At 38.6% G+C, this 144,179-nt stretch overlaps 1 protein-coding gene and 1 pseudogene across 9 annotated transcripts; both read left to right on the plus strand.

The window, feature by feature from the left end:
- Positions 1 to 287: 287 nt before the first annotated feature.
- On the plus strand, positions 288 to 650 carry LOC118705480 (annotated as a pseudogene).
- An 8,320-nt stretch (positions 651 to 8,970) lies between these two features.
- On the plus strand, positions 8,971 to 87,459 carry AKAP7 (A-kinase anchoring protein 7). 9 transcript variants are annotated; one of them, XR_006739994.1, is made up of 10 exons: positions 8,971 to 9,217; positions 13,753 to 13,884; positions 21,162 to 21,295; positions 28,145 to 28,278; positions 32,739 to 32,899; positions 42,273 to 42,385; positions 55,074 to 55,221; positions 71,334 to 71,390; positions 85,441 to 86,149; positions 86,312 to 86,441. XR_006739994.1 is itself a non-coding variant. In XM_036414519.2 (9 exons), exons 1-9 carry the CDS (start codon positions 8,986 to 8,988, stop codon positions 86,515 to 86,517), a joined length of 1,317 nt encoding a protein of 438 aa, XP_036270412.1. In that variant the 5' UTR covers positions 8,971 to 8,985; the 3' UTR covers positions 86,518 to 87,459. The 9 variants fall into 9 exon arrangements, 8 of the variants coding, with proteins under 8 accessions (XP_036270412.1, XP_036270413.1, XP_036270414.1 ...); XM_036414519.2 differs by lacking the exon at positions 85,441 to 86,149 and having other exon boundaries at positions 86,312 to 87,459; XM_036414520.2 differs by lacking the exon at positions 85,441 to 86,149 and having other exon boundaries at positions 13,756 to 13,884; positions 86,312 to 87,459.
- Positions 87,460 to 144,179: the final 56,720 nt, after the last annotated feature.

Here is a 144,179-nt window from a genome sequence, read left to right on the forward strand (position 1 = left end):
TGGGGGAGCTTACATTCACAGCTGAAGAACTCATACTTAATTTGGTAGGCAATTGTCATTATCTGGGAGGTCTGTCTCTTAAGCTCATTACACATGGCAATCTGGCTTTCAGAGGCCATGCTCTTAAGCACTTCCCTGTGCTGCCTATGGACAATGATGCCTACTTATAAGACCAGTGAATTTTTGGCAATATTTTAAGCACTTGATGGATATTTGGCCAGTAGAAAAATTTCAGCATTGCTAAGGATCTGAGAAGGACTACCATAGAGCTCCCAGTCAGACAGGCCTGGAGTAACATCACAATGGCTGCCCAAGAAGAGCCTCAAGCTCAGTTCAAACCTGTATTAGATGGTGACGTGGGACTGGAAAAACTACACTCATGAAACATCTGACTGGTGAATTTGAGAAATATGTAACTGTCTTGGCTGTTGAGGCCCATCCCCTGTGTTCCACACCAACAGAGGACCTGTTAAGTTCAATGTACAGGATACAGCTGGTCAGGAGAAATTTGGTGAACTGAGAGATGGCTATTACAGCCAAGCTATATGCTATTATAATGTTTGATGTAACTAACATCTAGAGTTACTTATAAGAATGTGTCTAACTGGCATAGAGATCTAGTACGAGTGTGTGAAAAGAAAGAAAAATAAATCCAAGGATATTAGTAAGTATATTTGACTAAAAAGCCAAACACATAACCAAAATAATCAGGATTTAAGAACTGCTTAAATAATAGTTGTATAATAAAACAAAACATGTTAACATAATGTAAATTAAACCTTATAGATAAATACTTATTTTCAATAGCTATTTGAAAAATATTAAATAAGAAGTATCACAAACTATTATATATTGTTTATTTCTTGTAGAAATTATGTTTATAAAATGTGCTTAGTTTCTGTAGAAATAAAGATTGAAAGAATCAGAGGATCTTGGATAGTTGATAACTTATGGTGATGGAACTTTTGCAGTTTTGTTGGTTATAATTTTTCATTATATATCTAGCTAGACCAATAGACAATGAAAGATATTCTTTGAATTGATACTACACAGTGTTAGGCAGTAAATGTGATGGGGAAAAAAGAGACATTTTGGGGGACTAGCAATCTGAATCTAGTCACTGCCCCTTTAATTGTCTGGCCTTGCAAGACCTGTTCACTTACCTTTTAGAGAGGCCACAAACCATCCCTTGATGAAGTTATCAGTGCTGGCACCAGGCCAGATTTTTGGTTGAGAACTCAAAGCCCCAGCAGATGGGGTTCTTTAAGAACTTGCAAAGGGGACCAGAAAACCCCATATTTTGGAGACAAAGAACTGGGAAAGATATAAAAGGGGACAACTTCTTCCATGTTGTTGCTCAGAATTTGAAATACATTTTTTTTCTCTGAGCCCACTGGCATAATAATAATAAAATGTAACTCCATTTCTCTATATGTTGCTTAGTTTTTCTCTGGTCTTCTGTAACAAATGCATTCATAGATGACTCTCTGAAAAGAAATCCTTTACTGTGTAAGGGAAATAGACTCAGTTTTCCTTCAACTCCGATTCTATTTCTTTCCAGGAGTTTTAAAATTGTTCTATTTTTTTATGTCTTATATTGTCAAAGAAAACCTCATAATATAGTAATATAGTAATATAAGCTCTCAATTATACTCTGATTGGCATGCTAAATAAGGTTAGTCTTGTCTATGAAGTCTCATGTGACATTGCTTGAAATAGCAATAAAAACAAGGAACACTTAAGCCAAATACAAAATTACTAAATTTGAAAAGATGTGAAGTCTACTAACCCAGATATTAATACTTTATTAATATAAACTATGTGAATATCTCCCTGAAAGAATTATCACACACGTTTAAAATGCACAAAGAGAAATTTAAAGATAACCTGCGTCAATTCTTTCTAGCACATCAAAAGGACAATGAAACTGCCCGGCTGGCATGGCTCAGTGGTTGAGCATGGACCTATGAACCAGGAGGTCACAGTTCAATTCCTGTTCAGGGCACATGCCCGGGTTTCAGGCTCCATCCCCAGTGTGAGGTGTGCAGGAGGCAGCTGATCAGATGATTCTCTTTCATTATTGATGTTTTTATCGCTCTCTTCATTCCTCTCTGAAATCAATTAAAAAAATTTTTTTTAAAGGACAATGAAACCAACAAATAATATACAGTCCTGATGACATAGTAAATGGAATTTGACATAGCTCTTAAACTTTCAGTATTTAGAAAATCTTACTAGAGAGTAACAACAAGTCAATAATGTATAATGGTCTATTTGAAAGCATAATGGTGGTTTACATGATGTATAGGATACAGAAAATAACCAAGAAAACATATGATTTCAAGCTTACAAATCTTGTCAGATAAACTCTCAAATGCAAAACTAATCTCCAGTACTAATCAAATTCAGGAAGCCTAATTAGAGCTCTTAGCCTAATCTTCCAATTTGGCATTTGCCCAAAATGTGGTCATGAGCACTTAACTACTTTAGTTTATAAAAACAGAGATTATCCAAAAACAATATAAGAACATCATTATCTTTTGAGTAATGACACAAACTAGCATATACCTCATAAAAAGTTAATGATCCCTTTTTGTTTGAAGAAAAAGAATCACATTTCTGATGAAAATGTTGTTATAGTAATTATTTTTCAGGCTTATCCAGAATGGAAGAAATATAGTAAGTATGTATTAGTTCAGGCAGCTATGAAATGCATAAAAATAAAATTCAGATTGCTATCACAAAGGTGGTAAAAGTGTTCCATTCACAGTTGCCCTATTTTCTATCTCATTGCACGCTCCCTAGGTGACCTCATCCAAATGTTTCATTTCAATGACTGCTTGTTCATCTATTAAACTTTGAAATTACCAAGACTATGACTTCACTACCTATTTTCATCAAGAAAACTGCCACCTTTAGAAAGTAGCTCTCTTAAAGAAGAACCCATGGGACTGCTTATCAGGATCCATCTATTCTAACTTGCTTCCTTCCTGTCTCTCCAAAGAGATCAATGCCTTTTTCTTGTTCTGACCCCTGGTATTACTCAATCCGTTTTTCCCTCTCACTGTGCCTCTCTCTTTACTAATTCTTTCCCCTGGGAATTTAAATGGAATCCATTTAAATGCTGCTCCTGCCCCTCAATACCTAGCAAAACTGGCTCAAATTCTGATGGCCCTTTCTCTAAGATTTCTGCAATCCTTAGGTGCTTACAATCATAGCAACCCCCCCCCCCCCTCACCTCCTCCCCTGTCCTTTCTGTTAATAAAATCAATCACACTTAAGATTGTTGAATTTAATTATTGACTTGTCTGAGAGATCAGGGAAGGGTCCTATTACCCAGCACTCAATTTCTGCTTCTTCCTCTCTCAACCCGTGTCTACTTCTCTATCCTCTTACTTCGCATTCTCTTCATTCTGAATTGCTCTAGGAGCACCCAATTCACTTCACTTCTGATGTCTCTTCTTATGTCTTGGTGTAGCCAACCCATTTTCTTTTTCTACACATTATCAATTGCTAAGTTCCACCAACAGCTGTCTTGAAATCACTTAAATCTATCACTTTTATTGCTAGGCCAACATAATTAGTTCAGCTTTCTGCCCCTCACACTTGGATTACTACAGTATAGTGAACTAACGACACTCGGACCTTCGACTCTGCCCTCTTCAACGAATCCTGTACAGACCTGAGAGATGTGTCTTTCTAAAGCCATCCTGCACCATGTTAGTTCCAAGGTCAGAATTCCTTAACAAATACCAGTTCTCATGTGATAAAGTCCAATTGCTTTGCCTGGCATTTACGACTGTCTATATATATAACAATGGTTCTCAACCTTTCTAATGCCGTGGCCCTTTAATACAGTTCCGCATGTTGTGGTGACCCCCAACCACAAAATTATTTTCATTGCTACTTCATAACTGTAATTTTGCTACTGTTATGAATTGTAATGGAAATATGTGTTTTCTGATGGTCTTAGGCGACCCTGTTAGTGGTTCTCAACCTGTGAGTCGAGACTCCATAACCTGGTCCCAAGCTAATTTTCCAGCCTTATCTTTCAGTCCTTTGCCACCTGAACCAGTCAGACTGTTTTTTGCATTTACTTGCATGGTCCTGCCTCCCCAAACCTGGAATGTGTTACCCCTATGCTCCAGCTCTCTTAATCCACTAGTTTTCACAGATAGTCTCAGATATTATCTAACCTGCCTTTCCTGGATCTCTAAGTCCATAGAACTCTTTACCCTTTGGATACAATCTTATTTCTCTCGATCCTTATTAGGATAATAATCATCTCTGCTTGCCAGGGCCTGAGGGGGTTTCTCGGGTCATGGGACTTTCAGTGCTAAAACTTAACGGTTCCAGGCAAACTAGGCCAGTAGGTCACCTTGTCTGTAATATATGTGGTGAAAGTCTCTCAAGTCCTTAAGGAAGGAAAAGAAGGCAATACTTTTTGTGGTTGCCTACTGTGGGAATTCAGATGGCTACAGAAAACTCCATGGAGGGGAAAGAAAGGTGAATGAAGACACATGTTGTACCTAAGGATAAGTCTGGGGCTGAGACCTTCAGATGAACATAAACACACAGATAAAGGGAGCCCACTTCTGCACTTCCCTGTATTTTTCTCCCACTGCCAACCCCAAGGAATTAATAAAAGCAAGGGCGATAAAAAAACAAACATTTCAACTAAAGTACTTTTTTTTCTTTATTGATTAAAGTATTACATATGTGTCCTTATCCCCCCCCCCGTTACCTCCCGCTTGTGCTCTCCTCCCCCTAGTGTTTGTGTCCATTGATTATGCTCATCTGCATGAATACAAATCCTTTGGTTGATCTCTCTCTCTTCCCTCCTTCCCTCCCCTGCCTTTCTTCTGAGTTTTGACGGTCTGATCAATGCTTCTCTGTCTCTGGATCTGTTTTTGTTCATCACTTTATGTTGTTCATTATATTCCACAAATGGGTGAGATCATGTGATATTTATCTTTCTCTGACTTATTTCGCTTAGTATAATGCTTTGCAGGTCCATCCATGCTATTGAAAATCAAGTAAAGGACTTTTTTTAATAAGGAGCTAAGTGGGTGGGTAAAGCACAAATCTTAGAACCAAGAGGAAAATCTAGACAGGTAAACAACCGTTTCCTTTTATTGTTACATTGGAAACAATCAGAATCAAAGCTATTTGCCACTAGGAGCATTAAGTGAAACCCACAAGTTAAGGTCAAACTCTCTGGAGGTTTTCTTTTTTTAAAATATAGGTATTTTATTGATTTTTTTACAGAGAGGAAGAGAGAGGGATAGAGAGTTAGAAACATCGATGAGAGAGAATCATCCATCAGCTGCCTCTTGCACACCCCCTACTGGGTATGTGCCTGCAACCAAGGTACATGCCCTTGACCGGAATCGAACCTGGGACCTTTCAGTCCGCAGGCCGACGCTTTTTCCATTGAGCCAAACTGGTTTTGGCATCTCTGGAGGTTTTCTAATGCCAAGTTGAAATCCAAGGTGAATTATAAAGATTTGGTAAAATGGCAGCAGACAAACCAGTCTGAGAATTGTGTTAGAAATTTATAACATCCTGAGTCACCTTGAGTCATCAAGGGTCCGGCTTGGCTTTCTACCGATATTTGACCTTGTCAAATAGAACTGTGTGACTTCATCTTCCTTAATAACCAGTTACAGCTGTAGTTCAATGGGAGGACCAAAGAACCTTTGATAAAGTTAATTCATTTAACAAAGTGGCGGACACTCTAGTGGCCCAGCCCAAGTCACAAATCTAAAGCTAAGTCAGCTTGCATTTATGGGAAATGCCTCAAGGAAACCTAACACCAATCACAATCCTCCAACTCAGTTTTAGAGAATTTACCTTATCCTAGAAAATAGGACCTTATATGGAAATACTTGACCTCCAGCAAATCATGTCCTGTTACTGTTGTCTCTTCTAAAGTTCTATAAAACTCCCTCTTGCCCAAAATTCATCAGGAAGCATTCTCCACTGCTTCTGAAACTCTGTACTTACCCAATCCATGGACTGTTTTTTCTTGAACAAAGAACACAAACTGTGGAGATCGACTACAGCATTTGGGCAGTTTCAAGCCTCTGACTAATGAGAAGGCACGGTCCTCTCCTGGCAAAGCCACATGCAGGTTTCGCTTGGAGGGCAAAGCCCTCCCAGCACAATTATAGCCAAAGGCTATGGTTGTACACTTGAACCTGTGGTCCCAGGTGGCTGAGTGATGTGGGCTGTGGGAGGTGCAGCAAGTACTGCCAAAACAAAGCTTGATAGAGTTCTCAGGTACATGTAATTAAGTAGATTCAAAACTCAGGAGGACATTATAAACATCTTGGCCACACCCTTGCTTTGCCCCATGGGCTCTGACTATAAAACACGGCTTACGGGCTGTGGCACTGTCTCTCCATCTAACAACAGTGTCCCTCCTAGCCCCAGCTATATTCTCTCGTCTGTTTTCTTTGATCCTTCACCACCCCTTCTTAAGTTTACCAATGACTGTGCTGGATGCAGTTCAATAAACTCTTTACTAAATTGTTTTAGCTTTGTCACTGGCACTTCCTAGAACAAGCATCAGCTCTTTGGTAGATATGCATATGGACAGAACCCATCACAAGCGAGAAATGTGGGACTTGAGAGAACTCTCCATAGAAAATGAAGAGTGGCAGAATGAATGAGCCAATTTAGCAACAGGCCCTGAAGGTAAAGGTAAGGGATATTGGATTTGAAGCCTATGAACCCGAGCCCTTCTGCTAAAAACAAGACAACAGGTCCACAATGAAGTTGCTCCCAGACATGGACTCTTAAGCCAGTCAATCTACCTGGTAGACCTCCACCATCTCCTAGAGAAAAACGACCTTGCCATAACCAATCTGCTTTTTTGCCTAGCATAACTTCTTTGCTCCTGCTTCCTACTGCCTAGGAAAGTCTTTCATTTTGTTCAGTTCCTTGGAGCTCCTTTCAATAAGATCCTTAAAATGTCCTCAGCTGAATTTCCTTTTTTAAAACTTTCAATCCAATTACCTTGGCAGTGTATATTGTCTTTTGGGGAGAAAAAGTGCTGTTGTGTGTAAAGGAACATGCTATCCCAATGAATTTTATTGCTCTCAGAAGTCCCGATAATCTGTGACATCACCAACCCTTGCCCTAACCCTTAAAGCTCAATGTAATTCATGGAGGAGGAATTGGTCTTCTAATCTGCAAGAGACTGTCACTGAGGACTAAGGGGACCTGCCATGGCTGGGTAAACCACCAGTCAGCTGATGTCTGAAGAGGACAGAGGAGTTCCTGGAAAGGAGACTGGACCAGGAGAGCTCAGTGAGGCCAGGACTGGGGCCAAGGGCAGCCTGGGATGATTAAGTAGTGATGTCAGGCACCGTTGGGAACCCCAGAAGTAGCATATTTTGGGATAGCATATTCTGATCCTCTTCAATATTAGCATGGATTACTTTTTAGTTTATTACTTATTGCAGTTACTTATGTTTCTTTCTCTATTGGGTAGGTGACCAACTTAAGAAAAAGACCTGTCTTATTCAACCTCAGGAGGGAGCTCAGGCATTAAATATCAGGGGAAATGTTATAATAATGTAACCCCTCTAATGTATGAAATAATGATTGTGTGAAATGTTTGCTGTATGGAAACCCCCAATATTCTGTAAGTTCCAAAATTAATGAACACCCCATTATCTTGATGTAAAAGTTCTGAGCCCTTAAAGTGTAAACGCCCTGCTGCCAGCATAAGGCAAACTGTATGGCCCACACTGATAAGGACACAACTTGTTTAAGGCGGTCTATATAACCCCAGGACCATCTTCAGTTGTGGACTCCTGCCCGATAAGAGGAGGACTCCAATCGCTCCGAGAGACAAGCCCCTGAGTGCTCTGCTGTGTGAGCCTGAACCAGCTCTGGCCGCCTGCCTGTCTCTGTTTTTGTCATCTGTCCTTCAGTGTGCATCCCCTGGTGGCCTTTGCTGGAGCCTAGGACCCACTAGGAATAGGTAACTAAACCCTGTGTGATTGCATACTAATTCTGTGTGTCATGTGTTCTGGTTCGGCTCAGCTGACTAGACATTGAAGTACCAGGGGATAGGCCGTTATTGCTGACTCCTAGTTATCTGCGTTTGTCCCACTAAGTCTAGACAGCTGGGGCATAATTGGGACAGGAACCTATGATATGTATCTTTCTAATCAGCCCATAATTGCTTTAGGTGTGCAAACCCAATACTCAACTTGCTAGAATTATTTTTAATACGAGAATAACAAGCTTTATGACTTAATTTGTATGATCTATTGAACTGAGGTCGTTTCTTCCATTTTAGGATACATTCAAAATAAGCCAAACGTTATTTGAAAAAAACGCTAGGTGAATTTGTTGAGAGATGTACCTAATTTTCTCAGTGCATGGTTTCATTGCACTTAAAAAACTCAAAATTCTGTACGAAGGTCAAAATAATTTTCAAACAATTATTTTCCATTTTACTCACACCAGTGCTTTAACCTGCAGTAACCCGTGTGGCCAGTTCCCATTTAATCTGTAGGCATAAACCACTGTTAAAAAATTAGATACTTTGCACAACTTGGCTTTAAAAAAAAAAAAGGCAAAATAAAATATCGGACACGACAGAGGGTCAAGGCATCGGTTCCTATACAGCTTGCTCTTCCCCAATAGTTTGTGATCAGAGATCTGTGTTTTGGAAGCTCTTTGCAAAACTAAACCCAGGGATCCTCAGGAGACCCCTAGGCCAGGAAATGCTTTCAGCCGGGTCTCCCAATGTCATCCCTCCAGGCGTGGGACGGGAAAGGCCGGGCCGCGGGAAAGGGCTGAGGGCAGCGCAGGGCTGCAGGGGGCCGGCCGGGCTGCTCCGGGAGGCGGGGGGTGAAGAGGTGGGGCGAGCCGAGGCCCAGCCTCTCCCAACCCGCGCACCCGAACCCGGATACCGCGGGTGCGTCGGGGGGGCCCCTTCCGCTCCTTCCGGGCGCCGGCGCGGGCATGCATCTCCTGCGGGGCCTGCGGCTCGCGGGGCTCGGGGCCCAGGCAGGCCGGCTCGCCGCGGCCGGAGCTCAGGCCGCCCCCTGCGGCCCCCGGTCCCGCGCCCCGCCCCCCGGAGCTCCGCCCCGCCTCCGCCCCCGCCGCGCGCCCAGCCCCGGGCCGCTGCGCCCGGCCGCCGCCTGCAGGGACGCTCGGCCCGCGAGCGCCGGCACCATGGAGCGCCCCGGAGCGGGTGAGCCGGGCTGCCCCGCGGCCGAGGGGGGCCGATCGGAGCCTGGGGGCGCGGGCCCCGCGCAGCGCTCGGCCTCGGGGAAGGCCGCGTCGCCCCGCGCCCCGAACACGGAGCTTGGAGCGCGCGCTCAACCCCGCGCCCGCCCCGCGCGCACTCTCCGCTCCCTCCCGCTCAGCCCCGAGCCGCCGGCCCGCGGCGTGATGGGTGCTGTTCGTGGCCAAGCGCCTCAGTGCATGCCCCGTGGGTGCGATGGGGGCGCTGGGACCACCCCAAGTTTCCGTGGCGTTTCCCGTCTGACCTTGCGAGCCTAGTATACCTACCGACTTCATGGCAACACACACCCTCCGGTGTCTGAGCAACAAACACACACAACACTCAGAGAAGCACCCTTTTATCCCATATCACTAACGTGAAAGCCCTGACCGCAGAGTGTGGAGGAGGATTGTGCCCTAAGGGTTTGAAAAGGGCCTTTTTAGACAGGCGCCAGATCTGGGGTGGGACCCAGAATCCATGTCCAGCTGTGCATGCTCTGTGAATTGGACTTGGTGCCCAGAGCTCCCAATTAGAGAGAAAAGGTGCTGTTTCTGTGAGCTCTTTGCAAAGGCGAGCAGAGAGATAAAAAGCATTGCAATGTTAATTGTATTCTATAATAGCTGTGAACGGTGTGAGTAGTGCTTATGTTTACAGTTGTCAGTGGGCATGAAAGGATTAAGGCCTTGTGGGTGTGTGCAGAGAGTTTGAGTTTTTGAGATGGCTTATCTGGGCTTTTCCATACTCATATTAAAGTGTAAGATGTTTTTTGGAGGTCACTGTTAACTTCCATTTCTCTCCAGATAGTATTGTCTTCTTTCGTCCATTTCTCTCTAGATGTTGGATTGTGCTTTTACTTTTAGGATGAAGAAACCGAAGCGTGGAGGTCAAGTGACTTGTTGATTGTCACATAGTTCTCAGCCTTGATCCAGATGAAAGATGTTATATTTTTACTAGCTAAGCCAGGACTATCATGGATGGCTTGGACCCCTTTCTTTGGTTCTTGGGGGATATACCAAATATGGTCTGTCGAGTAGAATGAATAGAAGACTTGCTTAATAAAGTCATGCTCTATTACCCAAATAAGAAGCTTGCATTTGTGTGACAAAGAGCAAACTCTCTGTCCTCCGCCCACTCCCAATTGGCCTATGATGAACTCATTTTCTGAAGTGCACATGTACTTGAATATTAGTGTATGGTTTTATAATGCATTTTAAGTGTATACATTGCTCTCTTACAAAATTAATATTAATTCTATTTAAAAACATTTGAATAGCAGAAAGTGGGAAAATACAAATACATTGAAGGCAACTATGTCATCATTTAGATATTTATATCCTTTACCCTTTTCTTACATAATTGTAATCATAGGATTATATTTGCTTTTTAAAAAGCAAGTATTTGGTATCAACTTTTTTATTTTTTTATTTTTGGTTGTTGCAGTCTTCATAGCCATTATTCTTGTTGTCATTAGCGTGAGTACGCTTGGTGTAACCATATCCCTATTAGGCACTTCAGCGGTTCCACTTTTTCTTTTTTGTTTAAACAAGCTGTGGGGAATCTATGGCAGCATACTGTATATGATAGATACCCAGATTTAGCAGCAAGAAGAACATTTTCATGGCTCCTGACCTGTTGCCAGACTGCTTTCTGAAAGGATCATTTCCATTTACAGCGCTATAAACTGTGTCTATTAAGAGGCAGTGGTACACGTTGCTGGAAGGAGCAGGTTTGGCAGCAGAATGACTGGACTTAAATTCCAGCCCCAGACCTGGCTGTAACCTTGGGCAAGTTACTTAATTGGCTAGTCTGTAAAAAACCAGTGAAATAATAGTACCTCCCTGATAGTATGGCTGTGTGGCTGAAAGGAGTTACTGTCTGTCAAGTGCTTCTGGCTGTGCTTGGCATATAGTGCAGGCTCCATATTCGCTGCTCTTAGTACCGTGTTTCCCCGAAAATAAGACATCCTCCGAAAACAAGACCTAGCGCATGGAAAGATAAGACATCCCCTGAAAATAAGACCTAGTGCAACTTTGGGAGAAAAAATTAATAATAAGACACTGTCTTATTTTCGGGGAAACAGGGTAGTAGTAGTAGTTTGCCCATTTGACCCCATCTTTGTGTTATTAGTGCACTTAGAAACATTGCTTTCATTTGGACTTGTACAAAAGATGGAATTTTATTTTAAATATGGCTAGGACACATTTTAAGTACTCAGAACAATCAATTTATGGTTTAAGTGCTTTACTTAAGGGTCAGCTATTTTAAGACAGTTTTCCAAAAGCAAAATATTTACACCTTCTGTAAAAGAAAGTGCAGTTATGATGGATGTGTTTAAGTCATATCTGCCAGCCTTTGCCTAACACTAAAGCTTAGAGAATTGGAGGAAGGTTTCTAGGTTGAGAAAAATTGCTCTATAAATGACCAGAGTTAGTTGGAAGTGGTATGGTCTTTTTCCTGAATTAATAATTCATATCTACAAAATGGTTTCAAGTATTCTGTAATTTAATAAAACAAAGTTTATTTTTCACATTCTAGGCTTGTTTATTTTGACATAAGATTGCATACACACACATATATACACATATATACACATATATATTTATATATATGCTTTATTTAAAAAGATGGAGAATGACCCGAGCTGATTTGACTCAGTGGATAGAGCATGGCCTGTGGACTGAAGGTTCCCATGTTCAGTTCTGGTCTGCACATATCTTGGTTGCAGGCTTGATCCCTGGCCCTGACCCTGGTCGGGCTCCTGCAGGAGGCAACCAGTCATTGTGACTCTCACACTTCGATGTTTCTCTGTCTCTCCTTCTCCCTTCCACTCTCTCTAAAAATCAGTGGGAAAAGGATGGAGAATGATGTTGAGCAAGTCATATTATGCTTCAGTGTTTTAAAATATATTTTTATTAATTTTTTACAGAGAGGAAGGGAGAGGGATAGTTAGAAACATCGATGAGAGAGAATCATCGATCAGCTGCCTCTTGCACACCCCCTACTGGGTATGCCTGGGTTGAGGACTAAATCCCCAGTGGAGGTGTGCAGGAGTAGCTGACCAATAATTATCTCTCATCATTGATATTTCTATCTTTTCTCTCTTCCTCTCTGAAATCAATAAACATGTTAAAGTGTTTTATTTATTTATTGAATTTAGAGAGAGGGAGAGAGTGTGTGTAAGAGAGAAATATTGATTTGTTATTCCACTTATTTATGCAGTCATTGGCTGATTGTTGTATGTTCTTTGAAAGGAGATGGAACCTGCAATCCTGGGGTATTTGGATGATGCTCTAACTGAGCTACTGGGACAGAGCAAGACAATGCTTTTTAATCATTGAATTTCCAGGAAAGCATATTGAGAGTCACATATTTTTTTTACTGAATTTCCAATGTTAATATAATAATGGAGGGGAAAGATTTAAAAGTCTTTATTGAAGCAAAAATAAAGGTCAGAACTTATACAAATGAGAATACATAGTTATAGTTGTTAAAAAGTAAACATGGAAAAGACTGATAAAACCTTGTTGGTTTGTTTTCTAAAAGTATGTGAAAAAGTATAGGTTTAGAATTAAGAAAATATAGCTATAAATGATCTTGAGGATTAGTGATTAACTAAGTCTTCATCTTACCCTTATTTGAATACAGTTCTTCGGAAATTTATTAAAGTTGTTTAACAAAAATGCATTTATAAAAATGTAGACTCTGGACACATAATATTAATATAAGTAGTTTTATAATATATTTGGATACAAGTGGTATTATTTCTTAACATGTTAAAATTTCTTTTTTTAGTTCCAGTGGGCTTTATTGAGATAATTATCCAAGAGATGCAAATCAAAAGTCAAGACTTTATCAACCCTCTTTTCTGAACTTTATAACCTCAGCAGAGACTCTGGTCCACATGGTCACCTACAACATAATACCCCCGAACATAAACGAGGCCCCCCGGGAACATTTGCCAATTAACAGAAAGCAAGTTGCCCCTTCCTCCACATGTTTGCAAAATTTTGAGTCCCCACTGTTCATTTCTCAGTAGAACTGGTCCCTTGTGGCTGGGGTATTGAAATTATACCCCATTTTCACTGAACAAAACTTTTCAAGTTTTAGTGTTATTTCAAAAAAGAAACAGTGACTTTGTTTCCTCCAGGCACCCCTCTGCCATTGGTTAAAACACAGTAGCCTGTATCTTCATAACGCCAACCCTCCCCTTCTCTGCCCAGCATTTACATAGAATTTAAATACACTTCCTGTTGGAATCTGTCAGCTGTGGAGGGGCAGAGTCCAGTGCCAGCTGGCTCCCGCTGACCTCATGAACTGTGATAGCCTTTGGACGCTTAGTTCTTTACCCCGAAGATAAGTTTTTAGATCAGCAGTAGACTTTCTTTGGGAGTTTACTGTATTACTGTTAATTCTTATTGATTTAGTTAGTTGAGTTGTTTTACCTTAGCATATAAGTTAGTTAAATTAACTGACATATTTTTCTCTTTTGTGATATGCTAAAGAAGAAGCAAATTCCAGTGAGTGTGAAAATATGCCAGGGAAAAAGAAGACGTCAGAAGACTTTGAAGCCAATGCTATGGATTCTCTGGTAGATATGCCACTTGCTACTATAGATATTAAAGATGATTGTGGAAGTAAGTGCTTTATTAAATATATATTCAACGTAATGATATATATGTTTTTCTTAATAAATTCACCTTACGCACCTGTCATGGTTTTTAGTTTGGATTGTTAAGTAATGGTTTTCTAGACTTAAAAGATGCAATGGAGAGCCAATCATTAAGAGCTCCAATTGCCTAAGGTGGATGCCATCCAGGATGCTGTGGGAATGCATGGGTGAGGATGTGTGTGGGGAGGCGTGTAACCTGGCTGTGGGCGTAAAGGGTGTTCTGGAAGGCTTCCCAGAGGTTTGGGAACCGTGCGGGAGGCCTGGCTGCTAAGTACGGACTATCCAGGGTCCTTTCCTCTGTGCTGTCTTGACCTTAACTGGTCATCAGCATTTTCTGTGGAATGATATGAAATTACGGATTCCTCTCTCCCACCTCTGTGTCAGGTGGAACCTCTTTGTTTTATTTTTAAACATCCCATGTGATTCTGATGCTCAGCCAGGCTCAGAAGCCACACTGTCACACTGTCTTCGCATACAGGACACCTGGTTCATATTTTGGGGAGACATAAGGAGTGAGAAATGCTTAGAATGTATGAAATCCCTGATACCTTATTAGTCAGTGTTTCCTATTCCATAATCCAGAGAAAAGGAAGGAGGAAGAGGTGTTTGCTTGGTCAGGACATGGGATTCCCATCTTTTCTTTTACAGCTGGTCTGTAGGGAACAGCTTTTGGGAACAGCTTTTGTGGTGTTTTTATTTTTTATTTTTATTGATTTTTTACAGAGAGAGGGATAGAGAGTTAGAAACATCGATGAGAGAGAATCATCCATCAGTTGCCTCCTGCATACCTGCTACTGAAGATGTGCCCACAACCAAAGTATATGCCCTTGACCGGAATCAAACCTGGGACCTTTCAGTCTGCAGGCCGACGCTCTATCCACTGAGCCAAACCAGTTATGGCAGCTTTTCTGGTTTTCATGGCTGTCATTTGAAGAATTAGAGTGTGTGCCTAGTAAGTAGGAGAAGATACCTTTTGGAAATGAGAGGCAAAAATTGCAATGATGTAGTCCTGTTTTCCTCTTCATTCCCTACATTTTGAACAACAAAATGAATACATCTAAAAATAACAGTCACTTCTTTCTGATTTCATTATTCAAATTGGATACACAATAAGGAAGACAGCTCCTGAATAATCATGCCTAAGTGCCGTGCCCATCCACTCTTCTCCCCTCTGCTCCCTGTTGCAGTCTCTGAATCACTCCCATCCAAGTGCGCATAGGTTAGACTGGGACAAGAAGTGAAACTCATTCACCGTTTCAGCTATCGGTACTTTTTATAGAGATCTAATCTATACAAAACAAATTGCTTCTACTAGAGATTGAGAGTGATACCTCCAGAATCCCAGAACGCACCTAGTATTTCTTTAGCTCCACTGTGTTCTTATGTCTTCACCGGTGAGGAGAAACTGGCCACTGGGGCCAGAAAGAAGGAAAGAGATGTGTCAGCGATTCTGCAATGCATTCCTGCTCTGAGGTACAGCGGCTTCCTCAGAGGTAGGGCATTGGGGAGACTGGCCAATGCCCATCCAAATAGGGATCTTTTCTCTCTAGTACATGGTGTATTTATTACTAAGGAAATGGTCTCATCCAGGTAAGTTAGGGTCGCCCCATAGAAGTCCATTTTTAGGCAGAGAGTATTAGGGCCACTTTTTGATAACTCAGACTTAATGAGTTAAAAGTATCTGTGGGTTAGTCTAGACTCCAGACCACCATGTATAATATTACTTTTGTGGAAAGATTGAGTTCAAACTTGCAACTTAGAGTCAGTGTGGTGTAATGAGAGAGACAGAAAACTTGTGTTTTAGGTTTTGGTTATTTTCTACTTGTATGACATTGGGCACAACGTCCAGTTTGTGAGCTGGACTTCTTCAGCTGTGAGATACAACTTTCTCCTGTTTACCTCACATGGTGTTGCTGTACAGATCAAAAGAGGTAATGTGTGGAAGAAGGCAATTAAAAATGTACAATATTTATAAATGCTATGTATTAAACCTTTGAGACATATCATTTTGTTCTTTGTTCGTTCATTTTTATCATAGAACTCACCAAAACACTAAGGAACAAATAGTAAAATTCTTTGCAAACCAGAAACGAACTCGTTTTTGTGAAGAGAGACTTGTGTAGAAATTGGGATATTTTATTGCCAACCCTTAAACCTGAAGATAGATATAGTTATAGGGTTTGTGTCCAGAACACAGAATCATTAGTTGGTAGCTTGAAATGATTTGGGGCTTTCTCTTACATTTAGTAACATGGAAACTGAGTCAGTTGAATGGCTCTGTGGTAGACAACAACCTTCAAATGCTCAAGTAGCTGGTTGTTGCCTTTGGTTCTCTCAGTTTCCTTTGGGGATGGAAATTGTGAGTTAACTGCCAAGAAATTCTTGCTGGTTGAAGCCCTGGCAGAGCGATGGGGAAAATAGTGCTCACAAGAACACCGTGGGAAGGGGAATACTTGCCAGTAAGAAAACTCCTCCCCAAATGTTTGATCCGAGTGTCTCAGTTGCCAACTGTGTTACCTTCAGTGTGGGTACAGTGTCACTAGGTGTCATGCAACCTCATTGGCTGAAATGAGTCTTTACTTTTTTTTGTTTTTTTGTTTTGGAGAAGAGACTATTTTACTAGGATTAAATGTTAGACTATGAAACGTATTAGAATATTACATTAGAATTAAATGTAAGATTTATTTGTTATATTTAGTAGGCTAAAATATATATATTACAAATAAAATATTCCAATGTATATAGAAAAGAGAATTGTAGAAATATATAGGAAGCCTTACAACCTGAGCCACACCTCTGGCTTTGCAGGGTGGACATGTTCTGGGAGAAAATGCAGCATCGTGTTGGCCTGGGCCTGGATGGGTCTGTTGCTTACTGGGACAAGTGTCATTGATCAGTAGGCTGTCTCAATGACAGTAAACCACCCAGAAAATGGGATTTCTGCTTGTTCTGCCTCTGAAAGCTGAATGGGAGGATGCAAGGGAGAGCCATCCTGTTGTGGACAGAATGGCTTTGTGTGCTTTCCATAAAGTATAGATTTGTGAAAGCCTTTAGTTTATTGGACTCTATTCCCTTAAGAGAATCACAGCCTTTAACTATCAAGCCATATTTAATCAAGATTCAAGATAAAATATTTGAGTAAGGTTTTTTTTTTTGTTTTGTTTTTTAGCAACATGTCTTTCCGCACTGTGGAATTCAGTTCTCTTTATATTGAAGTGATTACAGTCCTTATTTTGCCTCGCACAGAATTCTCACCTTGTAGTTATTGGAGATTTCAGAGATGTGGGAAGTTACATTTTATTACGTATTATCTAATACTGTTAAGCTGTATTTTAAAAAATACTTCAACTCCTAAGTATTTTAATATATCAATTGAAACTTACAGTACCTGACAATTTTTTTTATAGAAAAATGATGAATCAAATAAGGTTGAATTGCTATTCCTATTATAGTAAGTGATTATCCTGAATCAGGTTTTTAAAAAGATAAGTTATGTTCTGTTTGCTTTCTGTAACTGATTGGGGAAGCATAGTCCAAATTTTATTTCGAAAGGCTTAAATATTTGGTCCAAATGATACAAAGGGTTGATATCTTCCTCTCCTCCCCTTAAACACACACACACACACACACACACACACACACACACGAAAACAAAAATTAGAAAAGCCTAATAGATACATTACTTCACTGAACACATAATTATTGAATGCCTGCTATGTAGCAGGTACTATTATTGGTGCTGGGCAAAGGTGGTAGAAGATAAAATTCATTTAGTAGACAAATGTATGGGGAGTTATTCAACTTCATAAGTATCAAAGGGTGCACATTAACATACGATTTTAACCTATCAGATTGGCAATTTCTTTTAAAAATAGTACTTAGTGATTTTAGTGTTGTGTCTGCATTGCTTCTGACAATGTACTGTTATGGTTGTTTTCTGAGTGTTCCTATCCTATGCATGAACATCGCTAGATATTAAATGAGTACTTTGTTCATTGTATTTTCCTATGGACTAAATGAAAAGAGTAGTAGCAAATTATATTTTGGAACTTAGATTATGATTTCAAAGTAAAAAATAAAATGAAGTTCAGTAAGGAAAAAAGGGATTTTATATTCTGGCCAGGCAAATAAACTTTACAGCAAAAAGACAAAGATGGGTAAAGAGGAAAAAATAGATCCTGGGTTCAGTGGATAACAAGTTGACTGTAAATCAGCAGGACTCTCTGAATTAAAAATAAAACATATATTACAAGGGTAAATAAAATCACTATAGCAAAAAATACTCATAGATAAATCTCCTTTTTTTTTACCCAGCTGTCATCAGATATTCTAAAAATTTGTCCTGACTGTGATGCCTACCAAAATAAAATTTTAGCTAATCCAGTTCAAATGAAAGAGAGATAATTATTGGTAAGATTATAGAAAGCTAAGGGAATTGAGAGAAATGTTATACTTATTTTTACCAAAAATTGTTTTTTTTTCTCTATATCATTCTCATGATGCCAGAATTGTTAGAGTTGTGATATATTACAACTTAGAGTATTATCTTCAGATTAAAAAAAAGAGTATTACATTCAGAGATTATGGGTTTTCTTCTCAATATGTCTGCAAAATGGTCTTTTGGAATGTTTGAAATGCAAAGGAAGTTGCTGTAGATAGAGGACAGTTTAGTTTTAAACAGATAAGTTATAAATCAACTTAAAATGCTGAAAGCTTCAGTGGCCTTTCAAATACCTTGTCTGTTTCCCCTCTTAGTATTCTTCATATTTTGTAAAATATAGCAAAAATGTTTCTGTGTCATATGCTCCAGTAAAAAATATATTTTACATTTCTACCCAATACACGTGTATGTAGAAAGCTCAAATTTCATGAAGCAATACTTAAACTTACCATAAGCAATGTACTGTCTATACTAATTCGATTCCATTCCTTTTCATTCCATTCCAGTTTTTAAAAAGTACCTTTTTATTATTTTTAAAGATTATTTCACAACCCATGAATAGGCTGTTACTTGCAGTTTGAAAAAATAAAAACTAGACTGTAGGTTTAGGATTCTCTTTCTACTATGTTAATTTTAGTTTGAACACCATTCTTTATTTAACTTTACCACTAAATGACCTAAATGGTATAGCTGTTAACAGTACCTTTATTACAGATCATAGGAAACTATAACTAACCCTAGATAGATATTATTTGTCTCTCCCCTGCTTCTGGTGTGTGTGTGTGTGTGTGTGTGTGTGTGTGTGTGTATTGTTGAAGAAGTCAGGTTGTATAGAAGTATCCTATTATAGTCATTTAATATATTTCTCTGTCCTTTATATTTACAGTTAACTAGTAGTTATATTAGGATGCTTTTTCAAGTTTTGGAATAAAAGTGCTACAAAAACATTTTGAATTTACTACTGTGTGACATCAGGAGACATTTTTAAATGGTGATATTTTAACTATTCTTCTGCACTTATGAGCTGAAAATTTCTATAAAGAAGGACTTTACCTTAATTAACTTATTTCTTTTATGACTATTTGGTCACAAAGGAAGACTGGATAAATGTGTGATTTATTTTCCCCTTTATCATCAGATTTTTAGAATAACAGTTCTTTAGACTCCTCCAAAGGTGACCTGTAAGTTTTTGGTTTTAATTTTTCTTTTGTTTATTATCTTGAACTGATGGTTTTAAACTTATTGATGTTTAAATAACATCATTGAAGTTATTATTCTATTTGATGCTCAAATTGTTTAATCTTTGGCCAAAGTCGGTAACTTTCAGATATGCTCCAGAGACTTCTGACATGGTCCAGGAGTCTTTGATTTCCAAGCTCCTCTGATACATTTTGTGCCCCAGACCTAGAATCAGCTGTATCTCCAAGGGCTGGCCAGATTTCAGGTTCTCAGATAAAGAAATGAAGTGGCTTGACGGGAAGATGCTTGTTGGGAGACTAGTTTGGTGTGTAATAGTGACTACTTAAAAGAACTGAAATAGAGAAGTAGTTTGATCCAGTAGAAAGTATTCTAGGAGGGTTGAGGTCTAAATCTCTGTGATGCTGAGCAGTTTTTAAAGGGTTTTCTGCTCTTGTTGCATCATATGTGAAATGAGAAGCTTAGTAAGATCAGGGTTGTGTCGACACATAGGAATTACGCTGTTGGTTCAGCTCGGACTTGCCAGTCTTTCTCAAGGCATTGGGTACAGGTGGTCACTGTGGTCGATTAGAATTGATCCAAAGATGAAACCAACCAATGGGATTAAATGTAAGTAAGGTGGTTCTTCTCTCCCATTTCTTTCCAGAAGCATACCTTAGAAAATATATTAGTATTTTTACAAAGTCTGTCTGAGACACTCCAATTTGAACAGTAAGCTACTGTTCAGGAAGACACAACCTGAAAACTAACTTAATGGTAGTTTTGCATGCAGATAGAAGCACCAGGTAGAATCTGTTAAAAAAAAAAAAAAAGACAATTTCAGACTGATTTGGTGGGTTATTTCTGGGGCATAGCTTCATAATTAGAATTGTTGAGTGTTATTGTAAATGAGTCTTTCAAATGTGACTTTAAAAAGAAGTGCGTTAAGTGCTTCTGAAATTATCTACAGTCAAGGACCAGTTTTGCTTTGTTTTTAATTCCTACTTGTTGCCCACTGATACTTTTGTAAAAGGAAATAAAAATGAATTATTAGAAAAATGTTTTAAAAATGATGAACAGAATAGAAACCAAAATCCAATAGACAAAATTCCTTTGCCTAAGTGCTATGAGTGTTTCTAAAGTAGTCTCTTAATTTTTTACAACAAATAGCTTGTAATGAGACATTGGCCGTAAACCAAACTTTGAGTGGCACTGCTACAAGTAGTCACGCATATTGAGTCATGCAGGATGGATGAAAAAAATAATGTTTCCTAGTGTCATGAATATTGTGGCACAGAGGGGAGAATGGTGGTTGGTCATGTGTTAGATCAGAGGTTAGTACACTGGCCCACTGGCTGGCTGCTATGTGAAAGTTTTACTGGAACACAGCTAACCTACTCATCTGTGTTTTGTCTACAACAGATTTGGGTAGTTTTGACTGAGACCTTATGATATGCGAAGTGTAAAATAATTACTCTTAGCTCCTTTGTGGGAGAGTTTGCTAGCTCCTGCTTTCAATTTGAAAATAACAGTTGTGAATGATTGCTACTTATATAGTGTTTGTTTCCTATATTAACTTTGTTTTAATACACCGGGTATATTATTGTTTGATTTTTATCTTCTAGTCACTGATGTACCTCAAGTAAATTTGGAAAGAAGTGAAGAAAATGAATATAAAGATCAAATGAAGAAGAAGAAAAAAAAGTACAAAGACTATCAACCAAACTATTTCCTCTCCATTCCAATCACCAACAAAGAGGTACTATATTTTTACAAACTATTTTTTACTATAAATAGTTCTAAATTATATTTAAAGTACACTAAATACTTACTTGTAAGTCCATTTGCTCTCAGCTTATAGGAGTCTTTGGTGGCATGTTAGCTGGGAATATTTTTATTTAAATGGCTACTATATTTAAAACATAATTTTGAAAAATAATTATTTCAACCATCATATTTAAACAATTTTGCAAAAGCCACTTGAAAAAGTATTGCCAGATGGCATGTCATGGTCCTTTCTAAGCATTAGGTCACCACAACAGAGGAAACTTTCAGGAGCTGAGAGCAGTGACCAGGTAGAAAGAGAGGAATTCTGAAATCTTTGCTGGGAAAGTAAACTGGGATTTCTTGCTGCTTAGTCCTCTTTATGGTAATGATGATTGCAACATAATTTCTTTAAAAATTATTCATTGTCACATCAACTTAATAGTACATGACAGACTTGGTAGAAATCTATTAAAAATCTGAAAAATTAATGTGGTATGAATAATAGGAAATCAGATCAGCTAATTTGCCCACTTTAAGAAACCCTCATATATATGGCTGAGAAAGCAAACCACAATCTCTAATTAAAATTGCTAGAGTAGTGGTCTGGAAGAGGTTATAGGGAGGAAAAGAGGACCTATGTAATACTTTCAACAATAAATATTTTAAATTAAAAAAAAAATACAACTGCTAGAGCAGTGAGGTAGGAACTGAAATGCCTTACAAAACAACGCCTGACTTGGAAGACTGACTGCGTTTACGTCTTGACCCAATTTAAGAGCCAGAGCCGAATTTCTCTTTGATTGTGGGTTTAATCTCTTCCTACTGGGCACTTTCAGGTTGCTTCTCCCCTTATTTAACTAAAATGTTCTGGGGAATGCTAATGAACCTTTAAAAATAAAACAAATTGAAATCCAAGAAATAAATATCATAAGAAAATTCTCTTGGGACATTCCAGGAAATATCTAGTCTTTGAGGTAAGCTTTAGCCAGGGAAAGAAGACAAGTAAAAAGATAAATTTTATTCCTAATGATACAAGATCTTAGAATCACATTCTGATTTCACTGGCATACCCTGGGGGATTAAATAGTAGTTCTTAAAAGTGTTTAGTTTAATGTAACCAACGATTATATATAACTAGAGGCCCGATGCACAAAATTTGTTCAAGAGTAGGTCTTGTGTTGTTGAGGGGTGGAGCATTGACCTATGAACCAGGAGGTGCAGGTTCGATTCACAGTCAGGCCATCCTATGTTGTGGGTTTGATACTGCGTGGGGGGCATGCAGGAGGAGCCTATCCATGGTTCTCTCTCATCACTGATGTTTTGGTATCTCTCTCTTAGTTCAGGATTTGGATCACCAAGGTGACGGGAGGAAAGGGAATGGGAGAACTGTCTGCAAACCTTAGTTTTCACTGAGCAGCTTTTGTTTCTGCCTCACAACTTCTGGGATGTTGTATAGAAAGTGACAAGAGTACAAGCTTTGGGGTCTGACAGACATTGTTCAAATAGCAGCTGGGTCACAAACTCTACAGTGGATGTAGATCTGGTTACTGAATTTCCATTTCTTCAGGTGTAAAACGGAGGTGATAATGACTGTTTTCGAAACCCAAATCTGGGCATGTTACCTCCCTGCCTATACATTTCAGTATTTAGGATAAAGACAAAGCCTTTACCATATTCCATAAGATTCTGCATGGTCTGACCTCCGCTTCAGCCCTCCTTCCTTCTGCCGGAGCCCCGCTGGCCTTCAGTGAGCTCGCCGGCTTCCCTCTGTCCAGGAATAGCCTTCTCTGGCAGGAGTTTTCTTTCCTCTCTGGGTTTGTTGCAGCCAGAATCTCAGCTCATGCCTCTCGGCTGTGACCACCCTGACTAGGTCAATCTTCCCATTTCCCCAAAAAGACTTGAAAGTCTTTCCTTTTGTCATTTGTCATCCTTGCAATTTGACACTTGTTAGTCTTCTTACAGCGTTTTTCAGCCCGTTCCCAGTACCTACAACAGTGCTTGGCCAAGAGTAAACACAAAATAACGTCATTTCAGGGGCAAAAGATGTGTTTCTGGCATACTAAGTTACAACCAGAGCATTAAAAATAAAAAATACAGTGTTATAAATGTCAATTTTATAATATAGGCTCAACAGTAGTGATTTGTCTTGGAGGGGCTTAGGGTAACTTGTAATGGTGGGAAATACAGATTTCAAGTGACCTCAAAACCAAATTATTTTAATAATGTAATAAGTCTCTCAAGAGACTTATTTGTAGGCAACCAAAAGCTTCATATTAAATATGGGTTTTAGAGGCAAGAATGGGACTTCAGGAGGTACATTTTCTATCTTTTGTAGGAGCAACTTTTTTGTTTGTTTGTTTTCAAGTATCTAATGTTCATTTTCTTTTTAAACTACTTATGAGCTTTTGTGGGAAGGCCTGGGAAAGGGAGCAGCATTTATAACATTGTTTCAATGGGAGACTGTACTCCAAATTTCAATTAAGTGACCTGCAAACAAGCTTTGGGAAGCTAGCACTCTCACAATGAGTTGCTCTACTTTTGGTCTCTACTTGTTGGCATCTAGTTTTAAAGGAAAAAGTTTTCAGACTTACATGGACCTTTGGTTTTTAAACATGTTCTTAGATGTTTTGAGTTCTTTATTAGTGGAAAATAATGATTTCATATTTTTAAATAATGGAATTGGAAAGTGAATTAGAATGACTGCATAAAAATATCCCAATTTTAAGAATATGAAAGTATGTATTTCTTCATTACTGGCAATTACTTAGCTCAAATATGAAAATAAAGAAGAAAAATTTAATGGAGCTATAATAAATCTTCAGTCTTTCTTAACTGACTAGATTTTATATGCTCTCTTATGAGAAGTAATAATTTAGGGCAAATCAGGATTGGAAATGTAAGGGAACAATCAGATGATTGAATTAGGAGTGTATTAATTTCTTTGTAAGACAGTTTTTCTATATTAGTAGAAAAGTATGAGTTTTTAGAGGCTTAAAAAGGCATTTATTACATTTAATTCTATTATTTCATCATTTTAGTCAGGAAAATATGCAAGTCGATTTGTGCATTCAGTTTCTGGGAAATGTATTTGTGAAAGTATTTGATATGATCATGTATGTGAAGCACTTGGTAGATATAAAAAAAACTCCCTATTTGAGGATAATTTCTTAGTTTTACTTCAGTTATTCTAAATCATCACCTTTTTTGAGTTGTTTTTCATGGTTGTAGACAAGCAAGAAAAGATGAGAGTACAATATTTAGCTTTAAAGAAAAGTTAGGTTGCAATGTAATATGCTCACATGCCCTCTTGTACACTAATTTTAAGGCCTTTTTTTTTTGAACTCATAATATGCTTTGACTCAATTAGAAAGCTTAAAAGATATAACAATTAACTTCCTCATTGTGTTGTTTTCAGTGGAATATGGCTTAGTGGTGTGGTTTAGTAAATGGGTGTCTGATTTATTCTCTAAACAACCAGAAATTACTAATCAGTGAGTGAAATATTTAAGAATAAAGCTGTTTGTTTTTAAAGGTTTCTTTCAATGTCATATTTAAATATGACTCTATAGTAATAGATCATTAATATGTGCATTGTGCAGTATTGCTAATGGCTGCATGTTATGGTAAAAAATAGGTTTTAATGAATTTATGAATTTTAAATAATGCCTGTAAAAATTAGTTTCCTTTGGCCTTTAATGACATGGGTATTTGTTCTAATAGCATATAGATAAGACTTCAGAGTCTTGAAGTAATTTTCCTTTTTATCTTTTAAGAATGTAATTAGGAATAGAATGTATTTTTAAAACTGTTAAGATGATATCAAGGAATATATAAATTAATCTGTCCCATCAAAGAATAATCAGACATATGTTACTTGATTAGATTAACTTCAGAATTTTCATAGGTTTGATCTTGCATTTTAAGTACTGTGTGACTTCAGAGAAATGGTCTTCAAACTGTTTTACAGTTTTTAATTAGCAACTTTACAAGCTACTGGACTCAAAGATATGAATGGTCTAAAACTATTTTACCATGTATGGCATTGCACTAAAATGTAGAATATACAAATGAATGGAATTTGAGTATTGTCCTGAATTTATATATAATTAGTATTTGAGCTTAGAATGAAAACTAAGTTTTTAAGACCAAGAAAATGCAAATACTGGACTCACTGGATGCAAGTAGCAAATCTTCAGTTGTGACAATCAAAATGTGGCCAGGCATTGCCCAATGTCCCTTGGGAGGCAAAATTGCCCAAGGAATAGAACCACTGATTTTAATAACATTGCAGTGTTGCAAACCTTATGTTAGGCAAGTGGTATAGAGTTCACAAAGTAGTTCATCGACTATGTAAATTATCTACTGTGATCTTTTTTTTAAAAAAACAAACACAAAAAACATTTTTATTGGTTTCAGAGAGGAAGAGAGAGGGAGACAGAAAGAAACATCAATGATGAGAATCATCTATCGGCTGCCGCCTGCATGCCCTGGCACGTGCCCTTGACTGGAATCGAACCTGGGACCCCTCAGTCCGCAGGCTGATGCTCTATCCAGTGAGCCAAACCAGCCAGGGCTCTTCTGTGACCTTTAACATAACTTTATAAGTTTGGCAATACACATTTTATTATTTCTATTTTCTAAGGGGAGAAACCAAGACTTAGTGAAACCAGGTGACTTGTATGGGGTTACACCCCAGGCCTGGGGTTAAAATCCAGGATTTTTGCGCCATGTCCAGCAATCCTCACATATCTCTGTATTGGTATATAGCAAAATTCTCATCCCAAATCACCTTCTCATTATCAGTTAAACCAGAATTACCAGTTGTACTGGCTAAGATTAGAAGATGTAATTATCAATATATTGTTTTGAGATCTGACATTGTTGAGCACCTATTTAGGCCCCTTCCATATGAACCCAGACATTCTTGAGCTGCTTTATTATTCCCAATAGCCGATTTCAGCACTTCATTGCACTGGGGAAAACTCTCAAAATTCAAATTTCAAATTTAATAGAAACTTACACTAAAGGCTTTGTTTTGAGAGGGATAGTGTGTTGTTCCATTACACAGTGTCCAGTAAGATTCCCCCAAACCTTCCTTTAAATGTCTTTTTCTCCTCGATGTTTCATTTCTTAAGTCAGTACCCACATCTTTGACTCTCTCCTTGCCTTCTTGAAAAACAAATTCCGTGTAACTCTTCCTCCATTGCTCTCAGCTACATCTCCTCCTCCCCCACTCTTCCTGGTCTTTCCTGCAGGTGCCTCCCTCATCTTTTCCCATGCACTGCAATTTACCCTTTTCTCAATTTCCTGTGTTGCTTTGGGTATATGATTGTGAAGGGATTTTTTTTTTAAACTTGTTCAACTTCGTTAAGTAGAAATGATACCAACGCGTGCCTCCTAGGATTGTAGAGGGGCTTCAGTGAACTAATATGTGTAAAGAGCTTACCGTAGTGCCTAGAACCTAGTGGCCACACAATGAAGGTTAGTTCCTCGTGTCATTGGTTAAATGTTGTTATTATGACCAGGCACTGTGGTAAGGTGGTGGGTAGAAGAAATAGGTATTGCCCTGGAGGAGTTCATAGTTCAGTTTTGTCAGTGTCGTGTCGAGGAAACTGTGGGTCTCTAAGATCTGTGTGTACGGTTATATTACGTTTATTGACAGGCCATCAGCATTCCTTTATTGGGTGTCACACAAGTACATCTTGCGTAGGAAAAGATCATGTTAGCTGTTACTGTGCAAATTCCAACCAGGGAAGTGCTGTTTCCTGTGTTTTGGTCCTCCAGATTGCAAGGAATAGAGAAACGCTGAGGTTCTTTTGGGTGGCGTGCATTTATTATAAAGCTACCGGAGCAGTTACATCCCAGGACACATCCCAGGATCTGCCCAGCCACATTCCTCAGATAATGGGAGCGTTGTTCAGGATGAAGCAGCTGCTCTGGTATCAGGAACAGTCTGCTGTGCTCCTGATTCAGTGTTTTCTTATCTCTGTTTTCCTGACTCTGCTTCTGTTGCCAGTTCTCCTCTCCCCATCACCTTCTCTCTCTGACTAATGCTGCTGCCTCAGGGCTCCTGTGTGCTCTCTTTTCTCAGGGTCAGGCTCAGTTTGCTGTTTTCTATGTATTTTCCAGTACACTCACACTAAGAAGTTGACTAGAGTTGGATCTAACTGGAAAGGAGGAGGGTAGGCAGTGAGAGGGGAAGGCTGGTAAAGGACCTGGGGCTTTGTCTGGATGCAAGTGGTAAGGGCTTTTCTCATATACGTGTTTGGCCTTCTTTGCCACTCTCCCTCCTCATATGCCTGGAAGGATGACAGTAGTCATCCCTATTGAAATCATTGCTGTTTTAAAAATCTTAAAGCCACGAAGAATGGGTTCTTAGACACATTCACTAGGCGACTAATAAATATGACTCCCAACAGCAATGGGCTGTTGTATTGATATGATGGCTTGATCTTTCTGTGCAAAAATAAAACTTTTTAGAGGAAAGATCCTAAGTATAGTAAATTACACTATATATTCAAGGACAAGTTTCTGAAGAGATGCATGGCCATTGAAAGATTTTCTGCTCAACTAGTGACCCTATCTATAAAATAATGGTGTTAGGCTCAATGCTCTTAAGGTGGATAAGCATTGTATAATTTGAAAAACTTATGCATCCTATTAAGCTTTCCAGTCACCTATTAGGACATTTGAGAACAAGTGAGACAATTCAGTTTTGTTTGGTTGAAGAACCTTGACATTTCTAATTTTGGTGGATGCTTATGTTTCTTCTTGATTTACACTTGGCCATAGGAAGTTTTGCTTACCTAATCTCTATTTTATGTGTCTGTGTGTGGATTAGATTACAAAAGGAATTAAGATCCTGCAGAATGCAGTAATACAACAGGATAAGCGCCTGGCCAAGGCAATGACGGGTGATGGTTCCTTCCATGTTACCCTGTTGGTGATGCAGTTAAATGACGATGAAGTAAACATGTGAGTAATATGTCTTTCTTGAAGATTGTTTTTCAAATTATTACTTTTATATGAATAATCATAGCAGAACCCAAAAGGCATTTAAATTCTAAAGAAATATTTTTTTAATTTATTTCAGTCAGAAGTCCATGTTCTGAATTAGCTGTGTAAATATTCTTTAAAGCTAGACTTTAAAGCTCTGTTTTTGTTATTCAATAGTAGTCCTTGACAATGCAGTTTTTTGTTTTTTTTTTGTCCATGTTAATTATATAAGCCCTCTGGAGTCTGACCACTTAGGTTAAATTCTAGATAAAGACTCTGGAACACTCTATGGCACAACCACCTCTTAAAAGATGTCTGATTTTGGAAAAAGACATTTACTTTTTAAGTAAATGGAGAAAATAATAGTTCCAATACATGTAAAAGTTCTTAGTATAGGGCCTGACACATAGTAGGCACTCAATATTATTATCTGTTAGAGCTGTCATTTGCTCGGTCAATGTACAAGTACTTCCCCCACCACCAATTCCAGAGTTGTGCCATGAAGGCTGAGTTCAAGTCACTGATGGGTGCTTTCCACTCTGGAATGGAGAAGCTTGCTCTTCCCTTTCCTGTTACCTCTGGAATAAGCTCAGGCTTAAGCTCTGTGGAAAACCAATGCCAGGATGGATGAAGTGTCACTTCTTTTTCTAGCTTGACATAGAATCTCCTGAGGGAATGAAGAACAAAACTTGAATTGGAAGGGAGTGGGGTAAAGGGAAAGTAAAGAGATAAAACAATAAATTAGTAACTGAAAATGTACAGCCACCTTATGATTCTTGGAGTTATATCTTTTAGACAGTAGAACCTCATGTCTTTAGAGATCAGTCTTCCTATTATTAGGTCTAGTAATAATTAATGTCGTTTTTAAACATTCGTTTAAAATCTTGCTTGGCGTTGACTTGTATTGACATAACCTTCAAACACGTGGTATCTACAGAACGTGTGAAGTGCAATTAACAAGTTTTGCTTGAAAAAGTTTGTGTTTGGTTTGGTTTTTGTTGCAAAACTAGGGCTAAGAAGATGGCGGATGAAGAGCATATTCGGCACTGCATGCTTTACGAGTTCCAATTAGGAAGAAAAGCAAGTGAGGCTGCAAAAAACATCTGTAGTGCTCTTGGTCAAGATGCAGTTAGCGCCAGAAAATGCCAGCGTTGGTTTGAGAAATTTCGCGAGGGAAATTTTTTGTTAGATGACAAGAGTGGTTGAGGCCATGTGTCCAATTTTGATCAAGAAGCTCTTCAAGCTCTTTTGGTGCAAAATCCTCAAATTACCCAACAAGAGCTTGCGACAACTTTAAATTGTTCACAAAAAACAATTTCCAATCAATTGCGTGCACTTGGCAAAGTCCAAAAGTTTGGAAAATGGGTTCCTCATGAGTTGACCGACAACAACCGTAATCAAAGAGTCACAATTTGCAGTTCACTCCTCTCTTGTCAAAACCGTTTGCCGTTTTTAGAGCAAATTGTTACCGGAGATGAGAAATGGGTGCTGTATGTTAATTTGAAAAGGCGGCCTCAATGGTTGGACAAAAATGAGGCTCCGCAGCCCACGCCAAAACCTGACTTGCATGCGAAAAAAGTGATGTGTGTTTGGTGGAATTTTAAAGGAATTCTTCATTATGAACTTTTACCATCTAACCAAACCATTACAAGTGCAGTGTACAGTGCCCAATTGGAAAGGTTAGCCCAAGCTTTAAGAGCAAAAGAACCCGCGCTGATTAATCGGAAGGGCGTAATTCTTCACCACGATAACACACGACTGCATACTGCAAGAATCACTGCTGAAAAACTGCACCAGTTGGAATGGGAAGTTCTCCCTCAACCTGCATATTGTCCTGATATTGCCCCTTCCGATTACCATTTGTTTCGTTCTTTGCAAAACTTTCTTCTTGGAAAAAAATTTAATAATGAAGAATGCCTCAAGAATGCATTGACCGATTTTTTTGCATCAAAATCACAAGAATTTTACAACAGAGGGATTAAAATGCTTCCTGAGCATTGGGCACAAGTAGTAGAAAACAACGGCAACTATATTGTTGATTAAATTTTGTTGTATTGTTTAAATAAATTCGATTTTAAAAAGTATTAGAAAACGACATTAATTATTACTAGACCTAATACTCCAACCTAATCTATTCAAGAGCAAATATTGAGCACCCTGCAATGACAGAGAGGACTTGAAGATTTTACTTTACTCAGTTTAGCCGTTCACTTTGCCAAACAGAAGGAAAAAAATAATTCTGATTCTCTATAAGAAAAGAAGTAAAAGATGTGGCACAACAAGACAAAAGTCCTGTGTGTGTTAGGGTGGTGTATAAGTCAGCATTCTCTGGAGAAACAGAATCAATAGGATGTATATCCATATGGATATCTAGATATATTTATATATCTCTATCTCTAATCTGTATATCTATATCTAGATTAATTTTTAAAATTTAGCTCACATAATTAGCTCCATGGCAAGTCCAAAATCTGCAGGGAAGACTGGCAGGCTGGAGACCCAGGGAAGAGTTGATGTTGCAATCTCAAGTTCAATGGCAGGATTCCTTCTTCCTTAGACAACAGCTGTCCTGTTTTAACTTCAAATACAATATTTGGGTCTGAAGTCCAGGTCCAGAATTCTGTTTCCTATATGTGTATACTTTTTTTTTAAAATTTAATTTTTATTTATCTTTTTTGTTAATATATTATATTTTATTGATTTTTTTTTTTTTACAGAGAGGAAGGGAGTGGAATAGAGAGTTAGAAACATCAATGAGAGAGAAACATCAATCAGCTGCCTCCTGCACACCTCCTACTGGGGATGTGCCCACAACCAAGGTACATGGCCTTGATCAGAATCGAACCTGGGACCTTATAGTCCGCAGGCCAATGCTCTATCCACTGAGCCAAACTGGTTATGGCTATGTGTATACTTTTATTAATTTTACCATATAGAAGTCTTTTTACAAACTGCTCTTGAAAAAATGTTGTATTTAAAGGAATTTGAAAGTTAGTGATACTTCCATAGACACTATGACTCCTCACTCTGTGATTGATGACATCTCCTTAGAGCACATTTCTTGATTTATGCAACTAGGGACTGAAAAATTCGACTGAGTTTAAATCATCTGTATTTATTTAAAGGAAAATGGGACATGGAATTCAATATCTCTGAACAGCCCTAACCTTCAGCATTCTTTGCTTTCATATATAGTTATATTTAAAATGTGTATCTTGAATTCCCTCCATTTATGATAGATGAGCCAGAAGTGGCTGTTCTGTTTTTGAATGCTTTAACTCATAGCACACTGTGTCTTTTTGGATGAACATAAATACAGTTTGTAAAGATTGGATTTAAGGTGTAGATTTGGAGGTATAATAAGAAAATGTTGACATTTCCAGAGCTATTTTAAGTAATGTATATTATGTTACGACAGAAATGAGTCTCAGTATGGAAGCTATAAATGACAGTTGAAAAATTTATATGAAAACTAATTTAGAGATATGAAAGATTTAGAAAAATACCTGCCTAAATTCTGTTGCATACATTTAACATATAGTTATTGTTGAGCAAATCACTTATGAAGATAATTTAAATTAATGGTATTCACCAAAAGGTGTTTTAAAGTCCTCTTCACAATGTAAGAATGTACTTATTTCTTTTTTGAGTAATTGTTGCCCTCTAGTGAGATTTTAAATTTTTTCTCACAATAAAGTACCTACACCAAAATCCTCTTCAAGGTGGAAATAATTGATTCTGATTTATAAAATTTATAAAATCAGAATTTTATAAATTCTAAGCATAATAATGTCTAATTAATTAATATGATAAATACTTATTTTTTAAGGAAAATTCAAGTACTTGAAATAAAATAGCCCTATAATGACATAGGCGAAACAGATATAACAAACTTGTATAGTTGCATTTGTGAATATAAACATATTTTTGTTAAATTCAAGTACAGTAAATTATTTCATTATGGAGACTTATATTAATATTTTAAGAGGTAATGTCTATTAAGTGTTAGTAGAGTGCCTTTCAAAAAGTATTAGTACTTTTAAATAGAACTTTCCACACAATCTAATAAAAGCTCTCATTGGTATTAAGTTTCTTGCAATATATTACCCGTAATTCTTTTCCAAAATATGCATGCAGTATTCCTTTGTTAAAAAATTTTTGGTGAACTATAAAATAATATTTCCTTTTATGTCTTTAATATAATACAAATTATAATGAGGTAAAGACTTAATTCATTTCTTCCATAGTTTTTGTTTAAAAATTAACCTTAGTTTTATTTTAATCAAATAGTTTTTAAAGGTATTTTGTGCTTTAAAACAACTAGTACAAGCATCAAAATTAATTTATATTTCTATATCTGGTTACTTTGTTTCCTGTTTAGTTTTGTATATTTTATCACTTAGTATGTTACTGAAAGATATATTATTATCTCTTGCCAGTGGTATTGATGCTCTTTTGGAATTAAAACCGTTCATAGAAGAAATCCTTCAAGGAAAACACTTGACTTTGCCCTTTCAAGGGGTTGACACTTTTGGAAATCAGGTTGGATTTGTGAAGCTGGCAGAAGGAGAGCACATGAATCCACTTTTGGAAATTGCAGGTAAAACAAACAGCAACAAACTCATATGAAATGTCATCTGTTGAAGAAGCAATTTCCCCCCACCTCAATTCTAATAATAGAGCTTTGACATCTTTTAGCTTTGGGAGGCCAGTTTAACCTTACTTGATAAGTGAGCTTCTTCTCCATTTTCTTGTGTGGGTAAGAAGCTAACTAAAAGACCAGAAGAGCCATCTTGATTCTTTGACCTGAGGAATATGTTGACTCTGGAGCTGGATTAAAGTATTTGTTAAGTGTGTCCTAACCTTAAATCCAAAGGATCTCAGCATGACATTTGACATGTAGCCGGCATTTAATTAGTATTGAATGAATGAATGAATGAATGAATAAGAACCATCAGTTGCCCATTCAGAGGCTTTTGGTGACTGCCAGACCTAATCCAAAGTCAGTAGATGACTCAACAGAATTTTCCTTTGTGCTACTTTTTTCTCTCCTGTGTAAATACCACTCTTTGAGCAGAAGGTCTATTGGTGATGGTACAAAGTCTCACATCCATTGGAGAACGTGTTACTTTGTGCATCACAATTGGAAATTGTTAGGGAATAGGAGCAGAAAATTACACAACTTAGATGAGTGACTTTTGTGTTGACTCAGAGGTTGTAGATTGAAAATAAGAATGGTTTACAGTTTGTATACTAACATACAAACTGTAAACCATTCTTATTTTCATTTTCATATCATGTCAAGCCATTTTACATCATCTCATTTCAGGTTCAATAATACTTAGCTCACAACACATTCTCACCATTGGTCTATGTTTAGTCTACTTTCATCTATCTATCATCTATATATCTTAAATTAATATTATAATCATCTAGGAATCCCCAACCCAAAATGAAAGTTATGTAGTAATCTATGATGTTATCATTGGTAGAAATCTAACCTTATTATTTTTTTCATTAATCCATCTCTTAGCCTTCTCTCATTTAAGCGCACTGTTCTGCTAAAGTCGGTGTTTATTTCCTTATATTCTTCCAAAGTATATATATTTTTAGTTGACCTTAATTTTATAAAAAAGGTGTCATGTTGTATGTGATCTTTTGAGACATACTCTTTTTTTTTTACTTAATATTATATTATCTTTAAGCAGTTTTATAGTTATCTATTCAAAAGTGCATCTCTTTTTGGGGTGAGGTGAACATGAAGGTAAGTTTCATTTCATTGTTGGTTAAGTTCTTCTTTTGTGGTACAATATCTATCTATCATCTCCTACCTACCTACCTACCTACCTACCTATCTATCTATCTCCCTCCCTCCCTCCCTATCTACCTACCTACCTACCTACCTACCTACCTACCTACCTACCTAGCTACCTACTAGAGCCCAATGCACAAAATTCATGCAAGAGTAGGCCTTCCCAGCCCTGACACCTGCTGGCTGCCTGGATCTTGCACAGCTGAGGCAGCTGCGGCCCCAGCTTTGTCTGGAAGGTCATTTCGCTGTTAGGCTGTTTGGTTGATTTGCATATTATGCTTTTATTATTATAGATATACAAACAAACATGCAAACAATTAAATAATATTTATTAGTCAATTAGGACTTAACATCATTAGTTGGCCAAGGAGAAAGCAATTCCAACAATTCTCCCCTCCCTCTTTTACTGGGGTGACACTGTTAGCAAAATTATACAGGCTTCAGATGCACAGTTCTACAACACATCATCTGTACACTGTATTGTGTGTTCATCACCCTGACGCTAATAGTTTTGATGGTAATGCATTTGGACACTCATGCCCACAGTTAACAAACTCAATCTGTTCTTCCTGACTGCTCTGGAGAAAATAGTAGATGTAGGTCTTTTCTTTTATAATTTAAATATCTCTGAATTCAAGAAACATTTTAAATTGGTCAATTATTTATTGACCTTTTAAGTAACTTAATGGGTGCTTGCAACATTGAGAATGCCATCCATTCTTAACAAATATTCTCGCAAAGGCAGTTTCCATTATTGATAAAAGACCCATTGTATGCTAAGGAATGTGAAATATCTTCGGCTTAGTATGACTATGAAACCAACAGTTTTGGTTTATCATTTTAGGACAAGCCACTGCCCCTGTAATTCCTTTTTTGATGCCAAAAACTGCTGCTTAAACACACACACACACACACACACACACACACACACACACACACATATATATATATCTGAAACCGGTTTGGCTCAGTGGATAGAGCGTCAGCCTGTGGACTGAAAGGTCCCAGGTTCGATTTCGGTCAAGGGCATGTACCTTGGCTGCGGGCACATCCCAGTGGGGAGTTGTGCTGGAGGCAGCTGGTTGATGTCTCTCTCTCATCGATGTTTCTAACTCTCTATACCTCTCTCTTCCTCTCTGTAAAAAATCAATAAAACATATTTTAAAAAATACATATATATTTTTCCATAAATTTAAACAAAATATTACCCCAAATTGGGAACTAGAGGGAGGACAACACTCAATATAATCACTCTTTGTTATATTTATTTTTAATCTTCTATGTATATATTGTACTGTTGCTTTTGATTATTGTTTTGTACTGTTGCTTTTATGGACTTTTATAAGAAATAAAAGTATTTGAGTATGTATATGTAAATTTTGCATTGAAGTCTATTTGGAGCCTCCATTTGTACAGTATCCAGGTAGTCAGAATGTTCCATCCAGACTTTTTGTTAGTATTTTACTTCATTAGATTTATTTTTTTAAAGACTACTTCAGGTTTAGTATTAAACTGTAGTTCAACAGTATCAGTAAAATGTCATTTTGTTTTTTTGTGTCATACTTTATAAACTATTTGAATCATATAGTCCAGATTTTGACCACAGTACAAAACTTTGTAATAAACTCTGTATATGTATGTGCCTATATAGGAATATTAATCACTTAGTATGTTACTGAAATATTTATTCTCTTTTGGAATTAAAATTATATTTAATTTTCTAGAATCTTATTTGATCAAAATAATGGTGGCAGCACTAGTTTGACTTAATGAAAAAGCAATATAATTTCTAAAGAAAACAAATTTAATTATTAAAGTATTGATAAGTTTAAATACATATTAAGAAGTAAAACTAACTTGAATAGTTGAAAATTATAATTCATGAGTAGTCTCATTTGTCTGATTTTTGTAGAGTTATAAAATTTACAAGTTAGAAGAAACAATTTCTTAAAATATGACCTAGTTGTTTTGAAAATAGGACTGAATTTCAGACACTAGTATTTGAACTCATTACTAAAAATTTTCAGGATAATGAGTAACTTAGAAAATTTAAGGTATGAAATTGAAGAAAATTATCATACGTTTTGAACTAATAGAATCTGAATTGATGAACTTTTACATCAATACTTGAATTATGCATCCACATATGCTGCTAATAACTTATTTTTGGTAGATGCTGGTGGGAGGAGACAAAGCTCATCTTTGATCCTATTTTCCCACGGAAGGGGGGAAGGTGGGCAAAGTGGGGGGTGGGGGAATGGAGATATCTATAATAGTGTCAACAATAAAAATAAAGTTAAAAGCAACAAAACATCATCTTCTCTTTTCCTAGCATTACACAGTAGCTCATAGAGTTAAGGAGATATTGAAAATTAGGCATTTATATGGCATTTCTCCACATTGTACAATGATGAAGTTGCTCTGAAAAGCTTTTTGCATAGAAATTAATATGTGATTTCATTCATTATTTTTAGTGAACCGTAATTTTAAGAAGTATATTAAATTGAGAAATTGCTAAAAATTTACCCTACTATAATTATAGTAGTCAATACATTTTTAAAAAATGAGAAATGTGTGCTTGCTTGGTTTAGCATGTTAAAAGATTCCAAGTGCACCTATCTCTTAAAAGGAAAAATGAAAGGTTTTAGGATATTCGTTTGAACATTATACTTCCACTTATTTTGACTGTCAATTTCCTCCAAAAGATGGAGAGAATATGCCCTGTGTTCCTGTCTTTTGTGAGGAATTTGTTCAGTTATTGGTATCTTTGGGCATTTCTACGCTGCTTACCAACTAAATCATATTTAAAAATATTTGAGTGTAGTTTATTAGCTTAATATTTATAAATATTATGGTAAATTGTGCATTTGAAAACATTCAGAACTTATAATGCCACTTATTTAAATGTAACGTATTTCTTTCTTTCTATCTTTAACTTTTTACTTTTTAATTTTTTAAAACTTTTTAATTTTCCAGAAGTTTTAAAATTTAGTCCAATTTATCTGTTTTAACTTTTTTTTGCCTGTGGTTTTAGTGTTATATATAAATAATTGTTATTAAATCCAGTATAATGAAGTTTTCTTCTTTGATCAATTTTGAGTTAATTTTTGTATGTGGTATAAGGTAAGGGTCTAACTTCATTATTTTGCATGTAAATATCCAGTTTTCCCAACACATTTTTTTAAAAAGACGAACTTTCCCCATTTGGTAGTCTGGCACCCCTTTATTCCATTGTAATGTTTTAAAGTTCTCTTTGACATTTTCACACAGCAATCAATTGGATATATCTATTTAAAATGGTGAATATAAAATATTTAAATGGAAGTTGGTTTCAACATTATGTCAGCCTTTATGTTGAAGCATGTACTTCAAATGAGTCACTAAAACGATCTAAAATGAAACAGTTTAAGCAGCATATGGAAATAGGACTCCATTAAATAGTAATAATATAGTAATAAAAGAACAGTTGTATGGTTTTTATTTCTTTAAAATTTTAGATGGCTGAAAAATGATTCTAAAATTTTATTAAGATTTTAAATACCATATGTGACATAATTTTACTGTATCTTACAATGCTATTAGAAAGTATGGTGTATTGTTTAATCACAAATCAGTCCTTTTAAAACTAAAATCTAACATATTACTTCTGTTGCATCCACGTACTGACACACAGTACAGATAGTTAAGAATATATTAGGAGCCTCCTGGCCAGTGTGGCTCAGTTGGTTGGAGCAGCATCTCGTGTATGGGAAGGTCATGGGTTCCAGCCCTATTGGGGTATGTGCAGGATGCAACCAATCAATGTATTTCTCTCACATTGATGTTTCTCTCTCTCTCTCTCTCTCTCTCTCTCTCTCTCTCTCTCTCTCTCTCTCTCTCTCCCCCTTTCCCTTTCTCTGCCCCTCTCCCTCTTTCTCTTCCTCTCTCCCTCTTTCTCTTCCTTCCTCTCTAAGAAAATTAAAAACTAAAGAAAAAAAGAATTAGGGCCACCCGATTTGCAAAGTATTATAGACTATTCTTATTAATAAATTTCTTTGTATACCTCAAAAAAAATAAAGCTCTTTGTGATTATTCTCAAATTATTCATCATGCTATCATATAAACACCCTCAAAATTTTTATAAAGTGGAGATAATTACAAAAGGGAAAAAAGGAGAAAAAAATATTTGCTTTGCAAGAAAGTGTATAGAATTAAAAATACATTATTGTATTAAAAATTGATATAGTTTACTTTGAGACAAATCTAGCAATGTATTTGCATGTTAGGTAAAAATTTATACTTGCTACATATTTAAGTTTACCTGAATAAATTTCCTATCTATCTATCTATCTATCTATCTATCTTAAAAAACAGATAAAACTTCCCAGTATCTGGCATGCTCAATAAATACTTGTTGAATAGATGGGAAAAAAACCCACAAACCACACACACACACACACACACACACACACACACACACACACAAAAAGCAAATCCACCCAGATAAAACGAAACTGTTTCTTAGGATAACAAGAGTATTGTTTCTTTATAAATTATTCATTGAAGTGTTCATTTACATAGTGACGTCTCTTACTATTAAAAATATATTTTAAGAAATTTTCTTCAGGTAATTTTTACCTTTACCTTTAGGTAAATTGTATTACTTAGGAAGCATTCTTAGCTGACTTGTGAAGGCTATCTGATGTGTTTGCACTGTGATTTTCTATTTAATGCTTGAAGGAATATCTGTGGTACTAGAAGGAATTGAATAATCTCTTAAATTATTCATAAGCTTCTCTTACAGAATATGTTAACATAGATGAAGAATGACGTGGTTTTTCACATTAGCAAAAACTCTTCTTATCTCAAGAATAGTATTTCCATAACTATTACCCAGTACTCTGGCTAAGCAATAGATTATACTCTTATTAGGAATATAAAATCGCTACTAAGATGTACTTTTCCAAAAACAGTATTTTTTTTCTCTTTCCCTATTTCTATGTACCTAGAGCATATGCTGTACTTAAAAAAACAACATATTAATACAAATTAAATGTGCTTTGTGATAATACTATTTAACCCAGTATTGTGAATAGATATCCATCAATTGTGATTTCAGTCAATAATGATAACGCGAGTCAACATTTGATCAGTAAGTTGAAAAATGCTGTATCTTTAGAATCAAATAATATGCAAATCTAATGTAAATAATAATAAATGATACAGATGCCTACTATTTTACTTTCTATTAAAAAAACTACTTTCATTATATCTCTTGTATGTTTTTGTTGTTGTTAGTCCTCACCAGAGTATATTTTTTCCACTGATATTATTAGGGAATGGATGGGAGGGCAGATTGAGGGAGAAAAGAGAAACATCGATATGATACATATCAATTGGCTGCCTCCCAAATGTGCCCAGCTGGGGCCAGGGATCAAACCTGCAACCCAGGTACATGCCCTTGACCAGGAATCTAACCTTCGACTCTGGTCGAATCCTCTAATCACTGAGCAACATCTTGCATGTTTTGACAATTCTGAATGTTGCTAAGTCCTCCTCTTCATTGGGCTGAAATCTGTCTGGTGAGACTACAAGCTCCCTGAAAGCTGGGAGGTGCTTGCTGACTTTAACAGATGATGTGCCTAGCATATATAGGAAGTGCTCAGAACATAACTGAATAAAATAATTTTGGCTTTTATATCTTCATGCTATTTCTGTTTTCTGTGTTGCTATGAACATATTGGTAAATTTCTATCAGAAGTTCATCTATGTGATAATTCCTCAAATACATGAGGTTTGGAAAATGTGCCCCAATTCCTTCACTCAGATGTCAGGAACTTACTAAGTTGGTTTACTATGGTATATGTTAAGTCATCAGACATTGCCAATGTTTGACTGTTTTTGATTCATAAAAATGACAGTTTTGTATGAATCAGCCTAATATTTTGACTCCAGTTCTATTTAAAACAGTTGAGATTATGCCAAAATTATTGAGGAAAGATATACCTGCTTGTAATTTATATGAGCTGAAAGTTGATAAGTTAATTATAATAGTACTTGTTCTGAATACTAATACACTATTTTTTATTTTTTTTATTCTTTATTGTTTAAATTATTACATGTCTTCTTTTTTTAAAAAATTTCTTTATTGATTAAGGTATCACATATTTGTCCTCAACCCCCCATTCTAATCCCCTCCCACACACGCCCCCACCCCCTATTGTCCTCAACCACTGGTTAGGCTCATATGTGTGCACATAAGTCCTTGGTTGATCTCTCCTTTTTATCCCCACCCTCCCTTTGAGGTCCAACAGTCTGACCCATGGCTCCTTATCTCTGGGTCTGTTCTTGTTCATCAGTCTATGTTGTTCACTATTTCCCCTAGATGAGTGAGATCATGTCCTACTGAAAATATACTTATAGGAATAAAAAATGAGACAAGCAATAATGGTTATGCTGAAAGGCATATGAATCAGTACACTCTTATTGTTTTAAAACACACGTTTGCCTGGACTGTTGACTTTTTTTTGGCTGTTTAATATCTAACCTCTTTTCCAGCATCTCTGTGTCAGGTGCATTTTTTTCATAGATTCCTTTGGATTCAGGACCATGATCTTGCTTTGGCTCAGACTAGTAACTTGAACAAAACAGATCCATGCAGAGTCCATTCTTGAGATGGGCTGTGTCATCAGCCGTAGCTACCATCAGTCTGAGGCCCACGGCAGCATTTCTAGCCCTTTGCTGTGCCTGGTTTCAGTGGTGCCAGCTGGAAGACCATGTGGTGTCGCTGGACCTGTCCTCCTTTGTACTTCGGGCTTCTTGGTGTCATAGTCTTCCAGCCTGTTACTGTATCCCTCCATTTCCCATGAAGTCTGTTGTTGCTTAATTCAGGCAAAATGGTCTACAACTGAGAACCAGTTTTTTCTTGGCATTTTAATGGTCTCTTGCTTAACTTTCTTTATTGCAGTAGAAGAGAGAAGAAAAATCATTTGGTAGCAGTGATTAGTAAAGAAGAGTGTTTTAGGACATGCTCCACATAGTTTGCTCACATGTATGTGTTGGTATCTATGCTCAGCTAAATACTCAAGGCGGACCCTTTGCAGATCTCTGGAGTTTTCACTCTGTGTCAGTCTCACTTCCCCAGTTCTCTGCCCTGTGAGCTTATTCTCAGCTCTTTTTCCTGAACCAGTGAGGTGACTGGGCTCTATTCTCCTCCTTGCACAAAGACCTAGCCACTCAAGGATGTAAGTTGGGCGGTCAGGCTCATCTGGTTTGCTTCTCATCTCTCAAGGACCACTGGCCTTCATTTCTTGATGGGTATAGTGTCTTGTAAACCTTTGCTTTGTATATTTGTCCTTTTTTTGGTTCAGATGGGAGGACAAATCTAATTCCTGTTATTCCATCTTGGTTAGAATACCTATGGTCACTACTGGTATAATCAGTGAGTCAGCATCTCATCAGTCAAACAGTTATTTTATTAAACGTTTCTCTTTCAAATTGTTGCTTTTGTGTGCTTTACCCAATGTTTGAAATCATTGCAGATTTAACTGTCATAAATATGTTTATCATGTTCATTGTTTCTCTCTCTGTGTTTTTTACTATATTTTATTAATTTTTTACAGAGAGGAAGGGAGAAGGATAGAGAGTCAGAAACATCTATGAGAGAGAAACATCGATCAGCTGCCTCCTGCACACACTCCACTGGGGACATGCCCACAACCTATAATAGGTAAATGGCCTGACCAGAATCGAACCTGGGACCCTTTAGTCCGCAGGCTGACACTCTGTCTACTAAGCCAAACTGATTTCTGCTCTCTCTTTAAAAAAAAAAAATCATAGCCCTTGCTGGTTTACCTCAGTGGAAAGAGCGTCAGCCTACGGACTGAAGGGTCCCAGGTTTAATTTTGGCCAAGCGCATATGCCTGGGTTGCAGGCTCAATCCCCAGTAGGAAGCATGCAGCCGATCCATGATTCTCATCATTAATGTTTCTCTCTTTCTCTCTCTCCCTCTCTCCCTCTTTCTTCCTTTCTGAAATCAATAAAAATATATTTAAAAAAATCATAGATATATAAAATAATCTTTATTATAAAAAACATTTTGTTATTTTTTTTACTTGCTATTTTTATAAAGAAAGCCATGTGATGTAGTAACATGTTTGTGTATCTTTTTTATTTATTACAGAGGTTGCAAAAAGGACATTTCAAGAAAAAGGCATCTTGGCAGGAGAAAGCAGAAGTTTTAAGCCTCATTTGACCTTCATGAAATTGTACAAAGTACCATGGCTCCGGAAGATGGTGAGTGGACATTTTTATCGCAAAACTTGTTCTACTGGCTACACCAGCATTAAGCATGGTCAGCAGCATGAATGACATTTGTGGTGGGTTTTGACATCCTACTTACTATTATTGCTCCTGGGCTACTTCCCAGGATGCCAAGTTGGCTCATGAGCCTCTTTAGAGGCTGTTCTACGTGTTCCCTCCTTTGACATGTGGCTGTTGGCTGTATACTGTGACCAACACTCATTGCTTCGTTGTCTATTGCCACACCTGTTTCATTTCTCCAAAGGCCTTGAGGTAGTGCCCAGGTTTTATTTTCTGTTTTCTTTGCTAATGGTTGTTTTCAGTCTTCTGCTATCAAGGCTTCCTCCACTGACCTGCATACACTGGTGCTGCTCTCTGCAACTGGGTTTTTCAAAGTGTGACAAGCTTTTTAACCCTCTACGGAGCTCTTTCAAGGTTTCCAAAAGCCCACCTTGTTTTTCCAGTAGTGTTCTCTGTTGAGGGCTTAGAACAAATGCTCCTGGGACAGGGCAAGAGGGTAACTGTGGGAAACCTTGTACTTAAAAGTACTTCTCCCTGAAGATGGTCAACAGTGACACAAGCCGAGGGACATGTGTCTTGACTTCTCCTGTCTCCAGGTGACTTTCTGCCTTCCCAGGCCACTCCCTCTCCTTCAGAGGTTGGGGTAATTGTTGACTTTCTTCTGGATTCATGAGCATTTCTCCTGGAATCTGAAGGGCGCCCTTCACTGTTTTTCCCATTGCAGCCTAGGGAGTTGCTCATGCACCTAAATACATCTGCTGACCTGCTCTGATAGACCCGAGTTGTGGAGGTGGCCATGCAGATTAGCATTCATTCCTGCTTTCCATGGCCCTTGCTGCAGTTAAGACTGATTTGCAGCTCTATAAATGAAGGGCATGTTTATTAGTAAGTAGATCTTTTTTCTAAATTTGGCACATTTTGCATTTGTTGTCTTCGTGCTCAGAAAGTCTTTTTGGTCCTTTAAAACATGTGTTTAAGTGGTTGACCATCCTGTCGGTTCTGAGTATTCTATAAACTATTGTAAAATTCTTCTCAAAAAGAAATCTTGCCCCACATTTAAAATTAACTATATTAGGTGCCATTCTAGAATATTTTGGTAAAAATAATTGTGTAAATAATAGATTTTGAAATTTGGAATGATAACAACTGACACAACTTGTAGACTGACAGTTTACTTTTTCACTTATCTTTCCTTTTTTTTTCTTTTTTTTTTTTTGCTTTCAAATGGATTACCCTCTTCCCAGTGGTTTCAAACTTAATCACAGAATGACAAATCAGTGGTGAAGGTAATAATACACATTTCAAAGTGTTTCTGTCTTTACAATATTAACTTTGAAATGATAGCACCCAGGTACATTAATCAGAGGAATATTTAGACTCCTCTAGAATCTCAATTTCAATATTTCAGACTGAAATGATTCTTTGGCATTTAATTTCACGGGATCTGCTCCGTTCCTTTACAAAAAGAGATGTAGGACTTAGACAAGTTACGTGGCAGAAATGAGATCACATTCTCCTTAGTTGCAGAGCCCAGTGTAGAACATCCATCTTATCTCATTCTCAGTCTCATTTTCTTACCTTCCGCTGGCCACACCCATTTTATCCAGTTAATTTATATATGTGAGGAGCAATCTGGTCCAAATCATATTTATTTAACAGATCTTTATTGAGGGCTTACTATGTGCCGGGTGCTGGGCTGAGCTGTGATCAAAACAGAAGCATTCCTTGCTTGTGTGGTATATAAACTCTAAATCAGGTTGGATTATGTTTAGGTTGGAATGCTTAATCTTTAGAAAATAAAGTATGTATGACCTTACTGTTTTTTTTCCCAGAAAGCCAAATAATAATTTTTTCCTCTAATCTATGAAATGATTCTGTTTCTGGTGATGGTCAGTTTCTGAATGCTTAAGAAAGTACTGTCTTAAACGTTGGGATTCATGAGTCACTGGGGTGCCTGGTGAAGCTGCAGATTTCCACCCTCTTATTTCAGATGTGGAGTTAGATGGACCGGGTGGGAAGCGATCAGTCAAAGAAGTTGTTTGAATATATGCATAACCCATGGACATAGGTCATAGTATGGTGAAGGCCTGGGGCGGGGTGTCTATTTGTGTGTGTGTGCAGGCTAGAAGGGGTTAATGGGGACGGAAAGGGGACATCTGCAATGCTTTAAACAATAAAGATAAATAAAATTTATCTTTTGATGTTTAGTAAGTGCCATGGGTGATTCTAATCCAGAGGATCTGCAGTGTAATATAGTAAGTCCCCACTGAACGTCGACAATAGATTCTTGGAAGATGGTGAAACGAGGTGTAATGAAACCAATTTTGCCCTAACTGATATATCAATATATAAACAAGAGTTAAGCCGAAACCAGTTGGGCTCAGTGGGTAGAGCGTTGGCCTGCGGACTGAAAGGTCCCAGGTTCGATTCTGGTCAAGGTCATGTACCTTGGTTGTGGGCACATCCCCAGTAGGGGGTGTGCAAGAGGCAGTTGATCGATGTTTCTCTCACATCGATGTTTCTCTCACATCGATGTTTCTAACTGTAAAATAGATCGATGTTCTCTCTCTGTAAAATATCAATAAAATATATTTTTAAAAAAGAGTTACGTTCCTGTGGCATCTCATGGACATTATTACAAAATGATATTATTTGAGGACCTCCTGTATACTCTGGGACTTGCGGTCTTAAATAAATGTCAAGCATTTTCTCTACGTAGTATATCATTGGTTCCACTGTAAAAATGAAAAGCAATATGAAAAGGTGGTATACATAAAGGAGGATTTTTATTATGTTCTGTCATTTGGAATGCAGATTATTGGAAAATATGACTGTTTGGTCTTTCTTCTTAACTTTTGTGCACTTCCCACTGTCTGTTTCCATCTCTCAGCACTAATGGTGTTCTGGGATTTTATCCTGGTCTTCTCATTTATAAGGGAGTGGCCACTGATAAAGTCAGCAATAGAATGTATCTCTAGTATTCAATGTTGTTTAGATTTAGAATGAAATAAAAGGAGAGAGAAAGTGTGTGAAAAAATACGTTGATTTTCACTCAAATATTAGGAAGTTTGTCTCATTTCAAGTACTCTTTTCACATTATGAATTATTTTACTTTTAAAAATATTCAATTTTTAAAAGTGAATATATGTTCACTGTAAACAATCAAATGCAACAAACCTATAGAGTGGAAGATACAGTTTTTTCCTCATCACTGCCCTATCATCACCTTTCTCCCAATATAATTTTTCTCTGTAAGTTACCACTACTAGTCTATCCTCCTGACCTTTTCATATACTCTGCAAATATATACAGGTGCATATGCATAGTTCCTTTAAAACAGAAATAAATATACCATTGACCCTGAGCAAAACAGTTTTGTAATACGCGAATCCATTTATACACAGATTTTTTTTTTCAGTAAATACTGTAAGTGTATTATTTCTCTTCCTTATGATATTCTTAATAATTGTTTTTTATCTTTATTGTCAAAATACTGTATATTATACATGTAACATGCAAAATATGTGTTTAATCAAGTGTTTACATTATTGATAAAACTTCTGATCAAAAATAGGCTAATAGAGTTAAAGTTTTGGGGATTTCAAAGTTATATGTGGATTTTGACTGTGTGAGGTGAGGGGATAGTAAGATATATGATCCATTCATTATTATCTACAGGAGGTATCATTATTCTGTAGTAGTACGTTTGATTTTTTTCACCATATAATGTGTCATGTTTTAATGACCTAAAAAGCCGGTATCCATGCTGGTATAACAAAAGAGTCCAAGTTGGAGCCATAATTGGTTTGTTCCTGAAGGTCAAACATCTCATTGACTTAAAAGATGTGCACGGTGTCTGGTGCAGGGAATGAGTGTTCACCACCCCTGGGATGGCCCTAAAGGTTAGTGTGAGAATCTCCCGGTGGTGGTCAGTGTTGGCTGCAGAAGTCCCTGGGCTTCTGGGGTACCGTCCACTTGTAGGCACCTGTCATCAGACCATTCAGTGGAAGTAATCAAAAGCCCAGCGGGCTAATCAAAAGTTCTATAGATTGTGTTCAGAACTTTGAAAATATAGACACTCTACTTTAGGTCTCCTGATAAGGAGCTCCCACTGTTAGACGTGGTATTCTGGTTCCCAAGCTAGAGCATTGAGTTCTAACCCGGATTCTGGGAAACATAAGACTTTGCTTGGCAATTATGTATTTTTCTAACACTAGGAGGCATTTACTTAATGTGTTGGTTTTGCTTATTCTTAGTTTCATAAAATGTTAGTGAGTATATCACATAGGAGAGTATTGAAAGTTGTGTATTTTAAAGCTATTTTGACCATCACTGTGCTTTCAAAGTTACAGGTTTGTTTTTTCTCCCATCAAATTAATGAAGTCTCAACAATCATTAAATTACATTGTCTCTGACATAGTAACAGTAATTTGTCTAGTGTCCTTAGAATATATATATATATATTTCACATGGTTAGTCTACTCCTTGTTCAGCTCCATCCTTTTTGTAGTGCATTCTTTGAGGCTTATTTTTCTCATTGAGTGACCTTGTCTTTCTGTGATTTAAACGTTGCAGAAACTGATTGCTAACACTTGGTGGCAGAAGAAGACCAGTTTCAAATGAAACACGCGTCTTAATGCAGATCTAGATTCCTCAAGAAATAAATGGGATCTTTTCAAGGAGAGATTAGGATATTTTTTTAAAGCATAAGTTATTTTCTGTGCTTCTTAGATGTCTTTTCTGATTTATGATTCTTTCAAGTTACTAACCTAGCACTTAAATGATCAGAGTTGTAGTTTATAAATTGGCAGTTCCTTGTAGCAGCTTTTCACAGAGTCAGACAATTAGAGAACTTTAGAATGAAAGAAATGCTTTTTCTCTTTATTGCTACTGTTAGCTACAATAGTCACGTAGAATGGTTTGTTTTGAGTACACAATTTGATGCACACCAACCAAGGGCAGAAGCGTGGTTATTGGACTATCTGATAATGAGGTTGAGATGAAGTAGGGAAGAGATTATAGGGTAGTTATCAGTAGAATTAGCAATAGGGAGTGGGAAAGGAGAGTGTCTGGATGAATCCGGATGAAAATTTTGTTCTGAATGTACAATTAAGGGGAAAACTCAGTCCCTGAATAGTTTGGTGATTGAGTATACAGGACCAACATAGTAATGAAATTCTACAATAGGGTTGGCCAAATCACAGCTTTTTACATCCTTCACCAGCCAGGACTCTATACTATTTTTTCTTTCTCCTACCACCATTATTTACTCCATATCTCTATCAGATAGTACATTTTCTCAGAGACTTGTTAACTGCCCTGGAATAATTTGGCTGCCCCTCACTTTTCTGGGGCTGCATGGATAATGGGCCTTTCTAAACCGTTTCAAAATGCAGGAGTGCTAGATTGTTCTTTCTTGAAGGAATCTGTAATACATTTGAAGAAGCATGAATCTTCCTGTTTTAGCTCCATTGTTTAGCCCTGGGCAAATCTCATAACCTGTCTTAACCTATGTTTGCTCATAGTGCACTTGGTCTTAATGACTCTTGACTCCTGTGCTATTCTGAAATGTCTGTAAGCAAAGCATTTTAACTAAATAGGCTAATTTGCTTCCCACTGAGAATTTTTTTAGACTGCAGAGTGGCTTTCTTATTTGCAAATTATGAAAGAGAATGACAGAAAGGAGAAAGGTCTTTGAGTACTGGTAAGAAAATGGTGACTATTTGAATCTTTCTACTTCTTCTTCTGGAAATCCTACAGAGCAATACAGACATTGGGGAAAACATCACAAAACTTTAGCGAAACTAGGAGATAAGAGAAGGGTCCCAGGTTCGATTCCGGCGAAGGGCACATACTTAGGTTGCAGGCTCCATCCCTGGCCCTGGTGGGGGTGCATGCAGGAGGTGTGTGTCTCATTCATCATTGACATTTCTATCTCTCTTTTCCTCTCATATATATATATGAGCTTGTAAGTGTATAGATCATATTTGGTGATGAATTTTGAGGTGGGGGACATTTTTTGTTTATAGAACAAATATTCTTTAGTTTACACAATTAAACGTTAAGTTGGTGAGTTTAGGAGAATATGTCATTATTTGTTCCAAAGAACAAAATATTAGGAAAACAGATGTGATAGGGAGGAGTAGGCTGTAGCTTGTTTATGCATGAGTGACCTCAAGACGGTGGTGAGCCAAGAACACAGCTGGAGTTTGATCAAGGGGAGTTGAGAGCCCAGCTGAGATGAGCTATATGAAAGCATTCTTGGATGCCTTTTTAGGGGCCTCCTCTTTCATCTCATCGTGATGAGAAAAGCCACGTGCAAACATAATAACTTACATGGCCAAACAGCGTGAGATCTGCCATGCTGCACCTGAGAAGGCTTGAGGGGGGTTGAGAAGAGTTTTGCTAGGTAGACAATGAGCGTATATGGGAACAGACTGTGCTGTAAATAAAGGCGTAGTGTTCTGCGTGCCTGCAGCCTTGAGGACACTTGGGTGCCATTGACCTCTTATCTCTCTGGCTCACATGTTGTTAGTCAGTATAAATGAGCTAAATGTTTTTGAACTGAAGCCATGTTCTTCCTCTGTTCTGTTTGGTGGAAAAAAGCTCCAGGTCCAGGAAGCAATATAATGCCTTTTGTTGGTGGCTTTTGTGAAGTGGTCTGTCTGGCTTTTAGAAGTTGCATATCACCTGCCCTCTGGGACGGCTTTCCTTTCCACTTGATGCCACCAAGGCGCACAGGCTCCGCTCAGCCTGTGAGTATAGGTAGAAGGAGATGTTAGCAATAGATTTCAAACATACTTCTGAAACTGGACATAAAACAGGTCTGGGCCGCCTGTCACCACTTGAGCCAAATGAAGCAGAGACAAGGCTACATCATATATGAGTGTTTATTCCAATAATGCTGGCAGTATGGGAGAGCAGCAGGTCATCCTGTAAATTCTGCTTTAACCCCCCCTACTATCTAGCTGATTTCAGTATCCTATATAATGAAGGGCTAATATGCAAATGGTCGTCAAGCCCTCATGCTGCAACTTCTCAGACACTCAACACTGGGGAGAGAGGCATGGGGACCAGCCAGGCACAAATAAACTTGTGAGAGAGGAATGGGGACCAGACAGGCTGCAGCCTGAGAAAGGGACAAGCCACCCGCCGCGCGGTCCTGGGCCCCAGCAGCTGGGGCTGCGGCCCCCCAACCAAATTCATAGGCTAAAATCTCCAATGTTACTTTTTTGGAGACAGGGTCTTTATAGTGGTAATTACAGTTAAATTAAGTCATAAGGGCAATGTCCTAATCCAACATGTATGGTATCAATGAAAAGTGGAAGAGACATATGGAGAGGCAATGTGAGCACTCAGCAAAGAGAGAGGCCTCTGGATAAAGCAAACTGGCTGGCACCTTGGTCTTGGACATGCAGCCTCTAGAACTGTGAGAAAATAAATTTCAGTTATTAAAAAGGAATTGGAAAGTAAGATTTGCTTCAGAGAAGCACCATGCCAATATATAATCTTAACATAACTGAATCACTGACACATACATTTTCATTAGGAGCAGTGATCATTTAAAATTATTTTAATGTCTCCTTGACCTGGCTGCTTTTGCTCAGTGGATAGAGCATTGGGCTGCAGACTGAAGGGTCCCAGGTTTGATTCCCATCAGGGGTGCATACCTGGGTTGCAGGCTTGATCCTCAGTTGGGGGCGTGCAGCAGGCAGCTGATCCATGATTCTCTCTCATCATTGATGTTTCTATCTCTCCCTCTCCCTCTCTGAAATCAATAAAAATATATATTTTAAAAATGATTTTAGTTTTTAACCAATATATGTAACCTATTTCCACTCATGAAAAAACAAGTGTAAAAAAAATTACCATACCTCTTTAACCAGTTGATGCCCAAAATGACAAGCCAGTTTGGTTTGGCTCTTCTGAATTTTGGTTTCAAGATATCATCATAGGAAATGCACACATTTCTTTTATAGTCCCTGCATGACCGGGATAACCTCCTGGAAAACAGTAGAGCTTTAGGCAGGCCAAGCTTACCATTAGTAGGACTCATAATTTCTTTGTCTGTTATGCAGCCTGTTTGTATGTTCATCATGGAAGCTGTGATTATTATAAAGTCACTATAAGGAAGTTACCTATTGTATAAAAAGTCTTAACCTTCTTAATAACACTGACATTTCATCATTCCTTTGATCACAATAACTTTTTCATCGAAATGAAGAATGAATAATAAGTAGTTTATCTTTCAGAACCTTAAATGAATTATTTTTACATTCAGATTGTTAACTAATGTGAATTTTCATATTTCGTGGTGTTTTACTTCCTACATTGAAAATAGAGTTGGTTGCAGAGTAATATAAGTCTGAGCCCTCTTTTGTACATATTAAATTATATACATCATTTAGCTAAGCGTAAATGATATGGTGAGTGCTTTCTGAGTGAATGATTTCCATTACTTGTCAGATGCAGCCATTAGATGATTCTAAAAATACTCATTATGCTCTCAGTGGCGTTTTTCCTGTATTGGCTGTTCGGGTACCAAGTTATCATCAACAGTGACGCTCCTTGGGGCATCATGGTGCATTGTATCAAATGCCTTGAATATCACTGGTGATTTTCCCTAAACTGTGACTGAAACTAGGCTAAAGAGAAATAAAACTTCAGTAATTTCTAATGATTAATTAAGAAAGTCTCGAAAAGCATTTTTTAACATTTCTTACCACTAGTTTATTGTTTCAAAGTCTGATATCCTGTGTTTAACTTCCAATTTTCTCTTTTAATGGTATGTTGTGTAATTGATATGTCAGTTATACTGGGTACAATTATAAGTGGGAAAAACATATTTTGTCCATGTTAGCTCCAAAGCAAAATAATTTTCAAACAGAATACCGGGCATTCATTCAATCAAGCATCTTCGGAATTCCAGGATGGAAGCACCCTTAGCATGGTTTCATTGCAAATACCCTACATATTGTTTCTCTACATTTGAAATAACCCCGACTCTCTTAGCCTTTGCATATAAGTCAAATTTACCTACATTAACCATTTTTTTGTGTGATTTTCTCTGAGTTCTTCTAACATGTACCTCAATCGATCTTTAAATGACAAGGTACCTTGAAAAGGGTCTGGCCTACGAAGAAGGGAAGCAGAGAATAATTTTGGGGCTCAAAACCTGCCATCACTCAGCTTTTGAGTTTTAAAATATAACCTTGCAGGGTGATGTCTTTGGGGTATTTTGGCAACCCAATGATCTATTCAGAAAATAGGAGACTTCTTACCCTAATTCTAAATTACATCCAATTTTGATGTACTCATTTATATTCTTAGAACGCTAGTCCTTTCTTTTATTATGAAAGAGAAATAGCACCTGCTACAGATGGATGGCAAGACTAATTCAGATAGATTTTACTGGAAAAGAAATATATTGACATGGGACAATGAGCCTGAAAATAAAACGTAATATATTGCCAAACAAAAAACTCCCTGGAGAATAAAGAGCATATTAATATTATACACGAGATAAAGCAGATTATCTGTTTCTGTATACTTTATTATTGAAGATGTTTTCTGATAAGTGCTTATAATTTCAGTGCCTCCTAGGACTCATGCCTCGTTGAACAGCTCTCTCTGTAAATTGAGTTAAATAATTAATTCCATTGTACTCTCTAGTAAAAATAAACATCTTAAGGTTCATGTTGGGAGTATCAGTGAACAATTCTTGCAAAAACAGTTGGTACCTTTTTGCTAAAATTAAATTAATTCAGCCTATAGGTTAGGTAGGAGGTGAATGTTTCCCTTATTTCTTACCTTAAAAAATAATGATACAAAATTCAAATGAAAATTATAATGGCTAGTCGGTGCTGCTGGCATTGGTATCTGAAGGTTATTCTTTTTCTAAGTTATCACTTGTCTTCTGTCTGGCCTAAGGGTCTGAACTCCCTGCTTCCCACATTTCCTACCATCCAGCAATACATACACACACACATACACACACACACACACACCCCCACCCCACCCCACACACACTGGCATTTACTATATTTCACTGGTATAAGCACTTTTATAAATTCACTTATTTAGTCCATATACCGCTTGGAGGTAGGTACTGTTATCCTCATTTTACAGTTGAGGAAACCGAAGAATAGCCACATGGCTGAAAAATGGCAGAGTCTAAAGTTGAACTCATGTATTCTGACTGCTCCTCAGCTTAATGGTCTGCTGTGGCATTCTATTCACCAAACCAAAAGGAACCCACTTACCTTCATTCTTATTGAACCCTAAATGCATAGAATTTGATATTGTCAACAATCCTCCTTTGCATTTGTGACAGTTATTTATGGAGCATTTCTCCAGGTAAAGCACTGTTCTAGGCACTGGGGATATTTCAGTGACTAAAAATCAGACAAAAACCCTTTTCTGTATGGAGCTTACATTATAATGGGGAGGGATACATAATGACAGACAATGAAAAAAGCATAATAAAGTCAATTATATAGTATGGTATGTAATGGTAACACAGATGGTAAATGCTGTGGGAAAATATACATGAATCTATATAAAGAGAGATGGGTAGAGAGGATTTGGAAGTACCTCTTGGGGCAGGAGTACAAATTAAATGGATGGTCAGGTGAGGCTCTTCTAAGCAAGGAATGAAAGGAGTTGGGAGAGGGGCTATGAGGATATCTGGGAGAAGAATATTCCAGGAAAAGCGAACAGGAAGAATAGGCATGTTCATGGAGGAATGAGGAGGCCAGGGAGGCAAAAGGAGAGCAGCCGGAGACCAGTCCTGAGAGGTTCAGAGACAGCACAGCAGAACCTCGTGGGCTGTCCTGGGAATTTGACTCTTTGAGAGAACAAGGGACTCTTTGGAGAATTATCAAAATAGCTGGTTATTAAATATCGATACTTCTCATGGTACAATCACAACCCTATTAAAATAATAAGTACTTTGTTTTGCAGAGAAAAATAAAATACATGATATAATTATATTAGCCATTTTGGGTGATTTAATCATAAAATTTTTGTGTGTTTTTTATATCTATTTAATATGTTTAAATTAATTTTTGTGACTAAAAAGAGTAAATATGTATTCTAAGTATGTTTTGTAGTAAGATTTATATAAATATATTCTGAAAACAATATATATGTATAGAAAGGCTTGAAGGATATACACACCAGTGTTAACAATATAACTGTATATATAAAAGCCTAAAGCGACCAGCTGATAGGCCAACTGGCCAGTAGCTATGACGCGCAATGACCACCAGCTCACTGCTGGCGCTGTTGAGTGACAGAAACTTTGCAGAGTGCCCTCTCACACTTCAGGACCCCTCAGGGGATGACGGACTGCCAATTTTGGCCCTATCCCCATAGGCCTGGCCGAGGGACTCCACCTGTCCGAGGGACCCTGTTCACTCCGCAGAGACCCTTCTGTGCAGCCTGCTGGGGAGGGACTTTGGGAGGTTGACTCCAGGGCGTGTCCAGCCCATGTCACCCAGTCCCGCCCTACCAGCTACCTTCTAATTAATTTCCTTTCAATGTGCATGAATCTGTGCACCGGGTCTCTAGTTTTATATAAATATGCTTGTGAATGATTTTTCTTTCTTTATTTCTAGTTTCTTCATATTTTCTATTTTTTAACCCTTCACAAATACTGCCAAGGTAATATTTCTAAAATTATAAGTGAAAAGAAAAAGTTCATACATTATCAGCCAGTAAATGTACCCTGTATAGTGTTGTACCTTCTGAGATTGGGTGTTTTGGACTGAGATTGGGTGCAAGACCACTTGTATAGTAAGGGGAAACTACAGAGGTATCAAGAGCACCACACTGTAATTTTTCACCAGCTCTCTTTGTGCTATGAAAGCCACTGAGAATAAGGAGTGGCAAGTAGAGAAGAACTTGGAAGTGCCTTAAACTGTCTTTGATATGATTTATATATACATAAAAGCCCAGTGACAGAATGGTGGAACAACCAGAACTTCCAATCAACCAGTCGACCAGTCACTATGACGTGCACTGACCACCTGGGGCAGACGCTCAATGCAGGAGCTGTCCCCCAGTGGTTCGTGTGCTCCCACAGTGGTAGCACTGCTTTGCTGACTAGGATGAGTGGCTGCTCCAGTAGTAGGAGCAGGCGATTGACTGACTTGGATGAGTGACTGCCCCCACAATGGGCTGATCCCCACAGGCCACACCCACCAGTGCACAAATCCATGCACCAAGGCCTCTAGTTCTTATATAAGGAATTGAAAAAGTGCATCCATCTTATTAACACTGTTATACACTATGAAATGTTATGAACCATATCACTTTTCAAAATTCATTTCTTCATTGTTGTGGATAATTACTCTTCTTTATATCTCAAATTTCAACTTGATATACTTTATTATTTCTGAAGCTTAAAATATGTGAAGTTTTGAATGTTGCCAGATTTAGACATAATATTACTTAGTGATTTTTTAATACAGCTCATCCTAGGCAAGGAGACTTTAAAAACAGCTTTCCAACAATTTTGTGATATCCATTTTCAAATTCTTAAAGCTAGTGCAGTATACCAAAATGTAATGTCAGATTCTAAAATGGTGATATAAATATATTTGCACTGGCTACCTAAATGAAATGATTGATTGACATGATTTTGTTTTGTCGTTTCTAGGGAGTGAAAAAAATAGACCCTAAATTCTATGAAAAATTCATCAGTCACAGATTTGGAGATGAAATGCTACACCGCATTGATCTTTGCTCCATGCTGAAGAAAAAGCAAAGTAATGGTTATTATCACTGTGAGTCTTCAATTGTGATTGGTGAGTGCCTTTTGAAAAGTTTTTATTTAATTTTCATTTCTTTAGTATTTTTACTTTTGATTTCTTTAGACTTATTTTGTCAAATATTTAGGACTATTGTATATGTTTTTCTCAAGGAAACATTTTTCTAAATATGTGGCTGGGGAATACTACATTGAAAATTGTGTAGAACATATTTGGTATTCATATGTATCAGTCAAGATTTTAGTACATATAGTTTTTCTCCTTTTGTGGCTTAAATATAATTATAATGCATTCTTAAAATATTGATTTAAAGTACACTTCTGTTTAATTTTATTTCATGAATATGAAGAAAGCATTTTCTCCAGTGAAGGCCTACATGACCACACCATTCTACACAAAGCATTTTCATGTTTGCTGCTTTTAATTAGGAATAGAATGTTCCAGCACATAAAGGTTCACTCTGGAAAGCCTTTGTAGGAGGTCTGCAAAGACTGAAAATTCATCCTTTGATTTCTTTCCTAAAGGAAACATGTTTTGAGGGAAAACAAATACTCATACATAAATGCCCTAGCATCTCTCAGGAAGAAGGCATGTGATGAGATAGGCTCATACATACTCATGTTTTCGAGTGGAAAGTGTGCACAACAAAGCGAGATTCTGAGAGAACTGGAATAAGTCTTCCCCCACTGTCTGCAACGTGAGTGTATTTCAAAGGAGACTGATCTGTTGTGATTCAAATTTACTGCTTCAAACCAGGCACTATTCTTATAAAATCGTGGATGTCAAGACACCTCACATGAGAATACTCAAAGAAGATACATGATTCTAAATATTTCAAGGTCTTCAACCAAGATAATTTCTCTACACTTCAGCTTGAGAAGCACACACACACATATGCACACACAAAACCCCCCCAAAACTATGGAAAGATATGCCCTGAAAGGATCTTAATACTGCAGCTTATTAAAGCACTTTAAAAAATGTTCGAGAGACACAATTGTATTTTCGAATTCTCACTAGAAATCTTCAAAGAAGTCATCATTTTACTTCCAAAGATTTTAGATACCCAGCATGCCATTTGAATTTTATGCTCTAAAATATTTCACATCGACTGTAAGGATTTTTTCCCCCAGAATCTTTCATGTTTTCAGAGTTGTCTTCCTGAAGTTCTGATGAGGACCAAACCTTTCTGTTTAGGTTCACTGTAAAAGGCAAATTCAAGTCCTTCTTATGGAATACAGATTTTGGCTAGTTTTCCACGTCTTCTCTGTAATTACTTTAGGCCAGCCTTTAAAGAGAACTATGCACTTCATGGCCCCTTCTGTTCCCACTTTCATTTAAAAAACAAATAAAAAAAACCACGCAATATGTGGATTTTACAGACGATATCGTGGGACTGCATTACACAGTTTATTGCATGCTTCACCTGTGTTGCCAATTAGACAGCTCTGCTCAGTTCACCCCAAATCACTTTTTTTAGCCACGGAATTTTCCTTTGCTTGCTCTTATCCAGCACAGTTTCTAAAATCCCCCCTATTATAGACAATTTCTGTAGATTATTTTTCCCTTTGGCTTCTTTATATCTCACCCTTTTCTAATTCAAAGCAATTTAGCTTACTTCAAACTACCAATTTTGCATCCCAATACTGATTATTTAAGATTATTTTTTAAATGTTTTTTTCCCATTGCAAAGATTCTTTTTTCAGTCACATTTAACAATAATATCTACATTGCCCTAGCTGATTTGGCTCAGGTGATAGAGCGTTGACCTGTGAACTGAAGGGTCCCGGTTTGATTCCATTCAAGGGCATATGCCCAGGTTGTGGCCTAGATCCCCAGTAGGGGGCATGGAGGAGGCAGCCGATCAGTGATTCTCATCATTGATGTCTCTCTCTCCCTCTCCCTTCCTCTCTGAAATCAATAAAAATATATTTTTTAAAAATAAATAAAATTAATATCTATACCTAAAATGATAATTATTATTTTTTCATTTGTGCTTTTAATCTACATTATGATTATTAATGTAAGTGCCTAGCAAACTCCCCTAGCACTCCACATGCTCAGTACAGATGATTAACATAGAAAACCAAGTACTAAAAGTGGGTGTGAAATAGGGATTTAGTTTTTGGAATACATTTTTATAATTTTTTTATACCACTCCAACCTTAGTCTGTCTTCCAAAGATGACAAATTAGCAGCCTTTCATGTTGTACTTGATTGGAACAGGATTGTTGTTCTTGTTTGCCTGTTTGTTTTCTTCTCTTTAATTTGAATAACTTGCCAATAATTGGTGACTTCACGTAAAAAATCTGGGTCTCTGCCATGTTCTGAATAATTTGGTCCCACATTCTTGCATGGCAGGGATTTCCTGGATGCAGTAGTGGACACATTGACCTTGAAAGTAGCTGCCTTTTATCATTCCCCCTAACTCTACTGATTTTCTTATAAAGTTTGCTTAGCTGTTCACACTACCTGCTTGGCTCCTGAAGGCACTAGAGTTTGGACCCCCTGCCAGCTGTTGCTGGTCCCTGTGTCTACTTTACATTTCCAAGCTGGGCATTATCTCCATCTTCTGCCATCTGTACCTGTATGTGGAGTGTTGGGGGAGATTGCTAGGATGTGAAAGTAATATTCATATTTTCAGATATAAGGAATGGTACTACATTTTTGTTCTCTCATAATCAAAACTTTAGGTGACATTAGGCTTACTTAGCATCAGGCTAGAACTCTTTACAAACCTAACTGCACTAGCCAGTTATAATTCAAATCCTCCATCCACCCACTTCCCTAAAAGGGAAGAAAACCAAGAATGAAATACAGTTCAGATCTCCTAGGATGATGAAAGCTGTTTTCTGTGAGCTACTTACTGGAGCTGGGTGAATTAATTTTTCTCAGGCAGCTATGTTCCACTTATATTTCCTTAGGGAAGGTCATTGACTAAATGACATCCTTTGCAAGACTGATGAGCAATTTAGTGCTTGCAAAGACTAGTTTACTTTCAGCTATCAGACATATAGAGAGCAGTAGGGAATTTGGAAAGGTCTAGGAGGTATTTCTTTTGCAAGCTAGTGTGTTTCTTGATAATTTCTGCAAGCAGAGGTGGAACAATGATTTTCTGGGAATGCCAATCATTTTTTGTTTAATAATAATTCATCATTAATTTAATATTATTCAACATATACAATGTGTATATCCCTCTCTTGGATATCACGAAATAAAGAGGACTGTAAGACATTCTCCTTAAGAGTGATATGAGTCAGTGGGCAGCTGAGATTACACCTGAGAAATGGAGTAGGAAGAGTAGATGGATAGGGTTTGTCAATAATGGGCTTTAGTAAGGACACAGTGGAAGACGCTTATAATTTTACCTTCTGGGAGAATGTGGGGTTGGTGAATGCCAGAGTTTGGATAAATAGATGAGATCGAGGAGTAACAGATGGAATGTAGAGAAAGGGTTTTATTCTAGGAGCATTAGGTATGGTTTACAGGGGTGGAGAACAATGGACTGGGATGCAGGGTAGGGACAGTATTAGTGGTAGGGAGCACACTACAAAGACTGTAGTGATGGAGTCTACTGTCTAGTTAGCAGAGGAAGCCACAAAGGAGGAGGTTGCTTGGTTTGTGTGTTTGAGGAGTTGGTGAGGAAGGTAGGAAAGGAGATGGGCACAGTCACACCCACGGAGGCAGTGACTATGCAATAAAGGAGACTGAGTAGACAGATGTGGATAAAAAGATGGTGAAGTTTACTGCTCACCGTAATGACCCAGGATTGGACCTTCAAGACTGTAGCATGATGCAGTGAAGGGGGTGGGGTTGTGCCAACTGCAGGCTCAAATAGAAGCAAACAGGTCTGCACAGGTATGGTGATAGTAGAAGAAAAATGTCAGCCATATTCAGATAAGTTAGAATCATCACAGCTATAGTCCATTCCTTCTGTATCAAAGTCCAAACAGATCAGACCAAGATAATCAGACCTTATGGGTTGAAACTCTATGGAGAATTCTGAGTTGAGTCAATGAATTTATTCTATCCAGATGTCCCTGCTTTTTGAGAATCACCATTAATAGACCTGAACAGCTTAGACCAATCCAGTGACTACCAGTAGCGACATCCAGGTGATGGTTCAGCCTAAAGAAAAGGACTTTTGGGATTGCATCTGGGAGATCCTAAACCCTGATTTTGGTGTCCTAACCTTCAGTGGTTCTTTACCCTTAGGGGCTAGGGCATAAATATCAGTTCTTAATGGGGAGGCAAATGGTCAGTAATTTTTAAGAGTATAAAGAAGTCCTAAGACCAAAACATTGAAGAGTTGCTGCTTTAGTTCATGGTTCAGTAAACCATGAGATAATTTAGTCCTTAGACAACTCTCCAAAATTAATTTTTATCATTGTTTCTAGTCATTCCTTTCAACAAATTAATTTTGTTGGCTACTCAGCTATCTCTCTATAAAATATAATTTTGATAATTTCCATTCAAATATTCATTCTGTGCTAAAAATGTAACAAGTGCAAAAATACCCCAAACTGACAGTGCATATATTGTATGTCTTATTTAAAAAACATTATTACGTGAAATTGATATTTTATACAAATAGCTCTTTGTGGTGGGCAGTACCAACATTTTGTCTTTTTTTTTTTTTTTTTTTTGCATAAGCTGTCAGGGAGATGATTAATAAAATTTTATCTCTATTTAGACCAGTGATTTCCAACCTTTTTCTTTTCATGGCACACATAAACTAATTACTAAAATTCGGGGGCACACCAAAAAATATGTTTTGGGCTGATCTGACCCCCCCTCCAAAATAGATGTAACTTTGATTCATTCATACTAGATGGCTATTGTTGTGTTGGCTGTTATTATTATTATTTTTTTATTTGACAATCTAAGGGAATAGAGGTCATTGCTTCTGACTAAATAGTTCGGTATTGCATGTTTTAAAAATTCTTGTGGCACACCGGTTGAAAATCTCTGACTTAGACCAATTAAGATGAATCTATTTCAGGCATGTTAGAAGAGGGAACTAGTTTATCATCTGAGGAAAGTAGACATTTCTTTTCACTTGAAAACTTTAGCAGTTGAAAATTTTCTCTGTTCAAAATTATCAAGTAATTTAAGAAGAACTCCATAGGCAGTGTTTTATTATTTACTTTATGACACAGAAATTGAGTGACCATATAATTTATCATTCACTTGGTGTAAGTATGCTCTGCTGGGGTAAAAGAAGCAAACTAAAACTATCTTGGTTTAACTGGGACTGATGTCATCCTTCCTAGAAAGCATAGTGTTCTTTAAAAAGCAGAGCTTTTCACATATTCAAATGCAGTATTTCAGATGCCAGTCTGGCTCCTTTTTGTAATCGATTTATCCTCTTCTGAACTGTTTGCTTTTGATGAAACATGTCTTGTAAGAAGAAAGTGTTTGGAGTTTCACTGTCATATGCCCCTATAAAAACGGAAGGCAATTCATAATCAGAACCCTCATCTTATTTCTTATATCTGTCTGAGTTAGAGGAAGTAACTGAGATTAAGTAACTGAGAAAATTAATCTTAGTGATGGCTTACTGTGTTTTAACTGGTGTATCAGCTATTAATCTGGATGCTAACACAAAGTGGCAGCTGTGGTTCAAGCTATTTTGAAAATTCAACCATCTGTTGGCCTGGTTTCAAACCTTATGATTTATATTAGCTGCTTTAGGAACCCTACAATTTAAAGGGGCAGTACTATGTGATAAATTTAACTGTCAGGCAAATTAGAATGATGCAGTAATAATTTGTTATTTTATGATTTATTTGTAGAGCCTTCAATTTTAAGTGTATTTTGGAAAGCATGAAAGTATTTTCCCATGTGTATGCTTATTTTTTTAAATTTATTTTTCAATTGCAGCTGACATATAATATTATATAAGTTGTAGGTGAACAGCATAGTGATTAGACATTTATCTACCCTACAAAGTGATTACTCCGATAAGTCTAGTACCGATCTAACACCATCCAGTTATTACAATATTATTGACTATATAGTGAATATTGACTTCCAGACTTAAAAAAATGAACTAAATGAATGAAATGATTGGAGTGCAGAGTCTGTGGTTAAACAAAGTCACCAGGATACAGCTAATTAGTGTTAGGAGACCCTTCCAGTTGCCCAAGTTATGGCTGACTAGTCCTATTGCCTAATTGTCTCTGTATACATTTTCACCACACTGAAAATGCTTATTATTTTTTAAAGTTCCAAGCACAGTGCCTGACAAATAATGTTATAAAATGTTAGTTATTAATATTAATAGCAGTACAAGTTGTATAAGAATACTTATCACAGCAGTATTCTTTTCTAACACCAAAATGCCCATTTCAGGTTATATAGATTTACATTATTCTTAATGTTTTCCTTACATTGGCATGTGATTAACATTGGTGCATTTTCAAAATAAAAAAAAATCTCTCTGTGTGTATACACTAGTACACATGGGCAAAAGGAGATTTATAATTATGAGTACATGATATACTTTATTCTTGTATTATTAGTTATTGTATTATTTTCCATACAAACAACTGTAAACTTACTTTTGCTCCACCATGTATATGATTTATGTATGTAAATACAGTGTTGAAGATAAAAACTTGACTTTTGGGAGGAAAACAATAAATTTGGCAAATTTATTTAACGTAGTGTTTAAACTAAAGAATTAATTTGCTAATGTGGTGAAATCACAAGGGACAAACATATGAAATAGATTTTCTTCTTCATTTTAGTGAAGCATGGAGGAGTTGGAAAGGATGCAGAATAGAGTGTAATAGAGAGAGAAAAACAGTGACCCAGAAGTTCCTAGAGAGAGACAGACTTGGTCTAATGGCCACTGCCACTTCCTAACTAGGCAGCCTTAATGACCCCAAGCCCATAAGATAGAGCTAATAATGGTAGTTACCTCATAAAAAACGGGAGAAAGGAATAAGATAATGCCTGAACAGCATTTAGCACCATGCCTGACACATATGCAGTATTCACTTACTAGTGCCCATTATTATTGCTGTTTTTTTCAATTTGTATGTAGAATTCTTCAGACCAGTACAGAAAAGGCCAAAGATTGACTTAAGGAAGGCTTAGAATTTCTAAAAAGTCAAAAAAATTTTTCTTCTTTATAAGTAGTACACTGTTCTAGGAATTAGGAAAAACTTTAGACTCTGAAAAATTGTTAAACACTGGAACAATGTGTTAAGGGGTTTGTGGAAAAATTTTTTGTTGTTGTTATTTTTTTAAGGGGGAAGAGAGAGTACCATTTATGAGGTCATCTAACCTGGAGGCCTGAGTGACCTCATGAAATTTCTTCCATCATTTTAATTCACAAGTTCTCTATTTTGTGTTAAATTGTGTTTTAGTTTTTGCCAAAGCTAGACTTTCTGATTAACTGGAAGAGAAGTAATAAACTCTCACTGTCCAGCCCTGACTGAAATTCCAATCCATTGTATTCTCCTTTTGTTATGTATTTACTCTTAAAAATAGGAATTGGAAGGGACAGTGTGACTGTAGTGAGTAAATAGCTCTTGGCGATAGCACCCTGGCAGAGTGAGCTTGGGATTCATTGATCTGCCTGATCTATCAGTTCATTCCTAGCTCCCTAGGGGCATTTGAAGAGCTGCTGGCTGCTTACATAGAGACTCCTCTTCACTGTTAAACTTCTTTGGTCTCTTTATGTTGTTATAATTTATTGAACAGATATTTATTGAGCTCACCAGGTGCCAGGCATTATGCTGTCTGTATATCGAAGATCGAAGATGTAGTGAACTTAATGGGTACTCTTAATTTGGCTGGGGTTTGAGCTGAAAATGAGAATGTGGGAAGGGAGACTGGGGAAAGGAAGATGCTTTCCAGTTGAATAGCTACTCACAGGAGTATAAGAAATTCATTCTGCATATGAATTACTTGTCATTTAGGTCTTATCTTAATTCACATATTATTTTGTAGGGGATGGGGGCCATCAAAATTTTGGAGTTTAAAATGTCACGGTCTGGCTGAAACCGGTTTGGGTCAGTGGATAGAGCGTCGGCCAGCAGACTGAAAGGTCCTGGGTTCAAATCTGGTCAAGGACATGTACCTTGGTTGTGGGCACATCCCCAGTAGGGGGTGTGCAAGAGGCAGCTGATCGATGTTTCTAATTCTCTATCTCTCTCTCTTCCTCTCTGTAAAAATTCAATAAAATATATTTAAAAATAAATAAATAAATAAATAAATAAATAAATAAATAAATAAAATGTCACATCTGATTTGTGCTTTAGAAAGGTCACTCCCCCAGTAGTATAAACCATGGTGATTGAGAGGGATCAGGACACTGAATCAGCAAGATGAGTAAGAAGGCTGCATGCTAGTCTAGGCAGGTCTGATAATAGCCTGCTGGTAGCATTTGCAGAAGAGGTGAGAAGGAGCAATGCATTGCAGATCTAGGTCGGCAGGAGAATCAGTGTTTTCAGTACAGGGTGGATGGTGAAAGATGGCAGAATTCTAGGATAGCTGATGGATGTGCTAGTACATGGTAGTGCCCTATACCAGTGTAGAGGATAAAAGAAAAAAACAGATTTTGGTGACAAGAAGATGATGAGTTTGACTTTAGACATAATAAAGCACCTGTGGACAAATTAAGGGACAGGTTCCGGAGAGAGGTCTGGGACACAGGTGATATATCTGAGAGATGGATATGGGATTCAGTGGCATTAGGTTGGTAGTTAAAGCTTTGGGTATGAATGAAGTAGCTGAGGGGTACTGGGCAACCTAGGACTTCAGACTAGTTTTGTAGCTAGTTACCTGAGATAACTATTGTAGAGGAAGAAAGAAGACCTTAAACGAAGGGACTAGGAAGAGATAAAAGGTTGTGGAACTTATTTAAGTCAACATGACATCCATTTATTGTTTCTTGTTGGGCTATGCAATCTGGACAGCAATGACATAAAAATTCCTTTTACTATTCAAGTTTACTTTATTCTACAGAGAAACTTGTTCTGATAAAACCAGGGTTAATGAGGGTTAAGGAAACATGGAGTGTAAGTTCACAGTTTTGCTGCTTGTTCTCCAACTATGCATTTAGCAAGAAAGATGTTTATAAGTATGGCATACATTTAATCACATACAATAGTTTTGTATTTTTTTTTTATTAGCATGATACTCTTTTTCAATGGTTTGCTGTTTAGGGCTTTTTCTTTTGTTGTCATACAAAATTATTTATAGATCCTTTAAATCATTTGCCTAATTTTAATTGACCAAACAGTGGATTCACATTTTTATTGAAAGAAAGGTAAATACAGAACTCTAGTGGACTCCAGTGTTTTGCCTGTTCTGAGTCCATTTTCTTTCCTTTCTTCCCTTTTGGCAGAGGTTCTCTCTTTCCTTCCTCGCCCCCTGCCCTCTCTTCTCTGTAAGATGCAGGGCTTCAGGGCATGTGAGCTGTCACTTTAGCCAGCAGGGTAGTGTGTCCATCCTTCTTGCCAGTGGCATGTGACTCCATTCCGATCTGTGAGGAGAAGTCTGCTTGGGCCTCAGAGAACAGTGTTCTGGCTGATGCATAGAAATTATAGAGAAGAGAATGTCATTTTTTACTTGGAAATCGTTGAGTACACATGTGTGCCTGGATTTAGCAACCACCACGGGGGACACCAGGTGAGCACATGTGCTGAGCCTGGGAAACAAAAATGGTGAATCTGGATGATCTTGTTAAACTCCTGAATTAACCTACCGGGGAGCCACTCTACCCTCAGGTTACAGAGATGGCATTATTTTTTAATGTCAGAAATGCTTTTCAGATGTGAAATAAGAGACCTGTTAACAGAAAATAGACTCAGTGCATTGGTTTTATGGGTATTTAAACAACAGTCTGACAGTTACCTGCTGTTGTTAGAAGTATCCACAACAGAATGAATACTGACGTAGTGTATCAGAAGAATGTCAGCCTGGGTCATGGCAGATCATGACACAATCTAAGACCTGCCAAAGCCAATCTTGATGTAACTGCATTTCATTTAGTATAGTGAATTTTCTTTTTATTGCCTTTGGGATTTACTTTCATTTCATTATCCCTTTAAGTATTATTATAGTAGGGGAGTGTGTGTGGGGGGAAGCTTTAATAATAATGCATTGAATTATTAAGGCACTTCTTATTTGAAGTCTTCAGATCCTTTCCATAGCAGGAAATGTAACTTGTTCTCCAAGGTCAAGTAGTGGACCACTTTCAGAGCTAAATATATATATTGAGGATATTATTTACCTAAAGAATAATTAGGACACGTGAAAACCCTCAATAAATTAGGGACTTCGGACCCAAATTCTATGTTGTTTATATTGTGAAACTAAAAATATCTGACCGTTGGGTCCCCTTGGCTTTTCTGAAGTATATTTTTTCTTTCTGTGAAGGATTAAGGGATTAAGACACTTGAATAAGAAAGCAGTCATGTCAGGTAATACAAACACTGGCCTGCCAGCAGATTAGTGTATTCTTTGTAGTGTGTGCACTGTTTTTAAAAAATAGGTTTTAACATCCAAATGTTTAATTTGTCCTTCAGTAAGTAACTCATGTCAGTTGCTGTGACTTTATTGTTAGTGCTTAAAAGAAGGACAGATTGTAAAAAGCAGGGCTGAGCAGCACATGGAAGATGACTGTTACCGGCCTTTGTTCTCGTGTTCCTGCATTGCCTTCATAAAACTGTCCCGTAGGATTTACCACAGTGCGAATGCCGGGCGAGTGCGCTTGCATCTCCACGGGCATGCCTCCGTGTACCTGCCTCCTCCCTCCTCCCGACCTGTCTTTCTCACTTCCTCTGGCTGGACATTTCTGCTGGAGAATTAACTTCACCCCAGGAGCTGATTTAATTATCACATGGGCACATATAAGTGTTTACTAGATTGTTCTTTGAGTCAAATTGGATGATAACATGGCATAACATAAATTCGAGCTGTCCAAACACACAGTGTAACTTGTCAGTCTTTCTTCTTCCAGCCTTCTCTCTCCAGAGCCCTACTGCTTTTGTTTCTCCAAGCGGGGGCATAAATTCTTCTCCCTAATTTATCTCTCACCAATTCTGAAAATGCCTTCAACCCCAACATTGGTTAAGGTTGATTCACACATAGGAAAGAACTGACTGAATCATAAGCATGGAGGAGGCATTTGCGAATTGGCGTCAAGCAGGGATGCATCAGATTTAGAAGTGGCCACTGTGGGTGGGTAAAGGACTTCTTTTGGAGCTTGGGTTATTTGCTTGTTTCATCCCCCTTTCTAATATGTTCTATTTCTAAACTGAAAAATACAGGCACATACTAGTAATTCTACAGTTATTTTTAGTTTAAAGTTTATTTATTTAAATGATGCTAATTATTTGCACAATTAAAATCCAGGTGTTATTTTTAAATCTTTATTGTTGATAGTGTTACATAAGTCTTCACCCCCCTCCCCATTAATCTCTTCCAGCCTGCTCCCTTCCCCCATCCCAGGCCTTTACCACCCCATTATCTGTGTCCATGGGTATGCATATATGCATTTAAGTTCATTGGTTGATCTCTTCCCACCTATCCTCCCTCGCCTTCCCTCTGAGATTCAACAATCTGTTCTTGCTTCTGTGTCTCTGTGTCTAGTTTATTGGTTCATAAGATTCCACATATATGTGAGATCATGTGATACATATCTTTCTCTGGCTGGCTTATTTCACTTAGCATAATACCCTCCAGATCCATCCATGCTGTTGTAAATGGTAAGAGTTCTTTTTTCTTTTCTTTTTTTATCTGCTGATGGGAACTTAGGCTGTTTCCAAATCTTAGCTATGGTAAATTGTGCTGCTATGAACATTGGGGTGCATATATCCTAAAAGCCAGTTTTAAAAATTCTGTCTTGAATTTCTCAATTATTTTCTAATCTTTTATTATTGTTAATTTATGTTTAATAGTTATGAAAAAACTCTTTAACATTAGATAGCCCTCATCCCCCTTAGATTGCACAATATCCTGAGGGAGATACCATTACCTAATGACCGATTTTTATGTATTTTATTCTTAATTGCACATTTTCAGAAGTAGTGCTAACCAGGGCAATTAATAAAGTTGGTAGGGTTTGTCACTGAATGGTATCTCCTTAATACCATTAATTAATATAATTAATTCCTGAGCACTGCATTTGGGTGAGAGCCCTTCTTGCTTGGAGGTGGGCCACTTATGCAGCAGAAGCAATAACTTAGCTGGAAATGGGCAGGGAATTAGAAGAGGAGAAGACGTGATTGTTAGCGGGGACTGAAAACACGGAGGTGCATGGAGACACAGAATTCAGACCATCTGTCCCAGTCTCTCCCCCTCCTCTCAAGCACTTCCTACTTTGCAACAACACACTGAAACCTTATAATGAATTTATCTGATTTACAGATGAAGATATCAAAACTTTGGCAAAGAGGTCACAGTTTCCTAACTGACAGATTTGGGAATTAAACCTCTGGCTTTCTAATTCTAATGACTGTATACTGCACCAGTGTTGGTGACTGGGGAATGCCAGGCGTGACTCATTTTCTTCAATGAAGAGTATTTCCTGCAGATATTTTTCTTCCTTTATACGAAAAGTCATGTTTAGGATTTTAAAAAAGGACATTTTTTATTCTTTTAGGCTGTGCCCTCGTTTTGTTCAGGTGGGTATGAAAGTAGACATACTGCATTCAGAACTTCGAAGTTTTCATTATCATCCATGTCCCCTCCTTCCAACTCTTTCCTGGTAAATAGTGTGTATTTGCCTCGCTGGGAAGGAGAGGAGAAAAGGAAGAGTTTGGATGGCACCTCTCACACTCAGAGCAATCTTTACTATTACAGTCACAGAGTAAGGCTGTTCTCTATACTGATAAACAAATTTTGAACAATTGCATGAGATAATGATCTCATGTCATGAAGCTCAAAATATGTCCTGCCTTGAAGTTGTTTTGCTGCCCCTGAATTTGCTTAACCAACTTTCCACATAAAACAGAAATATGCTCTTACTCCTGATCTTTTTCTCAAGGTCTCCATTTGAGGAATTTTCCGGGCTATTGACATAGTTGATGATATCATTTCAGAATTCATAATATTGATTAATGCTGCAGCAGGGGAACAAAGCAGTCATTCAGAAAGCAGGCATTTAACTTTAAAAGGCGTGCTGTAAAGCGCAGATAACAGTCCACACTCCCCTTCCTCCCACTTTCCCTGTCCTGTGTACTGTTTGTGCCGTTTGTTAAGTAGTTAATGGTACTTCATACAAACCGTGTTGTTAATGCTCTGCAATGTCAAGTTCCCTATTCATAAAACAAACTAACTCAAATCTCCTGGGGGGGGGGGGGGGAGAGAAAAGAAAGCTCTTCCTCTTAATTAAGCGGCAGACAGAAAACGATTTTCCTTTGACTTTCCCTGTGTGGTTACTATATTTGTCTGTGGCAGCAGGACTCTTGGTGGTCTGTTCTTGCTTACCTTGCTTGCAGACCCCTCTGGAGGTCCTCAGGGGACGTGTGGTGCTTGCCTGAGGCCAGAGCTCACAGCTCTGTGAGGCTTAGTCAAGCAGGAGGTCACTTCTTCCCCCAATGCCAGTCCTGGAGCGGCAGAGCAGCGCGTTGGGCTGAGGACGGGGAGGTGGAGCCTTTTTGCTCACTGCAGCGAGTTCCCCTCTCCCTCCCGGCTGTGCATTGGCTCTGTACGCCTGCTCCGTGCACTGCTCCTCCGAGTGGAATAGGCAGGGTGTGCTCACAGCCCCGGTGCAAACTGCATTTTCTATTTGGGGTGCCCGGGGGGAAGAGCACCAGGAAGGAGAGACGGCACCAGTGCCATGGGCCAGCTCTGCTGCTTCCCTTTCTCCAGGGATGAGGAAAAAATCAGTAAGTGTGGTGTGTGCGGTGCAGAATCCTAAGTGCTTGGCTATTTTGCGTGGCTGTCTTCTAGGGGGAGTTTTGGTGGTTTTTTTTTGTGTGAAAGATAGAATAATCAGCTGTGATCGTTTCTGTGCTCTTCTTAAAAGGATTGGAAGGTGTGGAGTTAATAATTAACCGTAGAAGTACACCGACTCAATAGCTAGGCTCGGTGAGATGTAAAATACTGAAAACTCATTTTTGATATTTATGTGTTAGTAATCTTAGAGCTCGTTTTTATCACACTGTCTGGAGTCAGAGTTTAGTTTTCAGATTCTTTCCATCACTGTCTACCATCGGATGTATTGTACAACCAGACTTCCTTGTGCTGTCTGAAATTGGGATTTTTTGAGAGCAATGATCAATAACATGCAGAGAAGTAAACTGGCTCTAAAGTGACATCTATTACCACTTGCAGACGTTTTCATGTTGCCCTTCTTTTTCACGTGTAACTGTGGGACCCTCCAAACAACAATGCTCTTTGCTTCCAGCAAAAACCTCAATGAGTATTTTTAAAGGAATGCCAGGAGGATTTCCTCATTTGCTGATGGCCCAGAAGCAGAACTTAAAGTGGTAACATTTGCACTGACATTTTTCTCCTCACTGGCTTATGTTACTCCCTTACATGTTAGCTTTGTTAAGTACAGTACTGGCATTTTAATTTGGTGTGTAGAATTTGCCTTGCACGAGTTGCCCCAAAATATTGAATTCTTACTTCTTTTTCCATAAAATGTTTACAGTACTTATTAAATCTGCAGCCACATCTCTGTCACGGTGGTGCTTTATTTGAATACATTAAATAGGTCTACATACAGAAACTCGAGACATCTGGTTCAGGTGCTCCGAGTCCACATCTGGCTTAGATTTCTTGCTGCTTGTTCTTCAGGAAGCAAACCAGGGATAGCTTTAACAACACTTAATCCATGAGCTATACCGAGTCACTTGGGAAATACCGGCAAACCAGTTTTTGCCTGAAATCTTCTGGGAGTGCTCAGAATATATTTTGCAGACTTTGGAGCGTCTGATTATTAGCAAGAGCTAAGAGCTGTGCTCTGAATCTTGCCTGTGAAAAGGATACTGTTCAGTACGTGATGACCCTGATCTTAAAACCCGAGATGACTTTACAAGAGGGTGGCTCATTTCCTAACAGTGAACTTCTCGGAGATCTGTCAGAATGATTGACTTACGGTTCCTCAGGGTTCAGGCTGACGGAGTCCTTCCCCGGGGAATATATCTACCTGAAAGCCTGGGGGTGGGCAGATGGAGGACTGGGAGTTCCTTCTCACCCTTCTCCACTTCCTGTTCACTGCTCCAGCCTTCCACTGGGAACTTCTGCTTTCCCTCTATTGTTCCTCTTCTCCAATGTCAGCAGCCTTCTTGGCTCTCACTGCAATCAGGTTCCACCTCAATGAGGCGTGTGCTCTCCTCTGTCTTCTTTGGGATCACAGGAGTGCAGCCTTCAGTTTTACACACAGTGCTTCTTACTCCTGGTCGACAGGAAGTGGTGTCTACTGCTCTTTGGGTTTGCTTTCTCAAGGTCCAAAATTTTAAAAAGAAAATGAAGACAGGACACTGTCTGAAGTGAAGTTCTAGCCCAGAAGTGCAAATTATGGTTAGAAATCAATGCATGTTGACCCCCTTTCCTGTCACCCCCCACCCATTGGTCCCCGATCCTCTCTGTTCTCTCCCTGTCATCTGTCATTGCTTCACCATCTTCCTCCTCCTAACCTGCTCCACACCCAATCCACACACCCCGCCAGCTGTTTTCTAATGCCGTCTTTCATTTCTCTGCTATGGGATGGTCTCAAGAGAGGCTTCTCTGCCAGGCACTGCCATGTTGCTGGTCATGCTGGTCTCAAAGTACTCATGAAGGGGACTTGAAAAAAGTGGTAGAGGATTCATTAGCCAGCATGTCTCAAGAAACATGTAAATTAGCATAATGGCAGATATCCAGTTTGTCAGTTGTGTTGATGATATGTTCAAGAGTCCGTAGACATTTGGGAGAGCCCAGCAGGTTTCTGATCTTGCTACTGGATGTACAGTAACCTCTTGGGCCTCATTCATCTTTATGTCCCCACCCAGTAGCCTCATTAGCCTGCTCTGAGACACATGCTCAGTCAGGACCTACTAGGGACGGAGCACAAAAATGCCAAGGGCTACACCCTTCCGATTCTGCCGGAAAGGGTCATGGGCCTTCAAATTATAGAGAATTAAAAAATGAGTTTGTGGTAAAAGTTTAAATTTGTGGATGTCATTTTCAAAACACAGGCGAGTCCTCCACAGTCCTGCAGAGCTACAAAAGGGATGTGTCCAGCTGGCCAAGTGGTAAGGATCACGTGACCCCACTCCCTCCCCGCTGCTGCTTTATTCTGCTATGGCCCTTGGTGGTGGTGGTAGATAGAAATCATTTGATTGGTTCATCCGTCAGATCAATCATTTGATTCATTGGTGCTACTGCTTTAATCTATTGATAATAAACAAAATGATTTTTAATCAACTAGGGGCCTAAATTCATGTAGAAAGTTAACGGTATGCATAGTAAGAAATCTTCATAATGGGGTGAGTAGTCAAATACAGCAGAAGTCACCATGTCTTACTTTTCAGTTCATGCAGCACAAAACAGCTAGACCCTTTTGTGTAAATCCATTGGACGTTTTTTTCAAACTGTACGCTTCTTGGCCACAATATGTTGACTACCCTGACAATAAATATATGTTTATTGGAAGATTAAGCTCTTTATTGCTATATAGGAACATACTTAGCATCAATTTTTTTTTTATCCTGCACATATTGTAGGATTCACAAATGTTGTAGATGATCTGCAGTGTGAGTTTTTGCTATGTTCTTTTATAGCCCTTGTTTCTCTAAATTACCTGATTTCCCACAGTGTACTTCCTGAAGGAACTGACCCTGAGCAGGAATGTTGTTGCGCAGGCTTACTGACCACTGCAGCTTATCAATCTTACTAAGTACACCTCCCAAGAGAACTTAATCACTGAGGAGACATCTCTATAACGAATTAGCAAACATTTTGCTTGCTCTTTACCTGCTGCAAATGTTCTCATTTTGAAGCACCTTGCTTTTATGTCAGGTGAAATAGTTGAATGTCTGAACATGAATCTTACTGCCTCATGAGGCAGTCAGTGTCCGGCCACTGGATGTATACAAGCATAGGGCGAGAAGCCACTCCTAGGGTTGTCAGGAAGAAGGTAACAACCAGTGACAGCTCAGTTACTCCGTAGCCTGCTGTTCTGTGATGCTGAAAATAAAATGGAAACAGTATGTATTTTAATGACACATTTTAATTGGATAAAGTATGTGTTTTAACAATAGATACATATTTTACTTTTACATATGAAATACATTCAAATACAGCCTTTTTACATGGCATGCTACCAGATCCGTTAATAGCATTCATTTCATAAATGAATCGAATCTCAAGATGGTTTGTTTCTGATGATTTGAAATCTGATGGTATAACACAAACATTTAAACTGAGATAAGCAGTGCTAATTTTGTGTCTGAGAATACTTTAATTTTTGAACCTTAATTACCATGTTCAGCTATACTGAAGGAACTCTGTGTTTAGGTTTTCCAGTTCTCTAGGTTTCCTGTAAGTCCATAGCCTTATACTTTGCTCTTCTAATTTGCACTTACGAACATTGACTTTGCAGCTGGCTGGGTAGCTCAGTTGGTTAGAGCATCCTCCCAATGTGCTAAGGTTGCAGGTTTGATCTTTGGTCAGGACATATATAAGAAGCAACCAATGAATGCATAAATAAGTGAGACAACAAATTGATGTTTCTCTCTCTCTCTCTCTCTCTCTCTCTCTCTCTCTCTCTCTCTCTCCCTCTTCCCTCCTTCCCTCGCTCCCTCGCTCCCTCGCTCCCTCCCTCCCTTTTTCCTCTCTCTCTAAAATCAATAAACAAAAAATTAAAAACACTGATTTTGAGGTTATCTTTCACATAAGTGCTCTGTCGCATGACATGGATTCCAAGTCCCACATATGCAATACCCATGTTGTCTATATCTCTTTCAGATTCTAACATAGTGTCTTACCCAGAGGAGGCATGTTCTATATGTCCGTTAATGAAGAGAACAATACCCATTTCCTGTCATGGTATGAGAGAACTTTCAGTATAAATCAGCCTTTTAGAGGCCAGAATTTTTGGAATGGCTCTGGTGATTGTGGTAACCTATAAAGAACTTCTGTTACTGAATGTACCAGGGAAACATTTTAACAGGTTCTCACTTAGACACTACTGCTCAGGCCCCAGGAAAACGTATGATAGGGAACCTCCAATCAGGGACACCATTTCTTCCTTGTCTGCAGAAATGTGTTTGTACACAGAGGATGCAGCATGATTCCTGCTCTGCAGCTGCCTGTCAAAACCATATGGCGCATCCCTCGGCATCCAGTTTTTACTGGGGGCAGATGGACTGGGAGTTCCGAGACCTGGATGACAAACCCAGTCAGCTCTCGTGTCCTATCTGACACTGGGCATGTGGCTAACACCTCTCAGCTCAGTTCCTCATATTTAAGAAATGGTGGTCAAATCACCATGATCTTAAAAGTTTATTCATTTCCCCCCATTTGCCCTTAGAGTTAAGAGTCTAGCACATAAATATAAACATGATGCAAGTTTTTCTTCTTTCTATTGCTCTTTTAAAAAATATTTTATTTCAGAGAAGAAGGGAAGACAGAAAGATAGAGACATCAATGATGAGAGCGAAATCACTGATCTGCTGCCTCTTGGATGCCCCACACTGGGGATTGAGCCCATAACTCAGGCATGTGCCCTGATTGGGAATTGAACTGTGACATCCTGGTTCATACATCGACGCTCAACCACTGACCCACAGTGACCGGGCTTCTTTTTTGCTCTTCCTTCTCTTCTTCCTCCTCTAGGATGGCCTGAAGACCTTCTCCTCTTATTTTAAATGTTCTGAATGCTTACTGTGAGCCAGGTACAATGCCAGGATCCTTGGGGAAAATGTTACTCCCAATGTCCATTTAAGAGGGGAAGTGGCTGAAAGCTAGTAGTTTGGGGCAGTTGTCAGTTATAGTCCTCCAGGAATGCAGGGCAGCCCTGAGCTGGCAGGAGTCTGGAACAGGCCACTCACTATGTGCCGCCCTTCTCTGAAGGCTCAGAGCCTTGGCACTGTTTAACTTGAGGCTGTGTGTGCATCCGAATTCTGTGGATAACCTTGTGGCAGCAGCAGTAATGTTGTGCGATGGAACATTTAACCATCATCACTGAAAATTAGGCTTTTCCTTTATTAATTAATGCACACCCAAGAGGTTTATAATGCTAAAATTAAGTGTAGGGACATTAGAGCAAGTGCTCATGGTTACTATTCTATCTTACCTCTCTGGTTCCTTTTATTTCTTCATAGGCTTCATGGTAACTGCCTTTCCTTTTGTTGTTCTCAGAGCTTCTTAGAGTTTGCCTGGATTCTGTGATGCAATGCCGAGTAATTCTCATCCGGAGCATGAAGGTCGTAGACTTTTCCCCAGCCCCTAGTGTAGTCACTGTAAACTCTACCCTGGTTGCTGTAAACTCTACCCTGACACTTTCCCAAGCAAAGTGATCTGACCTGGCCTGTGTGTTATCTCTGGGGACAAAGTAAAAAAAAAAAAAAAAAAAAAAAAAAAAGCGGGAAATCATGTGTGATAAAGGTTTGGGTTAATATTTAAAAATTCATATGTTACCCCTTTCTCAGGCATTTGGCTTTTAATAAGACTGAATTAGCCCATGTGCTCTTAGGAAGTATTTGCAGTAAAATAACAAAATAAATTAATCAATGATAATGACTTAGCCCAAAATAATCTCTGAGGGAGGAATTTCAGGCAAAGAGTAAAAGTCTTTCAGGGCATCTGATAAATCACTTCCTGTAGATAATTGCTTTCTGTTTAATTAGGTTGATCCTGTTTAATATGTAGGTTTTTGAGCTTTTATTCATAAACTTTAGATACTTTTGGTAAAGAAACTAAAAAGAGTCCCACATTCTCAGTGCTAAGAGCAAGGGATTCTGGGGTTTACTTTGGTTCTAATATTTACTTTGTAACTTCTCGAAGCTTCTGTGCCTTCATCTTAAATATCTATTTACTGTGAAAATGAAATAAGCTAATGAATAGGAAATGCCTGACACTGTGGTAGTCATATGATAGGTCCAGGAAATATAATTTCTCTGTAACAAATGAGGGTGTATTGTATAGCTGTAGTCACCTTGGAAGTCAGCTAAACTATAGTTTGCTTTCCATCATGCACAGGAATGGGAAAAGGGAGCTTAGAATTTCAGACCTTGAATTGTTGAGTAGACTTCAACATTTATTTGTATAACATCCTTTTCCTTTGGGGGATTCCCTCCCCTTCTCCTTGGGTTTCTGTCCATCATGGTGCCTTGCTTCCCTGCCCTGGAAGAGACATGTGGCCCAGCAGAGTCAGCCAGAGTCTTCTTTAAAATTTGATAGAGGGTCTGTCTTTCTTTTGGGTTGTGAGTGGAATGGATGTAAGCATACAATTGCTAGTTGATAGGAAGCGAGTCTGAAGCCAGCACAGAAAGAAAGGCTGGGGGTGGGGGGAGACAGTCCTGATGATATTTTTGAGCCTCTGATTTCAGCTATGACTCAGACCTTCTCCATTACCTGAAGCACTTTTTGTGCTTAAACTTGCTTGAGTTATTTTATTTTATTTTTTTGGTCACCTGCAACCAAAAGACCAGATATCGTTTCAGAGGACACTCAGTGTACCTAAGAGTAGATCCATCTGGAACAAATATTTCCAAACCTAGTGAAGAAGTGAAAACTCTCTGTGCCATTTTGGTATCAATGAAATTTAGCCCTAAGTGAGTGCTGTTATTGTTGATCATGTCACATGTTGAAAAGTCTGAGCCAGGTGCTATAGAAGACACAACAATGACACACGATCCCTGTTGTTGGAAAATTCCTTTTCAACTTACATGACTTTTAAAAACAAGATGAATTAGATCCCATGTTTATTCTGCCCCAAACGGAAAAACCATGATAAAAAGGATCTTGATGCTCTTAGTCTAAGAAGTGAAGCCACACCTCATCCATTCCAGGCAAGTGACTTAGCTGAGTCAGCCAAGTCCAGTGAGAGGGAGTTACTACAACCAAGAGTGGAACTTACGTCAAACTCCCAGCACAGGCAGCAGTTACAGTTGATGTGGGCAAACACAGTTTCTACCATCTTAGCAAATAAAGTTTCCTATATCAAACATGTATAATGTCAAAGTGCAAGTTAACAGACCTTGGAACTATTAAAACCAGCCTTTCCATTGTATAGTACAGTTCTTTACCCTTAGCAAATAGTCATAGACAGGAATGGAGCGATGGGATGAAAATATAAAGAATAAGTATAGCTTTTTTATTTTATTTTTTAATCCTCACCCAAGGATATATTTCCATTGATTTTCAGAGAGGAAGGGAAGGAGAGAGAGAGAAACATGGATCAGTTGCCTTCCATACATGTCCTGACTGGGAATCAAACCCTGCAACCTGGATATGCCCTGACCAGGAGTTAAACCCACAAACCTTCAATGCACAGGATAATGCTCCAACCAGCTAGTAGCACTGGCTAGGACAAGAATAAGTATTAACTCAACATCTATCCTAACTAGGATATAAATGATTTTACTGAAGGCTAAGTCAAAAATACAATTTTCTATTTCTACAAAATGCTCCCAAAACTTACATAGTCAAGGACATTTGAAAGAAGGAATCTAATAGAAAAGGGTGGTTCATTTTTATTTTATTTTTTACATGTCTCAGTAGCCCCTCCCCCCTCACCTCTCCTCCAGTTTGTGGTTAGTTGGTGTTGGTATTTGCCATGAAAATCACATCAAATTAATTTTTTTCTAAGTATGTAGTGTTTTTTTTTTAATATATATATTTTTTATTGATTTCAGAAAGGAAGGGAGAGGGAGAGAGACAGAAACATCAATGATGAGAGAGAATCATTGATCAGCTGCCTCCCGCATGCTCCCTGCTGGGGGACTAGCCCGAAACCTGGGCATTTACCCTTGCCTGGAATGGAGCCCAGGACCCTTCAGTCCACAGGCTGACGCTCTATCCACTGAGGCAAACCAGCGAGGGCTCAAATTTCAATTTCATGTCTTGTATCTGACTGTTAGAGCAAAAATAAAATTCACACTTTCTAAGCATGTAAAATATTCAGCTAACGTTAGCTGTGAAGCTCAGCTTTTTCAGAGTTTGGATTGATGTATTGATAGCTAATAAACTGGCAAGCAGATGATCGGTTAATTTAAGACTTTCTATCTAAATCTATAGCAGTCAGTCCTATTTAGAATTCTGACAAGAGTGAGTGTCTTGAGGAGGGAGGTCAGGATGGCGAGGAGCCTGGAAACCATGTGATAGGAGGAAGGCTGGAGTACTCTGGCTGCTTAGCTGGGAGAGGAGACAGATGGGTTACTTGTCTTAAAAAATTTGGAGGATTCTTTAACGTGGAAGGGAAAAAAGAGCGACTCTGTATGGCTCCAATGTGCAGAATTAGGACAGTGGTGTTCATTTTAACACATTTTCTTTTGGTGATTTTAGAAGCCAAGTGGTAAAGATAAGTTAAAACCAGTAGTATTCTAAATATGTGTGCAATAACTTGTTTTAAATAACAAAAATTCTGAAATGGAGTCCTGAAACAGAGAAGTTTTCATAGTCAGATTTTGTATTAAAAATTCTCAATGCATTGCCTAAAAAAAGATATTTTAAGACAGAGTGTTCAAGTTGTTTTTAAGTTACCAAACGCTTTCTTTAAGAAACTAAATTTTAGCTGAAACTGGTTTGGCTCAGCGGTAGAGCGTCGGTCTGCGGACTGAAAGGTCCGGGTTCGATTCCGGTCAAGGGCATGTACATTGGTTGCAGGCACATCCCTGGTGGGGGGTGTGCAAGAGGCAGCTGGTCGATGTTTCTCTTTCATTAACGTTTCTAGCTCTCTATCTCTCTCCCTTCCTCTCTGTAAAAAATCAATAAAATGTATTAAAAAAAAGAAAAAAGAAAAAAAGAAACTAAATTTTAGATGACCAAAATTTTTATTAAAAAAATATATACTTTTTTTTCACTTTCAAAATCATAGTTTATTTATTTCTTTTGATAAAAAGATAGTTACATATTAAGGAATACATCTAGTAATTTTGCACTGAATGTTAACAATAAAAATAAAAATAAAAATATCTAAACACATGAAAGCCTCACTAAGGAATATATAATATATATATATATATATATATATATATATATATATATATATATATATATTTGTTGTTATTTATTCCATAATAGCTATTAAATGACTCTTTTAAATTACTCACTTCAAGATCAGCACAGCAAACGTGCCCTGATCAATTTAACAAACATAAAAAGAACAAATTATTTTAAGACTAATTCATAGTTTATGAAAATTCTTTAAAAAGTATGTCTTTTCAAGTTTGTTAAGCTTATGTTCTACAATTTTATGAAATTTTTTAGTAAATATTTCTATTTTTTTCTGTTTTATTGAGATATTATTGACATACTGTGGATGAATCCAGGAAATCAGTGTTTTTCAATGCCTCACATTTTAGTTTGGTGCATCTAAAAACTTAAAGCCATCTGTATCTCACTGTTTCAGCTGCAGTCTATTCATATGTCTGCTGAAAAGCCTTTTGCAAGATTAATTAGTGGTAGCTTTTCTCTCCCTATAAAGGAACATTATAAAATTCTTGTTTGCCGTTACACCAACATTGTTTCAAGGAACATATTTTCAAGTGAATAGGTTGCCCTATCTTATTTGCTTACTGTGACTTACAGCAGGAAAATCATAAACAAATAGCCTTGTAACCTTATACACTGGAAAGAGTCACAGTATCCCTGTCCTTTAAATCAAAACAGCAATAGCTGATTTTATTGAATATTTACCGCAAGCAGAGCACTGTGCTAAGTGCCCTGGAAGAGTCAGAAAGTTGGGTTAGATGGTTTGAATGGCACCTTGTGCTTTACTGTGAACCAAGAAAATATATGGAGGATAAACAGGAGCCTCGTGGCAGTTGCTTCTAGAGCCTGCCTGCCCTCTATGTCCAAAGGGTGTATTAATTCCCTTAACCCCAAATAAAATCTCGCCATCGTGTTTAAACTTAATCCATGTGTCATTTGAAATTCTTTTCTTTCGACAACACAGAAGATCTTGTTGTCACCACTAACATTAGATCATTGAGAAATGAAAGTATTGTATTTGCTAAATTATTTTCTTTTTCTTTTTTTAATTTCTTTATTGATTAAGGTATGTGTCTTTATTCTCCCATAACCCCCCACCTCCCATTCATGCCCTCACCCCTCTGTTGTTTGTATCCATCGATTAGGCTTATATGCATGCATGTAAGTCCATTGGTTAAAAAACTGGAGCATGGTGAACTCATAAATGTATTGTTTTAACTTCAGGGGGAAATAACTAAAGAAAATAATTTAGCACTACAATTTTATTTTCTTTACTTATTAAAATAAAAGTATTTGCTAAATTATTTTCTTTATTATTTCCCCTGAAGTTAAAGCAATACATTTATGAGTTCACCATGCTCCAGTTTTTTAAAAGTGTGCTTAGTTTCTTTATTCACTTTTATTAGATGCTTTGAAGAATGACCATGGATGGCTTTATTTTTTAAATTTTATTTTTCAATTGCAGTTTTTAAATTTTATTTTCCAATTCATGGCCATGGATGACTTTACATTTTTAGTTTTCTCTTGATTTCATTTTAATGATTAGTTATCTTCAAGTTTTCTTTAGCATTACACATTTTTTGTTTGAGCCATTAGCATGGCTTTTATAACACCCTGTAGATTGGTGCACAGATTGCTCAGTATTCATAAGGAAAATACACTGACCAAATAGTTCTGTGCACCTGGATTTTCATGGTCAGACTTTAAAAATTAGGTTTTGGAAGCCATCAAAGAAAATGAACTGTGGCAGTTTAACCCATTTTATGTATTGGTTAGTTGAATAAATTAGAGTGAAATGTATGTGTTATAGAATACACTCTACATGCTTATCCAAAAAGGTTTGGTTTAGGATTAGGCAGCTGAGTTAAAGCGAGCTACATTTTGAATAATTTTTGAAAATAAACTTTCTTCCATCGTGATATTTAAAATATTTATGATGCTCGTGATTACACTGTAGTTATACTTGTATTTTAGTGTCTCTCACTAAGAGACATGACTGTTTATTTGTATTGAACCTAAAATGAAGCAAAGTCACTAGTTAGTGGCCTGTCAGATGTTTTCCTAAAAAATAAGAGCAGTGTTCTGAGGCTCAAGCTTACATTTTAAAACATTCGCTGTGTTCTGAAAGTACAGTTTTCTTTAACATTATGTGAAATGGGTTGAAATAAGTTGTTCCTTGAAGACTAGCCTTAGTCATTTGTGTATCTCTCAGGATCTGGAAGTGCACTTTGATCATAGTAGGTGCACCAAGTAAATAAATAAATGATGTACAAACTCCTCAGTATGTTCCTCAGTGGAACCTTCATAATCTCCCTCTTGCGCACAGTTCCAGCTCATCATTTTCCTTCCCTCTCACCACATCAGTCACTGTACTACCCTGAATTCTGCAGTTACCCAGACAAGCCGCTACTAAATTGCAGGTTTCCTGAAGACTGGGCCCATATGGGGCTCATTTCTGTATTCTTTGGAAGAATACCACAAATAGAAGGAGGGATGGGCGGAAGATGGAAGAAAAGGATTGTACTACATTAATCAATATCCATCTAGTATAAACATTTCACCCTGAGAATGAAACCTGAATTTTTCTATTTTCTAATTGGCCAATCATTAAATTATGCGGTGTTTCCCACATGTACTCCTCATTTCCCCGGGGTGAGGATGCAGCAGAGAGCTGTGGAGTATCTGCTTGGAGGTGGGTGTCCTGGATGAACTGATTCCCTGATTTTGAGTGAGAACTACAGATTCCCATCACTTTACTGTCTGATCTTAGACAATTTATGTAACCTTTTGTGTTTCATTGTTCTGACGTGTTACATGTGAAGAATAACACTTATTTTGCCTCATAAGGTTTCTTTGAGGATCTGAAAGAATGTTTCTGAAAGCCCTTTGCAAAGTGTGAAGTGTTATTTAAATGAATGGAAGGAAGTATTTTTGTTACTGCTATTAGTGGCCTAGAACCATGGGGATTTCCTGAGCCTGGGGAACCTTCTGACCTGGGTGTGTGTGTGTCCTTATGCTTATGGAAGAGGTGCAGTGATATCTACAATTATGACTTATTTAACCAGATTAGATTGCTGACAGCATTTATGCTGCTGCTCTTTCTTGGTGAACATTGCCTTCAGAACAGGAAAGTGACCTTTATTTCTGCTCGAATCAGCTCCTACCATGGAATATCAGCCTAGAAAGAAAAGTATATGTAATCATGCGTAAGAGTGTTGGCCAAACAAGTGAATACTAACTAATTCAAGCTAGTAATACTTTTTTTAAAAAAAGTTTTATGTAAAATTATCTTAATATATTATAATAAATTACATGAACAAATAATTTTAAATGTCAAAGCAATGCTCATTTTTCAGCCTTGCTTTTCTGCCAAAGAACACAATGGTTCAAAAACTTACACTTTTGACATCTTTGTCATCAGAATACTTGGCCAATGATAGCTGTACTTCTGTTGATACTCCTTTGTACCAGACTTGTATTTGGAATGGTTGCTTCTTTTATCACTGTTCAAAATTGCACCTCGGAATCCATTTTGCACAAAATGATTTGTAGTGGTCCTGAGCAAACAGTCAGGGAAATAGATTACAACAACAGAGTGACACTTAATAAAGTGAGTAAATGAATGGTTGGCATTTAGTAGGTGTTGAGCACATTCTTCTTAATCATAACACGTATAAAATCTAATAAAATAACTACCAAAGCCTACCGTTCCAGACACAATGTGAGGCACTTTTTATAACTTATCTCTAATGCTTACAACACTAGTGCAGGGTATATTATCATCTTTTGTGGCCCATTGAAGGAATATTTAGTTGTGGAGAGATTGTGAACAAGGTTGTACAGATAGAAAATAGCCCTAGCCGGTTTGGCTCAGTGGATAGAGCGTCGGCCTGTGGAACAAAGGGTTCTGAGTTCGATTCTAGTCAAGGGAACGTATCTGATTGCAGGCTCCTCCCCGGTTCGGGCTCTGGTCAGGGATCGTGCAGGAGGCAACCGATTGATGTATTTCTCTCGCATTGATAGTTCTCTCTGTCTTTCCCTCTCTTTTCCACTCTCTCTAAAAATCAATGGAAAATTATCCTCAGGTGAGGATTAAAAAAAAAAAGAAAATAGCAGAATTGGATTTTAAGCTCATATGTGTATCATACGTTTCTTTCCTTACACACATATTAGTTCTGACATATCACCATTGGTAATTCTATTACATAACCAAGGTTTCCAATAAGAAATGATAGCATTACGGTAGAAATTGTATAGGGAACAATGTGGATTATTAATTGGACTAAGAGAAATATTACAGATGGAAAAAAAAATCCTAACGATAATTGATAAGCCTACATCTACACTTTGTAATGATTCAGAGTTCATAGTTTACATTATCATTCATTCACTCTTGGTATTGAAGCTTCTGTGGGTTTGAACAAATGTACTATAATGCCATGTATCTATCATTATGGGACTCCATACAGAATCTTTTCACTGTCTTAAAAATTCTCTGTGCTCTGCTTATTCATTCTCTACCACCTCCCCTCAACCTGTGCCAACCACTTATCTTTTTACTGTCTCTATAGTTTCGCCTTTCTAAAATGTCATACGGTTGGAATTATACAGTATGTAGCCTTTTCAGATTGGTTTCTTTCACTTGGCATAACACCCTCTACGTCTATCCATGCAAAAGTTAATATTTCTCTTTTTTTTTTTTTTTTTACGGCTGAGCAGTATTCCACTGTGTAAATATAGCACAGCTTTTTTATCTACTCATTCAGCACGTGGGTTGCTTACGTGTCTTGGCTATTGTAAATAATGAACATGTGAGTGCATATATTCTTTCAAATTAGTGTTTTGTTGTTGTTGTTGTTGTTGTTGTTTCTTTAGATACATACCCAGAGTGGAATTGCTGGGACATAGGCAGTTTTATTTTTAATTTACTGAGGAACTTTCATACTGTTTTCCATAATGGCTGTACCAATTTGTAATTCTACCAGTAGTCCACTCGGATTCCTTTTCCTCCACATCCTCACCAATGCTTCTTGTTTGTTGATTTATTTATTATAGTCATTCTGACAGGTGAGAGGTAGTATCTCATAGTTGTTTTGACTTCTTTTTTTTTTTGTAATTAATGATGTTGAGCCACTTTTCATATGTCTATTGGCCATCTGCATATCTTCTTTGGAGAAGTATCTATTCAGGTCTTCTGCCCACCTTTTAATTGGGTTGTTTGATTTTTCTGGTGTTGAGTTGTTTGAGTTTTTTAATAAACATTGGATATTAACCCCTTTCAAGATGAATATCTTCTTCTCCTTTTAATAGGCTTTTTGTTTTGTTGATGGTTTCCCTTGGTGTGCAAAAACATTTTAGTTTGATGTAAGCATATTTGCTTATTTTTTGTTGTTGCTTCCCTTGCCCAAGGAGATATTTGAGAAAAAACATTGCTAAGAGAAATGTCTGAAATTCTACTGTCTATGTTTTCTTCTAAGAGCTTATGGTCTCAGGTCTTACATTTAAGTCTAATCTATTTTGAGTTCATTTTTATATGTGGTATAAGAAGATGGTTTAGTTTTATTTATTTGCATCTATCTGTCCAATTTTCTCAACATCATTTATTGAATAGACTGTCTTTATCCCATTATATGTCCTTGCCTCTTTTGTCATAAATTAATTGACTCTATAGATATGGGTTTATTTCTGGGTTCTTTATTCTGGTCCATTGAAGATCTTGGCCCATTTTTTAATCATGGTTTTTTTTCCTTCTCATTGTTGAATTTTAAGGGTTCTATGCATGTTTTGAATAATAGTTCTTTATCACATTTGTCTTTTGCCAATATTCCATCTGCACTTGAAAATAATCTGTATTCTGGTTCATTTGGATGAAATGTTCATATATGTCTGTTAGGCCCATTTGGTCTAAAGTATTGTTCAAGTCCAGTGTTGGTTTTCTGTATGGATGATCTAACCATTGTTGAAAGTGGAGTATCAAAGTTCCCTGCTATTATTGGGTTGCTTTCTATAACTTCCCTAAGATCTGTTAGTATTTGCTTAATATATTTAGGAGCACAGATATTTTTACCTTCAGTCATCTGCCTTCCTGAGTCCACAGCTCAATGGAATGCGATGAGGTACTTACTGAAGGGACATAAGTGACAGCTCCCTTGTACTTTACCATAAAATGAAAGAAAGAATAATTAAACCTTGATCATCATGAGCAGGGAAGGAAAATGGCCATAAAAGATCAATATCTAGTAGTTCACCATCATAAGTCTAACTATTCCTTAAAGAGTTTTCTCCTTTATTTTTTTTAATCTTCACTCGAGAATATTTTCCATTGATTTTTAGAGAGTAGAAGAGAGAGGGAAAGACAGATCGATATGTTATGTTAGAGAAACACATCGATTGGTTGCCTCCTGCATGAGCCCTACCAGGGCCCTGGGCCAGGGAGGAGCCTGCAACCAAGGTATGTGCCCTTGACCAAAATCGAACTCGGGACCCTTCGGTCCACAGGCTGACACTCTATCTACTTAGCCAGACTGGCTAGGGCAAGAGTTTTCTACTTTTTAAATTCCAATTATAGCAATGGAATTAAAAAGAATATTAGCCTTACAAACTTATTCTATATCGGTTTCCAGCAGCAGTAACCACCTTTGTCTTCCTGGGAGCGCTATTAACAACCAACCTGTGGGACAAACATTTTAAAATTAGTGTTCTTAAGTAGTTAGCTGATAGGCAAACTTTGATTACTTGGCATTTAGCAGTAGAGAAGGAGAAAGAGACATAGGTTTAGTTGGTGAATTCATGTCTGAGGCTCCAGGTGGGCACACGAACTTCAGTAATAACAACTGGCCTTGAATAAGAGAAAAACAAAAATTCCATGCAGAAATAAGAACATTCCAGCATTATAGGTAGAGTATTTTTTTTATTGGGCCTTATGAACTACTTTATGACCTGAAGGCTTCAGGAATAGGCAATCTCCTGTTTCTGCCAATACCCAATGAAAAGCCCAGTCAATATTCTTAGATTTATAGATTTCAATAGTTTACCAGATGGAAGGACACTTGCTCTTTTTAACTAACTGCACGAGCCGGCCCCTGCATGCTGAGTGTCTATGGCAATGTGATCTCAGTGACCTCTCTTCTCTGTTGTGGAATGTAGGTGATAAGAATGGAGGTGAGCCTGATGATGCTGAACTGGTAAAGCTCAGTAAGAGGCTGGTGGAGAATGCAGTGCTCAAGGCTGTCCAGCAGTATCTGGAAGAAACACAGAACAAAAACAAGCCAGGGGATGGGAGCACTGTGAAAACGGAAGAGGCTGATAGGAATGGCACTGACAATGACAACAGGAAATGAGACCCAGACGCAGGCAGGCCCCACTGCTCTGTGAGAAGCATCCCTGCTCCCCTCTGCTGAGTCAGTGGACTGATTTGCAATGTGCTGTTGAAGCGTCTCTTGTCCAGTCTGTGGAGGTTGCCTAATACTTTCATGATCAGTGTGTTTGCATTTCTGAAACACAACGCAAGAAAAATGGAGTGCTGGAACTAGCAGAGGAAATTAATTTATGAACGAAAAATGGCCAAAGTTTTACTTGCCCTGGGCCATGCCCAAGGGAGGGGGGACTTTGGGCTATGCCTCATGGACTCAAAGGCCGTGGAAGGCCTTGCCATAACTGGAATACTGCCATTGATATCGCTTAGCAGGGCATCTGACTACTTTATCTGCGGCCAACATATACACGCAGCTAACAAGTGCTAAGTTTCAAATAATAACTGTTGAAATGATTACCCACATGGTCCATAATGTTTTATGTTTGTCCTATGTATGCTGTCGCTATGCAGTGAACTTGATTTACAGTCTATTTGTTTCAGGTAAATAATATATTTTTTGGCAAAATGCAACCTTTTCTATAAGATACGGACCACATTTTAAACGTTTCTTTTGAGCCCTCTTTTGATAAGTCGGTGTGCCACATTGAATGTTTTCCACTGGCATTTGTATGTAAAATGTATTGTAAATTTTTTTTCCTGTAGGCCAGAGACCTATTGGAATCCAAGACTTAATTAATGAAGCTTTGCAGCGAGAAAGGATGGTTCTGAAGTCCAAAGTGAAACAGATAAAAGAACTTTTACTCCAGCCTGAGACTCAGGCCAAAATTAGAAGGGAGCTCTTTGAAGGAAGATCCATTAACAACAGTAATCAAGAAAACGATGTTGATTTCAATGCAACTTTGACATGAGCTGTACATTACTGTCATGGTACCATAGTTTGTGAAGCCCTTTCAGCTGACTAAGTGGCTCTTTGGTAAATACCAAAGAAGTGTTCTGGTAGTGTTTCTACTATGCACACCAACATTTGGTAAGGAATTAACAACTTCTTGCCAAAGAAAAACCACTCTGCCCTGTTATTTTTATTTTTAAAGCTATACTTGTGTTTGGGAATGTTTGTTTCTGTAAGTTATTTTATTAAAAGGACTTTCTTTATTAGCTGTTGTAAAATGTTCTTGGGGTCTTCACAGATAAAATATGCAGACTGTGAAAAACAGTTTATAGCGAAAAAAGACAGTATTTGAAAGTTCACTTGCCTCCTGTTGACATGAGTTTTGTCGTAGCCGTAAATCAAAAGAAGTACTTTCCACATGTGACTATATCTAGTGTTATTTTTAGTGGGAATTTGAATGTTTATTGAATATTGCCACTAGTACTTGAATGAACATTTATAAATGTAATTATTGCAATCACTGGTTAAGAATGTGTTATAATATCCATATGCATTATTTTTCAATGATAAAAATGTAGTATGCCTTTTCATTTCTTAATGAATAAATGTTTGGGATTTTTATTTTCTACTTTTCTGAAGATAAGCCCAGGTTTTATGTATCCGTTAGAATTTGAATTTGTTTGCACTGATTTATTTTTAAAGAAAATTTTTGAAAAATTTCCCCTTGTATGATAATCATTGGTAACAGCTTTTTCAATGATCCTTGTAAAACTGCTGCTACTAAGAGAGCATTATGGAGGGGGAAATCATTGGAGATCAAATATGTAATCATTTCAAATATAAAATCCAGTTGACTCCTGGATTTTAGCTATTTTTTCACTGGGTAAATTATACTACATTTATTTATAAATGAGTTTTTGCATTTTCATGCTTCTTAATAAATGTATTGTTTTCCCTTGTTGACTTTCCTCATTTTCTCTCACTTTTGGATCAGGGTCGGTGTAATGAAGTCATAGACAGGAGCCCTGAGAGTCCATTCACCTGGATGCTCCTGTCCTTCATGCCAAGGCCACACAGTTGTCAGAGCTCTTTCAACTTTAGACTATTGATCACTTCAAATCAGTCAGCTTCACAGAGAATTAACAGCATGACATTAAGTGCAAAGAAAATCTAAATAGCATCTCATAAACTGCTAATAACATGTCACTGGAGTGACATCAGTAGCAAAGATGAGAGCAGGTCCATCCAGATACAAGGACCTGGGTGCTGCTTATCATGACCTCAGCGGAAGAGGGCTTTACTGTTTGTAAGCAGAGATATTTGGGAATTGCCTTGACTTTCAAATGAGGAAACAAACACAAGGAGATTGAGTGCCTTATCCAAGCCACCTGCTATGGAGGAACTGGACTTGAATACAACCCAGGACTCCAGGGTTCCCAGAGCTATGTTCACTTTCCCATAATCTAATTTAACAGCATTTCAGAGAGAGCACTTCTCAGTGTATGCCTATGAGTATATTTATCTTCAAGGAGCTGTTCCAACCTTTCAAACACATTGAAAAGCCGAGGCAGTGTTTTTTTCCAAACAAGGGTTACATGTCTTACTGTTACCTTAGTTAGGAATCATAGCTTCCAGGTGTACCAGGTGATTTATGCATATTACTACCGTCTTTCCCTTTAATGACCATGTTAGCAAGTTACCGTACTGCTTTCCAGATAGACTAAAAACTTAGACTCTAAATAGTTAAGTGGCCGTGAGGCTAAGTGGCTATTTATAAAGCTAATAAAAGGTAGGTCTAAATTTAAACTTGGATCTGTTCTACTTCAAAGTCATAGTCTTTCCACAATGCACTTCCTTTCTCTACCAGGTACAATGCATCTCACAACTTGAGGATGTGTAACAAGGGGAAAGTCACTTTTTTGGACTAAGCCAGCTCCCTGTAACCCTGCAGCTCTGTGAACATATTTGAGAGCAGTCAGTTGATACGATAGAACTGAAAAACCGAAAACCCAGATAGCTAATTTAGGGATTAAATATTCTAATCCTTATCAATCAAATACTCATTTAAGCAGGCTTACAAAGATAATGGAAAATATACAATAAAACAAATTTTGTTCGTGGTTCCATTTAAAAAATCTAATAAGACATTAACTTCCCCAAATCCTAAGTTTGGGATCTGAAATAGTCAAAATGGCCTTTCTTCATTAATCAGAGTAATTGCTTGTGGAGTCACATAGTCAGAATATATTGCCCTGGATTGGCACTGCACGCTAAAGCCTTGTTTTCTGCCAGGGAGGCTTCATGACTGAGGAAAGAGCATTGGCATAGTCCAGGAGGCAGACTGACTTCTAGGCCCAGGTCTAGCTCTGACAAGTGATATTGAACAAACCAATTAATTAAAAAAAAATTATATATATATATATATATATATATATATATATATATATATATATATATATATTTTTTTTTTTAATTGATTGCAGAGAGGAAGGGAGTGGGTGAGGGAGAGAGAGATAGAAACATCAATGATGAGAAAGAAACATTGTTCAACTGCCTCCTGCATGCCCCCACTGGGGATGGAGCCCACATCCTGGGAATTGAACTATGACCTCCTGGTGCATAGGTTGATGTTCAACCACTGATCCAGGGTGATTGGGCCCAATTTACTTTTGTGAGCTTCAGTCCCCAATCTATTATTTGAAACAGTAGGGCCAAGTGATATCTAAGGATCCTGGACTCTTTGTGACTATGCTAGGGTGCTACTTATGCTGATGCTACTGTCTTAGCTAGCTACCAGGTGTGAGACCTTCTTGTCTGGGCCACTCCAAGGCATCTGTTGTCAGTGACAGGGTAGATTTCTAGAAGATTTCACATTGTTTCACTTGTGTTGGTTGTCACCTTCATGTGGCATGTATTCACATTTATAACCAGATCCCAACATTTTTATTCACTAGAAAAATAGTAGTTCTTAGATGAATATTTTAAGAGATATCAAATATTTTCAACAGAATAAGAGTTTGCCAGCTTTTAACTTGGTCCTACTCTGTTGAGCTTTAGGTTATTATTGTATGTATCTATTTCTCAATCTAAACAATGATAGGCCTTTGAGATATATTAGATTTATATCTAGAGCATTCTTAAGATTCAAACTATTCACTCCAAAACACAAATGTGCCAGTCATCCCAGCAGCAAGATGTTCCCATAAGGAGGTAATTAAAGCAGTTTGACTTCATATTCTAAATGTCATTTCAGACATATGACCAACAAGATATGTTTGCTACTCTGCACTCTATCCCAGATGCATAAACCAGCTATGGCATTATGTAACAAATGAAGAACTTATTTCATTTTATAATTAAAGACAACTTACAGTATCTACAAACATAAGTTGATGAATGAGTAAGTTGATATCAGCATCCATGGTTTTCATCCCCTTCAGATCTCATCTCTAATAATTTTATCTTGAACAAATTGTAGATGCATTCCTGAATTCTAATTTTTTTGCAGGTAGAGAGAATTCATATAAAAAATAAATCCAGTGTACTTAAAAACAGTTTCTACGTCCCTATGTGAATTTGATAGCAGTGCACATTGCTAACAAGAGAAACCCTTGAATTATTTCACTCATAGTAAAAATGAATATTAGAGCAGTTCACTCTAAGTCAGTGATTTAAAATTCTGACACTATCTACAGCATTTCTTTCCTGGATCACTGTCCCAGGGATAATAAGGTATTCTGAGAGCTGAAAGAAGGTGCTAATATAATTTCTAGTGTAATATGCTCAAAACTACTTTGCAGGAAGAAGCGGCTATAGGGTTAAGCCTCAGTCTGACCTGTTGGCAAAGCCACAAACAAGTCCCAGCTTAGAGGGCACAGCCTGCTTAGCATAATTAAGCTTGACCTTTGACACTCCTTATCCTTCCTGGGTAGCTAATGGGCTGTGGGAGGTGCAGGAAGTGCTGCCAAAACAAGTGAAACTCACAATAAAAATTGTACTATTTTGACTACTATAATACCTTGTTTTTCTCCAACTTTAAAATAAAGACTCAGCCTGCTGGCTGAATCTCTCTCTGTGGCCTCAGCCAGGCACAGGAGATCCACCGAGACCCAGCTTATTCTCTTTGTCTGTCTTTTCTTTAGTCCTTTGCCACTCCCCCTTCACCTTCCCCCATCAGGCTCACCAAACCCTTGACTGTGCTGGCCCATTAAATGTAACTAATAAGTTCAGGCAACTTAGGGTCATTTTAAGGTGTGAACTGCAACATTTATTCTCCTGCATATCCCATCATTAGGCACTTGTTAGAAGGTCATGGGATTTTGTTATAGCATCAAAGACAGGAATAATAACACAGAAAAATCGATTCATTGTCTTCAATACAGTAATATTCCTCTCCCTTTAGTGGTTCAAATTATGTTTGAAAAGCCACTATCCTATTGCCACCGTCACGGTATACTTCTGTGACGTTGCTTGTAGTCCTGTCAGCTTAAGCAGCTATATGGTATATGGAGCTCTTGTTCTTAGTAGGTGAAGGCAGAGCAAATTGGTACTACACTTCAGATTACACTTCCTGCCCAAAACCACATGGCACAATATCATCATGATTATGTCTTTAAAGTGCTCCGTAGCTTCTTTGCATATTTATAAAAAATTATGGTTAAGATATATGTTACCCATAAGATAACATATTTTACCCGTATTTTTAAAGCTTTTTTTTTTGGTAAATGCTCATGTAAGATATTAAAAGTTGTAGGAGGTGAGAGAATGAAGAAATGAGTCTCATAGCTGGACAGGCTTTACAATCCTGAGGAAAGAAACAGAAGTTCTATTATGCATCAATGTAAAAAATATGTATGCATCAATGCAAAAAATATCTGCTATGGTAATTGTGGTAAAGAAAATAGCTTGGATATGCAAAGTGGGGAGAGACTATATATTTTTTTAAGATTCTGGAAGACAAATTAGGAAGCTAATTTTGTCAGGTCCACTTTCCAAGTGTCTTTCTGGAGGGAGATGGGATGAGGGCTTTTACAGATTTCCTGAACGTTTGTCACACTCAGTGACTGCCAAGCATCTTTTGAACACCCTTCCTACGTTGTAAGCCCAGCTTCCCCAGGGAAGAGTCCCGAGATAGAGACTTTTCAACCTTCTGTGTCACAAGTTCAGTGATGGGATCTGGGCTCTACCAAACAAGAGACCCTGCATGGAATAAATCTGGCAAAGGTGCTCTCTGGGGATCCCATACCTTCTGTAGGTCATGCGTACTAGCAGAAGGTAGTGCCAACAAGGTTTCCTGGAACAGCTGGCAAGGTAACGGGGCATTCTTCTTGCTGCCTGGCCACCCAGGCTGATTCTCAGGACCTTTTGGGGATTCTGTGAGCTACTGACTATTTTTGACTCTAAAGTTCCCTTTTCACTTAAACTAGCCAAAGTTGGTTCTGTTTGCAACTAAAAACCCTGAATAATACAGGCTACACTTCTCTGAAGCACTATTTAACAATTGGCATTTTGAATAGGACACTTCTCTGTCGTGTCGGACAGTTCTGCACATCATGGGATATAACCATCCTGATTGCCAAGCACTAAATTCCAGTGGCAGATTCCAGTGACTGTGGCAACTAAATATGTCCCCCACTCCCATTTACAAATCTCCTTCAGATGGGGGCAACATAAACCCAGGATGGGGAACACACTATTAAACAGTTCTTTCATAGCACACAAAAGAGTTAAAAAGGCTCCTTCTCCTGCCCATTGTATCAAGAAATAATTGAGATCTTAAAGAGGACATGTTACCCAGCCAGAGTGGCTCAGTGTTGAATGTCTACCTATGAACCAGGAAGTCACGGCTCTATTCCCAGTCAGGGCACATACTCAGATTGCGGGCTCACTCTTCCCAGTAACGGGGTGTGCATGAGGCAATTGATCAATGACTCTTTCTCATTATTGATGTCTCTCTCTCTCTCTCTTCCTCTCTGATATCAATAAAAAATATTTTTTAAAGAGGACATGCTCACAGAGGCTCTTGACATACTCTATCACAGCGTTTTTCAACCGCTGTTCCGCGGCACACGAGATGTTGCCTGGTAGGCCGTAGGTGCAGACAAGACAAGAATTTTATAATTTTTCACTATTTTGTTTACTTAATATTTCATAATAAAGTAATTATAAAATACTTTCTTTGTGTTTATTTGATTCCTATTCAAGAGAATTACTTTATATATAGTCAATATAGGCACAGAGTTAAATTTTTTAACATTTTCTAATGGTGGTGTGCCTCGTGATTTTTTTCATGAAACAAGTGTGCCTTTGCCCAAAAAAGGTTGAAAAACACTGCTCTATCAGATGGGTGTATAGAAACAGGAAAATGGAGCCACCTGCATATTTATGTGATTTGGGTCAAAACACTTAGTTAGTGCACATTAAAATGGCTGAAAGGTTCAGTTGGGTTGGTAGTGATGTCATTGTTGAAAAGTTTTTTTTTTTTGTTTATAGGATTTTTGGGGCAGATTTAGAGATTGGAAAAAAAATGTCCTCCAAATTCTAAAATAATATGACATAGTAACATGATTACAGTATTAGGTAATATAATAACAGGGCTATTTTTTGTTCATTTCATAAAAAGTTAAATATTTTACATCATATGTTAAGAGAAAAAGTTTATAATAAACAGATATAGGGATTTTATATTTTAATGTAAGAAATATTAGAGATATATTAGAAATACAGAAATGTGTTAATATACAAGCAATATTAATTTTCCTAAAGAGGCATGGTCGAAAGATCTCAGCTTCAGAATGGGAAAGAGCTGTTCCCTATGGCTCAACTGGAACCTGGAGAAAGGAGGCTGCCTGAGTTAAGTCACTCATGAAAATTCAGAGAAATGTAATAAATCGACAAGAAAATGAGTACATCACATTAATTATAGGTTGTGGAGGATTTTCACAAGAATAATTTAGAATCTGATGTGGGGGATAAGTGGAATCACTGTGATGGACAAGGACAAGACAGCAGGGGATGGAGGTCAAACCGGGGAGAGGTAGAAATATTTTCTCTTCTCAAGGGCTGAGATGTCAATATTAAACACGAAGAGCCGGTTATGGAAAGTGTCTGTAATCCTAGAGAGACCCTACAGTTATCTGGGTGGAGGAGAAGATCACCCTCACAGAATAGTGTTTACAGAGATGGGGAAACAGAAACAAAGCTGTATTTGGGTAATGCCACCAGTTCCGTTTGTCCTGTTTGTCCAACGAACTGGTTGCAGCAAGGTGACCTGAATTAGGCTCCCATCACCTCTGCCCAGGCCAGGTAAGAGCCCCAAACTGGAGCGAGGGGAGGGAAAGGAGAATTGGATACCCAGGAGGGGTGTGGGCAAGACAGTGTCCCCCATATCATCCCTGCCTCCCTCTGGTTGGGGTAATGCTAAGAATCTTCCCCCCTTTAAGTTTGGGGAATCTGAGAGTAGGGCAATTCTTTGCCCCGTTTCTGGAGGAGGAAGTGCCAAAGAGATGACCAGCCTAGGTTAGAAGTGACCCTTTACTGCTGTCCTGGAGGCCATCTGCAAGAGGGAACATGGTGGTGGTGGTGGTGATGGTGGGGCCTAGTTTGGGCTTGAGGGGAGCAGAGAGCCCGTACCCCACTGAGGAGTTTTCTGAACACTCCAAGCTCCATGAGAAAAGATCTTCATCCCAGATTGGCCCAAATCCTATATCATACACAAAGATACAAACCTCACTTGTGTTAAACAAGTTAAAACAATAATGAAATACTTTTTTTTTTACCTATCAGAGAATATTGGTTTAGGAAGTTTGGTAATATACTAACTTCCTGGTTATTGTTTTAAGGAAGGAAGAGTGGGAGAACAATGAAGAGAACTTGTGGTATCATATACCTTTTTGGTATACGTTAAAAAAATTCTGTTACTTATGTGTTTTGCTAGTTATGTATCTTGTTAGTTATATTTTTAAAAATAGTGGCCCAAAAGCTGGGGAAACAAATTGAAACTCAGGAAAATGGGAAAAGTGGATGGTTCACACCAACCATCAATTACTTTAGTTTGTGTCATGTTACTTAAGAGACTTAGATAACATTGAAGTAATAGACTTCAACATGGATGAAGTAGAAGACTTCGATGAATGTTGTAATGATGCTGGAAAGAATAATGCCATCACAAGTGCTAAAAATGTTGGAGTAATAATGCTATCTGATGCTGATTAAGACTATAGGTGAGAGGCTGACAATCCGGCAGGGAGAATCTTATTGTATTGGTACAAAATAGGCACTCGATTTCTAAACCGATCGAAACATTTCTATACAACAAAACTTACTTTTCTTGTGTATGGTTTTATAAAATTTTACTGTGCTTGGATTCTCGTAACCACCATAGCCAAGATGCAGAATAATTTTAATATCTTATCTGTACTTGCCTTTCTATTCAGACCTTCCCTCCACCCCGAGCCCCAGGCAACCACTTATCTGTCCTCTGCTCCTATATTCTTACCTTTTCCAAAATGCACACAAAAGGAATCTTACACTGTGTACCCATTCAAGGCTGAGTTCTTTCACTTGTAATGTATAATTTTTTATTTTTAAAAGAATGTTTGTCTTTGTTGAATCCCAGACGAAGAAAGAAGACAAGAGAGACTCAGCTACCGCAGAACTTAACGTTGATAGCATATTGTGGTGCTGAAAGAAGTGGAGAAGTAACGCCACACTGCTGAAATGCTGTTTTCCTTTCTATACAACAAGAGCTGCATCTATTTAAAGCTTTTGGATTCTGATTTGCCATTTCTATTTTGGGAATATTCAAATATATGTCCTCTAGAGGCATGATGGAAGAAAACTCATCTCACTCCTGACTTCCCTTAGTCTCTGCAGAGGGAAACATAATGATTCTGTTTTTAATTAAAAATTTTTTTGTTAGTTGGGCACTTGAGTGTATTCTAGTGCTGGTGAGATCACCAAATGCCTTAGCAGCATATTTCCTTGTTCCCTGGAAAACTGCTGACCTTTCGAACGATCACAGGTTTATTCAGCACAGGCTGTGCACAAGGCACAATTATGTGCAACACAAAATTGAGTTGGAGCTTTAAGAAGTGAGACGAGCCATGGCTTGTATTTTACTGCCTGAGGGGACTCTCCAGCTTCCATCAGTGTTTCCATTATAAGCAGTATTTCTCTTTGCTGCTGAGTTCTGCTCTTTCCGAAGATGGAAACAATTATTCAGGGGGGGAATTAATACTGTGCTTCGGAGTTCCCACTGAGATGAACATATTTAGCAGATAGAGAGTTCAATACCTGCTGAGTAAATAAAAGCAGCAAACTCCAGGTCTAGCTATGCTACACACACACACACACACACACACACACACACACACACACACCTTCACATTGTAAGTTGTGAGGGCGGGGAGAAGTGGCTTTCAGGGAACAGTCTACATTGCAAACTGGTTTGCTGTTGCATTTCTAATGGTATGCTCTGGTAAAGAAGCAGATCTGCTGTGGAATATGTTGTAAGAGGGACTAGATCCTAGAGAAGGGCTATATGATAACTTGCTTGGTTTATTCAAATTGTTAAGGCCAGGCCATTTGAATGAATCAACTTTGCCAAAACTCTGTGTTTGCAATTATGAATAGTTTGTATTCAAGAAGCAAACTAATTCAATAACCAAGCAGAGCATAGAATATGATTCCCATTTTTCTCACCATCATTGTGCTGAGCAGACTGGGAAACCCTTCACTTGTTTGTCTGTCACATTGGAGAAAGATAAAGTACTGGACTAAAGACTAAAAATCATTGGGCAAATCAAATTGAGCGTATATCTTCTGGCTGGGCTACCCTCTTTCGAATTCAGGAATTTTATAACGCAGATCTGCTTAGAATTGTGTAGGATTGGCTGACATCCAAGCAGCAGTGAATGTTTCCCCTTTGTGCTGTCATTACATCTTGAGCGGCACTCTTAGGATCATTGGCTTCATGCAGCTGTCTCTCCCTCAGGTGTCTTGGAGGCCTTGAATGACAGAAACTTTTTCTTTTACTACATAGGATACCAATACATTTTGTTTTGTTGTTAAATATTTCTTATTGATATTCAGGGAAGGGGGGGGGAACATCGATGGGCTGCCTCCTGCACACCCCCTACCAGGCATTGAGCCCACAACCTGGGCATGTGCTCTCACTGGGAATCAAACCAGCAACATTCTGTGACTGGGATAATGCCCAACCAACTGAGCCACACCAGCCAGGACCCAATAAGTACTTCTGAATAAATGTTTACCTATTGAGAATTATGGTTTTACTGAGACTCAGTGTTAGTCTTTTCCTGCTCTTTCTGTTACACCACACTTAAAAATACCCCCATTGACCACTTTCAGGCCACAACACCAACATGACCCAGACCTTGGGAATAGCTAGTCAGCCAGGATGAATAAATTTCAGTGAGTAGTTTTTCCTTTTTCCTTAGGATTTTCTCTCTTCTAGGACTCACTCTTTCCCTGTAGATCTTTGGGTTTCATGCTTATTTACATCCGGAATTTGGGGAATATTCAAATATATGTCCTCTAGAGGCATGATGGAAGTATGCAATTGCCTTTTCCTCTCTCGTTTGCTTTTTGAATTTGTTGAGAACTAGACAGCATCTCACACATCATTGCATCCTCCATAAGAAACAACACAATGTCCTGCAAAAACAAAGTGTTCGAAAGAGGTCTGATTCCAGTTTTGGAACTCCATTTCCATGTAGAATTGAAGTGTGATCAAGTTTAAATCAAAGCAGTGAAGGGGAAAAGGCACAGTGACCGCAAGTGCAGTGTTTGTGCCAGTATCCAGCCCCAGTGGCCAGTTATCAAAATATCATTACATTGGAACCAACCCTGGATAGGCAGCTGGATTCTAGCTTCAACTCTGCCACCCAATATCTATTAAGCCTTAAGCAATCATTTTCAGACTTCAGTGTTCTCTACAGCAGACCAGCAATGTTTGTGTGGAGTGTGGGTGGTATTAGATGATCTCCAGAGATTTTTCAGCTTTAGATTTTTTTTTCTTACCTTATTTCGCCATGTATAATAACCATTCTTTTTTTCAATTGCTCAAAGGCCATTTTTTCTTCAGAATTGATGGGCAATTAACGTGGTGGGTTTGCAGAAATTGAAGAGTTGTGAACAAAAGGTGTGTTTAAAGAAATACTGCTAGAATAATGACTCCTATAAAAAGTGCTAGAACTTAAAATGTTTGTTCAAAAGATAGATTGTTGAATACCTCTGTATGGTAGGCTCTAAGATTTTGGGATGAACAACAGTTATGCATGAAAAAACTTAACATAAATTAGTATAAGTACCCTCTATAGGGGCTTAATTCAAAGAAGGACAGTAAGTATGAGATCTAGATATCTAGAAACTGAAAGTAGCCAGTGTGGATGTGCAGGCAGTCATGTAGCATGTGGCCAAGAGACTGGTCACCCCCGGACGAGTAAGGTTCAGTCTGGAGCTGTCCTTTGGGATCAGCAATGTTGCTGAGCTTCAGCGAGGCCTTTTTGAAGGAGTGGTGGGGTGGAGGGTCATCCAGGGGATGTGGCCACAGAGGTGGTGACCGAGGCACCATTTTGAGAAATTTGGTTATGAAAGGAAGGAAAGAGGGAAATAGATAGTGAAGAAATTGATTTTCTTTTGTTTTTCATGAGAAAAGACAGAATGGAGAGGGAGCAGTGGAAGACATCAGAAGGGATGGGGTCCTCTCTGATTGAGGTATAGTTGAGGTGTGGGATGTGAATGAAGCACACGTGGAAGAATTGGCCTTAGGTGAGGAAGCAAGCTCTTCTATTGCAAACCCTGGCCAGACTATGGGGAGTGGGATTCTGGGGTTTCCCTTGTGGATCCCTGAAGAAATGGTTTCCCTAAGTGATGGACTATACGACTCAACAAACCGAGGACTGTGAGATTATGTGAGACCCTCTGAGTCTGTAGTACTGCAAAGAATGTAGGGAAATACCCATGTGATACTCTGAGAAACTGGAATCTTTGTTAACATGGTTTGTCTTCTGAAGAATGTATAATTTTTGGTTAGTTACTAGTCTTCACTAGTTTGGAGACTAATACACTGTTGGCAGAATTTGCAGTAGGCTCTATAATAAGATATAGATATAGTCTCAATCTGACAGGCCTGTCAAAACTCAGGTAATTTTAAAGACCTGCAGCCCAGGGATTACAAATTTGTATCTTGTGATGAGTTGAAGAAGCTGGACAATTTTTCCCATTTCTACCAGATGCTCCCTTTCTACCCACTCCCTAATTTTCCTTTTCCGGAGCTGCTCTTTCCTGCTACCTTAAATACACATCTCTGATGGGCTCTACTCACATACATCCTTGGGCCAGTAAGTTTGATCTTAATTCATCTTTTTCTCAAACCTAGCAAAGTCTGTGCTGGGCATAAAAGGACCCTTCATTGAACTGAATTGTTTTCTATTACTGTTAGTTATAAAGTCTTAGTGAGGAAGAATTTTCTTTGTTAACAGAGAACCTTTCAAAAGTTATCAAGAGGCTTTGATAACCTCTACATCTGTTATAAAGTATATGTTTTCTAATGTGATTTGGTTACCAAGACTGACTTGGCTGTAGGATTTCCTCAGTGACAAGGTGAGGCTCAAAATGATCTCTGACCAGTCCTCAAACGGCGTCAAAGGTCTTCTAAATGTTTTCTTAAGACTCTCCCCTGGCTCCTTAAATCATGCTCGAGGCCTGGGTTCTGTGATATTAAGCAGGAACTGGATAGAAAATCCTGCACCAGGCACACAGTTAACATAATTTTTTTCATTTAGAATTCTGCTACCTGTCCAATCTGGTTATCAGTCTTCTTTTTCAAGGTTTGGCATGGACACTGGAAAGAATAAGTTAGGATGTCCCTCTTCTCTGAGTCATTCATAATGTGCTTACCAAGGAGAGCAATTAATTTTTTCTTTTCCTTTGACTTCTAAATATTTTGACAATAGGTTTCTCATAATTTTGAGACATCAAAATTATGTGAACAAATGAATAGAATACACCATCACTGAGTACATACCATGTACCGTAGATTTTGATGTAATATATGTTAGCACAGAGTCAAAAGCATTAGCACTAGGATGTAGCACCAAATTTAGCATTTCTTCCATGCTACAGTAATTAACAAGGTTTGCCCACCCATATATCCCAATTTCTATGCTGCTTCTATTCTCATAGCACAAGACAGCATTGGATTTTATATATATATATATATATATATATATATATATATATATATATATATATATATATTTTGATATATTGATATATTGATATATTGATATATATATTGATATATATATATATTGATATATATATATATAATTTTATTGATTTTTTTTTTACCAAGAGGAAGGGAGAGGGAGAGAGAACTAGAAACATCGATGAGAGAGAAACATCAATTATCTGCCTCCTGCACACCCCCACACTAGGGATGTGCCTGCAACCAAGGCACATGCCCCTGACTGGAATCGAACCTGGGACCCATGAGTCCACGGGCCAATGATCTATCCACTGAGCCAAACTGGTCATGGCATGTATTGGATTTTTATCTCAGAATTCATTATAACTACTTTAAATAATAGTCATCCTTCCCAGTTGTTTCTTTTTATAATCATAGGAGAAAATGAAAATATCTGTGAACACATTAACCTACATCTAAATGTAAAAGCTTAAGATTATTTTAAACATTAGGAAATCCGAGAATTGGGAGTTTTCCTTCTAGAATCCTCCTTCTTTGCATTTCACCTTGTACATTTAATGCTATAAAATTCATCCATTTTAAGGACATGGTTAAGATCTTCCAACTTTAACAAAAATAAAAATAAGTTAGAAAGTAAATCATTTATTAAGATTTTTTTTAATTGTACAAAACACAAATATGGAATAAATTGAGAAATCTATCCATGTTCCCCCAAAGACTCTAAACTTGTATTAATTTTTTAATGTATTGCTTCCTACTTTTAAGGATCAGATAATTCCCAGGCTATAGAAAGGAATTTGGAATAGAGAAAATGATTAAATATTGCTCACTTCATTTTATAAATAAGTCCCGATGTCAAATAGATACACATAAGGTGCTGTGGATCAATCTCAGTTATTGATATATATGTGAAAACTTATAAACAAAAGTTCAAATAGAATTTAGTGGTATGCACAACAATAATCTACCATGTGCAATGGGGTTTATTCTAGGAATATAACAGTAGTTAAATATAATATTAGGAAACTTACTGAAATAACATAACATTAATGAATAATTTAAGAGTGGACTACATTCATCTCTAAGTAGGTCACATAGGTATTTGAGAGAATGCCCTCATTTTTTATTTAAATAAAATGAAACAAATCTCTTTGTGAGGTAAAATGGAAGAAACATTTCTTAATGTGACAAAACATATCAATTTGAAATCAAAACTGAGTTTCCCAGCTGAGTGGCTCCATGGTTGAGTGTCAACCTATGATTCGGGATTTCAATTCCTGGTTTGGGCACATGCCCACATTGTGGGCTTGATCCCCAGTTGGAGTCATGCAGGAGGTGGCTGAGCAATGATTCTCTCTCATCATTGATGTTTCTGTCTCTCTCTCCCTCTATTTTCCTCTCTGAAATCAATAAGATATACTGTATTAAAAAACAAAACAAAAAACTAAGAACCTATTTAATGGTGAAATGCAAAAGCATTCCCTTTAAAATCAGAAACATATAGATGATCCTTTATCAATATTATTATTTAATAACACTGAAATTTTAGGTCAGCTATGAGATATGAAATTGGATTAATAGATATCTTAGGAAGTCTCAATGCTAGATTTGGATGACATTACATACATATCATATATTATCACACAAAGACAGCTCAAGATGTCACAGAAAAATTCTAGGATTTAATTTAAAAATTCAATAAAATGGCAAAATATATGAAAATCAGACCAAAAATTAATGTTTATGCCAAAAATTAGTTTTAATATAATAAAAAAAATGGAACTCACAATTTCAGGCAATATTCAAACTACCAATAAAACACTTTAATGAAAACATGATCAGTTACAGGATTCATAGTATTCATAAACTAATCCCAAAGAAGTAGTTTAAAAGTGCAGAGGTCTCAGTAATGAGCTCTGGAGGGTGTGGAATGATATGACATGGAAAACTTCCTCAACAAGAATTTATAAGGAATACGAAGGCAAATTTTTTCTAGGGGGTCACTTCAAGTATTGATCATGGCATTCCAAAGTCATAATCATGTCTAAAGATAATTTGTGGAAAGCAGTCCAGGAGCCAGTAGTAATATATCGTATATGTATGTTTACCTGATGTAAGGACAGATTAAGATAGAAGCAGCACAGAATTAGCCTGGGAAGAATGGCTGTTGGGATTGGGAGATGTGTCCAAGGAGGTTGGTTATAGTACTCTGTCTATTCTTGGGTGTGTTTGAAATTCTCTATGATAAAATATTAAACAAAGTAACAAGCCTGAAACAGCAGTTCTTAATATATAGACTCAACTGACCTATAGAGATCAATAGCCCTCCTGAAATTATGTACAGAATGCCATATACATGAGCATATGTTCATTTTTTTTTTCCCCCCTGTGGAGGAGATCCAAAACTCTGATCAGATGTTTGGGAGTCAATTTTACTAATGTCAGAGCAATTAGAGTAAATAGCTTTCCTAACGTGTGGCTAACTTTTCATGAGAATTATTTCTTGCAACTGATGTTTATAACAGAAATTGGGAAATAGAGATTTTAAGACTATGATCGGTTGCACAGACCCTGAAGTACAAATGAGACTTGCCAAACCACAAGGGCTCTTGAAACCATTGTGATAGAAGAATTTGTGATTGAGGAACCTAAGTCTTATGATGGGAAAATAGTGTTGGGGAAATTGAAGATACAAATTAAACATTGAAAGCTCTCATAATATGTTGTACGCTGATGAAAACAACCTAACAGGGGCAAAACATTAAATAAAGCAAGTGAAAGTGACACTTTATGAATCTTAAAAGTATGGCATTATAAAATTTATTTCCATTTACCATTTCTAACTGGAAAAACTTATTCATCATCCCCCATTGAGGTGCTTTCAAATCCATTTATTTTGCTACTGATACCGTATTTTCCGGCGTATAAGACGACCCCCTAATTTTACAGTTAAAACACAGGTTTAGGCCTATATTCGCTGTATAAGACTACCCCCCACTTCCGAGGCAACACCAGTTCTTTTTTTGATAGACCGCCTCTCTGACTCTGGCCAATCTGAGCAGGCTTTTTACTAGAACACAGTGTACATGTTCTATACCCGAAGCTACACTGTGTTCTAGTAAGAAGCCTGCTCGGATTGGCCAGAGTCAGAGAGGTGGTCTATTAAAAAAAGAACTGGTGTTGCCTCGGAAGTGGGGGGTAGTCTTATACAGCGAATATAGGCCTAAACCTGTGTTTTATCTGTAAAATTAGGGGGTCGTCTTATACGCCGGAAAATACAGTAATCAGTATTCTAAAAAGCTCTCCCTCTCTCTGCCTCCCACTGCCTCTTTTGTCGCATTCTTTATCCAAATGTTTGAGGCCTTTTAAATTTTGTCACTAGAAGTTGTTGATTCCCACTTCCCTAGCCCACAATATTCTGGAGACAAAAGGAGTGAAATAGCACTTCTTAAGAATGTTTTAATACCCTCTCTTTGAAAAGACTCAGTCTCATGATAATTTTTTTCTCAACCTGCAATATGCAATTTAGCACATATACAGTAGTATATAGTTTTATTAGAAAAATTCTATTTCCACTTTGTCTCCTTTCTTTTCATAAGCAAATGATTTTAAATTAATAAAGAAAAGTCTGAAAGTACAGTTGTGATGATGATGATAAGAATGATGATGATTGCTAATGATTATTCTGTGCCACTCACTTATCTCTGTGCTTTATGTGTATTATCACATAATTCGCACACCAACCCTAGGAGGTGGTACCAAAAAAATTATCTGAAACTTAGAAATAGGTCAAAGAAGTCAGTGGGTGTCTTTCAAGGGCATTCCTGGGCTTGCAACTTTGATTGATTTTCTATTACCTATCAGACTACAACACCAGAGCGACTGAGGCTAACTTTCAGATTTGAGTTGAGATACAAATAAATCCTATTTGGCTGGTGGGCTGGGGGTAGTGATAATCCCAAAGATTATCATTCATTGTCATCTTGGACATTAGCCAATTTTATTTCTAACCCAGCAATCTTATCTAAACATTCATTTATTAAGTTGACCATAAAGCCCTAGCTTCTCAAATGCCCTTTGGACCTGTTTTAACATCTTAAGGTTTCCTCATTAACTAATGAGTTAAACAAAAGCTTTGATACATACATTTTTTTAACCTTTTTAAAAATCATACTCTAACACTAGGTGTATTGCATTATAATTTTTAATGGTTGTGTATAATTCTATTGTGTAACTAAAATCAATTTACTCAACTGATTCTCCTGTTGTAGGATATTGAGGCTACTCCCCAAATTTTTCTTTTTAGGAATAAATTCTATATTAAATATTTTGTAGTTAAACATTTGCATTGTGTTCAGGTATAACAGTACAAATAAAATTTCTGAACTAAAACTACTTACATTTTAAAGATTTTGGGTGGGCATTGCTCAGTTGCCCTTCAGGAAGTTCATCTAGTTTATACTTCAGCAGAATATAAAAATACATACTTTCATTCCTCAAATCCATCCCCTCCCCCGAAATGATTCTAAGTGGGAGTTACTCATACATGTAACAAAAAAGCAGGAATTGATAAAAATGTAGAACAAAAATTTTTGAGAAAAGAGAACTTAGAGTTGGAGATAAATTGCTGCATTTACATATTAAGAGCAGATTATATGATTCGAGATCAGTTGAGTAGGGTTGACAATATGTAAGTGATTTCCTAACTAAATAACATGCCTGGGTTGCTGCCTAATTCTGCTTTCTGTAAATATAGGACAATGGATTATTTGCAGACAGAACCAAAATTCTTTCCCTCCCTTTCTTCCTATTTTTCCAGAAAACATACCTGAATGCTCTATAAAACATAAATGGCTGATTAAAGTCAAACATTTCTATATCATAAAGTTTAACAATACTAGTTTCAGTATGGAAAATATTTATAATATTTATTACAAACACCTAACCATGGCCTTGCCCAAATAAGAAACCCAGAGAACACCTAATTTTAAGCAATGTTGTTTCTCTCATATAACCATAATCTATTTTTATAATGAAAGTTAAAACTTATTTCCTGAAGTTAAATAAAAATTTAAAAAGCTAAATTAATTTTATTTATTGATTGATTTAAGAGAGAGAGCTCAATTTGTTGTTCCACTTGTTTATGCATTCATTGGTTGCTTCTTGAATGTGCCCTGACCAGGGATTAACTCCACCTTTGGTTTATTGGGATGACACTCTAACCAACTAAGCTACGTGGTCAGGGCCAAAGCGAAATAAATGTCAAAATATTTTAATACATTCATGTTTTGAAGTATATATATACAATATATATATGGCAATTTCTTTATCTTGTCCATAGAGAACCTTTCAAGGCATCAAAAATGTAAATTATTTAGAACTTGTGATTTCTTAAAGTTAATTATGAAAATAAGGTCCATGGCATTGCTGTTACTACTAATAGTTTTACAAACTTTCAGTTCTATATAAATGTTTATTTTAATATTTAAAGAGATGTTACTAAGTCCAGACAAAGAATGGATTGCTGGAAATCTATTTAGGACTCAAAGAACTAATAGGTTTCTCAGTTCTGTGTTTTCTTCTTGCCACCAAAGCATTTCTAATAAAGTGAAAACATTTATAATTTGTCCTGAGAACCTCACAGTTTGCCATTTAGGTATGGGGTGATCTCAAGTTAGAAAGGGGAAGAAATATTTATGTATATGCAGAGTGGCCAGATAATTATGCTCTCTGAAGGCATAATAATCTGACTACTCAGTGTGTGTGTGTGTGTGTGTGTGTGTGTGTGTGTGTGTGTGTATTAGAGTATTAGAGGCCTGGTGCATGAATTCATGCACGGGTGGAGTCCGGCCAGCCTGGCCAAAGGGAAGGGATATGGGCGGTTGGCCAGACTGCCTGCTGATTGAACTCCTGGTCGAGGGGACAATTTGTATATTAGCCTTTTATTATATAGGATATACACTGAGTGGCCAGATTATTACGCGTTCAGAGATCATAATAATCTGGTCACTCAGTGTATAAACTAGAGCACATGTGTCAAACACAAGGCCCGCAGGCCAAATCCGTCCCGCCAGGCCTTGCAATGTGGCCCGCACCGCGCTGTCATCACTGCACTCCGCTGCGTTTCCATCACAATGACAGTTTATGACTGTTCAGTAAACCATTCGGCCCGCGATTTAGGCTGGATTTTAGATTTTGGCCCCTTCTCTGATTGAGTTCGACACCCCTAAACTAGAGTAAACTCATTAATATACTTAATCTTGAACATGGACAAACCCAAGAGTCTGCTGGTAAATTAGCTTTTGCTCATACTCGGGATTCCCCACAGAGGTGAGAAGCAGGCAGAGAGAGAAGCAGGTTATCCATAGCTGAAGAATCCCAGAACTGCTACAGTCTGGTGCAGCAGATAGATTGTTGGACTGCGGATTGAAGGGTCCAGGCTTTGATTCCAGTCAAGAGCACTTGCCTGGAGTTGCTCTCTCACAGTAAGGGGCGTGCAGGAGGCAGCCAATCAATGATTTTCTCTGATCATGATGTTTCTATCTCTCTCTCCCTCTCCTTTCCTCTTTGAAATCAATAAAAGTATCGATATATTATTATTATTACTAATAACAAATAATCCCAGAATCCTGGGAATAGTGCTGCATCTCACCAAGTCTCCAACCTGATAATCAGACTTGGTTTTGAAGAAAAAAACAAAAACACTGTTATGCTATTCCAGGAACTGCATGTTATTCTTCTTTTGTGTATTTACTGAGTTTCCGTTTAAAGCACTTAGCCCTTTCTAGTCCTTAAAAGTGTTCGAGGTTTTCATAGCCATTAAGGTGAACAACAAAGTCGTTGACCTCAGTGCTCAAATATCCAGATGTTGGGGATGTTTACCAGAAATTTTCCCTAACGAGCCACACCGCTTTGGCACAGTTAGAAAGGCTTTCTTGGAAATTAGTTCAAGAATATCCTTCTTTAAAAAAAAAAGGGGGGGGGGGAGAGGGGAAAGAATATCCTTCTTGGCCAGATGACCAGACTTCAGGTCCAAGATATTAAATATTTATTTCTAATCGAGACATTTTCAAGACAAAAAGACAAGTCTAGCAACAAAGTAATTGAGTGCAGAACAAGGCTTAAATGGCAAAGAGTTTGAAGGGTTGAGAATTTCACCTACTATTGAGTTTTAGAACATGTGAGCATAGCTTAAATGCAATTAACAAATTAAGTGAGTAGATATGTATTGAGATTTAGAATCTATACTTTCCCAACAACTAAAATTACAAGTACACTGCATACCTAAAATCCCATGGCAAAACATTTTAATTGAAGAAAGGAGGGCACAGTACAATGATTTCCCAAGTTTCTCTGTCTAATTTCAGCCCAGGAAATTAATTTTTCTTGAAATTCAATGTACACAGGAATCTGCCTGATGTAGCTACCTCGCTTCTCTACACCTGAAGACCAGCCTGGTGTTCCAGCACTTGGGTAATGATAGTATATCAGGAAGGACAGGCCCTGGGAGACCCAGAGAAGTCGTGGAGCTGTACAATTTGAGGTCTCCAGCAGAATTGTAGGAGAGTCACAAGAGGAGAGACTTTAGAGGAGACACTGAGTCCATGCAAACTTCTGAAGGCTTCCTCTGAATGGGATTATATATGTGTGTACCCATGGGATATTAGAAATATTTATTCATCCTAGAATTAGGTCAGAGCAAAATTTTCCTCTATGAGAGAGGTGGTAAAAATTGAGACAGCCTGCCTCAAAACAAGTTTCTGAGTATGTTTTCTCCTAGGTCAGACATCAGATTCAACTAGACACCTAGAGAGTTGGACAATTACTTAATTTTATGATTGCCTTACACTCTACTGCCTTTGTGGTAATAAACAAGTGGGAAGGATGCACAATGGAAGTTAATGGTACTTTTCAGATTGGAGTGGTGGAGAAAAGGACTCTAACTGAGAGTGTGTAGTTAAATCATTGGGAGTCGCAGAGAAGTGCTCCAGGTCAGTGACAGCAGGGGAGGGAGTGTCCGGATATGAAGACCTGCAGAGGCAGCAAGGCATCTTGGGTAAATGACTGGAAGCAGACCATCATTTCTAGGCCCTTCTCCAAATGTTTTCTCTTCAACCTTTTAAGATCTGAAGTGACGATCAGCAGAAAATGCCAAAGATGTTTTCTTGTGAGAGGAGGGTTTGATCCAGAGGACATTCAGGGGGCTCTTCAGAAAACTATAATATTAAAGAGACCCATTCTGAGACCCATTGCTTGCAAATCAGTTTGCTTTGATGCTTCAAGTTGTGGTTCCAAAAAAATAACTCCTACGAGTGGCTTTCTGAATAGATGTGCCCTGCCTTTTGGAAAGCCCTTCATCAAACCTAATTTGGTTTTTCTACATGTTCCCTGTGTTGTTGTTTTTCATTTCTTAGAAACCAATTTCAGAGACAAACAGTTATCTGTCAACTGCACTGGATGAAACAAATATAATTGTATAATTCTTCACTATTTCCCAATTACTCTTCTGATGCCTCAGATTGCTGAAGGAACACATTTACCCACGACATTAACTTATCTAAATCCTAGGCAAATCATTTCCAAATAAATTGACATTATATTCTTTAAATGTGATCTTGCAGATCCAAGACTGATATTTATCACAGAAAATAAGTATTTTAAGCACATGGGATTATTTCCAACTTTCTTTGTTCTCATTACTTCTTCAGATATTTGCTCAGATAGCTCTCAGATTATTTTAGACTCTCTAAGGAAGCTCTATTTAGATTTACATATTTTTAATGATAATTCCTAATCCTGGTTAGAAATACCAGATGATAAAATATATAGATTTCAAGCTTTATGTCAAAGTGAATGTGAAGACCAGCAGATATATATTTCATACCAGTTCAAAACAAACACTAATAAAGATAGCTTTAAAATATACATTATTAGCTATAAACTCCTAAAGTCTGATGGAACCTGTTAAAATTGCTAGGTGAGTTGCACAGCTGATTGCCAACAATAGCAGTAATAACCTGTGCCTCAGGAGTTGAAATAAACTCTGCGTGCATGTTCTCATTAAATTCTCACTTTGTGAGTCAGAGATTACAGATGAGGAAACTGAAATTTAGAGGGTAAAGGATTTATTTAAATTATACAGTTAGTAAGGAACAGATTCAAAGTTTAAAACTAGGTTTCTGATATCAACCAATGCCTTATAGTCCCAGAAAGTCTCTTTAGCCAGATTTGGAATAATAAACATACAAATGTAACCATACCTTTGCTTAAGATGCATTAGATTTCATTTTTGGACTTTAAAAATTTTCTGATATCTAATTAAAATTTTGATTTATCATATATGATGATCAGGAAGGTAGACTGGTAAATGGTACAAGTACTCAACTTGATATTATTAACTTTTTTTCTATAATGCCCATAACTTTTTTAAAAGAGTTTATAAACTTGTCTTTGCAATGTACCTAAATTCTAATTTGTGACTGTACCAACATAATTAGAAACTGAAACTACACTTCTATCTACTGAGCACCTAATTCTCTTCTTTTAATTTCTAGGGTTTCCAGATGGTGTAAACATCTTTGTCTTATGCCTGAATCCTTCCTGGATAATTTCATGCAAATGATCAGGAATTTTTATATGTCTTTGAAATAAAATCAAAATCTAACTCCCTCTGGCTTGGCTTATTCCATGAATGCCAAACACTTGCAGGAACATGCTCTCTCGGTAACAGGTCTGGTGAATTCACTGTCAGCACCACAGGTGATGATAATTTACTCCTTTTTTCACCCCATTTCTATTATTTTGTCCTGGATATCCATGTGTCTTTGTGGTGAAAAGGTTGGTTGCACCATTATTTAGTTTCTCAGAAGCCATTTGGGTTCTGAATAGTCTCATTTGCAATGAACCAGGACTCTAATTAGTTAATGGGATGGCATCCTGTTCCAAATGTATGTGTTTTTATTCCTAATTCTGGTCCAGAAATAGAATTTAATGTTCAGAAAATAAAGTTAGCTCAACCAGTGTTCAGGGCACAACACAGCCACCAATAGAGTTTCCTGGCTCCTTTGAAGTTCTGTGCATTTGCACATATTTGAGCTTGTTTTCAAGTCTCCCGGCAAGACCTGGTCTCATAATATTGAATTAAGTAGCCATTGAAGATATTCAAAAGATGACCTTTGACTTTTTGTTTCATATTATTGTCTTTCAATAAAGTATATTTTGAAGAAAAGCTAATATAGGAAAGAAAGCCCACGGGGAGTATATCAGAATTGAATCTCCTGTTCTTTGCAACTTCCCTAAGGCCAGATTTCAACTTATATTGTTTTCATAATAAAGTAGCTGATTTCACATAACATCTGTCGCTATGGTGACAACAGGACAATGATAGCTGGAAAAACTAATAGTGTTTTCCTAACTTGCCTTCTGGAATGGGGAGCAGATGGGAAGCGATTGCTGAAGGGAGAGGTCAGAGAGCCGTCGGGTGAGGCTTTGTCTCTTCGCCAAATCCAGAGGAGTCTGGCCTGGGCCAACCATCCCTGTCCAGTTCCTGCTCAAGGGTCGGGCTTTTCACTTGTTTTCACTGCCTGAATTCCTTGAGAAGAAATCCAAATAATAATAAAAACTGCTAGGAAGAACTTGATGAAAGAGAAGAAAGAGAGAGAGATGAAACATAAGTAGCAATGTCATGGCTTCCAATGATCTGAATTGAGGTAAGCCCTGTGAGGAGGGGGAGAGAAATGAAGTGGGGATTGCATCAAGGTGTAGATGGGGGGAAAGAGAAGAAAGTATGGCTTGCTATCAGCTGCGTAGTTAACACAGCCTGTATGATAAACAAGTTTAAAAGTACTAGCTTTTGCCCTAGCCGGTTTGGCTCAGTGGATAGAACGTTGGCCTGTGGGCTGAAGTGTCCTGGGTTTGATTCTGGTTGGTTGTAGGCTCTAGTAGATCGCATGCAGGAGGGAGCCAATCAATGATTCACTCTTATCATTGATGTTTGTGTGTGTCTCTCTCTCCTTCTCCCTTCCTTTTTGAAATCAAAAGAATATATTTAAAAGCACTAGTTTTTTTTTTTGTTTGTTTTGTTTTTATGGTCATGTATGCAGGCCCCTGGCTGTACAGCATAGATACTAATATGCGGGAAAACATGTATGCATGTACGTGGCTCACATGGATTACCTTGGACATGAGGCAAGGAGGAGACAGAAGACAAATGGGATCTAATTTTAAAAGAAAAGAAACAAGTATGTGAAAGGGTCTTGCTTGGCACAAGCAATCCCTTGCCACTTGCTGAAAGGGTTTTGTGTGGATCCATCAAGTGAGGGGCTGATATGAACCAGAAGACAATAAGCACTGTTTCATGTGACCACAATACTCAGTTCTAGATACTTCACTCACAGTTTTCTTATGCTTTTGAGGGGAGGGGTATGGTGGGGAATAATTTTCTGGAAAGGTAGCAGAGGCAGCACTATTCCTAAGGGTAAAAAAAAAGAAGTGAGCAATTTCAGTAACCTGTAAAAGCACTCTGTTTAAGTACCTTCCGTATAGATGGCTAAAATGTCACCTAGAGTTAGGCAAGGGACGATATATAGGTTTCAAATCATGGACAGCTCCTTTCTATTGGTTGTCACTATCCAGTGTGCCGTTCCAATGATGTACTGCTGTCAATCAAACCATCACAGAATTTAGGGGCTTAAAACAACACTGAACGTTTTATTATGACTCTTGGTTTCTGTAAGTCAGAAATTCAGGAAAGACTCAGCTTGGTGATTCAGGCTCAGGGTCTCTCATGTGGAATAGTCACACAGTGATTGGGGCAGTGGAGACTGGAGCAGCAGGGGACAGATAGGGCATCTCTCTCTCTCTCTCTCTCTCTCTCTCTCTCTCTCTCTATATATATATATATATATATATATATGATATAGATATAGTATATATATCTGTATGATATAGATATATAGATATGACAAATGTTTTTACACAGAACTTAAAAGCTTCAGTGTGACAAAAGAAAACATTTTTTAAAGTTTTAAACAAACAAAAGACAAATAACCAAATAAGCTGGGGCGGAAAATGTTTGCAATACACATAACAAAGGATTGTATTTCAAAGGGCTTCTAGCAATGTGCTGTTGAATTTTTAAATAGCCCAGTAGAAAATGGTCCAAGGATATCAACGGGCAGTCTACAGAAAAGAAAGGAAATTGTTCAAGAAATATGAACCTTCATCATCTGGGAAATAGAAATGAAAACAAAAGAGAGATACCATTTTTAAGCATTAGATCCCAAAATTAAAACTAATGATAATGTCAAGTGCTGGCTAGGATATGAGAAACTCACATGCATTGTTGATGTGACTGTAAATGGCCATAATTTATACAAAAGTAATCTGGCATTTTTATTAAAATTTAAAATGCATATATCTTTAACACAACAATGCACACCTTTGAATATATATTCAACAGAGTAAATTTGCATATGAATAAATATTAAATGTATATATTTGCATATAAATGTACATATTAAAGAATATTTATTATGGCAATTTTTTATTTGCCAAAACTAGGGGGGAAAAGGTCTAAGGTAGTGACTGAATTTTTTAAGTTATAGAATTTTAGTATATAGAATACTATGTAGTCAAATAAAATAATGAGATGAAATTCTATAGATGGTCTTTGACATATATCAACACATAATAAAGAATAATATGTATATATATATATAATATGTTAATGTGCATATTAGTATCTGATAATATAAAGTATAAAGAAAATGATAAATATATGCACATATAATTATTAAATAAAGGAAGTACAGTGGGACTAATTTAAAATTGTTAGTAAAATTAACAAAGGGTCATTAATGCCCATTTGAAGCATGATGGGATGCAAAACAATTTTACTTTGTAAATATCTTTATCTTTGGAGATGTATTTGCAAGCATGTTTTGCTGTTTGATTAAAAAAACTAAAGAAAAAGGAAAGGCCATTACAGGTATTGGCTAGCCGAGCTCCTGGTATAAATAAATATCTGTTGAATGAATAAACAAATGTCTTGGATCTCTCCTCACACTTCTGCATGTCTGTTTTCTGCCTAGAGGGGTCCTAGAATTTCTACATTTAAATCCCCCTTTTTTATTTTTAATCACAGGGATAGTACTTTCCATTCTTACCACAAGAAAGGTTATTCCAGCAAATCAAGTTTATATTTTGATAATTCAGGTCTACATAGTATCATCAAAATAATTCTAGTAAAGGAAAACCAACAAATATAACTGTCTTTACTGAGAGCATCAAAGATTTGCAGCACAGATTTTCTCACTTATTCAATTCTCTGCCCAAATTAACTAGAAAATTCTCATTTCATATAATTAGAGATCTTTATTGCTTTTCATTATAGAATGTTTTCCTTAAGGAATAGAACTTTGTAAGAAAGACTAATTTTCTGGAGTGATTAAAAACATTACAGCATCTCATCCTTTTGAAGATTGAATTTGAACAAAATCCAAGCATTTTAAGAATAGGTCCACCAATATCCACAATGCACCGAGTAAGATTCTATATTATTTTTATTATTTGGTACAACAATAGCCTAATTTTTGATGAAATAAAATTGACAAGATTATCTCTATTTGAAACTGGGTGGTCATTGAGTACATCTATCTCAAGGGAGAAGGAGCAGTACATATATCTCAAGGGAGAAGGAGCAGGATAGCCCTGGTTTATTTGGCTCAATGGATGGAGCATTGGCCTGAGGCCGGAAGAGTTGCAGGATCAATTCTGGTCAAGGGCACGTACCTTGGTTTCAGACTCCATCCTCTCCCCTGGTCAGCAACCAATCAATGTGTCTCTTTATCATCTCTCTCTCTCTCTCTCTCTCTCTCTCTCTCTCTCTCTCTCTCTCTCTCTCTCTCTCTCCTCCTTCTCCTCCTCCTCCTCCTCCTCTTTCTCCTCTTCTCCTCCTCCTCCTTCTACTCTTCCTCCTCCTTCTCCTCCTCTTCCTCCTCCTCCTCCTCCTCCTCTTCACCCCCTCCCCCCACCCTGTCTCTGCTCGTTTCTTCCATTCTTTCAAAAAAAAAAAAATCAATGGGAAAAATATCCTTGGGTGAAGATTAACAAAAACAAAATAGGAGCAGGATCTCTGAAGACAACAAGTAAACCTGGGCCTCACTTCCCAGACTGCTTCATGAGAGCAAGAAACACCCCCTGAACTTGTGCCTTCCCAACTGCTGTGCACCTGGCCTGGTCTGCCTGTGATGAGGAAGCCAGGCCCCTTCAGCAGGAGAGCATTCAGTCTATTCTACCCCCTGCAGGCGAGTGATGCCTGCACTGTAGGAGCAGGAACATGTCAGATGGCTTTGAAGGGTGTTCGGCAACAGGAAATATGATAACATGAGAGGTGGTTGTGTAGATAGGAAAATTTCCCAGGGGGTGGGGGTGCAATTTAGAAAGTCTTGTCACCTGTCAGAACGAGAACACATGCAGCCCTCCCGTGACAGTGACAAGCAGGTTCAGAGCCGAGGGAGGGACAGACAGCAAAGTCACGCTTTTCTCTGGGGACACATTTTTTGGAGACATTGGGACTCGGAGGGAACTACTTCAATTCTGGGTCATCAGGGAGTGAGCGTGACCGCAGAGATGCAACTGATGCAGTTTTTGTGTAGAAGACCCAGACTTTGAACAATTACAGGAAACCTGGAAGTGCTGGGATCCTGGCATTCAGTGTCCTGTAATGAGGAAGTGACCATTCCAAGGAGACCTGCCTAAAATAGAAGAGGAGCAGGGCCCAATAGAGGTGCCAGACCAGGGGAAAAACCAAAACAGGCCTGATGAGGTAAAAGATAATTACCCATATCTGACTAATGACTTGGCTCATCCCTAGTGAGGAGGGGATTGGAAGTTAATATAAAAACCACGGGATATTTAATTTGTAGTTTCACTATATTAGCAAATGTATTCATGCTCCGGTTACTTTGTAATTCTCATTTTTGTGTGTGGAATGATGCATTCGTGTCTCCCTCTTCAGGTGTAGATCGAATGGAGGATGTCTCAGTTGCGAGGATCCTGCAGGTACAGACTCCAGGAGAGAAAAACCACAGTTATGCACATGGTGGTGTGACAGGATGCTGGCCTCATCCAGTATGGCCCTCAGCACTGACCCTTGATCCTCTCAGATGTAGTCATTACATGGCTCCCTCGGCCATTCACAGCCAGAGAAGGTTGGAAAGTGGTGAAGTCACTGGTGTCAGCTAGAGTCTAGCTGCTAGACCATACTAACGGACAATTGAGGATGAGGACATTGATATGTCCTCTAAAGCAAAGTTTTGAAAGTAAATTATGGATCCTGACTCATTGGTAGGTCTGCATCAGGACCCAGATATTGGTCTTTTGTGTAAAAACTTTAGGATGGCTCACAATTTGGAGAACACTGCTTTAAGGAAACTTTAACCCCTCAGCTAAAGGATTTGCATATTCATTGGAGACTAAGCCATTGAAATTTCAGGCAGATTTTTCTGGTCTGTGTGTAGAAATGAGCTGAGACACAGGTGTTGTCAATAAGCAGCTTCTCTGGCCCGGAGGCCTGTCACTCTTCGGCTGCCGTAAGCGTTTTCCACACCTGGCAGAGATTTCCTCCTTGGAGATGTCAGATCAGACTGCTCTAAATATGGAAAGGGGAACAGGGGGACTTTTTCATGCAGGTTAAAAATAATACCACAAGTTCAGCTTCTCCACCAAACTAAGAAAATCAATGAAAGTAAACGTTAAAATAGGCAGAAAAGGGTACGCTGCAGAGTAAAAAGAGGCTACGGAAATAGTGAAAGTCAGTCAAATGCATTGTAGAAAAAAGGGGGCAGCCTTCAAGACACAGTGGTGATCTGAATGTGCACAGGAGTCTGTTCTCTGAATGATGAGAGCTTGTTTGGGGGTCCTAGCAGGGGAGTGCAGCTACTTGTATACCCTTGACCGAAGAATGGTCCTCTTCTCTATTGGGGAAGGTCATCCTCTTGGAACGAGTGCGGAGCCTGGGGAGGGACACTGGTCTAGCCAGCCAGACCAGCTGGATCAACCCTGGTTATCAATAGGGTGGCAGGTGTCCAGTCAGCTCTCACTTCATTATTTTAACCACTTGAGTTAACACCATAGGTAAGTACTAGCCTAGGGCAGGTTGGGGGCAATCAGGCTGGCAGGGGAACAGTTAGGCATTAATCAGGCCAGCAGGGGAATGGTTAGGGGGCAATCAGACTGGCAGGCAGGTGCCAGCAGTCCTGGATTGTGAGAGGGATGTCTGACTGCCAGTTTAGGCCTGATTCCATTGGCAGTTGCACATCCCCCAATGGGTTCCAGATTGGAGAGGGTGCAGACTGGGCTGAGGGACACACACCCCTCCCATGCACAAATTTCGTGCACCAGGCCTCTAGTTAAGTAATAATAGAATTAATATCCATTTTTATTTTTAACCCATCTCATAACAATCTATATGTTTACTGACAAGCAGTTCTGCTTGGCGTGAGAAAAGATCCATGTATACTTCAGGTTAGCACAGCAATTACATGCTACCCCTTACTCTTGGTTAACGTCAACAGTCTGTGCACAGAACACCTATGTTTAAGTGATTGTGGGAAGCACTTTGGGGGTGAGATGGGGGTAAAGAGAACGGAAAGAAATGGAGAATAACAAGATTCTTTTTGAGTGGGGAAGATGTCCATGTTAAAAACAAAACAGTTTCTACAACTTAATGTGTTTTGATCATTTCACACTGCTTACTTTCTTGCAACAATATGTGATAATAGCAGCACATTTGTGGAGTGCCCTTCATGTGTTAGGCACCACTAGGTACTACAATTACATTGGTCGTCATTCTAACAGCGGCTGAAGGCACTAAACTCATTTTGCATCTAGGATGTGGAAGTTTTCCAAGATGAAATAGCCAGGAAATAGCAGTCAAGATTAAAATCCACTACACCATGCTATTCTTTAGTTGATGAAAGCACTTTGAATTTGGAAAGTACCCAAGTGTTTATTATAATAAATGGTCTCTCTGTTTATTATTCTTGTTCTGGGTACAGCAAGATGGACTGTAGGCAGAGAGTGGGAATATGGAGATTAAAAGGTACCGTCAAGTGTAGGAGAAGGCCTGTAATAAACAAAGAAATGAATAAATGTTCTAATTAATTTGTTAACACGCACACACAACAAGATGGTTGATGATAATGTGCTATGAACCGAGAAAGAATAATTCAACAACCTGCCCGTGACATGATGTCCCAAGAGTACAGCAGTAATTTCTGATCATGTTTCTCTACCTCTCTAACCCAAAGCGCTGTTTGCTTCCCAGACGTCTGTGTTCTCAGCAGTAAGTCATCGTATGAGGAAGGTGATTGCAAGAGAGAGCAGCAGAGGCCAGCTCTGGGAGAGGGAGGGAGGGGATTCTCACAGGGACTGAGGTCAAGTTAGGGGGGAGTGGTTGTCCAGACATCCCTACCTGAGGGCTAGAGAGGGAGCCAGGCTAAGCCTAAAACGAGCCAGAGGGTAATGCGAAGCCCAGGAGAGAGCCGGGAAGGAGAAGCAGGACCTGCCAGGCCCTGTCAGACGGCAAGATGTGATTGCCTGCTGATGTAGTGGAGTTCTGAGGTAGGCAGGTGGCTGGTACCTCAAATGCAACTTGACACACTTTTATCTGTCACTGGGAGAGAATGGGGGAAAATGGTTTCCTCCTAATACAACTGTTAGAAGCCTTAAAATTTCTATAAAATGCTCAATGCAATTTGAAAGTACTTATGTTAAATATGGTTCCAAATTTTATCTTAACACTAGAGGCCTAATGCGTGATTAAATCATATGTGATTAGAGTCTCTGGGCCTAGCTGCAATCAGGACCATGTCCACCGCTCAACGTGGCACCTCCACCTCTGTGGCCCCTGTTCCCCCACCCCCACCCCTTGTGAACCTCCACTCTCACAGCCCCCACCAGAGAGGCTCCTCTGCCTCAGTCACCCCACAAAGTTCCTCACTAACAGCTCCCCCACCCCCCATGCAAGGCTCCTCGGCCTCTGCAGCCCATGCCCTGCAACACTCTTCCACCTCAGCAGCCCCAAGAACCTCCACACTCACAGTCCCCACCCCACCTCCACCGTCCCATGATGCGCCATACATGCAGCTCCCGCCCCTTGATGCTCCTCCACCTCAGCCAAACTGCAAAGCTCCACGCTAACAGCCCCCACTCTACTCTGCCTCGCCTCCACCACCCTGTGACGCTTCACGCTCGCTGCCCCTGCCTTGTGACTCTCCTTTGCCTCAACACCCAGCAAAGCTCCACGCTAATAGCCCCATCCCGTGAGGCTCCTCAGCCTCTGTGGCCCTGTCCCACCATGCTGTGAGAGTCGTACCGGTCCTTTGGTCGTTTGGGCCCACAGCTACCTCCTCCCGCTGCCATGCTGTGGGTGGCAGGGGTTCCACAGCTCCCTCTCCCTCAACTCCCTCAGCTCCCTAGTCTGCTGTTTGGTCATCCATGTGATCATTTAGGTTGTGACAGGCACATGGCTTTTTATACACTGAGTGGTCAGATTATTATGATCTCTGAACGCATAATAATCTGACCATTCAGTGTATATCCAAATTGTCCCCTGAACCAGGAGTTCAACCAGGAGGCCAGCCAACCGCCATATCCTCTTGCCTGTCCAGGCTGGCCGGACCCCACCCATGCATGAATTCATGCACTGGGCCTTAACACACACACACACACACACACACACGTGGGCAGATTATTATGCCTTCAGAGATCATAATAATCTGGCCACTCAGTGTAAATTAAGATAGTCTCTATACAAACAATGGGTTTAAGTTCCAAATGGGGAATAATCCTATTTTCCCCATTTGGTATCTCTAAATCTTAATTTTTTCACTTTAAAAATGTATGTGTACTAGTCAAGAACAACAGTTTTGCCTTTTGTGATTTCCAGCAAACAGTGCAAAGATTTAATAAATATTATAGAGTAGATTCTTTTGAATAGCATGCATGAAAAATTCGTGGATTTAAACTAATTTGAAACCATAATGAATTCTAGGTACCATTCCCAAGACAGTTGTGTAGATGAAAATAAAAAAAAGTCATAGTCTGTTTATTTGATAATGTCTTAAGGGCATATTATGCAACCAGATAGTGTCCTAGAAAGAGACTAACAACATTTCCAGTAAATAAGTTGGGTATTTTTTATTTCATACTTCCAGAAGAAATTTGGAAGTAGAGCTTTTGCCTAAGTACCTAGAAAAAGTATTTGATTAAGGGCTCAGAAAAATTAACAGTGTTTTAATTTGATACACGTCTTATCTTTTACCACAGCCTGCTTAGCTCTCTTGCACTATATTTATAATATTCTGCCTGATCTTCTTAGCTAGATGGGTAGTTAGATTATTTTTGCCTTCTTACCCTTGTGATGGTGGACTCTGATAAATTGAAATGGCTCAGTGTGGCAGAATGCCTTCTCGTTGCCAATGCAAAGAATTCTATTTAATGGCAAATTATAAAATCTCTGGGGAGCTCCTAGCTGAAGTTGTTTGATTTCTCTATATAAACACTTCTTTTTAAGCAGCCTGTTATTTCAGAGGAGATCCTAGGCATTTAAAAAAAATCTGGGTCACTCCTCATGCATTACAGAAAGAAATCTGTGACAGACCAAAGCCTCAGGACCCATCTGTAGCTATGTGAGAACTCTGTGAAATTGTAAATAAAGCTGGTGGGGGGCCCACAGCAGCTTTCAAACCCTGACCCTCAGCTCCAAGACAGCCAAATATTGGAAACTGAAGACTGGGTAAAAATAGGGTCTTAATGCAAATAAATTATTGGAATGCTAATTATATTCAAATTAAGAATGAAGATTTTAATATTGAGGAACAAATGATAATGGAACTGGGTTACGTGGAAAGGATTGTTGAATTCCAGCAATTAATTTTTTTTTTCCTATTGACTATTCTTACAGGAACAATAACATTAACCTCTTTTTGGTTAAAAAAATTCACGTTGATATTTATTAGGGCAAGAGGTTGTCAGGAATAGGTTAGCCAAGGATTCAAATGGCGAAAGGTAGGAGGTTCATTTCCCAGTATATCAAGGTCACACACAAACAAACTTGGAGGCTCTGTATGTGCTTTCAAATTTTTCTAAATATTTTGAAATAAGCACGTTGTATGGTGAGGTAGTGTAGAAAGATGGGTAGAAGTGCAGATGCTAGAGCTACAGTTATAGTTTTAAATCTTGACAGGTCAAATGAATGGTCTAGGAAATCATAATCTATCTCCCAAACCTTGAACCTTTCCTTTCAGTGAAGCTTGGAAACTTCCATCTGCAGGTATCTGCAACTCTGGGTCATATATCATGGAATCTGCCCTGCTCATGCCTGCAGCAGGCCTGGGAGACATCCTTGACCAATGACTTTTGAAAGTTAGCCTTCAATATCCTTCAAGTGGTGACAAGGGAACTCTGGGGAAAAGTACTTTGTCACCACCCATTTTGGTAATTGATTTAATGGTGCCTCTAAGTGGCTACCTTCCCTTTCCCGAACCACTTTCCACTTTCCCTCTAGTGCTTTCTGCACTTCCCAAATAACCTGTGTCCAAATGCTTGTTTCAGGGTCTGTTTCTGGGAGAACTTACACTAAGACAAATAGCAACTCTACCTCCAGGTCACTAATCAATGTCTCCCTGAGCTCCTAATTCACACATCTAATTTCCATTCAAATGTTTACAAACAATTCCAACTTATCAAGGGATAATAGAATACTTGCAATCCTTTCCCCTGTTTCTCTCCATGTTCTTCCCAGTGAATTCCCATGATGTGAAGTAGGAAATCTGAAGTCCTCACTGCGGTTTGAAGAGTCACAGTGATCTCACTTGCTCACCTCTCTGGACCATCTCCTTTCATGCCCACCTTGCCCCCTGGACTCAAGGGTACTGGGCATCTTTCAGATTCCTAACCATGTCATGCTTGTTCCCTTCAAAAACCCTGCACTTATTGCTGTCACATCCTTCCAGCCTCACCTTAGAAGCCACCTCCTCCAAGAGACTTTCTTGGCCATCCTCTCAGAAGGGAGACCCTTCTTGTAGTCATGCTCCAAACCATCGTCTCTTTGTTTTCTTTCTAGCACTTAGCACCCCCTGATATGACCTTGCCTATTTGTTTACATAATTATTTTCAGTCTTCCCCACTATAACACAAAGCAGAAGTTGTCTGTCTTGTTATCAGTCACTCCCAGCAGCAAGGTGGGGCTGGCACTGAGTCAACTCTCCAGGAATGCTTGTGACTTTTAAACATATTATATAGCATTCACAATTTCTGAAAGTATATTCCAATTACTATTACATGTCCCTATCTTTCAAAACTGACCTAACTTTATGGAAAGTTTCATTGAAATTTTTTATGTTTTGACCTCTATGGTTTTATTTTATTGTTAATTATATATTTATTTTTAAATATATTTTTACTGATTTCAGAGAAGAAGGGAGAGGGAGAGAAACATCAATGAGAGAGAGAATCATTGATCAGCTGCCTCTTGCATGCCCCACACTGAGAATTGAGCCTGCAACCTGGGCATCTGTCTTGACTGGAAATTGAACTGTGACCTCCTGGTTCATAGTTGGATGCTCAACCACTGAGCCATGCTAGTCAGGTGACCTCTTTTGTTTAAAAGAATATTTCATAACCTATTTATTTATTTTTACAATCCTGGTATATTTCTTCCTGGAATCATTCTGAAATGTTTTCTTTACTAAAATGCCCTACATGTGAAGACTTTAGTATAGATTTTTTTTTTAATTTCAGCAAACACATTTTTCTAGATTTGCTACTATTAAAAATAATATAACCTTCATGCTACATAGGAAATGACTCAGAATTATTATGTAACTAACAATTATATAATTTATATAGTGTTTAGATGACTAGGTGATAGATGTACTCCCTTGTATGCTAGGTTTTCTACTTATATTAAATGTGTTCCAAAGAAATAAAAAAGTACTAACGGCCATTATTTTCATTTTACTCCATTAGTTCAATTATGTCACTTAAGCAAAGAAGGCACTGAGCACAAATCTGAAGCCCTTTATCTCATTCTGTTGCTACTTCTCTAAAGATGACTTTTACTGGCTGATCTTTTAGAACACTCAGGGGTTTCTGAAATGGAAATATTTTAGAAGATAATGTGAAATGAATGTGAAATAACTGTGACAGTTTGGAAATTAGTCAGGGTCACTTAATAAACAGTGGGATAAAAATGTTTCAGCAGATTTCTCTCTGCTCATGGTGAAGGGAGATTTTAGCTGGACACATTCTGCAGAGCTCGACACATGGCACACGCTCAACAAACTCCTCTAGGATTCTGGAGAAGGGTGGGCAGGACACTTTGTTGGGTTTGCTCTAATTGGGAAAGACTGGTGAGGGGAAAACAGGGAAGGAAGAGACATTAAAAAAGATGGTAGTAGATTAGGTGAAAATACCTATCATAGGGTTGAAAAACTTTAAAAAAATATTTTTTAAAAACTGATATTTAGAGAAAGAAAAAGGGAGAGAGAGAGAGAGAGAGAGAGAGAGAGAGAGAGAGAGAGAGAGAGAGAGAGAGAGAGAGAAAGAGAGAGAGAGAACATCTATGAGAGAGCAAAACAACCCAGCATGTGCCCTGACCAGGTATCAAACCAACAACCTTTTGGTGCATGGGGCAATGCCCAACCAACTGAGCCACATTAGCCAGGGTGGGTTGAAAACATTTTTAAGACTTGTGATGACTACTCTTCCACTTAAAGTTATTTATAAAATGGTTTGACTAATTGGATTTTTGGGGGCTCAAAAATAGATTAAGCTTTTTGCTTCCAGGAAGATGGAGCAAACATATCTTCCCAATTTCTCCTGGTAAGTACAACTAAAAGCCTTGGACATTGGTATATAAAACCAAGCAGACTCTGAAAAGTGGTGAAAAGAAGGCAGACTGCCTAGGCACTTCAGGACACAAGGAATGATGGATACATTGGTTAGTCCTTTGAGGTTTTTTTTTTTTTTTTTTTTTTTAACATCCCAAATTAGGAGCTGAAGAAGCCATCATCCCAGAAACACCCATCAGTGTAGACCCAAAATAAAAACAGCCATGACAAAAGCCTGCTGAAGGACCAGGAAAGAAGTAGCGTAGCAAAACAGGAAACTTTTAGACCATAATCACTCTACTATAGCTTCAGCTCCACCCAGCAAGCAAGTTAAATAGGAAGTCCAGACTCATCCCTGCTTGTGCATGATGTGCAGACACTCCTGACAAGATGTCAGAGAATGCTGGTTAGGGAAGCAGGACTTTCAGCTCTTCTTAGTAACAAACTCTGCCAATCCCCATAGTATCAGTGAAGACAGTGTGGAGATTCTAGACTTCTACTCAACCCAGGACTGAAGAGATGCTCTACCCCCTCCTGCATAGAGTAATAACAGAGGAGACTTAGTGGAGAGGCAGGCCTTTTACCACTGCCCAGTGGTAACAAGGCCACCCTTTTCCTGTGGTGTCACTGGAACCCAATGTAGGGCAGTAACCATGTAATAATAGCAGGTACTCAGTAAATGTTACTCTCTGTTGCAGTATGGAGGCTAAATTCCTTCTTTATGAAATATTAGTCGTAGCTCTAAAGTCCTTCAACTAACTGGATGAGGCCCACCCACATTATGGAGAGTAATCTGATTTACTCAGAGTCTATCAATTTAAATGTTAATCACATCTGAAAGATGCCTTCACAGGTCAAACAACTGGGCACTTGAGCCAAATGACACAAAAAAGTAACTATCACATATATAGAAACTAATTTTACACTTATTAAAGTTATATGTCTTTTTTTGTATGTTCAAGGCAAATTTATTTCCTGCAGTTCTTTCAAACTAGGCATCTAGTTGAGGGGACATAATAAATAGTCCAAAATTAGAATCTAAAATAATAAAAACTTAATATGCTAATTAAACCGGAAGTCCTTCTGGATAAAGCCTGGGCTTTGAGGGAAGCTCGTGTCCCAGGTGCCAAAGGGAAGCTGGTGCTGGCAGCTGGGGGAAGGAAGGCCTACTTTCATACTTTGGGCCTCTAGTGTTAATATAAGGGATTCATTTCTGTAAACAGTGTAATATCTTTAGAAATGTCAGTTGTCTGACTCTGCTGACCTCAGGTCAGATCTACTGGCTGACTTAGTATGTGGTGAATCCCGAAGATGGTGAGGTCTACAGTGCAGCCTCTTGGATGCATTGCAAAAACACTTGCTGGCAGATTATCTTTTTTCTCACATAAATGCTTTGTCTACTTCCGTTCCAATGGAGTTCAATTTCAGTTCTTCAAATAAGCTGCATATTTCAATTTATTTAGTGATGTCATTTACGGATTAGCATCCTGGGAAGCTCCCCAGGCTACCTTGGCCTATAACTGGTTCTCTTGGTTCAATGCACTGTTTTTGCAAACCTGCCTAAAACACAGAGAAAGGTAACTGCTGCTTAAAGGTTTGTCCTTTCTTTGCCTTAGGAGAAGCACCTCTTTACCTGAGCCATACTGAGCCAATTCACACACATCTAAGCTGAAAACCTTAGTCTGCTAGCCTGGACAGAGAGAGCCTTAGATTCCTGGTCTTGGTAGAAGGAAATGCTTTAGACTAGGGGTGTCGAACTCAATCAGAGAAGGGGCCAAAATCTAAAATCCAGCCTAAATCGCGGGCCGAATGGTTTACTAAACAGTCATAAACTGTCATTGTGATGGAAACGCAGCGGAGTGCAGTGATGACAGCGCGGGGCGGGCCACATTGCAAGGCCTGGCAGGACAGATTTGGCCCGCGGGCCTTGTGTTTGACACATGTGCTTTAGACAATTCAGAAGGAGACACTGAGAAACAATACTTTATTTTTCCCTCGCAGATATGGGAGGGGGGGGTATTTAATAAATATGAATTGGGTAATTTTAGTGAAAATTTATAGTGATAAAATATTATAAGAAAACCAAATAAAAAATAATATAACATAACCGAGTGTTTTCATAGTTAATTAATAGAGTTGGAAGGGGTTAGAGTCACCTACTCCAGAGCCTTTGTCCTTAGATAATGAAGCCAAGCCTAGAAAGATGCTGTGTTTGCCAGTTAATTCATTAACTGCTAGACTTTAATTTGCCAGTTAATTCAATGATTGCCAAACAAATACAAAAACCAACCACCATGGCTTTCAGCCCAGGACTCTTTCTACTGCATTCCATTTGAAATTATTCTTCAATATTTTTCTTTACTTTTTTAAGAAATAATTTTATCAAAATGTAGATTGCTTCACACACTAAAACGTTTGATGCAGGGCAGGAGCACACAAACAGAAGAACTGGGATGTTTGCATTTGTACATCACCGCTCTTCTCCAAACATGTTTATTGTTGCAGCGCTTTGGGAGCTTCCGCTGGATCCCTATACTACAACAGTGAACACTGAGGGCCTGAGGGCCTGTCCCCACACTCATTCATTCAGCAGAGCAGAGTCACGGTGAAATAGAAAGATGGAGCCAGACCCTGGCAAGAGCCAGGGCTCCTAGAACCTGCCAATCTTAAAGTCTGGTTGTTGTCGGTATTCTGGCTCCATCCTTCTAGTTCACCGTGTCTCTGCTAGGCTTCATTCTTCGGACCGCTGTTTACCAGCTACTTGGCAATATGGCTGCCAGAAGTCAAGGCTTACACCCTGCTGTTTACGAACCCCCTGGAGATGTTCCTCTAGAAAGCTCTAGCAGAAAAGTCCTTGGGAAGATCCTTATTCCCCAGGTTCTACCATGTGCCAATCACTGAATCTTAAGAGGTTCAGCCCCCCATCCTAGCCACCTGTAAAGTTTTCTTGGTGAAGAGCTGTCCTATTAACTGAAGAAGAGCTGGCAGAAGGGGAAGGGATGCTCATCATGTCTCCACTATGAGAAGTAGTATCAGTGACCTAACTATTAGCATTAATGGTATAATACAGAGATACATACAAAAGGAGAGAAAGGAATAATAAATAATAAGACTCCTAGCACAGTTTTCTCAGAGTAGATAGGTGATGATACACACTAGGGTTATATAAAATTCTGTTAATAACAGAAAATAAAGCCTAATTGGAAAGTAAATCTCTTTATAAGAAAATTCACACTATACTCACAGTGATAAACAATTTTTATGACATGTGCTTTCAGGGATAATTGCAGTGACTAGACCAGTCCAACTTGCAGCTATTAGGAATGAGATAATCTTTTTTTGAGCAAGCACTTAGACTGGAGTCTAAAAGGCAGAGTTGTCCCAGAAATATCTCTTTAGATGATGACTTCAGAGACTAATCACTCATACTGTTATGGAGATTTGAATTAAGCAGCATAATTTCTGAAAACAGTGGAGAAAAAGAACCCCAGCATCACTTGCGTGAGAGTGACTTCTCTTATCACCAATGTGGTAGGGTGCAGATTTATCACAACAGTAATTCCTCCTGACGTTTGTATCATGCTTTACCCGGTCATATATTAACTCAGTTAATCTTTATAACATTCCCAGGAAACAGACATTATTGTAATCTACATTTTATAGATAAGAATACTGAGGCACAGAAAGGCCACGCAGCTAATGAGAATTCAAGAGTTGACTTGAATTCTCCCGTTGATGGTTTTCCAAATATGTAACAGGAAGAATACATGTTTGGTGGGAAAGAACTGAGTTTGAATTCTGTCTCCACCACCTACGAACTATGTAACTATGCCTTTTGATTCTCCTTTTCTCAGATATCAAAAAGAGATAACACTAAAAAATATCTCTCATTTTGGGTCTTCTTATGGGTTCTCTCTCCTGAACTCCATGCTGTTAAACTTTGCCTTGAGGCTGGAGTGGGGAAGCAGAAAGGGCCACATCCTGTTTTTCTGGTGTGAGCCTAGGAGAGGAAGAATCTACTGAGAGGGAAGTAAAAGCCTGGCCCCCCTTCAGGCTGGAGGGGTAAAAACAAGAAGTGGAAGTGAAGGAAAATGGCAGAAGAAACAAGGTAGGCTCACAGATAACATGTTAAATCAGTATTTGTTTCCAGTTTTAGTTTTTTCCTTCCACTTTCTCAGGCATCAATTCAAGGGAAGGAATGTAGGTCAATCCAATAGTAGAAGGCCTTCTGCTTCAATTTGTGTTCAGACTGAAAGAACCTTCCTTCTTATCCCCAGAGGCTGGCCAGCCCAGCCTTGAGCAGTTCTATCAAAAAAGCTTGATAGCCCTGGCTGGGTTGGCTCAGTGGATAGAGTTCTAGCCAGTAACTGAAGGGTCTTGGGTTCAAATCCAGTCAAGGGCACATGCCTAGATTTCAGGCTCAATCCCCAGTAGGGAGCATGCAGGAAGCAGGCAATCAATGATTCTCTCTCATCATTGATGTGTCTATCTCTCTCTCCCTCTCCCTTCCTCAACGCATTCACTGTTGCTAAATTGGGTATCTCCCTTTGCTTAGATCACAAGTGTAACAAGATATTTTTTTAAAATATATTTTATATTTTTCTTTGACAAATTCATTTTGTAACCACTCCTTTTACTCTGACAGTGAGGAATTCCATAAATGTCCTTCAGAAGTATTAACTAGCGTGGAACAAATACTAAGTTGTAAGCCAGGATAAAGAATGTACATTCTTAAGATATATACTTTATGATTGCACTTATATGTGGAATATAAAAAATCAAATCACATAGAACAGAATGGTGGTTTCCAGAGGTGGGGAGGAGTGGGAGAAATACATAAAAATTTTAAAAGGTACGAACTTCCAATAATAAGATAAGCCAGCCCTGGGAATGTAATATACAGCATGGTGACTGACAATACTGTATTGTATATTTGAGAGGTTGTTAGAGAATAGATTTAACAGTTCTCATCACAAGAAAAAAATGTGTAACTACGTGTGGTGATTAGTGCTAGCTAAATATATTGTGATGATCATTTTGATATATAGACATATATATCAAATGATTATGTAGGTTTCTGAGTTCCTCAACCTTCTTTTCTCTGAGATAAGTTCAAAGTGTTATTTCTTCACATAAAGAGCTTACAATTCATGTGTGAGGATGAGACAGATTCAGGGAGCAACCAGGACATAGGAATCATGAACTATACCATAAACTAATTCAATGTTCTATACCATAAACTAATACAACGTTATATGTCAAGTGTATCTCAATAAAACTGGGGAGGGGGCGGAGAATATATGCTTTTTACGACCAGCTTTAGTGCTTATTTCCTGTGAAAGTCGTTACAATACCACTGAGTGTTCTTAAGGCTCTGCATTGTGCTCTAAGGGCTGGTGTGCCCAGGGCCTTGTGGGATCAGCATTGGACTGTCAGAGTCATCGATTCAAAGGTTTGATTAGCAGCAGCATTAACTCGATATACTACGTAAACGTAGGCTCACAGATAACATGTTATATCAGTATTTGTTTCCAGAACAGTCTCTTTGGCCAGATACTCTTATTCACAGAAATAAAAAATTCCCCTTTGGGGCCTACTCTGTCCTCTCACTACATGCTCAAGGAAGGCAGCGTTGCTCAACCTTTCACGACGGCCACTTGGACTGGATGATTCTTCCTGGTGGGAGGCTGTACATGGTAGGACATTTGAAGCAACTCTGAGCTTTATTCACTAAACGCGTACTGGCAGCAGCCAGGATCTCCCCAGACATCGGCAAATGTCCCCTGACTAGGGGAGTTGGGGACAAAATCACTTCCAGTTCAGAATCACTGCATGGCCACACCTAGGCACTCTTGATTACATCCAGCTCATTGGCTCTCATCTCTCTGGGGGGCCCAGCCTCAGCCCTGGTGCACATTCAGCTGGTAATTCAGGAGAGCTTAACTAATGGGTGGTCCTGGGTGTAGATGCCTGTGAAGAAGTCGATGGGAAACAGGCTGGAGTCCTAACCTCTGGCAAGTCCATATTTGCTTCATTCTTTGCTGCTTTCAGCTAATGATCAACCCAGCTACCATGATAATCAGAGTCTGTTTTTCTTTTTACTTAGTTACCCTTAAAAAAGTACAGCATCTATTTATTCCGGTGTGCTATGCAAAGACTACTTTTTAAAAATCGATTTGAGAAAGGGAAAGGAAGGGAGAGAGGGAGACACATTGATTTGTTGTTCCGCTTATATATACATTCATTGGTTGACACTTACATGTGTCCTGAGTGGGGACGGCACCCACAACATCGGTGCATCGGGATGTCGCCCTAACCAACTGAGCTTCCCAGCCAGGGCAAGACTATTATTATTGTTAACGTGTGCCATGATGTAGACAAGTTTTAGGAAGTGCTGTTTAAAAGGATGGCTTCAGAAACAAGGGGGTTCCCTCAGGGATTTCCATACATCCAGTTTCTAATGGGACACTTGCTCACGAGAAGGAAAATCATTCCTAGTCCCTCCTCAGGAATTATTTTCAGCTGGAGGGCTTCCTTATCTCTCAATTAAAATCCAAAAGGGTGTGGATTCTTATCCAGAAATGACATTTTTCTTATTTGACTGAATTTCACCCCAAAACCAATATCCTGGGCTCTATACATTTGCAGTTTTGTGGAGTGTATTTCTTCTTCTCTCTGAAAATTCAATGTGCTTGGCTCCACTATTTAAAAATAAGAACTGAAACAAACAGCTGGATTCATTTAAGATGTTTCCTGTTCATTTCAACTTGGAATAAACGTTTCAGCAGATTGCCTTTGTGGCAGCTGAAGGCCAACATAAATTTAAACAGCGGGTTTCTTGCCTTTCAGAAACCAAGACTTCCTGGTGCTCCAGCCAACAAAGGCTTCGTGGGGATTTGCAGGCAGCTGCAAAGCCCCGGACTCTGCCAGCTTCATGCACAGAGCATGGACGCCTACTCTCTGGGAAGATGTGACCAATTCAAATACAACCTGGCAGGGGCACTCAGGATGGGCTCACAAGTTGACACCTAATATAATATTCTGCTGCTCGTCACTGTCCCCTGTCCAGGCCCTGGTCCCTTCTCTCCATTACATACCTCCTACATGGGCCATCACAGATTGCTAATTTTCCAAAGGGGAATCAAAGCGCTAGCATGCTGTGAAATCTCTGCTGGTTGTGCACGGGCAGTGTTTGTCCCCATTTCTTAAGCCCCGGCTTTGTGTTCATGCTTATCATTTTCTCAGCGGGAACAAAGCTGCCTAGATTACCCAAAGATTGTCGCCCTGAATCTGATTCAGGCATGCCAGGGATTGTATCTATGGATACCACCCAACAAAGCGAGATGAGAAAGCACAGATGGGCAAGGTGATCACTGCATTTAACTTACTCAACGAATATGTTTGTTAAATATTGATTATGAGCCATACTCTGTGTTGGATGCTGGGAACAATGGAAAAAAGATTGGGTCTCTGCCTTCATTGGCATTGACATTGTTTAGATAATCGTTCAAGTAGATGAAAAAGCACACGTGTGAAAGGGGCCAGGAAAGAGGGGTGTAGGGATCTGTGGGAGACCTTGGCAAGGATTTGGCCAGACCCAGAGGCCAGATCACACAAATTCACGTTTAGTGTTAGGCCTTTGCCTATGAGCAATGAGCATATTATGGCGGGGTTTATGAGAGGTGTGATGCAACCAATCTTATTTTAACTCACTCTGTGCTTATGAACTAAAGACCTGGTGGACTCCATGGCATGCTATTTGACACATGCTTGAATGCAGAAGGTATACTTGTTAGTGCCATAATTTATTAGTGGGCTAGACTTGGAGAAACTGGAATAAAAATTTCTTTTTAAAAATAAATATTATAAATACCAATAGCTATTGTGTTGAGTCCTCTTAGTGACCTCAGTAAACAAAATAAAATTAACTCAGATTCAAGAAATTACTTGATTTTTGGTTTAAGTATGTTTGTACTCTACATGTACATTGAGGTAAATCATTGATAGCCACCTGGGCTGCTGAGGGTACGAACAAGCCTTAAATATGGACCCTGCCAGCCAACGATGCTTGTCTTGTGGAGACATTACAAAAGCCCATCCCTTTGTCAGTTTGACAAGTGATGCTGCTCCACGTTCCTCTTCCTGCCAGATGACAGAAGAAGGGCCAGTAATCCCCAAGCTCTTGGGAGAAGAGCACTTACCCTCTGCATCAGGACCAGCCCAGCCCAGCTGCCGGACCACAGAGAACAACACCACTAGCTAAGCTAGTACCTGCAGCCCTCAGGAATTTGTGTGAGTAATAAAGAACTGTGTGATTTGCAACTGCATATGTATCACGTGGTGTAATTCCTCCGGAAGTTAATTGAATTAATTTGTGTACTCTTAAACTTAAATTAAAGCCTCTGGTCTTTGTTGGTCCTAAGCCTGCCACTCTGGTCCTGCTTGCTTAAGAGCAGTCTCTTCAGGAGCAACTGCGTACTTCAATGTTCCCACACCTGCACGGTTCAAGTTTACCTCAAGGGACGCCGATAAAACCCAGATCCTTTCCGGGGACCAACTTGGAACAACAAGCCAAGGAATGCAAGAAGGAACCAGAAACTAGGAGAAACAGGGAGACATTCTGCCCTACAGCCTTTAAAGACATTCCGCCAACACCTTGATTTTAGTCTCCTGGCCTTTAGGACTGTGAGAGAATAAATTTCTGTTGTTGTAAGCCATCAATTCTGTGGTGATGTTAAGACAGCTCCATGGAACTAAGCTGTGGATGTAAACAAGGTTCCCACCCCCAAGACTACACAGTAATTATTTTTTAAAATTTCACTGATTTTTTTTTTTTTTTTGCCCTGAAATATTACAAAACTGTTTTCGTCAGATTGTGGAATCTCAGAAGGAAGGTGGGGGAGAGTGGGTGGGTGGGAGGTAATCAACCAAAGACCTTGTATGCAAAAAATGCATAACTCACCTACACAGACAATAGGGTGGTGAAGGCCTAGGGCAGGGGGGGGGGGGAGTGGGGAGGGAGGGGGAAAGGGAGGCAATGTCTCTGACTCTCATATATGTGGGGTTCCTGAGAGCATTAAATAAAATTTTATTTTTCTTATAAATCTGTCTCATGTTGACGTGATCATTCAAACAAACAAACAAACAAACAAAACAGGAAGGAAGCAGGACATTTTTCCTTTTCCCACAGAGCTATGGCATGAAGCTTCACTAATATTAGTACCTTTGCCTATGTAGAGTGGGAAGAGTCAATAATACTAAATGTATCACACATTATCGATTTCTCAACTTGCTTTGCTACAGCTTTTTAAAGGGACTCATTCTGAGAAAGAAAACAACATAAAATAAAGCATAACTAAGTTTAAGAATTAAAGTTATAAATAGTGTTTTCTGCCAGGAAGCTTTGGTGCATTCAGTAGTGTGGAAAGGGTAATTAGCATAACCCCCAACTGAATTGTATCCCTGATATCATCTTTCAGTTGAAAGTGTAGATATAATCTGCTAAGTAGCAGATTGAGGGTCAGGTCAAGAGAAAACCAATTATCAAGTGTAAAATGCATTTCTGCTTAAATAACTTTTTATGAACACAAAGCAATCTGCTCCCGAAAAGACATTTGCAATACCTAAAAGCAATTAAAAGATGAATTTTTTTTGAATGCCATGTAGTTTAGCTTTTGTCTTGTTGAAGAAATTTAACGTCAAAGAAAGTTGAAGAAATTTAAATGTATCATTTGTCAGATTTGTGTAGCCAACGAAAGAGAAAAAAATGTAAAACTGAATTTTGATATTTTTCCTACATAGCAATTTCTCAAAGTTGCTATTAAATATGTCTCTCTCAAATTGGCTGCATCCTAATTACTGATCTAGAGATAATTCAAGCTAAGTTTCTGCTCATGTTCTATTTTCTGACTCCTTTCAATCCAACTTCCATTCCTGTTTCCTGAGTAATTTTTACTGTCCTATTACCCCCCTAAAGTCCTTTGAAAGTTCTCTATCAACTACAGAAATGGCATGAACTCTTATTATCATCTACTGGATAAGGCTTTCCACATGAGGCCCTGACTTCCTGCCCAGCCCCTTCCCTCTGAAACACCTGCCCCATCCTGCCTGCATGTCCTACAGCTCCCCCAGGCCTCCAGCAGATTGCTCTCCGCAGCCCTGACTGCCTTTGCCCAGTTCCTGCTGAACAATTACTCACCTTTTAGACTCAGCTCCAGTGACACTTTCTCTAAAACTTTTTCAAAGGAATGAGCTCGCTGTCCCTGCATTTCCCTCTTCCCAGTGGGGGATGGACTTCTGCCCAAGGCACATTGAATTCTTTAGATATTTGTTTATTTGCCAAGCTTTCCCTTCCACTCTATAAACCGCTACAAGTCAGAGGAGACCTAAGACCATCACATTCTCTTTTTCATCAACACTATTTAGTTTGGTGCTGGGCACATATGTGCTTTGTGCTGTTCAGTCGGAGTGATGTCTGCAATGCCTTGTCCTCGGCAGCCAGGCTCAGCTCCCGTAGACCTGTGCCTATGGCTTCTTTTATGAAGCCAATCCATCTCATATTTGGTCGTCCTTCCCCCGCCCCCCCGCCCCCCCCCCTCTGCCTCTCTTTTTCCCAGAAACACAGTGGGTGCTTAATAAACATTTGATGAATCCTTAGGAATGAATTGGAGAAGAACTTTGAGATGAACTGTATCTTCCTCCAAATATCCTTCCTTCAGGTGTCTGCACAAATGCCACCTTAAGTAAAATAGTTCCTTTCCTCTCCTTATCCAGCACTGCTGCCATGTCCTGCTTTTTTTCTCCATAACATGCCATAAATATACTTATTTCTTTATTGATTATCTCTGGGTTTCCCAACTCCCCAAGTAAGCACTATGAGTTAAAAAAGCAAAGCAAAACAAAACAGCAAAAAAAACCCAACAAAAACCCAAAACACCACACACAGAAAACAAAACAACAACAACAACACACACACACACACACACACACACACACACACACTAAGGACCATTTGTTACACTCTGCTTCTAGTATTGAGAACAGCACCAGGCAGTTCATACATTTTTATTGAATGTAATTAGTTCAGTGTTATTGTTGTTGTTGTTGTTGTTGTTGTTGTTGTTATCACAATGTCTACTCCTAAGGGGAGAGAATTGAAGTGCCTAAAGCAGGATTTTGGACAGTTTAGGTTTAATCTGGGGGCTGTTGGAAAGAACTTGCTTCTAGGCTCATTCAGATTGTCAACCAAATTCATTTCCATGTATTTGTGGAGCTGAGGTCCCTGTTTACTTGCGGCTGTCAGTGGTGAAGAGGGCATTGTTCTCAGTCTCCAAAGCTGCCTGCATTCTTTGGCTCCTGGCCCCCTTCCTCCATCTTCAAAGTCAGTGTTGGTGGGCTGAGTCCTCTTGCCTTGAATCTTTGACTTTCACTTCTGCTTTGTCTCTCCTGCCTTTTGTTCTGCTGCTCTAATGATTAGCTTGGGCATCACACCTATAATCCAGGGTAATTTCTTTATTTTAAGTACCATAACCTTAATCTCCTCTGCCATGCCCATTTTTGCCATGTAATGTAACATAATCACAGATAAGACATTAGAGGTGAAGATCATGGGGCCAAATCTTGTTTACCACAGGTCTCTCTGGCCTTAGAAAATGAGCATATATACATATATTTGCCTAAAGAAACACTTGAAGGATTAAAAAGAAAATTACATATGTGGTTAATGAGATGGGATGAGAAAAAGGGAATGAATTAAGGATTCTCAGTGAAAAGCATTTTACATCACTTTGATTTTTGAAACAGGTTTTAAAATAAATAAATAAATAAATAACCTCAAAAAATTTAAAAAATGGACTTGGGATCTAGCAATTCTATATTGGGGCATGTAGCCAAATTAATGGAAAGCAGCATCTTAAAGTGGTATTTGTATACCCTTGTTCAGAGCAGCACTATTCTCTTCCAGGAAGTGGAAGCATCCCAAATACCCATCAGTAGATCAATGAATAAACAAAGTGTGGTATATACATACATGGAATATTATTTACTCTTTACAAATGAAGGAAATTCTAACACATGCTACAACATGGCTGAATTTTGAGAACATTAGCTAATCACAAAAAGATAAAGACAGTATGATTCCATTTCTATGAGGTAACTTCATAGAGTCAGAAAGTATAATAGTGGTGGCTAGAGGATGGGGGGAGGTGGGAATGGGGAGTTGTTGTTTAATGGTTACAGGATTTTAGTTTTGCAAAATAAAAAATTTTAGATATTGGTTGTACAACAATATGAATATACTTAATACTATTGAACTATACACTTAAAAATATTAGGTGGTAAATCTTATGTCTTATTTAAATTTTTTAAAAAATTAAGGAAAAAAGGTATGTCCCGAGAAAGTGGATGAAAATCAAGTGGAAGGGTTGGTATTCCTGTGGTCCAGTGCCCTGCCCCCATCCCTCACACCTGCTCATCCATGCTAGCATCTGGCCATATATTAATCCCACTGGTTAAACTGGAACTGCTGCTAAGCTCTCTTTACTAGTGGCTTAACCAGCAAATGTGCTATAGGGTGTGGTCCTTGTGACAGGGTCCAACTCATGTCACTCCTGGGAGTGTGGCAAATCTATATCTATGTCGTAGGACCCAGTTCTCCTCAGGTTCTACTGAACTATGTTATGCTTCCCTACATTTTACTTGCGGTTCTACAAGAAATCACTTCCTAAGGTGATTGACGGTGAGAATGTCCAATCCCTTCAGTTGAATCCCCATTCTTTACCCACAGCAGCATCTTCTTGCTCAACAGAAAAATTACTTTAGAATACAGCACTCTAACATCAGTACATTTTGGTCATGAATAGCACCATCATCTATAGGATGGGCATATCTATTTTCTTTCTGGTTGTCTAGATTGAGTTGCCATGAATCTAGTCCAAATTATTTTGTGTTTCTTCTTACTTGTATTAGGTGATGTTAGGGGCTGAATTGTGTCCCCCTGAAATTCATGTCTTCAAATCCCAGCTCCCAGTACCTTAGAATGTAACTGGACTTGGAAAAAGAGTTTTTAAAGAAGTAATTTAATATGACGGCACAAGAATGAGCTTTAATTCCAATGTGACTAGTTTCTTCATAAGAAGAGGAAATTCGGAGACAGACACACACAGAGGTAGGAATATATGAAAACACAGAAAGAAAACAGCCATCTGGGAGCCAAGAAAAGAGGCCTCAGGAAAAAAACAAAAAACCAACACTGTGTTGACCTTGATCTCAGATGTTTAGCCTCCGGAATTATGAGAAAATAACTCTCTTTTGTCTAAACAGCCCAGTCTGTGATATTATGTTATGACAACCCGAGCAAGCTAATAGAGGCAAACATTTGAGTCTCCCCAGGCATGAACAACAATCCCACACAGAGGAAACAAATATTTTCCTGGGGAAGCCAAGACCCAAATCTGCTGAGAACTAGCTCTGGCCACGCATACACAAATTTACTTTACCAAATAAATACTTCCTTCCAGGCTACAGCATCTATTCGTCTGGTGGTTTAGCAATTTTCTTAAAGATCCCTGTGCACTTTCTTTAAAGTTGTGTCATTAAAGGGGTGGGTGTATGTTGGAGCCAGAAGGAAACTGCAGGACACGGAGGAGAGGGGCTGCTCCCTGATGTTCCAGCTGAAGCCTGTTGGGCCTTGGCCTTGGCAGTGGCTTATCAGCCCATAGACATGGTGTTTCTGGAATCCTCCAAGGATTACTCAGCAGACTCTCAACTTGATTCATCGCTATCCTTTTTATCCCATCTATTTCACACTGCCTCCCACTCCTTCACCTACCCCCTAAGTCAGTGGTGTGTGTGTGTGTGTGTGTGTGTGTGTGTGTGTGTGTGTGTGTATGTGTAGGCTTACATCACTATTGAAGTTGTGCAAAGGGAGAGGCTGCATGCTTCTGGCTACAAAACACACCTGCTCCAGGAGCATGTGGTGATAAAGGGTAATGGTATGCCTCCCGGGAACAGCAGGATTTTCCTGGGGGAAACACAAAGCACAAAAGTGAGTTCATGTTTAAGATCTCTTTAACTTTAAAATACCATGTTTTTGCAAATAATTGTGGGAAGATTAACTCTGCGATATTCCTATCCTCACCTGGTCTGCAGAGAGAATGAATTAGGAGGGTGGAAGTTAGGAAAGCAGGAGACATTCTGGTTTGTGTTGTTGGAAGGGGAGGGGGTTACTAATTCCCCAAACAGATTTGCAGGCTATGTGTACTGAGCTACAAGGATGCTTGAGGCACTGAGGATAACTCCTTAGTGGAAATGAATACTTGGCTGCCCTCCTTCAACTTGAGGACCTGTAGAAGAGGCTTTCCTTGGTGAATGGGGGAGTGGCAGCAGCAGACTGGCCTTGTCTGCTGGGGTTATTTGCGTGGGGAAAAAGCAGGCTGTCTCAGTAGTTTCTTTATAAACACATTTAGACCCATATAAAATGCTGAACACTAAACAGGGTATTAAATGACCTATTTTTTTCCCCAGCCAAGAGGCTTTTTTCTGTAGTTTCCTTGGTTGAATGGGAAGGGAGCATGAAGCTTGAGGGTTTGTTGCTAAATAGACCCTACATACACTGCTTTAATCATATATAATAAAAGCCTAATATGCTAAGTGTCTGATCGTCCAGTTGGCCGTTCAATTAATCAACTGCTTGCTATGACGTGCACTGACAACAGGGGCCAGACAGTTGACCAATCACTATGACATGCACTAACCACCAGAGAGTAGACGCTCTGACTGGTAGGTTAGCTTGCTGCTGGGATCGGCCAATTGGGACTGCCCAAGACAAGCTGGACAAAACCTGGAGCCCTCCCACATCCCTCCCTGGCCCTGATTGTGCACCACTAGGCTCCCTCAGCCTGGCCTGCGCCCTCTTGCAATCTAGAACCCCTTGGGAGATGTCAGAGAGCCGTTTCAGCCCGATGGTCATCCCTTGACAGCACTAATTATGTCTGACTGCTGGCTTAGGCCCTCTTCCTAAGCCAGCAGTTGGATATCCCCTGAAGGCTCCCAGACTGTGAGAGGGTGCAGGCTGGGCTGAGGGACCTCCCACCCACCCCCCCAACCCCCACCCTTACCGACATTACAAATTTCATGAATTGAGCCCCTAGTTTATTTATAAACATACAGACATTATGACATATCTCTGGGGGGGGGGGGGGGGGAAACACACCACAAAACTTGTCCTTTTCTCATGGTTAGAACTGAAAGATAAGTCTGTTCTATTTTAAAATTAAAAAAAAATATTTTTATCGATTTCAGAGAGGGAGAGAGAGGCAGAAACATCAATGATGAGAGAGAGTCACTGATTGGACCAGTCTGTTATTTTGAACGTAAACACTTTGGTTTTTCATAGAATGAGAACCGTTCAATTTGACTTCATTGATCAAAAAAGCCAAACTATTATTAAGTGGGAAAGTATCTATAATTTTTTAAATCTGAATTTCCGCCCCCCCCCCCCCCAAAAAAAATCACTAATAGAAACAGAAACCTGGAATCATCCACACCATTGCGATCTGTTGGAACAGAGAATTACCATGAATTTGGACAAGTGAGATTCTACAAACCAGGCCTCTGACGGTGCGTTTCCAGCCCCAGTAAAAACAAATGGTCACTTGTTTAGTCAACTCGGGTCTGGGACAGATTTGCCTATTTATACAGATGCAGCAGAAGGTCTGAAGCTCACATTTCAAACACTGACTCCTTAGTCATGCCAAGTCACCACGGAGCTGGAATGGGTAGCCAGCTTTCACCACTACCCAGAGCGGTAAAATTCAGTGGTGGGCATGCCATACATTGTCAGTATGGATGCAGGATGGCACTGCCTCTAGGATGCAATCCATCATTTCAGAGCTGGGGTTACCTGCCACGCAGGGAATTAGCAAACCAGAGCTAAATTCCGGGGACCTCAAGTTCCCATGTGGTAAATGGGGAAATTAGACCACATGGGGGTTTCCTAAACTATGAGCAGTAAAAATAGGATTCTATGGGTATGTTCAGAAAAGTCTGAGTATAGTTGAAATGAGTTTTTTAGGGGTAAAACAGGCAGTTTTAGGGAGTTTTATGAATTAGGGGGTCTATGGGGATGGAGACACAGATGGCTGGGGACTTGGAGCTGGCAAAAGGCATACATTCACAAAGAACTAAAGGTGCCACACCTGAGGAAAAAGGAAGACACCCTTTCAAAGGAGATAAGGGGAACCACACGGAGAGTAGAAAAACAACAGGGAGAAAGAGGAAAAGAGATTTTCACAGGGAAGAGAGAATTCTGCCACAGGAGGGGGAGAAGGAGAAGGGGCCCCACTTGGGGTTTGAGCTTTGAAGCTGCTATAGTGACAAATCAAAAGAGAATATCAGGACAGAAAGCACTGCAGCCTTTATAAACCTTAGGGAAAGGGGGCTTAATGGGTCACTCCTGGAAACCACCTCCCCATATAGAATTTTTTGATCAATGAAGTCAAATTGAAAGGTTCTCAGGCAGGCAAGAAGATGTGGCTGGGGTGATCAGAGGTGGTTAGAGGTGATCAGGCAGGAAGGCAGGAAGGCAGGCAGATGGGTTAAGGGCGATCAGGCAGGCAGGCAAGCGAGCAGTTAGGAGCCAGCAGTCCCAGATTGCAAGAGGCAGTTGGACATCCCCCGAGGGGTCCCCGATTGGTGAGGTTGCAGGCCAGCCTGAGGAACCCCTACCCGTGCACGAGTTTTGTGCACCAGGCCTCTAGTATATTAATGATATTGTGACTCCCTCCAAGATGGGGATGAGATAAACAATGCTTTCCAAAGGTGCATGACCATTTTTAGAACCTTGTGGGAAATGCTGAAGGCCTCCTTCTCCGTGATTCCAGGGGGAGAAAGTGATTTCTGCTTTGAGATACAGAAGTAGGGTCCAAGAGAAACACTTGGCTCCTGCTTACAGAACCCCCTTCCCAGGAACAGAGGAAGCTGGAGGGGCCCTTGGGAGTATTTGTGGTAATGTTGCAATACAAACAACATCAGTACTTGCTAAGTCAGGTGAAACTTGTGTTTAGGTAGAGTATATACTTACTTAAATGTATTGGTTTTGGTTCTGGAAAGTTAACTCCCCCCCCCCCCCCCCCAAATTCTTTAGCCACTAACAATAAATCCCTTCATTATAGTTGTGTTCTTTGTGTCATGTTAAAATCAAGTATCCCAGGAGATAGAGAGCATTTAACCTAAATGTTATAAATGTGTATGAAAAGAAAATGTTAGGTCCTCTGAGGAAAATCTTAGATTAAAAAAAAAGAAGAAAAAATGTTTTGTTTTGTTTTTTAAATGTGATTATCAGTTGGCAAAAATGGGAGGGGATTGAAGAAATGGCTCGAGAGTGTCTCAGATTTTACTGTGTTGTATTAGGTTGGCTTCCTTTGAAGCAGAGCCAGAGGCAGGAATTCTCAGGAATCTGTGGAAAAAATGGGTGGGGAAAGCAAGATGGAACAGGTGAGGAGAACTCAGCAAGGGCGAGCTCCACTGTAACTGGGTTTTAGCTGGCCCTATCGGGAAGCTCTGGGCCACAGCTGTCCCACCGTCAGTCTCACCCTGAGCCAGAGGGTAGCCATTTGTTCCTCTATGTAAGGCAGTCATTGGGTGCTCGCTGTCCTGTCCTCCATCCCTGGGGTGGGGCAAACCTGGAGTAGAGACTCATTTAGCTAAAGGCTCTGTGCTATGGAAGGAGGCAGGTGTGAGCCCTCAGGGGTCAATGCCCACGGCAGCGGGTCATGGGCACTGTACCCACACAGGGATTCTGGTGACACCAGCTCTGCACCTACAATACATATACCCAGAATTGGCTCAATTTTCCTAACAAAATTTTAAGTAACCTTATGAAATGTAGCATGTCCTTTCTTCTCTTAGAATCCTAGATGTTAATTAAAAGCCTCTTCTGGTTTGAGTTTGCCATTAACAATATTCTAAGCTTTTTTCTCACTTCCATAATTATTAAGGGTTAAAGGAATTGTGATGTTTTCCCACCAGTCTGGATTATTTTTCTTTCTGCCAAGAGGATTTTTTTAAAGGTCACTCAATATGCCCGTGACCTTTTGAGCACTACTAAAGTTCCAAATTGCCAAAAATGGGTGAGGATTCATATTTTGAAAAGCTAGTTTCATGGCATTCATTTTTCTCACAAATCTGCCAATAATAAAGTAAAGAGAAAGAAAACCTTTACCTTTCAGATATTATTTACCTAAGGCAATTCTAGATCTATTTCAAGGAGATTTCAAGGAAATCCTTTATAGTTCTTAGAGAAAAGAGTAGTGTGCTTCTTATTGTTAAAGTAACATAATCAATTTGCCTAATTATTATTTTACTATAAAGTCTTATAGAATGTGCCTTAGAGAACTATTCAGGGCTTAAGTTTTCTTTTAAAAGCCTCTGGATCCCTTTTCTAAGTATTTATCAAACGATGGAGGGAGAATCTGCTTAATCAATTCCCCTGTTTCTGCTGGTGTTTAGCAAGTCTATTTAGAGGATCTCTGCATCATGTGTATTTTATACTTACACTAGAGGCCCAGTGCACAAAATTCCTGCATGGGTCCCTAGGCCTGGCCAATGATCAAGGCTGATCAGGTTCCCTGCCTCCCTGCCTCCCCGCCTCCTCCTTCCCTTGTTCCCTCAGCTCCTTGCTGCCACTATTGGTCACTTGCCATGTATTGTGCCACCCCTTTGTAGTCAGCACACATCATAGTGAGCAATCCAACTCCCAAGGGGACATTTTGTATGTTAGCCCTTTATATATATAGAAGGTTTCTAGTCTTCCTGGAGATTCATCAGGGAAAGGTCTATGCACATTTCCAGGAGACCTTGTCCAAGGCTGTGTGCTGTCTGGAAGCCCAGGCACAGAGTGTGTGCAGGAGGCGGCTCAGGAATGATGCCATGTGACAAGAACTGCTATTTTGTCATCTTCCCCTTCTCTGTGACTTATTTAGAAATTGTATACTTTTTATTTTCCAGGCTTTGACTTTATATTCAAATTTAAGCTCTTAGAATTCCAGAAATAATATTCCTCTCACCCTCTCCCCAAAAATACACACACACACACAAAAGTCCCACAACCCTCCTATTTGCTCTCTTTCAACAAAAGAAATACCTGTCTTATGTAAATAATAAGTGTTATGGCTTCTAAGAAATTGGGGCTGGTAGGAATTTATGCCACAGTTTATTATATCTTTGCAAAACTGATAAAGAACTTCTATTGAAAATATACAAAGGATTCTTAAAATTCAACAATGAGAAAACAACCCAATTAAGAAATGGGCAAAAAAGCTAAACAGACACCTTATCAAGATATACAGAGGGCAAGTAAAGATATGAAGAGATGTTATGCATGTTATGAAAAAATGTTATGGAAATAAGCTGAATATCATATGCCAACATGAAATTGCAAATTGAAAAAAAAATGAGATACTACTATATGTCTATTAGAATGGGTAAAATCCAAAAATACTAGTGACAGTGTCCCAGAAAAAAATTTTTGCATTGTTCAAGAATGTTCATAACAACATTGAAATAGCAAAACTAAAACTAAAACCTGAAAATCACCAAAATGGCTGTCAGCAGAAGACTAGTTCAATATATTTAAGTATATTCTCACAATGCAATCTTATTTAAAAAATGAATTATGGCCATAAGAAACTACAGGGATGACTCATAGAAAGTTGAGTCATAAAAGCAAGCTGTCACAATTACATAGCGCATGAGACAATTTTTATAAAGCAAATGTGAACAATATGTTGTTCAGGCATGGATTCATATGTTATAAAACAATTCTTGGAAACCTCAAAGGAAAACTAAATTCAAAATTGAGTAGTGGAGGTGGAAGGGGAGGTGGAGGTGGTGGAGGAGGGTTTAAAGGTGAGAAATGATGATGGATGGAGACTTGACTCATGGTGATGAACACAATACAGTATATAGATGATGTGTTGTATAATTGTGCACCTGAAACCTGTATAATTTTCTTAACCAATGTCTCCTTAATAAATGCAATAAAAAGGGGGGGGGGAAATTCAACTAAAGAAAAAAAGCAAAATAAAACTGGCTAGTGGGTTCTTCAAGGGCTTTGGGGTGGAAGGTGGCCATGACCTAGTTCTTAAGGTAGGTGGTATATTTCAGATCTTATACATTTTATATATTATATTGTATGTGTCAAATATAACATAATTTAAACTTTAAAAAAAAAGGTCTGTACTTAATCTTAAGTTTGAGAAACCCTGTCTCAGAGAATGACTGATTTTTATCTTTAAAAGAGTTAAAAATGACTTGTTAACAAGTCTCTCTCATGCCATTAAAAAAAACACAGAACTCAAAAGTCTACCCTGGCATGTAGCTCAGTTGTTTGGAGCATTGTTTCATGCACCAAAAGGTTGAGGGTTTGATTCCCGGTCAGGGCACATGGCTAGGTTTTGGGTTTGATTCCTGATTGGGGTATTAGAGGCAATTGATCTCTCTCTCTCTCTCTCTTTTTTTTTTCTCTCTCTCTTTCTCTCTTTTTTTTTTCCTCTCTCTCTCCCTCTCCCTCCTTTCCTTCCTCCCTTCCTCTCTCTCTCTCTCAAAAAAAAAAAAAAAAAATCGACAAATATATCCTGGGTGGAAGGTACCCATGTCCTAGTTCTTAAAATAGGTGGGGTCTCCAAGTCAAGTCTCCATCCATCACCATTTATCTTCATGTACTCTGGGGTAAGGATTAAAAAATGAAAACAACAAAGGACTCTCAGAAAGCTAAAATTTAATAGAACTTTTTATTAGATACTTTTGGAACTTATAAAATGTAGTCTTAGGTAAGTGAATGAGTTGTATTCTCAAATGTTAAAAGTCATTTTTCAAAAATTATAGCTTTTGCTTTGGAAACGTAGAGCTTTAGCTGTTACTTTGAACAGGGTTATAAATAGCAGGACTAGGCTCTGTTAATATAATTACTGTTGTGTGACAATGAATCATGTTGCCTGCACACGGAGGGATGCTTATTGTTTTCTTCTTTATGCATCAGCTCGTTGGAAAGTGATCTCAAATCCTTTGAGTCCAGGGGGGCCAGGGCACGCTCCTTGTAATCCCAGTAAACATTGTTATCGGACCCGGTGAAGAATGTTCCCACAGGTCCTGATAAGAAGCCAGCTCTCTATTAAAATCAATAGCTGAGCTTCTATTTTGAATTCAAAGACTTACTTCATACCGGATACCAGCCCATGGTTTCAAAGGCTGCCTAAAGATGAGCAAAACTGAACAACTTTATGTTTTAGCAGATTTTTCCCCCTTGAGTTTTTTCTAAGAGAAGAATAGCCACAGATTTACAATTCATTAAGAAGAAAATTAATATAGACTTTATCTGGTGTAACCAATATATTATTGGTTAAAATACAGGGGCAGTAGAGGTTCACCTTTAATTTTTTTATGAAAGGATAGATTATACTATATATATCCAAGCAAATAGCCATATTGGAGAGCAGATGCATGTTCTTGAAAAGGTCTGGAGGCAAGAAATACTTCCTGGGTACTTTATTT

Source organism: Pipistrellus kuhlii, unplaced genomic scaffold (genome assembly GCF_014108245.1).
Source record: "Pipistrellus kuhlii isolate mPipKuh1 unplaced genomic scaffold, mPipKuh1.p scaffold_m20_p_5, whole genome shotgun sequence".
Lineage (NCBI taxonomy): Eukaryota > Metazoa > Chordata > Mammalia > Chiroptera > Vespertilionidae > Pipistrellus > Pipistrellus kuhlii.

Coding starts and splice junctions, on each gene's coding strand:
- AKAP7 (XM_036414519.2), top strand. CDS start 8,986: ATGCATCTCCTGCGGGGCCTGCGGCTCGCGGGGCTCGGGGCCCAGGCA. Junction 13,885..21,161: donor TATTAAAGATGATTGTGGAA/GTAAGTGCTTTA, acceptor TTTATCTTCTAG/TCACTGATGTACCTCAAGTA. Junction 32,900..42,272: donor TCCACTTTTGGAAATTGCAG/GTAAAACAAACA, acceptor TATTTATTACAG/AGGTTGCAAAAAGGACATTT.